Raw genomic sequence first — 144179 nt, 5'->3', positions numbered from 1 at the left:
TCCTCATGAAGTGATTGATAAAACTCCTAGACACAGGAAGACACCACAGATCCATTTCTTTGTTCAGGGTATCTGGATGGAGTGACTTGGTCTCCCTATGTAATAACTTTGTTAATATTCAGTAGTTATTGTTCAACAGCTTTCAGAACTGACAAGTAATACAAAATATTCCTAGGAGGACAATGCAGGCATGAGAGTCCATGATGTCTGTGCGTAGTCAGTCAGACAGCAATATTGTCCATGATTTGCACTCTCATGGTACCGTCCATGTGAAGCCCTTTACCAGGATTAGTTAAGCCGCTCACAGCACATCTATGAAGGCGGCAGAGCTCTCAACAGCCAGCACTGCACATTGCAGAAAAGGGAAAAGTCCTGATGCAGGGTGAAAAATTGGCCTTTTCAAGGTCAAAAGATGTTTTCATTTCAACTTAAACAGAAACAGGAATTGAGCTCATTTGCTTTCTATCTTTTTCTTTTTGTTCTTTTAACCTATGAAACCGAGGGTCCTTTCTACTCCTCCTCTCCTTTTGGCTGTACTCCAGCTCCTACACATGCAACAGGGATTGATGACAATAACATATGCTAGTATTGAAAATCTGCCCATTATTAATAAGGTGAATGACTCATTACTCTTTCAATATGATGTTAACATCAGAATAAAGCTAGCCTTTTATTGCTATGGGGTTTTTGTTTGTTTACTTCAGAGCTCTGTTGCTCCTGCCAATGGTTTAGATCTGTAAGAAAGTGAGATCATCACAAGTGGTGCTGCCACGACACCAGTTTGACCCCTGTCCATTCCAGACAGTGACAGTTTTTCCATTCTCCTGAACTGGAGCAGGATCAACCCCGTTGTAAATCACTGGAAACATCTACATACTCCTGTTGTTGTTTCACAGCATCAGATTAGGACTCCTCCATAACTGCACAATCCACTAAGGGTTCCATATACACATATGCTAGATGTAGATTTCTTTAATGTCTTTATACAAAAGATAGCAAATGCAAAGTCCATAATGCTGCCACGTAACGGTCCAGGCTGGGCACTGAGTGGCTGCAAAGCCTTCTCTTCCCCTGCTCCCCAAATCCCAGCGCTCATTAAATGCATAACTAGAGTGACTGCAAAACGAGAGTAGAGGGAAAGCAGAGATTGAGACCAAAAATTCACTGAGACGGTGACAGCAAACCACACAGCACCCAAGTATTCATCAGTAGTTGACCATGAAACAATGACATTCTATCAAATTAAAACTGGAATATTAAATTGTTGGGATCTTGTGGCTTGAAGTAGTTTCTCAAATCTGTGGTCAGGATATTTTTGTTCAAGTGACCTCTGTTTACCAAGTCCTAATGCCTACAAGTGACTTCCGTGTATGTTATGCTCTTTGACTTTAGGACTGTCCAAAACCAAAGACATGATGAAATTTGAATCATGAAATTTATTTTCACTCTGCACCAGAAAGAAGATGCAAACACATTAAGATTTTAAAAATTAAAATCCACTTAAAAAATGAGAGGCAAGAGATTCTAGATGAGTAGAGCAGGTACTTCTCTGGGACACAGGAAACCTACCCTCAAGGACACACTCAGCATTTATCTAGACAGGTCTTGTGTCTTTGCCTACCTTCCCCCAGACAAACCTGGTGAGCAAACTGAATCTTCCTCTTCTTTATGGTAAAGCTGATACCGCTTGTTATAAAGAAGCTTTGTCATTAAGTTAAATTATGAGAGGAAACTTCCCAGGCTGTATCTGAAATGAAGCAGCTGAATATCTGGCAAAACCCATACATCATAAACTGTGCCTCCAAAATTGATACTCACTTCTCCTCCTTATGCCAGAAACCTAAGAATTCCTTCCTTCTACCAAATTGCAGGAAACATCTCGTCTCATTAATGCCACTCTTTCTTAGAATCTTTTAAATATGTATTTTTCATTAAAATTCTAATTCTTGATAAACTGAAAGCAAGATCTGGTGACAAAGAGGTTATAATTAATCTAGCAAGAGCAGTCAGAGAAATCCATGTAATTGAAGGCAAATGTATGAATGAGGAGACTAATGCTACAGAACTTCCAAAGTCTTTTCTGTGGAATTAATACTACAGAGACCCATAAAAGATTAATCAAGATAAGCAATCAATAACTTCTCAAGTGCTAATAAGCACTGCCATGTTCCATGATATGTTGAGCAGTTTATCATGTTTAACCATATGAAGATTTATAGAAAATCCATTGTTAAAACCAAAGGATGAGGTAATGCACCACTTAGTAAATGAAGTGCAATTAAAATTTATGCTTGATATTACGCATTCAAAAGATCTGTAAAAATGATTTTGATTTCCTCTTTCTAAAGAAAAGAAATTAAGGTACTAGTTGCACTGTTCCGTCAGTAGTCCTGGGAGAACAGTGAAGACAGCAATGGTATTCTTCAAATTAATATCTGCTTTCAAGTGAAAGGTGATGAAATAGCCTTAAAAAATTGTTAAGCTCTCTTCTCACTTCATTTTACTCAGTGATCAAACTTTGCTTGAAAATTTTGAAAGTTAAATAGAATACCTATTAGGAACATAAAGGTCCCTGCTATCCATCAATCTGATAGATTTGCAGGTCAGATGAGCGAATGACTTAATGGCTAATTAATAGTCCATAAACTACAGGTCTTGACCTTAGGGTCACTCTGACAGAACTCCACACTACAGCATATTATTAATTAAAACCATCAAATTATGTATTTAGTAAATCAATTCTTTAACAATATTAAGATCTCAAATGTATTGACATGATTTGTTATTTATTTACATGTCATTGGGAAGCAAATATATTCTGACAACTACATCATAAGCAACCTTAGTAAACTTAACGAAGTTACAGTAACAGAATGTATACCAATACTTTTCTTTTATATGTAGCTATTGTTTGTCTGGTTTTAGTTTTATTTGGGGGAATACTTTCTAAGTGAGATCCCTCTCCAAAGCTCAGCAAAAATTTTAATTTAAAAATCTTTATGATCATAGACATTTCACACAAAAACTGCTAACTCTCAAAAGGCTTGTATTAAAAACAGTAACACTATGTACATCACTTTGCCTTTGCAATGCCCTGTACCATATATTTAAGCTTATACCTAGCTGCATACACACACACACACGCATATATATTCCAAATCATTTCTATGTTCCAGTTATGGTCATTCCTAAAGCACAGATGATTCATGTTTTTCTATGGCATGCAGATAATGATACAGGAGAGAAAATAAGGAAACTCTATGTTGTCCCAAAGAGCGTACAAAATGACAATCAAATTTCAGCAAGTAAGAATCAGATTTTCAATATACAGATGACCGTCAGCTTGTAGGACTGAGGACACTCACTTTGCTGATAGGAGCTGGACGCAGAAAAAGAGAGAGGACGAGCTTAGGTGCCTCCGTGGACACACAAAAAGACTAGCATGAGGAGGAACTGAATCCAAGGCTCTGGCAACTCGTGAGAATGCCTCACGATTAGAACTCATCCTGTTTCATAAGATAAAGTCTACAATTTCATCACTACTGCTCGCAAGGAGGAGTGTGCTCATGCCTCCAGATGCATATAGATGACCTCTGGAGGTACCTGCTACTCTCCCCTAACACAGGAAACTGAAGTTCCTAACTTCTGGTGTCCTAAATCACACCTAAATTAGATGCCTTAAATAAACAGTGTGATTTACCTCCCTCCATGGACAATAAATTATCCAGACAAATGTATCACTATAAATTAAATCATTATGATAGATACATACAATTGAGGGTGTGTAGCACCTAATTAATGAAGTGGCATATTCATCTGCAATTAGCAAATAAGCTCTCAAATCTTGGCATGGGTACCGTAAAGTGCATAAGGCATGACTGTGTAATTACAATGAAGCATGATTCTTTTTCGTGATAGTTTCTTCAGGAAGACATATTCACTCTAACCCAAATTCACAAATTGCTCTGACTCACCCAAAATAACATTTTTCAAAACAAATATACTATTTAGAAGGCAGTGGAAGGATTATTAAGGTTATATTAGAGACACAATTTGCTGGGACATCACTTTTTATTCAGTTTTTATTAGCTGGTTGTTTTTAACCAGCTTTGCTTCAGAGTGGTACAAATCATCTTGTACTATCTATAATTAAATATATAATACTCACTTCAGGAAGAAAGTGTTCCATAAACATTTACAGCTGAGGCAAGTTTGTTTGCAAAGTGGGACTATCTCCTTCCCTGGTATGAGTAGCATGAGTAAAATATTCTATAATGCAACACTCTGCCTGACACAGAAGTCCATGTTCGATAGTGATAACTTATATGTAGACCCTGACAGAGCTGACCTAGGATCTCCTAACAGTTGTGATCACACCAACTGGGGAAAAAAGAAAAAAAAAAAGAGAAAAAAAATATTTCCTGCTATATACTGTACAACTCTTCCACTGATTGTCACGGACACTGCAGTCTGCTTAAGTCAAGCATGATATTTTTTGCCATATCAACTTCTTAGCAGAACCCTCCTACCCAGCCGCCACAGTCTAAGCAAGGAACCACCTAAAGTTACAGTGCCAAAACATGGTGCCAACGTTTTCACTCTGAGCTTCAATTATTGTTTAGTTCTTTATCTGCAACTCACGTATGAGCATGGAAGCCCATGATGACACGCCACCTTGTTGAACCAAAGCAAAAATCACGCTTGAATATCACGCAATCAGCAATACTAAAAAGAAATGCAGTAACATTAATATGTCGTGCTGGGCGTACGACCTGCAGAAGAAACACTGCTTCCAGAGCAACAAGCATTACCTATGAAAAACACGTTCCTTCCTGGCATCTCTAGGGCATAGGGTTCACTCCGTTTATAGTGATCGTCTTAATGTATTATTATATTAAATGTTTCAGGCACTTTCACTTACCCTTCAGAATTAAAGATTAATCAATTCCATGATTGTGGACATCTAAACAAAATGTATTGATCCCATTCATTTTTAAAAGCAAGACACTATGTTGTATTTCAATATGTCATATTTTAAGGCTAGCTTATTGATCACATTTTGAGAACTCTTGATATTCCATTGGAATTTAAGATACAGAGGAAGTGTAAGATTTTCATTATGATGAGGTGTCCACGGAAGCCACATTCTTGTGTATTGAGAAGCTTTTGTTTGCATTGAGATCCACCCACTACTCTTATCATAAGCAGAGGCTCAACTTGAGAACAATTACCTGTTTTAGTGTTTCTGCTGATTTCCATGGGACTGCACATACATGTTGGAAGTACTCTTACATGCAAGGAACATGAATTTCACACTACACATAGTCTTATACTGCAAATATGCAGAAACCAGTTAGGTTTCTGGGAGCGCTTTTGCTAAATTCAGTTACTGACTTTAACATTTATAGCTGTTAACGTCTTCAAACCAGGACCAGCACCTTAGTTTTGCTTCTTTAGTATTCAATGTTTGTCTAGTTGGCTAAGAGAAGATAAATTTCATGGAGCACCAACAGCTTATGGAATCTAGACACTACGTTGAGGGTCTCATAACTCAGAAAAATTAAGCAAGAAGGTGCACTATTCCTCACAAATATACAATCAAATTAGGAATCTGGAGGCATTGAGCAATGACTTGATATTCATTGGTACTATTTTCAAGATTTACAGCTCCATATTACTCAGCCCTGGAATGTTTATAATGCAGCAAACAGAACTTTTAGAAAGTGACTCTCTCTACCGATATCAAACATATTTCTAAATGGTCGCAATTTCTTGGATATGTATTTCTGAACAGACAGACAGAAATTGAGCCATATAGTCCTATTGGTATCAACAGAAGTCCAAATGCTAAATAGACACACAGAGAGCATGTTGAAAACATGCCATTGATATAGTAATTTGCTAAAATGGGAATAGACTGAGTCGGAAGAAAGGAATGAATCTTTTCTGGATGCTGCTTGGAACCCACCAGCTTGGCAAGATGATCTCAAAGAAGAAGGCATATACCTTAAAACCAATCTTCTGTGCATGCATGCCATGTTCTCGCTCTTCAGCATTACCACCGAAGTGTCTTTCATAAGTAATAAATATGTTATGTAAATAAAAACACACGTAAATAAATTATAGAGCTCCAGGCAAAAAAGAGCTTATATTATAATATCATAAATTATGAAGACTGTAATTGCTACAGCCAATAACGTTTTAAAACAGAACTGTGCTGATAAATATGTACGATAAGGCTGAGTAGGGCTTACTTAGTTTCAGAGTGGAGTAAATCAGTTGATTTAAGTCAATGTGATTATAGAAGCAAGGTAATATGGTGAAGTCCTCAAAAAGTCACCAGCTTTCTCCTAATCCTTTTTTTAATGCTGAGAAAGAGCAATGTAAATGAAACCTGTGCAAGAGGCTAAAAAAATTTTTTGAGAACCAAAAAGATACTGAACACCCACACTTCTTTGAAGTACCTTTACTCTCCAGCTACTTTTAAGAAACCAATACAAATCACAGTCAGTGATTTCCTATTTATAAATACAGAGGAGAGTAGAAACTACGTACTTTATGCTATATCATTTCCTGAAATGTGGTGGTCTAGATTAAATACAAAGTCTATTTGAACATGCCTACCACCAACACACACACTTTGTAAAACAAAACAAAAATGCAGCCCTGTCTGCCTAGATATGAAGTTTCTCAAAATGCATGCTGATTCATCAAAATACAGTTGAGGCAAAATCAAATTTTTTTCCTAAAATCCTAGAGCATTGATAAAATGAGATTAGGATTCAACTTGTTTATGGTTTAATGGAAGAGGTAAATTGATTTAATCAATTTTTAAAAACGAAATTCAAAGTGCACACTGTCACCCATTTTTCTCAAGGGGCAATTTCATCTGTTCTAAAACCAGTCTTTCTGCTCCTGTACCTGTAGTGCACTAGCATACTAGCAGTTGCTTGGTGCAATAAATGTCTCTTGCAAGTCTTTAGGAAAGGCCGAACCCATTAAAAAAAAAACAGTGACATTTCTCAGTTTGCATTCTGAAGCTCTTCACTTGAATTTTTCTCAGACAACGTCCTCCAGGCTAATTACTCCCCTCAGTTTCTCAGATGACCTCCTCTGCCATACCCGAAAGGTTTATCTCTCCACTTTCTACAGATCCTGCTATACCTAAGATGTCTATATTTTTATGATATCATTAATCCTCAGGATCACTTAGTAGTACACCTCAGTAGGTAAACTCTCTTTGGTAAAGGCCATTTAACTCAAAGAGAATATGACCCAATATTAATAATATTGCATTTCTTTTCCTTATTATTTGTTTGATGACACCAGCCTTTTTATTGCTGAAGTCCCCATCATTTTCCGTTCTGGAGCTCTCCTATCCAGACCCTGAAGCTTCTCCATTTTCTACATCTCCAGCTGTGTCCTGTATTTTCATCCTCACTGCTAAGACTCAACCTAATTTCCCTTTTTCCGTAACACATTCTCACTTTCAACCCTTCAAGCTCAGTTGCATTAGAAACTCAGCTCCCTACGGCTCCTCTCTTTCAGTGTGTCTCCTCAAATCTCCCACATCCATGTTTCTTCTTCTTTCTTTCAAAGCTTTCTTTCAAAGCCACATCTCTACTTTCATCTCCTCCTACACTTCTTAGCTCTGGCAAATCCATCCTCTTCACCACCTTTCATGTATATTCCTTACTTTGTGCCACCCAATTTGTTTGGAACAAACTCAATTATTTATCAAATTCTCTCCCTCTCCTTCTTCATCTATGGAATAAAAACTTCACCATTACTAGAAATACAAGCCATTTGGCTTATCATGGATGCATAAAATCATGGGTATCTCTCGTCTTACCCATAACATGCTATGGATGCTTGGGAAAGTATCTATGGCTGATGTGGTCTTAAACAGAGTAAATCACAAAGTCCTGTTTCAAGAAATCTTGATCTCGGGAATAAAACCATATCTGAGAAATACTTAATCCTACCTCTAAGCACATGTATGAAGTCCCTCATATTCCCTGCAACATTTAAAAACAGATAACATTTAAAATTTACTTCCCTGCAACATTTAAAATCAGATACATTTAAATTTTACTTTCATATATAATCCTTTATCAGAACTGAGAATTGTAGCCACTCATATTTGTGAAAATGAAGGTCTAATTCTCCCCTGCAATTCACTCTCAGGGAACCAAAAGAATCCTTTAAGTATGCCAAACTCATTGAACACGTGATACTTGCTAGATTTCTGCAGCTTTCTGCAAGCATCATGCTATGTGGTAATACCAAGAAGTTGTCCTAAGGGTTTGACATTAGTTCAAATCTCAGAGCTTTGATTGCCATCCAGACTAAAAGCATTTTGTAAGCATGCCAAATTAATAAAAATGCCTCCTTGATAAAATTCACCTGGCCTTGTATTACCTGTCTATACCCATTTACAGCAGAAGAACAATGTAATTTCAAATTTGAGATTCCAAAGAGAGTTAAAAAGACATTTCACTCCACTTGGGAATACGTGTTTATCTCTACTACATAAAAAACATGAAATTCAGGAAAGAAACAGCTCCTCTAAGCCTGTCTATGCAGGTAATGGTTTGTTTTCTATTAAGCCTAAATGTAATCACATTGTATATCTGCAAAATAGGGGTCCAAATTGGCTTTTCCTACCGCTATGCTTTAACATTTCATATTTACTTAGCCTAAACTGAACTGTGAATTTTGCACAAAAGAACTTTTATTTATTAATTCATTTAAATCAAGAATGTGTTCTAGACGGTAAGTACTCAAATTACATTCATTGTCTCTTAAGACTTATCACAGTATTTATTATAAAAAAGGAAAAAGACTGCATATAGAAATGTAAATATATCAAAATTTAGGCCCACATTAGGGCCATCTAACTATGAAAGGAAACAAAGGAGATTGTAAGTTAAGGAATAATAGGGTAACACCAGTCAATCTAAAAATACATCTATAGAGAAAATCAGTCTAAAGGCAATGTGGTTTGTTGGTTTACTTCAAAGCGGGAAGAGGAGGGAAATGAAATAGATTTCATAGACAGAGAAAATCCCACACCATAAAGTGAGTCAAAATTAAAATGTTGGCTGAATTTAGATTTGCCATGGAAAATCTAAAATATCTTTGGTTCACAAATGCATTGAATATCTAAATCACTAATGTAGATTTGACTTAGCAGAGCCATAAACCCATAATTCTGCAATGGCCTCATCCCTGAAACACCAAAGACAGAACAAATAGAATCAACAGTAAAGCATTGCCAGAACTGAAACTAAATCAATTCCCAAAATGAAAACTCTGATATTACAGGGTACCTCACCCGTATCCCATAAACATTCTTGAACTATCATAAGTAGACATTGCCACTCCGCTCAGTCAAATGCTTTTTCCTTTTCCAGGTGTAGCTTACAACTGGGATACCGGAGATGAAGCTCCATAATTTCCCAGAAAATCTTATCTAGTATCAAGCAAGTTCCTTCTATTCAAAAAATTCCCCTATAAAATATATAGTCAAAGATAATGCTATCGACTTTGTTTGCTGGTAGTCTGGTATAAATCTTATCCCACATAATGGAGAAACAGTAGCACGCTGTCAGGACCCTGCATGCTATTGTGGAGATACAAATCTATTTCAACTTCCATCTTATCCCCAAAGCTCATTAACATATGAAATTGCAAATGCTATGTAGGTCCTTATGCATGGTGGATAATCTTCTAATAACATTATTAAGATGTTGATATTAATAATATTGGCATATGGTCAGAAACACCTGGTTGCAAAAATCACATGCTTTCCTTCTGAAGGCAAAAGATAAAAGTCTGTTTTTGAAAGGGGAGCATGACAACCTGAATGGAATGCTGATCTGCTTTCACAGAGTGCCAAATTTATCTAATATCAGCTCCAGAGTTCCACTAAATGTCATCCAGTCCCACTTCTAAGGGCACCTCTACCTCTTCTTGGAGAATTTTCTCCATTTATGTTGCAGTCAATAAAAAATAATTAATCCTATTTCCATATGCATAGCTTGTTCTAAATCTCACTAAATCAATATAACATTCAACTAATTTTATTCATTTCAGTTGGCTTTGGACTCATCCTATGTTTTATTAATTTAAGACAAACATTCTTTGGTATCAAAGATCTAAAATGGTCTTACACTGTAATGCTATTACAAAAGATGTATAATCACACCTCAGGAAGCTGACACATTTAAGTAAGGTTGGAAATGTCACTGTTTACCCCTCAGTTTAAAATGTGAGAGAACACCGGTTACTGAAGAAAGAGTTGCAGAAGGCAATGGGACAGTATAGACTCCTGATTGTGATAAAAAATGTTTGTGTTGTATAAAATTTCCTGTTGGCTGCTCCTATATTGTCCTCTACAGCACAGTTTAGCATTTGGCAGCAATAGATACGTCTTTACATAACTCACAAACTATATTTCATATAGTTTTAATGCCTTCATTTCTAATGAGTTCACAAAAACAAACCCCAAAAAACTTAAACACATATCAAAGCTAATGAGCTGATGCAAGAGCACACTATATCAGCATAACATGCTTGTATTTCACAAGAAATACAAACCAGAGATAAGCAAAGCTAAGTTTAATTTTCCTAACTTCTCCTCTATTGACTTTCAGGGCTTGATTCAGTTGCCCAGACACAAGCATCTAGTGACATTTGAGATACCATAGAGACTCTGAAGCATCCACCTGACACCCATCAGATATGACACAGGATTTGAGAGACCTACACCCTTCAGGAACGGCAGCTGAAGGCCAGCCATGGTATCCTAAGGTATCTCAAAAAGCACTAGATACCTATGGTTAGGCATCTGAATCCCACCTCTTTTTATTTTAGTAGTGTGTTTACTAGAAGAAAGCTCTTGGGACATAGTGTGGCCTGTCATAGGCTACTGCATTATACTTTTTTATAAACTGAGCATGCTCCATCATTAAGCTATTTAAATTTTTATCTCACCACAGTTTGTAATGGGAGGTGGCTCCAGAACCTTAACTGCTCTTTCTGACACTTAAAAATGTTGTTCGTATTGCCAGCCTTACTCATGGATGATTAAGCCCATTTGTTTTAATGCCAACATTATCTGCTGTCTTCAACAGCACTAGTGTTTTTCCTCCCTTCATTGGTTTACAGAGAGAAGATATATAAACTTACAGCACGGTGTTTGCTAGGCTTTAACAATGCTTTTTTGATGACATTAAAACTCTTTATCACTACTGGAAATACCATGTCTGAGACTTTGTATTTGCCTTTTCCACAGTCACTTTGGTGAATCACGGTCATCTCGTTGCTAACTATCAGACTCCAGCCTTTCTACCTCCTCTGTCATTTTGAGTGGGTGAACTTCCCAATTACCGCAAATTTGTCTTTCTGCTCAACAGATGTCGGCTCGATGTCCAAGTGGAAACCAGTGATGAGGGGCACTCCTTGGGGGTCAATACTGGGAGCAGTGCTGTTTAACACCTTTGTCGGAGACATGGACAGTGGAATTGAGTCCACCCTCAGCAAGTCTGCCCACGACACCAAGCTGTGTGGTGCCAGAGGGAAGGGATGCCATCTAGAGGGACCTTGACATTTCACTTCCTTCCCAAACTTGCTGAGGGTGCACTCAATCCCACTGTCCGTGTAACCAACAAAGATGTTAAACAGCACTGCTCCCAGTACTGACCCCTGAGGAGTGCCACTCATCACTGGTTTCCACTTGGACATCGAGGCATTGACCGCAACCCTTTGAGTGTGGCCATCTAGCCAGTTCCTTATCCACTGAGTGGTCCATCCATCAAATCCATGCCTTTCCAATTTAGAGACCAGGATGTCATGCAGGACAGTGTCAAACACTTTGCATAAGTCTAGGTAATTCACCTCTTCTAATTTCAGATGAGGCATCCAGCCCAAGCCAGGTCTCTAGACTCTATAGTAAATGGGGTAGAACAGCACCTTCACAAGAGGATGCAATTCATCCCTAAAACAGAAGGCACAAGTTGCTATCTGAAGAAGCATCCTCTTCTCTTTCACTCTGTTACTCTTAAACAAGAATTTCAGGCAGCAAGTCAGGTAAGCTGAACTCCATGCCATTTCCTACACATTACCTTTGTCCATTTCCACATTGATGTTATTGCTCTTTCCCTTTCCTCAGACAAATGCAAGTCCATTTGAATTTGCTTCCACTATGTCTCCTGACTTAGTAAATCAAATCCATTGTAAGGCACAAAAGCAAAGGCTTTCTTCAAATCCAAATAAATTATGTTCAATGTCTCAGGATTGCCTCCCAATCTGCTAGTGTATATAATGCATTTAAATGAAACGTATGCATATGAATGGTGATTGCTCCTTATTGAAACGCACATCTCTAAACACCCTGTAATCTTGTTCCTTACCAGTGTCTCCCAGAATTTATTCCAGCATAAAAGGCTTTCTTCTTCATCCTCAAACCAGTTTTAAAGCCATACAACACAAACTGTTACTCCAGCTTTTATGTTGTCATTGTATTTATTATTTATTCCCTTTGCTCACACATGCAGTTTTAAGTATTTTCCAAACATATAAGGGAAATTCTTGGGACTGGAATTTGGTCACAGATTAGGGGAACAAGCTATACGTGAAGGACAGAAAACAGTCTCCTAATATTCTTGTAAAAAATGAGCAATTATTTACAAACTTCATCTGCAGCTTATTGCTAAGAGTAGGAGGCTTTTTCTTTTTGAAATTATGTTTTTGCAGCCTGAATTCTTTTCCCATCAGGCAGTCCCCCAGAAGCATCTGATCTCCTAAATGAGCAAAGTAAATGTGTTGCCCTTTCTCTGACTATGTCTTATGTGTTCTGATTCTGTACCCACCAATTAAAACCCCAAGTGACTCAAAGAGGCATTAAATCAGGACACATTGTCTCTGCAAAATATATAAAGGCTTTCTTAGAAGATTTCGATCATACCTAGGGATATATTTTTACTGGGTCTCAACTGCTTCAAACCACAGTTCTTCCAATTTGCTTACTCACACTGTGACCAGAGTTAAATTTCACAATCCTCTCAAAATTACTTAAAAATCTAAACTTCATTTCCCAATTGACTTAGGTACTTCAGACTCAAATCACATTGAAAACCTCCAACGTGCCAAAATCCCTTTTGAAAATTGACTACTTCATAGCCCTTTCCCAAAGAAACCTACATCTATCACTGTTAAATTACAAAACTGACTTATCTATTTCCTTTCAAGTAACAAGGTGAATTTTTTTTCAGAAAACAAGAGATTTCATCACTAGAAAAAAAATCATCTTCTAGAATGATTACATTTAAAATACACTAGTTGCAGTATGATTCTTGCATGAACGGGTGATGAAAGAAATGCATTTCTTCCTGCCAAAACCAACAGCTGTATTATTAAAAATATTGTTAGGATTGTGCAAAAATCCAGTCAGATTACTATTGTGAAAAAAAATACCTCATCTGCCGCTTCTTTTTAATACAGTAGCAAATATACTGCCTGGTTTGGCTTCATGCCAAGATTAATTTTAAATTGGCCCTCATGAAATATTTATGAGGTCCAATTTAATGGGATTGCTTTCCCTGGCATTAAGCCTGTGTGGATAGCATCTTAAACACTGATGTTTTTAGCAGAACCTCAAGACACACGCACAAAAAAATCCTTGGGTATTAACAGGCTTATTAATAAATTGTTTAACACTATGACAGTGTATTTTAGAAGTATTTTGACAGGCCCTTTGTAGTGAATTTTTACCTGCTTTTCTCTAAGGCTGCACTTTGCACTCTGTCAAACAAATGCTGCTTAGCATTTAGCAAAATGGTAAATCATAATTCGTTAGAAACAAGCTGAAGTAAGTGTGAGTAAAGAGCTAATCACCCTTAGATAGGCTTCGTGAGGAACTGACAGTGCTCAGAATGCTACAGACACCACTCAGCTCCTATGTGGCTTTCTTGACTAAGACACCATTTACCTTTGGTTTCTAATTACATTTAATAGTTCAATAAAAACACTATATTGAGACACGAATACTTACAAAAAACCTCAATGGTTTGTACAAAGAAAACACCTTGAATAATTGATAAATCATTTTCTTTCCCTTTTTCAATTAAGAGCATGGACCTAATCTCTAGAGCCAATTATTTCAACTGCATTTGAACCCATTTCTAAATAGCTGCTTCACTGCTTCTCCTCCATCAATGTTCACAGTGGACCTTCAGCAACCAAAAGTCATGAGTGGAGTATAAGAGTAAAGTCAGGACAAACCACAGCCAAATTTGATCTCAGTCTGTTACTACCAGACAACACCATTGATGTGTGACCCCTGTTAAGTGTGAAAACGATATTGCAGATACCAAATGCCCCTTAACTTTCTGGATCAGCTCTGCAAGCTGCAACACGACTGCTTGAGTTCAGAACCAAGTACAGAACTGAGTACAGAACCCATCTTTCTACTACAGAAAGCTTTGGGAGGCCTGACCAAACAGAGATTTGTCTGGAGTGGAGGGCAATCGTATTCTGCACTGCCAAATAGAAAATATATTCATATGTATTTCACAGCATGATCCCTTTAGAAGGGCCACAGATAGCTCACACGACTTTGGAAAAAGCAACTGGTATGAGACAAGCAGCAAAAAGAGATTGTCCATCTGACCTGCTTGGTTCAACAAACCTTTGCAAAAAAAGGACACTTGACAGAAGGGTAGAAAGCATCAGACAAGCAGGAGTAAGTAGCATGCAATTCAAAATGAAAGCGTGGGGGGGAAAATCATGTCAAATGATGTGTTTAGATAACTGGAAGAAAACAGCAAAAAGATACACCTTTCCGTATATGTGCCATCTGATTCTAGTACAGCAAATGACAGTCACAGAGTGTGACATGACCTTGTAAAACATGCCTCAGTAGCTTTTTACTGGTGTTAGATGTATTCCCACTTAAACCCTATATCTGTATCACTGATATTGCATTCAAAGAGGCAGAAAGTTGGCTTCACCATTTTCCTTCTTACGAACCAACATGCTCAACAGTGAAAGCTCTTTAACAAAAATAAAGCCATGCTACTAAGAGTTTGGAACAAAATATAAAGAGCTAATGATCTAAATAATGAAACTACAAGAGAGCTTTAGGAAGGCAGATTGTAATTAGCCAACTGGAATTTAGCCAGGACACCACAGCTAACACCTCTGTGACCTTCAATCAACACTCCTTTAATATGCATGAAGTTGGGCTTCTTTATCATTAATAAACTGAATGAAAATCCAACTGGAGCAAATACTCCGTTGGTTGGATTTTCATCATCACAGAGCTGCTGGAATAATGAAATTCATGGGGGAAAAAGTTGTGAACACTCAGTCTTAAATGCTTAGCAGTCTGTCCCCTTCCTAATACTTCTGATGCTGACAGCTGTTGGATGCGCACAGAAAATGTTTTCACACTCATAGCTGGGATGTAAAAGCAACATGTTCACCCCAGATCTTTTCCTGCCAGAAATCAAACCACTGAAATTCTCACTGTAGTCAGTTGGATGCAAGAAGACGACACAGAATGACACCTTGAATTCACTCCCACACTCCTACGAGGCCACCTTAGTTCTTGGCATCTTTTCTGAATTGCACGCTGCACCCATCCACTTTATTAAGGCATAAAAGTGCCAGGTCAGAACAGCACAAAGCTTGCTCATTTTGTTGTTCCCACACAGATCAACACTCCCAGCATTAACGAAAAGCTAATCACAGGAAGGCCATGATTCACAGGCAGCCATTTCAAATGAAGGAATCCCACCCCACACAAAGCAGCTCTACGGAATAAAACTAGCTACCCCTCTTTAGGAGTGTTGATAGCAAGATTAATTATCCTTCTGTTGAGAGGCAGAAGCTGCCACAATGACGTGTCACCAGCACTTATGGAGCAAGGATGTATTCATCACAAGTGACAAGACTGCAGAGAAGTGAAATTCTAGTTTAATATTTGTCTGTATGCTAATGCAGTTTGAAAACAAAGTTGTCTAAAGCTGGATGAGAAGAAAAAAGAGCAGAAAGAAGAAAAGAAGAAAAATGCTTTAGCTAAAGTAAACGACAGGAAGAAGTAAAGCAATTTAATTTTTTTACTCATTTTACAGACCTTTTGAGATTTAATCTGCACAGCCATTAGGGATTTAAAGAGGACTGATGTTTAACTTGTTTGCCCATTTGACTTAAGACAAATCCATCTGACAACAACAAAGCACTTTCTTTGTCCTCGCCACCACTTAATTTAAAGGGGACATGTTTACTAACAGCTTAATCTGTTTAGTACAAATAGTGCTTTACATTCTTTAATCCTGTCAAAAAAAAAAAAAAACACCAAAACCTTCAGAAGCCATTTGGTCCCTTCCAAAGCCCGAAGATGGACTTTGGGGCAACCTGATCTCAATAAAATATCTTAGCTGTACAAACACGCTGCACCAAACAATTTACATCATCTCTATAAAAGCAAAAAAGTATGTTATTGTTAAAATGTCTGTTGAACACTATATACCCTTTTGTTACAAAAGTTGTTGATCTGCAGGAATTCTATGGCAAATGCACATATTTATTTCATATAGCTGCATGCACAAAACTTTAGTCAGCATTATTGAGGATTAACATCAAAGAGCATCATAACCACATCACATCGCAACGTCACACTATTAACTAAAGACTTTAGTCTTCTCAAGAGAGTTCAACTGTCTTTCTTCAATGCACATGTTGCGCACGGAATGCCCTTAACTGCATTTTTTTCTCATAGTATATTCTCTTCCATGACCATCAGTGTCTCTTGGTTGTTTAATGTTAATAAAGATGGAAAATGTCATATTCTGTAAAAGTGTTAACCACCTGCTGGTCAGGTTTATTCTTTTCTGATGACTGCATTTTCTCATCTCTGCTGTTGATGTTATCCACAATCTAGGAAAAGAGCAGAGTAGTGAGAATCAACAGATTCCAATAGTCTTAATGCTGGAACTGTCTGCTGTATGACCTTAAACAAGCAATTCAGTCCCAGACCAGCAGAACACGTTAGCACATGCTCAATTTTAAGTTAAAGAACAATCATTCATAATAAAGATGTGCTTTAGTCTCTCATTGCATTAGAGCCTCCCCTTTCCTCTGTATTCCAATTTCCACATCTGTAAAATGCACTACTAAGAGCTATTCCGGTGGGAAGGCATTGTAAGCACAAAGTATTATTCTTGTCGCTTGCCTTGAGGACTTTGTTCAGGTCGTGCCAAACGATCCCACAGGGCATCCAAGGTTAAATTTTGTGGTTTGCAGTTTAAAATGAGTAGTCCACAGGCTTCAGAGCCTTGCAGAGAACTGTTTGTAGACGCACCAAATGTATTACCATCAACTTTTCTTGTATTTCAAAAATTCTAGTAGCATACATCTTTCTTTCCCGTTCTTTAAATATGAAGGAGAAAACATATGCCTGCAAAATACATTCAGGGCTTAGTATTTTTAATAGAAGACACTATAAAAAATGTGTACTGTTCTACTTAATTTGTCAGGAATTAGACAGTTATTAAAACAAAGCGTTTTATCTTCAGATTCAAAAAGAAATGGAACTTAAAGATACCTCCGACAAAATACTGATAGTGAATACAGTCATGAGTAAACTCAGCAATACAAAAGCTAAGTGATTATTAGTCCCTAGTTAAACAAGAAGCTAGTGGAAGAAATGGGAACAAGCCAATACTAAGCATTTACATAGGCCTTTTCACACAAGAATTTAAAGCATTTTACAATGAAAACAACAAAAAAACCAGCAGTTGATTCCTGAAACTCAGTCTTCTGCTATACCTACTACACATCAATCTTCCCCAGAAAATGCTGGTTTTAACATTTACTTTGTTACACATATTTTCACCCCACCTCTGTACCAGGTATATTGAGTAAACTACAGTCTTATACCACCACACGTGCTTTTGAATTCAGATAAATATTTGAACTTCACTATAGAGGCTTCTACAAAACCCAATTACACCCAATCCCATAAAATCAAGCCAATCTTTGACTGTAATAATAAAAATCATGTTACAATAATGGTATTTTCAAGTTAATGCCACAATAAAAACCTGCTAAAAGGCAGTCTTTATCAGCCTAATAACTATAACGTTTTTAAAACAGACCATGGCCACAGAATAGGTTAGATTTTCAGAGGTTTAACTGAAAATTTTCCCCTTAAGAGAATATTTAAGATTTTAAGTTCTTTTGGAGAGGGGCTGCCTTTTTATTTCATATTTGTACAGCACCTGGAGGAAAGAAGACCTTACCCTACATGTCAACGTCACAGAAATAATAAATAAAACTAGGAATATTTTCATTAGTATTGTGTTAATTGATTGCTGAAAATATCTAGCTTGTCTCAGAAATCTTACAGTTTTAATCAGAGACACGATATCTTTCACAAAATAAAACCATGCTTCCCCATAGCACTTGTAAGAGCAAGACTGGGGGCCTCGCTTGACTGCATGTGTAAAAAGTGCACCCCAATTTTACAGACCTCTTTTGAAAGCCTCACTGGGCTATTTTTGAAAGCATGAAGATAGTAACTCAGAGGCTGCCTTTTCCTTCAGTTGCAAAGGTATACATGAAGGGTAATTAAATTGCAATTAACTTCTAACCACCTTGTCTCTCAACAAAGTGATTGTCTCCTGTGGGAAAGGAGAAAGTAAACGGGATTTGGAGGTGTAGTGTACTTCCCTCCCTGCTTTGCCAGAGCTGAGGAATGCCTACTCCAGCTGGAAAAATATAAACAACTCCAATGAATCACAGAAGTTTGGACATCTTGCTCAGTTACTTGATGCCAGATATCTGATAATGCAGGCACTCACTAATCCCCCACGTACCCGGCATTTTTGTAGTAAGACAGAGTACGAATAGGCAGTTCCTGAAGACAGGAACTTTAATTAGCCTTGCTTTGTAGGGATTTACAATTTTAGATAATGCAAGTGGCGGCATTTAAATTTTCTGCCTGATCTGTCTTCACTTTTTTATGTACGTAAACAATAAGAAAAGTCTTGGGTGTCCTCCTTTCTCAGAGGAAGGCCAAAAAAAAATCCTTGGAGTTAACCTCAGTGAAGGAAAATAGACATGGTGAAGTAAAGAAAAAAGTCAGGTTAAACTTCAAGAATTCTACAGTACGTAACAACCCAAAGGCATTGGAGCAACCAAGCATTTTCCAAACGTGACCTCTCCCAGTGGCCATAAAGTGCTGGACGTCACACTGAGAAATGGGACAACATTTGATAACAATAATGACCACTTCAGCTGTGCAGGCAAAAGGATACAGAGTAAACACAGGTGACAAATAACAGCTTTTTACTACAAATTTTCTAGTGCAAGAATCTTCTGTGTCTCTGCTATCACTGTAATGTCTTGCCATTACTTAAAGACAGTTGAAACTGGGCAGGCCTCTGCACTGCAGGGGATGTCACCGTAAGGAAAAACGCTTTTACAGCCAAGATGCCCCAAATCTGTGATGCATTTTGCTGTGTGCTGCTTCAGTTTCATCTGAAATGGTACACCCTCAAGATGACCAGTAAATCTGTTATGGGAATGAAAAATGCTGCTTCTCTGAAAAGACCCCCACTTCTTCAATTGTTATAGCACCTGAAAGTCTTACTGATGTATTTTTAGTTGCCTTTGGGATTTATATTCTTTCTTCATTTTACATTGAGAGCGAATACGGACATTTTATGGATCAAAGACTCTAAGTTGCCCTCTAATGTGCCACTGTCAAAAAAAAAAAAAAGATTCTCAAACTTTGTGATATGTAATAGAGAATTAGGCATCTGGTGGAATGGTATGGGTTGGAATTTCAAAGTTTCCCCTTTCAGTGTCCACCTTCTTGTGTCAAAATTCATTCATATTCAAAATACCCTCAGAAAATGTGTCTCACAAATTATTCCTATTTTTAAGAAGCTTGCCAGTGCAGTCAGAAACTAGATCAGAATCAAAAGACCACTGATGAGAATCAGGGGAAAGATTATTAATTTCTTCATACCCATTGCATCAAGAACCAGGTATCCCCTACAAGGCAAATACTGTATGTTTAATTTATAACAGCTAACCCCACACTACAACCAAGCAATGTGAGGTATATTCGAACAAAGTTTTCTCACCGAAAAACAATGGAGAGTCAACAATGCATCTCGTTATTACAGCAAATAAAACCCAAATGACTTGAGGCTTTTCCTTGTACACTTCTTTTTTGCTAAAGAAGTTGTCAGGACATAGGAGGGGTATTTGCAAGTGCAGTGAACAAAGACCGTAAAAATGGACAACAAAGATAATAAATTTTGAAGATATCATGGCTCTCAATCAGACATGCACTATGAACCGGACTGTACAACCCCAGAACAACAGCCACAAAAGGTGCTGAGGCCTTTCAGCTCCTGACAATTTTGTCTCTAAAGGAATATTTTGTTGAGGGCTTTGCCTGTAGGAGCACATTTCAGCTAATTGTATTCACTGTAACTATTTATTGAAACCAGAAGAGAACTCTATTTTCACAAGCTTATTTAAGAATATTATGCCAAGGCATCCATCCAGGATAAGGTATGGAACCCTTTCACAATTTTATAAGTAATTAAACATGACTCATGGTAGGTCTTGTTCAATTGCAGGAGAAACTGAGAAGGTATTCCAGAAAACGTAACTTACTCATATTAGTTCCTGGGTTTAATATAAAAAAGCAGAAGAGGTCCTGTAGAATCTACCTATGCAGATTTTTTTTTAATATCTCAGTATCTTTTAGTCCAGTGAGGAGCTAATCCAATTTTGATGCAACTGTGTAAACGTGGCACAGCAAAAAATTCAAATTATGATTTTGCTTGCCATTTCTACCCTCTCTACTCTATTTCACAGATCAACTTCTCCAATCAGCCTTCACCCCTCACAATGCACCAACATCGTTCAATCTTACCTCACTCTTGACAATTCATGGTTCAGGGAAGACACAGAACAATTGAAGAGTTTGTCTCTGACAAAACTGGAAGGAGGAACTGCAAAAATTACAACCATTAAAGCCTGCATAAACATCTATTTACTTTTAAAAATCACATTTTCCTATAGCAGAGGAGAGAATTTTTAATAGGTTATAATAGTGATAAAATATGAATATTTGATAAAATGCAAAAGTAAAATGTAAAGTGGTATAATACAAAAGACATTTCTTCTCAAATGTGTATAGGATATCAACTGTCAGCAGCTAACACTAGTAGGCAGCTAAACCCAACCATCTGATTAGGCTAGGTTATGTCACCCAAAGTTTAGGGTCAAATAATACTGTAAAGTATCAGAGGTGATGAAGAGATGGACACAGAATAAAAGACACAAATGGTAGGATGTCAGGTGAAAGAAATGGAAGGTGCATGAAATTATGAGACAAAGAAATCAGATGAATGCTGAAAAGAGGCGTTCAAGGCCAGGCTGGATGGGGCTCTGAGCAACCTGGTCTAGTGGGAGGTGTCCCTGCCCGTGGCAGGGGGGTTGGGACTAGATGATCTTTAAGGTCCCTTCCAACCCAAACCATTCTATGATTCTATATTAGCGATATGAAAATACACTACTGGTCCGATTCTGATTGGTATTATGGAGCCTTTATTCCTTTATGTTTGTTTAAAGTGTCTTTGAATGAAAATATTAAAAAAAAAAAAGCAGGTTCCAAGAGTTTTTAAATGAAACATACAGTGAAACCATAACCCCACTGCAGTTACTGGCATGACCTCATCTGCTTCAGTGCTGACAATTTAAAACTTGTTATTCAATAAAATTAAATTATTTAACACTAGAGCTGGTTAAATATGGGGGCAGGGAGGGAGGGGAAGTATTCATAGTCCAAAAACTATTCAAACTAACTAGGTTTCTAATCTCTTTATTCATCATTCCGGCATATTCACACAAACTCATTTTCATTTGCACGAACAGAGAATGTTTCAAAACTCATACTTGATGCGAACACCTTAGGATGTGCATCAACAGCTCTATGTAACCTATTCAGAAAGCAAAACCATTATCATGTGTACTAGGTAACCAACCCCAAAGTATATAGTGAAAAACAAAGATACAGCAGGGAAATAGCACAGAAGCAGTCATAAAATGAAATTAAATTGCCATGAATGATTTGGTGAATACTTATAAAAAAAAAAAATCACTCACAGTAATTGGAATCAATCCGCCAAATCATTTATAAAGTGAAAAAAAGATTTATTTAATTGGATAACATTATTGCTACCCATATGATCAACTTCTTGTTGGGAAGGTTTAGCTTGGGTTTTAGTGTGAGCTGCTTGAAACTGGAGAGCTTTAAAATTGCACACAGACAATTCCATTGGTTTTGTCACAGGAATAGGTGTGTTTGAAAGTTGCTTTTAAAAATTAAACCCTAGTGAAAGAATAATCATGTCACTTAATTTGAAATATTATATGCAAACAAACAAATGGTACAAAAGGAATAGAAGGCCTCCCTTCTACACTCACGTCTTGCAGTGGTAAATCTGAATACCATATGCGTAATATACAAGTCAGTAAGTACAAGTTCGCTACACTCATACGACCCTCGCCAAACCTCTCTTACAAAGGAGGGAAACGAAAAACTGTTTTCATCCCATCTTCCTCATATGAATCTCACTGTCAACTGAGTATCAACTGCTAATGAAAGGTTCCTTCAGACTACCTTGTACTTTACTCTGAATCAAAGTATCATGACTGCTTTCACCTGCTCCTGCCAGGATAATCATTTGAAAGTTGATCAAACATCTCTGAACCAGTACAAGAGCAATAACTGATGGAGACGGATGCTGTCAGCTAGGAAGACGTCTTCATGCGCTATTTGTTCAGCACTTGTCACCTTTGGATCACGGTACCTCTGTGTGCACCTTTCTTTTTTATTATGACAACACTGCAGTCCAGTAGCTTTCATTCCTGAAAGCTTGATGAAAATACGTGATGATTTTTTGAAATATGAGAAGAAGCTGCTTATCTTTGGAAAGATGTTTTCTTTGATGCTGGTGTAAAAATGCATGGAATGCATCTAAACTCAATTAAGGAATATTTGTAGTATCACTTAACCCCTTACAAATGCTTCCTGGACAATTGTAAAGAGAGCTGACATTTTCTTTGAACAGAAGAAAAAAGGAGCAGGGTGATCCATATTAAAACATACTTCTTGTGAGAATACAGCCTGGGAAATTTCTTTCCGGAAAAGAAAAGTTTTAGGGCTGCCAACAAAATATAACATTATGTAACATCATGTCATTGCTTAAGGGTTGGATATAGGATACTGTTCATGATCCAAGCCAAATCCATCTGAAGGTACTGGGCAGATTGCAAAGACATCAAAAAATATTTCTGTATTTTATTTAAGAATGTTACTACTGACAAACAGCGCTCCTTGGCTCACTTGTACTGCAGAGCATTAAAACGGGGTTTGGATGTAAAACACAGAATCCTTTTCCCACTTCCCAATGAAAACATAACGAAGCGTTTTTACACTCTTGGAGTCTTTAGAGTTGGATACTCAAGAAAATTTGCTGTGTTTTTCAGAGGTGGCTTCCAATGAATTTTGTTCATTTAAGAGTTTCATTACGGCAGATACACAGGAACATAGTAATAAAGATCTGAGAAAGAACAGACTGTTAATAAGACATACCTCTGAGATCCCCATGTCTGAAGTAATACAGATCTTGTCACTTCTAAGCTGGCCATTCCAATCTCAAGTCACAAGATGCTGCAAGGTGCTGTTACTATCTTACTATTTGAGTATTTTATGTCTCTAAAGTCATTAACAAAAACCAGCTCCTTTCCCCTCTGATTAATCACATCAGTATCTCTAGGAAATACATTGGTGGTCATACTTCAGCTTGTAATATCTCATGGTCCAAATTCTTACAGCCCAAACTCCACCTGAATCCTAACTCTTGCTGCTTGTTGCCTTTAGGCTTCCAAGGATTCTCAAGCAACGGAAAGCACCAAATGAGTGGAGATAAGGCTGTGTGAATCATGGATCTCCATGTCCAGATCCATACCGTATCTCTCCAGGGTTGCTGGTTTTAACACAGTCTTCGAGGAAGAGGGAAGGGATAGTACAGTGTAACAAATAGTGTTTGCTTCCCCTACCTGTGCCAATAGTACTCATTCAGATTCAGCTGAGACTGAACAACAGGCATCAATCTCCAGGAAAGTAATTCTCAAGGGTTCTCCAAGCACTAAACAAAAAGGTAACACAAGCTGAATTGTTTCGTTTTTTTAAACACAGCAGAACAAGGAAAAGTGAACATCAAAACACTCCATGTTTCCGAATTTCAAATATCAGCTATGTTCTTTCACTTACGTGGATGATACAAATACGACATCAACAGGCTCTTTAAAGAATGATAGTGGGTAACTACAAACAGAGAAACTGGAATATAAGAAAATTCCTTGACCGTTCTAAAAATGCTTACAAAGGAACGGTGTGTATTTATTCAGCCAGCACTAGCATAAGGTCGAAGGTGACAGATGAGGAATTAAGCAGCAACCTGATAACATCAGCATTATGAAATACTATTCACGATGACAAAGTGTCAGCTGTCCTTGACTAACATTCAAGAATGGTAATGGAATTGCTAGTGTACTGTGGACAATTTTCTCCACCACATTTTTCCACATTAGAGAAATGTGGTCAGTAATTAAATGAGTGGAGTTTATGCTGGCAAACATCTACTCAAACTTTATGTGCATTGGCACAATGTCTACACCACTGTCAATGCTACGCACAAAGCCATAAGCCACCTTCAATGAAGTTAGCTCAAATACTCATGCTGAATACCCAAGTATTTGCCGGACTTCCTGGGAGGGATTTACAACCCATACTCCCAGGACAATATTGTTAGTACTGGCCATTATCTACTTTTTGTACAAAGGGTACAAACTGTTGACCAAAGGCTATTGTATCATGAGATAAATGACTTCCTGGAATTCCTAGGATAAAGGCACTGGGAGATAATACAATACATAATGAGCTCAGGTGGCCTTTGGGCTAAGTCTAAGCTTCCATAAGCAGAGGAAACTGGAATTTCCAACACTGTTTATTGAATGGGGGTATATTTTGGTAGTTCTCAATCAGTCTGCCTTTAGCATCAAGGAAACAGCAGATTGGTGGGATTTGGAATTTTAAGTCCCAGTTCCTTAAAGGCTTTATTGCGAAATAAGGAGCAATCACAGTAGCATACATCCAGCACATATATGCAAGGAGTCCTCTTTTGCCTGGTTCCTCCTGACAGAAGCTGGCAAGGTAACTAGTGAACACACTGAACCCTATGAAGAAAAACTTTACACTTTTTTTTTTTCAATTTGTTTTTACAAATTGTTTTTACAATTTGTTTTGTTTTATTTGCAAAGGGTTTATTCATAAAGATTTATCAGAAGGTGAGCACCCACTTTTGCACTTTTCCCAATTTATGCTGTAAATGCTTTGCCCTCTTAACATCCAGGCCTTTTGATTTTGTTGTGTTATCCAAGTGACTGACTATAGACAGTGTGGATCTAATAAATGCCAATATTAAACAGATTTGGAAATATTTTGCCTGAGATTTAAGGCCTTTTGATGCCCTAATCTAAAAGTTAAACATCCCCAGCGCTGGGAAATAGCTGTTTATTGGACTGCGAGGATAGTAAAGAAAGAAGGTCCTTGTGAATGGAAAAGTGTAAGGCAAGGAAAAGTGATTAGCAGGTCACCACAAGGATCAATATGAGGACAGCTTCTGCTCACACTGAGTATAACATAAAATAAGAACACACAGCATGGTAGAAAAGCTTAGCAACAATTAAAATAAAGAAAAGCAAAGAGCAGTATTAAGTCTGTCAGTGATCTGAACAAACTAGGAAACCAGATGGGGAAATTGTTAGCATCCTTATTGCAACCTGCAGAAATGCAGGTTAAAGAGACTTTTACAACAGTAAAACTGAATAAAACAAAACATTTTCTATGCTACAGAACTTTGCAAGAAAGCTCCTCCTGATGAACAAGTACATATTTATCAGTTTATTCTCTCCTGACTGCGTATGTTTCAGTGCTCAGCAACTCTTAAAGAGAATTATAGAGGTAGTAAAAACACATACACATCCTAACACTTGCATGCAATGAAAAATCTCTGTCTTCACTTAACCTTCTCAACGGGTATAATAAAAATGGTCTACAAAATGTTCTTGGTACACAAAAGCAAATTACAAGATAACACTGCCTTCACTAGTGCAGGGACCAGTCCCTTATTTGTAAAAAATTTCATGCACCTTATCAACTAAAAATTATCACATATCTGAACATACATAGCTATAGATAACACTTCCTCTTAGAATTACTAATTTTAAAATTACTTGAGAAGCCAAGGTTTTGTTTAGAGACTTTTTTAAGAAGGCCTTTTGGCCTTGGAAACAGAAAAACATACACAATATTTGAATAATAAAATTATTTGGGATGCCTAATATGGTCATCTCTAAAGATGTAACACTAAATAAACTCTCACAGCCCACCATCGAAAGCTCCTAGCAAAGACTGTCCAAGCAACACACCTCAGACACTGACCTTCCTAACTCACTCTTATTGCAGGCAACTGTCATGAAGCCACAGGGTCCAACTGGGAAGCGAATCTTACCTACGTTCAAATGTTTATGTTAAATGAGCAGGCTGGATCACAAGCTGGAAGTTAAGCGCATGCTCAAGCATTTTTTCAGATAAGGCCCTGAGTGACAGTGCAGTCGTTACATAGGAAATGTCGGTTTTAAGCAAACTAAAGGCATGGGTCAGGCCCTAAGAAAATAAGAGCTTTAGCATAACCAAATCTGACCGCTCGCTCTTCCACGGTGGAAGTATGGATACAAACATGACTTGAATAGCTTTGTTTTCTACTCAAGCAATGACGGGCTTGGTCACTGACCGCGTTTTACTATTCCCTTCAGGATGAACAATCTAATGGGGTAAGAGATTTCCGAGGAAATCTTCTACGGTTCAATTCTTTCACTTAGACTTTTTCTGCATCTGTTTTGTTCTAGTACAGATCACCACTTAAAATCCTCTTCCAATTCGCTGAATATATGCAAATAAACAAGCCAAATCTTTTCCTCTGGCACTTGGTATAAGAAGAGTATTATATCCCTTTTCCTGAATATCTACCTAAATACAGAAATCCTTCATTTCTGTACTTAAAAGCTATGCCACAGTAATAACAGCCTTAACAATAATGTCCTTATTCCTTAGTAGCTGGAAAGGAAGACAACCTTCTAGCGACCAGTAAGCAAGAATGACATTAACTTGACCCACAAGAAAATTCTATTATTGGAAACACTGAGAATACGACAGTGAAAATGAGCAATAAGCAAAATTTCCAGTTAAATACATTTGGAAGTGAAGCACACTGATTAGCAACAGTATCAAACAAAAAAAGATGGATAGTCTTCAATTTAGAAAGCAAACAGTTTTTTATATTATTACACACATTTTTGGGAAATTCATCATCTTACACCTGTTCTAGCTGTAGCCTCAAACAATACAGAAGTCACCTTTGGGTTTCAAATGGCTATTTAAAAAAACTCAAACATAAAAAGGCTTTTGATGATGCCAGACGAAACCAAATTTGCCTGGGAGTAAAACTAACAAGGACTGGAGCAAATGAAAATATGTATTTCTAAGGGAGTTAGGAGGCACTACAAAAATAATGAACAAAACATTCTCACTGCCAGAAGATTAAGGTTTACAGTACAGAATGCACTGTCTGCAGAGGACAGTGCTCTTAAACAAGGCTGTGTCACACTTCCCATTAAAAGACCATATTTCCAGTAGTTCACAGCTTCCCCAAACTGTAAGGGTTTGGGCTGAAAGTTCTGAAAATAGCTCTGACTAAGGCCAAACTTTTTGAGAAATGCTGACCTAAAACAATTCTTCACTTTCTCAGGGATGAGAGGATGAATACATTGCTTCCCCCATTCCCTCCCACCTCCCCCTTTTTTTTTTAAATAAAAAACACCTTTTACAGCTGTTTGGTGGAGATGCTACAGCTCCCTCCATGACTCAGATCAGGATTTGGAAACATGGCATATCAGTTGCCATAGTGTCAATATTCTGTTGTTCTTGTGAAAAAATCCACGAATTCAGCCAAGCAATGAGCTTCTACAAATCTGCCCACACGGACTTGAGTGGAAATGTTGACTGTAGAGCAGATAATAAGAAGCACTGTCCACCCACTTAAACCTTTTGGGCCAGCTGAAATGTGTGTGCCACGTCCTCCCAAATTGCAGGTCCATCCCCCAGCAGAGCTTTGCAAGCCTTTCTGCCTGTGTGTAGCCACCAGGCCCACTGCCTGAAAGCAGTAAATTTTCTCCCTTCTGTGTTTTTTATTGCCTCTGTCTGTTATCCTTCCTCTCCTCGGTCATGGTTAGAAAGGAATATTGCAAATTATCACAGTGGAATGAGGAACAGGTAGAAAAGTTTGGGGATGATTGGATTACAAAGTGCACAGCAGAAGCTGTGCCACATAACAAAGAACAACAAATGGCAGCAGACTGTCCAGTGCATCTAAGGGTTATGGCCTTGCCAGTGTCTCAGGCAATCAGTATGTTTCTAAAGTGCAGCCTGACAACCTTTCCAACAATTCCGAAGTTTTATTTCCCTCCACAGGGTGACATTATAAATATTAAGGCTGGGAAAAAACAACACAAAACAAAACAACCCAACACTCTGGATTCCCTCCATAAATTTACTTCAGAACCTCGGTAGTTTTTAACTATTAGATGTTCATCCACTTGAAGCCATTTCACTCAGTGTACCAGGAGGCCAATAGTCTGGGAACCCATCACAATTACACAGGAAATGAGACTGTCATCTTTAAGATCCTCTCTCATTTACAGCAAGAGTTGAAAAACAGGCAGCGCATGAGGAAAGGAAAAATCATGGTCTTAAGGTTTAAAAATGTCATCCTCAACTACAGAAGTCTGCTCAGCTTTGACCACAGCCTATATGATGGTGAAAAGATCACCCTGAACTTTTCACTGCTGAACTCTGACTGTCTGATCCTGACTTTCTGAAACACCAGATTTTCTCAGATCACAGGATCTGATTTATGAAAGGGTTGAGAATTCAGAACTGGAGGAGGACTCAGCTACACATCTGCTTTCGCTACAAAAAGTGCAAAATATTCTGAAACGTATCAGGTTTAAGACATCTCAAACTGGATTGATAAAATTAGTGATCACTTTTACTTTGCCTTTCATGATTTTTTCTGTCACTGTGCGTTAAATAGCTAAAATACATTAAACAGTGATTAATCAAAGGATTAATAAACGACCCTCTTATGGTAGCACTATAGAAAGGTACTTGAGGAAGTTGATAATCATGCATTCAATGTTGGATGGAATGGCGTGCAGTGGCATACACTGAGCAATTCAGATAAAAAGAAACATTTCATAAAGCTCCTATTCAGTGTTGTCTATTGTATATGTTAAAGGCGCAGACAACTCATAGAAAAAAGTAGCTATACAATCATGTAATTTAATATCCCTGCCAGGATGTGGATGAACAATCGGAAAAATTACCAGAATTAAGGCTGCCTATGTATTTTCTGCTTTCTCTACACTTGACTTTACAACCTTAACACACTTGTAACAAAGCATATGATATTCTGGTTTACCAAAAACCATTTTTCCACTTTTGAGTATTTCCATGTCAGGGATTTGTAAACACCTTTTTGTCATAAAGTCTTACTAGTATTAAAAAAAAAAATCAGGAACTTTAAAAAGTCACTGAACTTTATATTCAAAAATATTAGTTCATTATACATTTCTAGTAACTTGGAATACTGAACCTGCCTTTCAAAAACACATGAAAATGCTATCATTTATCACGTCAGAGTATAAGACCATGTTCAGTGACCCATTTAGGAGGGTATGGGGGTAGAGGCCAGGAATCTGAAACTACCCACTTTAAAATGTCTCCCTTCTTTAACTTGAATCAATTAAGGAAATGGTTTGCCATTAAATTATGGCTCTCCCACACACCATTTAAATACACACTTGACTCCCATTGAAATGGTCAGTTCAACTTAAATTAGATTGAACTGTGCATAAACAAAAGGCTACCTGAGAGCACAAAACTCCCATAGCACCCTCTGCTGATAAAGAGGGAATGGGATTAACATTCATACAGAGCAATTCCACAGAACAGGCAAAGTAACAGAGAAAAGTGAAAATGGGTTTTCATTGCAGTTCAGAATTTAAGCTGCTGCTTTATAAAGGGACCCTTTCAAGACATTTACACTCAAAGGCCCAATCCTGTAGTCCTTACTCTGGCAAAATTCCAGCTGAAGTCAATGGGAATATTGCCTGTGTAAGGACTATTCAAAATTAGTCAAACTGTCTGAATATCATTCAATCAGCTCTAATCACTGCATTGAGAATAAAGGCCGTAATTTTGGCATTTTTTGTCACTTTAAATTCTTCAACAAATACTTGCATTATTCTCTGTAAATCATCTTGCCAAGCAGTATTTGTCAAATAATTGGACAATTTTTTTCCATCAACCATTGAATAAATTATGAATAACAAGCACTGATTTAACCATGTGACTCCCATCAGTCAATTCTTAAGTTTCCTATGAAGGGCTTAACTGGGGGTTTTATTGGTGGCTTAAACATTAGAGAAAATCTCATTCAACAAGAACTACTCAGCTACCTTTCCACCAGTATTGACAGTGTAAAGGCTAAACCTAAATTGTGATTTACTTTTTTAATTGTACAGACTACCATAAATGTTAGCATTTTTTTTTTTTTTGACAGAATGTCTGGTTTTCCTCATTCTTCCAAATCCAAAGTATAGTCTTTAGGAAAAAAAAATAAATATGCAAACCTCTGCTTAGGAGAGATAATATATGTAAAGAGACTTAATAACTTTTGTTAGATTAACAGATACACCTGGAATGAATATTTATTTTCTCTCAGGCACATAAGCCTCACACAGGCACAGTACCACATCATTAGCAACAGCATTTGTGTCTCCTATACAACAAATCATTTATTGGTTCTTCCACCTTTGAGATAAACTCTGATTAGAAATATCAGGGTCATTAAGGAAACGTTAAAGGGAGTAAAAACATGAAGCTTTACTATCTTTTAACTCTGTTTTAATAAGAAATTAAAATAGAAATTAAATAGACATTTAAACAGGCATTTAAAATAGAAATTTAAAAATTCTATTAAAAATTGAGAGAAAAAATAATTTAAAATTAGAAATACTAGGGCATCAGAGTGCATCAATAGCGCAGTAACCAGTCTCTAAAATATTAAGTGACTTCTGTTTTAGAAGAAACAATCCCTTAAAAAGATCTATTATTGTGCAATACAGTGCTAAGAGAAAAATCCTGGTTTTACCTGAACTTGTATAGCAGCCAGAGTTACTATGGCTAGAAACAAATCATTTTGGATACTAATGATCTCATCTGTAACTGTTCTTCAATAACACCTATCCCCCCAAAATGGCTTATACCCTTGTCAAGCTGGATACACACCCAAGGCGATAATAGCCACAAACAATGCCAAGCAAATGCATAGCCAGGGTCTATGGAAACCCTCTCCTCCTCTCTGCTCTGAGATGAGCATGTTGACTCCTCAAACGACTTTCCACTCAGGCCAAACCAAAAAAAATAATAATAAGGTGAAGAGGCAAGAGCAAATGAGATGAGCAAGAAAGACTGTAATCACAGTTTATAAAGCAATGGTGACTGGTAAAACAAACTTAAATCTTACAGGGAAAAAATGAATTATAGAAGGAATCACTACTCTATGCAGTAGCTTGCCCTACAGAAGCAATGTGGATTCCCTCTCTTTCTCCCCCGTGTGGATGTATCTATATGCACATTTTCTTGTATCTTATTAGCTCTCATTAACTTTGTGTTTCCCTCTCATTAATTCACCTTTTATTTCAGGTAGCATCAGGAAGTGCAATTAACTTCATCAAGCACGTCTTCACTACACAAATTATTTAGCTGGTAACTATGTTTATAATTAAGTGGTTTAACACCACTTCATTACATCTTTTCAGTTGCTTACAACCTTGCCAAACTTCAGTTGTTTTCCATGCCAGGTTTCTGTCTCGGGAAGAAAATTTTCTGGAAAGTTTCTGTAAAACCTTCTATGTAAGTGGAAAAACTGTTCTGTCTACATTCAAAAACTCATGCCTTTCACTGATATTGTTGGTGTGACAATTGCAGAAAAGAGACAAAATCTGGGCACGTCCTTCTATATATGCTCAAGGGCAGATTTAAAGCCTCTGTCTACTGCTAACATGTTCTATCCTCCCAGAGCTCTGAAAATAAAACCCGATCGACTATATTTTAACCCCAGCAGCTGACTGTTCTCTATCCTTGTCCTGAAATTCTACGCAGGACCTTTTCTGCAACCAGAGGATACTGGTATAAGAAGAACAAGGACTGAGATCAGAAAAGCTTATGGATTTAGTCTTACACTGCTGCCCAAGATCTGTGGATACACATCTGGGCAATACAACCCAGGCAGTTTAACAACATCACCAGGTCTGCCTCTAAGCTCAGTGTGCGCCAACCACCTACGTGATAACTCAGTTTTCCAGAAAGATTTTGCAGCTCCCACTAAGCTGTATGTTGCAGAGACTTAGCGGCAGGAGGTGAGTTCCCCACCTTAAAGCTAATTTGGGCAAGACAGCAGATGCGCAGGCACATCTTGACAGCAGTAGGGGCATTCGAGCTGCCTCCTGTGCTCTCACTGCTCCCCTTTTCGCTTTGTGATGCCTAAGCAGAGTAGTTAAAAAAACCTCCTTGATGCCAATGGAGTATAGAATAGGAACTGGGAGAAAAGGCTAGACTGGAGCAGACTGGGATAAGACGGGAGAAATATACATTCTACAGCAAAATATAGTAAGCAACTTTGCATTGTCTGTAAAAACTGATCGTAACCAACACTGAAAAAAGAATGCATCTCTAAAGACACACGTAGTATCAATTCTGGCACTTCCTAACCTTCGAAGCCTCGCTTTTGTAATTATGTTGCTCTTTTACTGTAGGTCTCTGCTATAATCACCCTGTTTTTTCATTTTGAAAAGACATTGGGGTAGATTCTCTGCTGGTGTAAATTGGCACAGTGCCACTGATTCTAGTGGAACCGTGCCAATTTTCATCAGCTGCAAATCTGGACCATTCTTATTAATTTACTTGTAAAGAAGCTCCCCACATGCCTCTAATCACTTCTATTTTCCCCCTTGACCCTTCCTGTATTTGAGGTTGGGTTTTTTATCTTAGAAATGTAGTGATAAAATGCTTTATTTTGTTTCATCACCAAATTGGGATGTTGTTAGTCACCACTTCCAGCCTCTCCTGCAAACAGAGAATTCACAACAGGGTGCAGCATAAAAATCTTCGTTCCAGTGCTGTCGCAGCCTGCTGCACCTCCAGGACCCGGCGTGCTGCGGGAAGGGAAGCGCGGAGCGCAGCCTGCCTGGCCGTTCCGGCAACGAGACCCACATTCTGCACAGCCTCAGAACAAGAGGTGGCACGTGCTCTGCCTCGATGGCAGTTTGAACACGTCCACAATGATCCTTAGACAGTCCACTGATTGGTTTATTTTTCTGATGCAATCTTTTGCTTTCTATCACCAACCTATTTTTTCCCCACATTGGCTTTATTTGCGTTGCCTTAATTATCAAGTTCTTTTTTTTATGATTAGTCGTGTTACTAGTTACTGTCTAAAACCTCATCTAGTATTTTTTGTGTAACTCAGATCTTTTTGATAGAACTACATACGTACTTGTGTTGCCAACCTTCTCCATTAAATTGTTAACCTTTAAAATATACTATAAGGCTGGAGCAGCAAGATATACTGTTGCAACAGTCACAGTTATTTCTCCTTAGTATTATCCTCCATCCAGGTTCTTTATAGGTTTTTTTATCTTTAATGATTTTATCAATTGCTTTTCCTGACACCAATGAAAGGTTCCCCATTCCAATTCCTGGAATCATTCTCAGAACCATTTCCCCAAAAACAGTTTTGTATGAAGCTGGCTACCTTCAGTTTTCCTCTATTGTATCACATTTTGCTGATTAATTACCTAAGTTTTAATAGGAATTCAGAGAGCAATTCCTTAGCTCCTTCAGATTCCTTGGATGAATGCCACATGTTCTGACTTTCACTGTCATATAATTCCATGGGTTGTTGCAAACCCTGTCTATACATCACTGCTTTTGGCAACACTTGCTGTTTGTAAATACCAGACGCTAGGGCATGTAGTTTTTTATGATCTGCTCTGCTGAAGTTCTAAGCAACCAAAATACATTGTTTCTGCATAAGCTCTTTGTCTTTTCAGTTTGTTCCCCTTGTGCCCTGGTGGCTCCTCATGCATTTCCAGCACATTGTCACTGTAATTCTAAACATTCTTCAAATTTCCTCTAACTTATTTGAGATTAATTACACTCGTATTACAGTGATGTGGCTTTGAAATAATTTTTTAAAACTTATTTAAAATACACACAGAGTCACATTCCAAGTTTTAGATGTGTTAGAAACCTTAGATTTATAAGGTGTTTAGCTTACATTGTGTTGTGTATCACATTTTGACATGACATTGGATGGTGTCACCTACCTCTACTCACATTCTCCTTAAAGTCCCATTGGAGAATAAAAGTCTTTGCTTTGTGCTCTTTATTGTCGTACTTAACCTATTCAAGGCAGTATTTAGCCCACATATTCTCTACAGTCCCAGACACTCTTCACTTTTTTGACTGGAAAAAAAAAAACTATGGAATTTATAGAACAACCTCCCACTTCCACATTCCAGTCCGTCCTTCCTACACAGTATACAGAAATGAATTATTGTAGCTCATTGATTTTTCTCATGAGCACCATATTTCACAAGCGATAAATTATATTATCTTGATGCCAGACATTAAGCTTTACCCAGAGTTTCTTTTAAGCTCCTTATATCAGTATTTACAAGTTTTATTATTTTATTGAAATGTTCCTCATTAAATATGTCTTTTCGCTTTTGCTGCAACGCAGCTGCAATTGCTTACCGTATCTCCTACTCCTGGGTATATTTTGCAAAGACGAGAGGCACATAAGAAATGGGACATTTTCGTCTGAAAATATCAAGAAGAGAAAAGCAAAATTATGGAAAAATACTCTTTCTTGTAAAGAATGTTTTTTGCTGCATACACTTTTGTTCTATCAGGAAACGTATAGTAATAAGCAAGAATAAGAAACATTTTTGCTTTGCACAAGTTGTTGATGAAACAAAGAACAGAATACCATATTGTTCAGGTATCTTAATTTTTTAAAGTCGAAAATTTTTATAATGCAAATTATTTCCACAGGGTGGAAAAAAGGAAAATATTCTAGGCTTAGGCAAATGTCTCAAGAGTGGTCTGACAAACCCAATATATTCAGATTAGCAACAAAAATTGAGGGATGACTTGATGACATTGTTAATGTATCTTTTCAAGGAGAAAATACCAGTTAATAAAGAGCTCTTCAGCCTAGCTGAGAAAGGCATAAAAAGAGCAAATGGCTCAAAGCTGATGCCAGACAAATTCAAATGAGATATAATAAAGAGTAACAGTCACGATGATTAACCACTTGAACAAACAACACCCCTCAAGTTATGAAATTTTTAGATGAAAGCTGAATGGCTTTCTGAAAGATATGTTTTAATCAAACAAATGTTTAAAGTTCTAAACTTTGCTAACTGCATAAAATTCCTTGCACAATCTTAGAAGGTCAGACTGGATGATCAAATTGCACCTCAAACCTGAAACTTTTAACATGTGGCTTTCAGAATCACACAACCATTTGAAACAACTGCTTGTTTGTTATAATTGTCTCTTTTACATCCTCTTAAAATAGTAATTTTGTGAAACAGTTTTCTAACCCCCTGTCTTGTTACACAAAAGGTGAATTTCCCTACAGACACATGAGGTAAAAAGGAGGAGAAAGTTGCATTTAAAAAAACACCCCTGTTTCAAATAGCATTTAACATAAAAAGAGAGACAGGGAGGGCAAAAGAGACACAAACACCAGTGCTGGAAGTATTAAAAGCACGCTCTGAAAACCTCTGTGATGACAGTTCGAAGAAAGCAGCTTTTATGTGCTACTGAGCCCACCTCTACAATGTCTTTTAAATGAAACTGTTTACCTAGAAAATATAAGCAAAGGCCAGAATCTGGACTAGAAGAGGCACCTTTTGATTGCAGACACTGAACTGAATCCTTAACTAATAAATTGTTCCACACCTTTGTCTGAAACAAGAAAAGCAAAGGTCTGCGTTTTCTCACAAGAATGCACAAGCCCCCTCAAAAGCAATATGGTTTTCTACATCTAAGTCTCAGTATTTGTTGACTTAAAGAGTTTGTATGAATGACAATGCACATCACTGGTTTGTTACTTCTGTCATCTGTGCTACTGAGTGTACCTTGACTCAGATCAAAGTTGAAAGCTTCTTAAAAGATACACAAACCACAATGTGACAAATAGCATGCTTTGTTTGACACAGCAAACAAGAAATTACTTTCATCAACCCAGGAAAAGAATCCTGTGTTTTCAGTGCTAATTCTGAAGACCGCAGCGATGGAACCAGAGCTTTACTTCATCCTCAAGGAATGAGGACCTCTCCAAAGACAAACAGAGAGGAAGAAACAATACCAGTGCATTAAATGCTGACAATGGTATGAATTCGAGGCTTGTACTCTATAGTACACATCTGTAGAAAATTCACCCTTTACATAATTAAACGGATTTCCCACAAAGTGGAAAATGTCTGCATTAAGCAAATATTCATCTAACTGGAAATTGCACAGGCAGCACTTCACAGATACATCCAAAACTGAAGAGTCATACATCTACAGTATTACACAACCCAGTAGCACACACAGTTAATACACAGGCATCAGAAATATTGCAAACCAGGTGTTTTGGTTTTTTTACAGTATCATTACCTAAGTAATATCCAATGCATTCTTCTAAAATATTTGAAAGTTTTTACAAATATAAAGCACTTAAAATATATAAAGCCTTACTAGTAAGTGCATTATTAGAGTAAAAAATATTTTGTTCCAGAAACGCACATACACAAATTTCCCCTTTAAATAATATTTCCTCTCAGGGTGGAAAAGCTTAATTTCTTATAAGAACAGATTTTGAATTCAACTATAAACCACTGACAGCCTTTTCACTGACTTGAAAGGGCTTTAAATGGGACCTAATAACATCTCTACTACCCTTACAAACCTAAGCTATGCAGCTTTCCTACTGTGTTGGAAGCACATGCCTGAAAGTTAGTAGAAATTGACAGAAAATGCAAAAAGTAAACAAATAACACAACAACCAAAAATACATACTATGTGTGTGTACACATACATATAAACAAATATATATTTTTAATATATATGTGAACAAGTAGTAAGTGAGGTAAAACACTTTCAAACTTCTGAGAAGAAAGAGCAGACACTGTATTTTTATAATTAAGGATGTCTGACTCAGTTCTCTTAAAAAAAACCTTTAACTGGGCAACTACAAAGCTCTGCGACATGGTGTTCCTTGCTGAGTCAAAGACATGGCTCACATGTGCAGATTTGCCAAAACCTGCCTTCCTCAGCCAGCAGAGTATTTCAAGCTGGAATTCCTCATTAACGCATTCAGACTCAGCTCTCATCATTTATGACAGCAGTGCACTTGATTCTTAGAAGAATTATTGGCTTGTACAATTTCAACAGCATAAATGTCCTTATTTCCAGTGCGAAAAAAAAAAATCTATATCTTTATGTGTGCAAAGGTCATTACCCATCCTATTCACTGTCCACACCCTGGAGCTTGTTTTGGAGACAATAACACAGCCCAACATCACTGCAGCAATACTACATAACATCCCTTCCAGGGATAAGCTTACGAAAGGTACAGCACTCACCATTCTTGCTGTTTGTGACACAGGCTTTACTCATCATGTCAATGTACATTTTTATAATGAGTTCTTTTTTTTAAAACCACCATTCAAATATTGATCAATTTGAAGTAACCTTCACAAAGGTTACTTCTACATTCCTTTCAAATATATTATATTTTTATTATAGTCTTCTAACATGGCAAAGTGTAAAAACATATTACAGACAATATCACAGTATGAAGATGCAGTTTCAGTGAAGCTCATTACTGTTGCTATATTAGAAAGTTTACTTTAAACCTTTGCTCTAGTATTGCTGTTTCTGTATCAAATCTATTCAACTCACACAATTTATCAGCTCTTCCTGAGAAGTTAGTCTCTTGGCATTGATGGCAGCAGGCCACCTGCCTCTCCTAATTAGCAATACCATGCTCCGTTGCAGCTCTACAAGAAGAAAATGGATTAGCTCTTCAGCTAGTAGCTGTTGAATCTCCATCTTACTTCTTCAAAAAGGCTTTAAAACTTTCTACACCGTATGGTACCTCAGTTGAGCGCTAGTAACCTGTGGATAAAATTCTCATTTTTCCTAGATCTTCTTAAAAAGAATTCTGTAAAACTGAACCATTCTAGACAGATCCACGATTTCAGCACTATTTAAACATACAATTAACATTTTAAAATCATACATATGGATAAAAACAGGTATCATTCATCACTTATTAGTCACCTTCAAAACAGGCAGCGTGTTCATTATGTTAATGTCCTTGGAGTGTTTAAAGCAACCTTTTGCATTTGAAGTGGAGGCCCTTGGTAAAAGGTGGCACTTAATAAGAAATGGCAATTACTGAACCATGTTACTCTCCAGAAGACTGCAGTATGAATTTTAATTTCTTCCTGACCATGTATCAGCTAAGACTAATACAGACAGTGCAGTTTAGAAGCAGTAGGCAGTACAGTAAAAGTGAAAACCAAAATAAGAGACGACACTAATCTTCTCTGAGTTTCAATTAAGGCCCAGCACCTCTGGATTAAAGGCTTATTTTAATGAAAAGCCTTAATTAAGTATACATGTGTATAGGATCACCCTAATGAGGTATGACAGAAATGAAGAGAAGGCAAACATTATTTTAAAAGAAGCTTATTAGCAACTTTAAGAAACTCAGTCAAGGATTCCTAAAAAAAAAAGTAAAAAAGAAGAAAAAAAAAAAGTAATGCAATACTGAAATATTGCTGAAAATACTGAAAATAGAAGAATGCTGATCCAAGTTCAAGCATAAAACAGTGAAACCAAAATAGGTGAGAGCTATTTTTCAGTATCTTTGTATTCAAATTGATACATAATAATGCTTTTTCTAGACATCAGTGGCTTTATTTTTGCAAATATTACAGTGTTTACACTTTCACTGAAATTTTAGACAGCAGAAAATCAAGTTTTCTACTTTATTTCCTAATTAAAATTTATTATTAAAAATCTTCAAAAGTTTATATTGTAAAATATCCCTTTATGGTATTACTGAGTCAGATTTGGTGTCAGGCTAACTTGCAAGTTCAAGAGTTTAAAAACCATTTTTTTATCTTTTTATTTTTGTCTTTAGAAACAGTCAGTGATTTAATGTCATTTTAAAGGTAGCCACTTCAGTTGCTTTTTACATCTTCCCCTACAGTACACAGAGGTATTCTCATTTGCAGATTTGACTTTAAAGTAATTACTTATAATTACAGCGAATAAGTGCATCCAGTGGCTTAATCACTCCATTTATATGCTGCTTGAAGGATTACTCTCAGTACAGCCTCACTGGTTTTGCTCAGATAATGTCAGTTTCACAAAAAAACGAATCTCTCAAGTCAGTAGCAGCTGAGAAGGACTCTGACAACTATTTAAACCCAGAAGATTAAAGAAATGGCACACCTGAACTTGAGGCAGCATCTGTGCCTGTCTTCCTCTGGGAAATAAAGGGCCACCAAGTGAGAATAACCAGGAAAATAGCCAGAGGAAGCCTACACTCCTACTAGGAGCTAAAAGTACCTTTGCACAGGTCTGGATCTGAAAGGAACACACCAATGGTTATTAAAAATAAGGGCAGTGCTTCTGGCTGAGGAAGCCATGCTCTGAAGCCTGGGAAGTCCCTGATGGAGCTGCTGCTGCTGCACACTGATCCCACTCTCACAGTCTCCCCGAGCCATCCGCTTGGTGCCATGGCCAAAGATGGGACACTAGGTGACAGGGATCTTGGGTTTGATCCATATGGACACCGCACACTGTTCTCTTTGTGTAGAAATTATTTTTTAATAATGGTGACTATAGAATTGACAAAAACACAGGTCACCCAGCAAGGCAGTGATGTAGCTTCCCTTAGAATTTAAAGCCACCAGTGCATAATTTCAAAGGGGCCACTGTGACTTTGCTAAATGGACAAGAAAATGTAAATCCCCACCCAGCCATACTTATGGAAGAGGCGCTGTCACAACTATCAAAATAATCACCTTAAAGGTGCTTTTTATGCCAGAGCCACCCGTGACTGAACTGATCCCCAGAGGATCACAGATCAACAACCAGCTGGCCCTAATGTAGCACAAATAGTGACTCAGCATTCACTCAATGTTCATCACTAACCAGGGAGGCTACTGGAGCAGATGGCCGGACTGTGCCTGCCTGCCACCACAGAATCATAGAATGGTTTGGGTTGGAAGGGACCTCAAAGATCATCTAGTTCCAACCCCCCTGCCATGGGCAGGGACACCTCCCACTAGACCAGGCTGCTCAAAGCCCCATCCAGCCTGGCCTTGAACCATCACTGGAAAGCTTTGAGAAGCTGGAGAGCTCTGCCAGAAGGCCACTGGTGAAGGAAGTCCTTCCATGTGTAATAATTACTGGGCCTCCCTCTCATCTGACCACCTGCCAGGTTAAACACAACACAGAAGTTAAAAACGCTCATTAAAAATTGAAAAACATGCAGAGTGAAAAGCAGTCTTCAAGTTACAATCCACACAGAGGGCAGAGCAGCCATTATTGTGCACTACGAACACTACCCACATTACAACGCAGACGCTGGAGCTAAAGGCGAGACCACCACACTAACCGCAGGAAGGTGGGGACAGACGGAAGCGTGCAGCTTCGCTGTTGAGAGAAAATCGGCAAGGTGATCCCTGCGAGCGGCCGCTGGGGCCGGCCCGGGAGCGGGGCCCCGGCGGCCCCTCAGGCGAGGCGAGGCGGGGCCCGAGCCGCCCTCCCTCACCGCGTCTTCCCGCTCGCCCGCCGCCGCCAGGCCGGGGAGCGGCGTTGCCTGGCAACGGGGCCCCGGCGGCGGGAGACGCGGAGGTGGGGGCCCCCGCGGCGGAAGGCCCTCGGTCCGGGCGAGGGTCGTGAGGTAAAAATGGTAAAAAAGAGCAACAAGGCCGGGGGCAGGGCGCTGGTGCGAGGCCAGGGGCAGCGGTGCGGTGAGGTGGCCCGGCTGGCAGGCAGGGCCCGAGGCGCTCTTCCTGCCCGGGGACAGCACTGTGAGGGGCTGTGGCGGTGACAGCAGTGCCACTCTGGTCACTCAGAGGTGGAAGGCGGTCAAGTGTCCTGATTGGGGAAGCGCACGGTTGGCTGTGGTAGCAGGAGGAACAACTGTGCACTGAACAGAGCAGTATGGTCATAAGCAGTGGCTCCTGTTTGCCACAGCCAGTGTTACAGGGTGTCACCTTGCCCTCTGCCAGCCTCCTCTCCCCTGCCAAGCCACAGCGCGCCACAGGTTTCCCTGCTGAGGAGTGATAAGGATGGTGAGGTTGCAGCGGAGCAGCTTCATCCCCAAATGGGTTGCTAACCTCATCCTTGCGCTCTGTATCACAGGCTTCCTTGTCTACGATAAACTTATCTGGCAGAACAGATCAATGGGGTTTATTGCAACGGCCATATTTTTTTCCTCAGTTCAGCTTGAAATTTGCGATTACCGCCATTCCATTCATTTTGAAGCTATTCTGTGTACGTTAAGGGCAGTCCACTGGGGGTGAGATGAGGCTGCCGGGCACGGTTGGTGGTTTATGGATCCAGAGTTAACTTCTGTGCCTGGAATACGTGTTAAACTGTCTCCAGTGGTAGGCCTAGGAGAAAACAAGTGAAACTGTAGGTTTCTCATCTGCTATCGGAGAGGCTGTTTCTGCTGAGAAATATTCAAGTTCTTGTACATGTCTGTTTGTAGAGCCACATGACTCTTGTAAAATCAGCTAAAGATGTTGGAGCATCTTATGGAAATGGATGGAGCATCTTTGGAAATCAATGGAGCATCATGATTTTTACAAGGTACGATTTCACATCTTTTAAAATATGGCAGAAGGGTGGGGCGAAATGGAGGAATAGATATATAAGCCCATTCCCCGCATAAAAATAATATATTCTTGTTTATATTCAGGGTTCTGGAAGGCAAGGTTAGTCTTTGGGATTGTTTTTAATTATATTGAAGTAAAAATGTGTTTGGGCATGCCAAACTTTTGTAGTCCATAATGAGTTTATTGCATATAATAATTATGGGCTTAGTAATTAAAACTTAAAAATTACTGCTATTTTATTTAATATAAATGATAAATCAAAGATTTCATTTTACTTTTTATAAGTTAAAACTAGGATGTGTCAGAAACATCAATCTTAAATTTTATATTATGGTAATTGTATGTTAGGCTTCAAGTATTGGAGATGCATGTGTATAAAAGACTTGACAAGTCAAAAACATTGGCTAAGAGCAGAATTTCTTTTAATTTAGTATAATATATATGTTTTAAAGTCATTTATAACAATAATTATTTACTTTTCTTTTTTCTTTTTAGGGCTGCTCCTCGAAACGAGAGACGATAGCAATTTCTGCAGTTGCTTTACAGGATCATATAATATGCTGTCATCAGCTCCAAGATCTTTCACTAGCAGATCCTTTTAAGTCAAGGACAAGGAATATCAAGAACATTTACAAACCTGTGAGCAAAGAAATGGTCAGAGCAGTAGTAGATACTGGACTAAGAAAAAAGAGCACTCGCCACAAAAACACAGAAGATGCAGAAACGGAGTATGTTCTTGATCCCAGTCCTCCACAGCTAACATTAGGTAAACCATTATATTCTGAATTGTAGATTTTTGTTTTTATGTAAAATAAACTAAAATGAAGAAGCTTTGTGTTCAATAAGATAATTTAATGCTAAACAGCATAAAATATTATTTTGGAATTTGTACAAATTCAGCAGTTTATGCCATCAGGTAAACACTCATTTAAACAATAGAATTGCCATCAGTGACTTGAAAGTGTCTTTTCTTATCTAAAATGTATTAAAAATATTATTCTTGTGACAACAAAGGTAAAAATTCAGAAGCTAGTGCATCTTCATGAAGAATTCTTCACGACGAGGTGGGAAGTCTTTTACACTTTTTAAATGTGTTTTTTATATTGACTGTCATAGCTTTCTTTACCGTATATTCTCAAGCAAACACCAGTGATTTAGATATTGTATTTATTTTGGGGAATGTTTTGATATTAAGATTTTTTAAGTCTATTTAAAATGGTTTGGTTTATTCCTTATTCAGTAAAGAGACATTTACTAGCACTGCGTTAAATGTATTCTTTGTTAATATATACCCACCTTTACTCAAAGTTAAAAAGGTTTGTTTTTACAATGGTCCTGAGGCTAAACCCGAGAAGAATTAACACCTGTAGTTAAATACCTTTTTCAAATTTAGAAGCAAACATGCAACAAGATAAAAGTCACAGATGTGAGGGCTTGGAATGATGCCTAGTGAGAAAACTCACTTTTAAATAGTATTATAATAATACAGTTTTACAGCAGCGACAGACAATATTGCTTAAAAAAACAAAGCCAGGGAGCATCTTATCAGACCAGGAGTCTAAATGTGCTTCCCGTCTATCGGTTTCGGTCTTGTATTTCCCTTTTCGAAATGTTTCTACAGTATTCTTGCCATGAACATCTTCTTGTCTCCATCCTTTAGTTGTCTTGATTAGGCTTTTCTTATCAACAATTTGCAGTTTTAAGCATAATAAACTTTCATCATCATTAATAATTGTTTTATTTACTCTTCTTCATACAAATGCCCTTAGGCCTCTCTGAAGATCATGTTGCCTTTGCTATAGTAACTGTCACAGTAGTCCCGGCTCTAAAGAGAACCATGTAAATCAATGAGGCTCCGTACAAGCACAGGCATCTGCCTCTTGGAATCAGCTGAAGGTTAAGAGGGTAACTTAAGATAATACACAACAAGTGAGTGTAACAAGTGATAGGACAAAGGTAGTAAGACATGGTGATTATTACTATGTTTACATGGTTATAGTTCTAAAGATAGGAGGGTTTTTTTCTCTGGTTCATTTTGAAGAGGAATTTGAAAGAAGAGAGAATAGTGGGGGGAAAAAAGAGCAGAGAGGTACTGGGGTTAGCGCAAATATAAATAATGAGTGATTATGGAAGCTGAAGGTTGTGGTGAAAAAATGCAGCCCAAGTGTGAGCATGTTCTCTGCAATTATAAGAAAGACAAAGTATTTTCTCTTTAAATCACAGCATTGACTGAAATGTCCCATATGAATGCTTGTGCAAGAGATTCGAAAGAATGTGCTGAAAGATTTTTTTAAATTGCAATTGTTTCTGGGTTTTGCTTATTAGTTTTTCACCTATAGTCTCACATTATTTTAAAATGCTTGTGTCAAGCTTTCTCTTCTTAATAAGAACTGTGGGGTTTAAAACTTACAGCTGTGAAACAAGTTTGAAAATGTAATTTAATGTAACTATTTCTCCTTGAGTTTGTGGGTAACTAAACAAAATCTCACAGGCCTCTATCATTAAATTTTTCTCAATAGAGACCTGAATACTAAAATCAAATAATAATAGTTTAGAGGTTAAGGTATGTAATTACTTCGCTACTGTTCATTTTAGGATAAATAACTCACTTGGTTGTAAATGGGTGTGTCAGTAAATGGGTTGGGCTTGTAAACAATGCATAAGGATGAAAGCTTGGATGTCTCGAGCTGTGATAAATGTAGGATTTAATTGCTTGTATTTATTCAAAGTGCTGTTTTGAGAATATCTTCATAGAGCCTTTTGCTTCAACCACGTGTCCTTGCATGTGTGTCCTGCTGCCAGTTTTCGTTCATCAACTATGTTGTACAAAATCTTTCCTTCTAAACACCTGTATAACCTGTCCCTCACAAATGTCCCATCTGGTTTATATTATTTAGAAGATAGGTTTTGCCGCCAATTTCTTCCTATTTGGCAGCTTTAATCATCCATTTGTGAAAGTTTTAAATAAGCATTTTCTTCTTACCCTGGGGGTATACAAAAGGCTTTCCACAAAGCCATCTTATTGTCTTCCTTAAAACAGTCTCTGACCACTGTGCTTGGAAGAAAATCAAGGGTAGGCATTTTTTGTTGTGATACTGCCTTTCATGCTGTGACTGGTTTGCTATCTTGTTCGCTCCCTGGGTATCGAGATTTTCTCATCATAAGGACCATCGCTTGTGTATATTGGTCTATCAGAACGGGATCTTGTTTCCTTACTCAGTCACTGATGCTTTTGGGTACTACTGTCAGATGAAACTTGATATGTGTTTTTATGGAAACTTTTGTCATGTATTTTATAATTTGAGTCGTCTTTTGTAGCAGGAACACTGTTCTGTGCAAAATATGCTCTTCAAGAGTTGAATGGTCAAGAGGGAAAGCACTCCTGGATAGGAAAACTTCCTTGTCACTCAGCTACCAATTTCAGCAATTCATGCATAAGCTTTAAGCAAAATATATGTTCTAAACTAGTTTTTAGACTCTAAAAAGTTTGCAGGATCCTTCATATTTCTCTTAAACCTCAAATTATTTTTCACCACCAGGAGCACCAGATAAAAGCATTTTACTGCACCAAAATCAATAGACAATGCTATTTTATGTTAATACAGTGTGTATTTTACATTCTGAAATTATGATGCCGTAAATACATACATACGTGCTTTGCTGCTTGACATGGAGTGGTTTGAATTCTAGCCCGTAGCCTGCAGGCAGAGCTGTGAGCTCCACACATGTGGAGGTGCCGTATTTGCATCTGGGTATGAGTTGTCCAGGAATTAAAACATCGTGCCTCTAACACAATTCATCTGTGACCACCGGTGTAATCTACAGCATTCATTGCTCCAAATTTTCTTTTGCTACATAGGTTTACATGCATTGCTTACCTTTGACTTGATACCTTTACAAGGGTAACAAAAGTAAGAAGGTGGGGTGTATGTGAACCAAACCATATGTAGAGAAAGCACTTTCCATGTTGTTCCAAAAGCATAAACTGACCCAGCTTGAAATCTCGAAGCCATCTTGTTGTTCTAAGATACGGAATCAAATTGATTTATGTTTGAAGGATGTCATGACCTCACGAGGAAGTAGGTTAGGCAGGTAGTTCAACTAAAGGGAAGTATTTCTTATAATTCCTTTAGTACATCACAAAAGCTCTTTAAGAAGATCAAAGACAGTATTGTGCAAATTTTAAATGACTAACGATATACATCTGTAGATGGATGACCTCAGGAGCGGAATTTTTGTCTCAAAAATGAACAAATCCTATCCTAGAATAATCAGATATTTGAGCAAGGGGATCACCAAAACCCCCTTCTTTCTTTGGTTTGTTAGGATTCCTTTTCTCTTCATAACTAACTAGTATAATGGGTTTGGACACACAGTCTGTCTGATGGGGGTTTTGAAAGCTTACACAGAACAAATAAGGGCTGCTTATTAATGTCCGGTTTATAAAAAGATTTTGGTCTGAATGAAAGAGTTGACCCTTTCCTTCCCATTTAGAACTAAAACTCATCTAGGTGTCATCAGCTTGCATTCCAACTATTGCATGTCCCTCCTTTCATTTTAGCAAATACCGTTGAGGCCTTGTCATGGACTCACGTTATTGGCTTATTACATATACCTTGGACATTCCTCCATTGGCTTTGGTCAGTCCATACAAGCTGCTTCCTCTGGTCTTCAAAGATGACAAAGATCCAGTCTTTGCTGTACCTATTAGCATCTTTTTTTACTACTGAGATACTGACACTGGACTTTATCTGCCATATGTGGGGACGAGGGTAAATATTGTATGTATTTTCGCTGATTCCTTTTTTGAGAAGACAGAGGTTTCACATGGACATGCAGCAAGACCATCACTGGTGTCTTGTGACCATCTCTTTGTTTCTTTATGCTTTTTATTTCTCTTGTATCTCTCACAGTCTCAATACGCTTCAGCATTTCACACCAGCAACAGTTTTTTATTATACCATTTTGTTTATTTTTATTTTTGAGAATACAAAAAAGTGATGTTGAAGAAACTTTCAGAAATTAATTCTAACGGAGATTGTGGTTGTACAAACAAAATTACGTTACTGTGTATTGTTGATTGTGTAGTTAATATTCCCCATTGTAATGGCTGTGGAAAGGTATCAAAATAAATTCAAATTACTCAGCAAATAAAAGTTTACATTTAAAAATTTCCTGTATATTCTGTATATTAAAGAGGTTCTGACAATTACTAATAGCTAACTAATAGTAAGAAGTATGTTGCCTGCCAGTGGTTTGTCTGATGATAGATTTATATGAAGTATCTGTATAAAGTATTTTTAAATAAGTGCCTCATCGATTAATTTCACATGAAGAAAATGCATTATCTACATCTGCCAATAGGTATTATTAAGTGATTTGTTGTTGTTGTTGTCTACAGCTCAGAAATTAGGCCTAGTTGAGCCTCCTTCCTTGCCACTTACTGCTGAAGAATGGGGAAGAATAAAGCAGAGATCCATACAGCATGGAGACTCCATGCAGCCTTGTGCAATATGCAGGGAAGAATTTGCGCTTCAGCCTCAGGTACACGTATAACTGTATAATTGTGGGGACTACACAATCGTATTTAAAAATTTTTTTCCAGAGTTACGGCTAGGAAGAAAGGAAAGACATTATTCTACTTTAAGACAGCATTTAGCATTTAATAGCTGGACCCAGCTATCAGTAGTGAACTCTGAAAGTATTTTGGACGTGATGTGGTAGAGAAAGGTTGGTAACGTTTGTTCACTTCTGAAGTTAAAAGCAGGTATAGGCTATTTTTTGCTTCATTTAAACTCCTGTTAGATACAATCCTAGCCTTGATTCATCAGAATGGTAAATATTCACTAATTATAAAATTTAAGATATATTTTGTTTTCTCACAAGTTTTGTTACTTTGAAGTTTAGTTCAATAGTTATTTCTGTTTGGAAAATGGAAGTAGGTGTGCTCCTAATACCAGTCAGTTGCTTCCTTAGGTTATCAGAAGAAATGCTTACATTTTACCTTGATGGCTTTATTCAATGCATGTTTGTAGCATAAGCATAAATACATCATGCTTTATTAGATTCTGTCATCTTAAAAATGTTAAGCAAAAGGGACAAGGGACTGATTGAAAAGAGGGCTGCTTCAGAGAAGTGATGATGGTAATTACAAGAATTATCCCACCTGCTTGCAAGTTTCTTTCCACATTGCATTTTATGGGTTTTTTTTCTGCCTGTTCCCTTTTTAATTTTTCTTGAAGACTTTTTACAGCCAAGTTTGTAATGTGAATTGAGGTCTTTCAATAACCTTACGTACAGGGCTTTTGCTTCCTTTTACAGCAACAGTAACTGAAGGTGTACAATTGTCCACAGACAGGTGGGATGGATCTGGCAAAAGACCATTCTGCCAATTTCTGGCTACCCTGAAAGTCTAAAGCTTGACAAGAGAGAGCAAAAGACAGCACTCATTAAGAAGGTTACTTTAGATTTGGCACAAAAAGGGAAATGCCTCTGGAATTCTTTTTGTCCTCGGTGTTTCGTTAGCTTTCCTCCCTCAAGGGAAAAAAGCCACTGTATCTGAAAGCTTTCCCTTCAGCTGGCTGCTAGCCATTAATCCTTTTGTGTTTGCCAGCTCAATAGTGCACACTACTTGTTCTGGTTTTCACTCCTTTCCCAGTTTTTCCTTCCTCTAAGAGCCAACTGCCTTTTTTGTCCAACTCTATATCTTTTGTCAGGGTGGAGATCATCAGCATTTGGTGGGAATTTAGGTCAGATAAAGGTGAAGTTTTCTTGTAGCCTGTGAACATGCTTTCTCTTTTCTTTTTTGGTTGGTTTTTTTTTTTTTTGTATGTGTGAAATGCTGCATTTGATGTATATCACTTCTTGAAATTTAACGTCTCTGTGGGGAAAAGGGACAAAAGTGAATCAGCTTTCATTTTAAGTACTTGTTTTATAATCTTTTCCTCCAGTCAATAGCAGTTGGCATTTCTCGCTTTCTGCCATTCCATGTGTTTTTAATTCAAAATTCACATTCATTTAAGATGTAATATATTAAGTAATTTCTATAGAAGACTAGTTTTATTTTCACCAGAAAAACCGCAGTAGTAACAAAAAGAAAATAATGACCTTTCAGGCAGTCAGAATTTTTCTTGTCAGCATTTTTTACTTTTCAGCTTTTAGAACGGTTTGAAGTCAGGTTGGTTTTGTTGGTTTTTCCCTTTGAAAAACAGGTGCTGCTTTCATGTTCCCATGTATTCCATAAAGTGAGTACATTTTTATATAACTATTCAAGCACGTAATACATGAGTATTTTAATTAAACTACTTAAGTGAGTAGCTTAATGAATTAAGTGTAATCATCTTGAAAAGTAATTTTGATTCCAGATTTTTATGGTAAGAAATGTAATTTAAGACTATTTTATGATGAGGCACTTTATTGCATTTTATTACCTTTATTAAAACCAAAACCGTAGTTTGTTACTGAGCTATACATTTGTATACTAAGCAGGAATAGTTTAATTCATGACATTTCATGCAACTATATGGAGATCTACAAAATTCTCTTAACACTTTACTTATAAAATGTGCATCTTTTATAGTGTTCACGGATTGATGAATAAACTGGTTTTACATTCTGTAATCTATCCTGTTTTATCTGTTCCAATGATATGAAATATATTGTAAGTGATTGCAGTTATTTTTTCAGGCATGTCTGAAAGCCTTTGAAAAATTTACAGGTAAAAAATCTTGTCCGATGTGTAGAAAGGAGCAGTATCACACCAGAGTAATACATGATGGGGCACGCTTGTTTAAAATAAAGTGTGCTACTAGGTAAGCCTTACTCCTTCTACAGGTGTTGTCACTGGACAATATTTATTTCTAAGTAATGTTCTAAATGTGGTAAAACTTTAATATAATAAGAAACTAGACAGAACGAATGCACTACAAAAGTCAATGTTTAAAAAATGCATAAAATGATTGTTTCATATAAATAGTAAAATTATATAAATTTGAGTTTCCTCTTCTTGAGCAAAATTGTGTCTTACAGAATTCAAGCTTCCTGGAGGGGATATATTGTTAGGAAATGGTATAAAAACTTGAGAAGAACAGTGCCTCCTAAAGATAGCAAGTTAAGAAAGCAATTCTTTGAGGAAAAGGTATGTTCATTTGCTTCTTTGGTCTGATTCGGCTCCCTTAAATCAAAACTCCTAAATATCAGCTCTCTACTTTTTCATTTAGTCCTTCTTATTCATTTCAAACAGGCAGCAGTGGAGGCATAGGCCAACAATAGTGGGCTTTTTGTGAGGCTCTGTATTTCCCATCTCTTTTTGATAAATCACAGTAATCTGTTTTCCTATAGAATTATACGAAGAGGGTATAGTAAGGGGAGAAACAAATAAATCCATAAACAATCATAATTTCTTTTCACTGTCATTATTCCCTCACTGGATGCTGAACTGGATAGTTCCATGCCATAACTTTGCCCTTCTCTAACTTCTGCTCAGATGCAAATCAGACTGTAGTAAATTAGGGTCCTGACCCAATACAAACGAGGCCAAATCAGGTGCAATGACCCTGCCAGCCTTTAAGCACTCAGCTGCTGCAGAGTCCCTGTGCAATCCTCAAATTCTCCTTTGCCGACTTCCAGTTTTCCCGTGGTTTAGTAACGCCTAGCCCAGCTCAGCTTTTCAGTAACAAAAACTGCTCTGACACATCCTTGGCAATTACCAAACCGTCCCTCATGGAGCGGGAGATGCCATCTCCCAGTCCAGATTACCAAACAGCCTGGTTAACAGAGATTAACGAAGCCACCCAGGGCAGCCATTTAAATGTAGCTAATGCGTGCAACTAGGAAGATACACTGACCCCAAGTTGCAAGCTAAATCACTGCTAGGTTTAAAACAATACTTAAATCAGTTGTTTGGTTTTTGTGTTTTTTTGTGTTTTTTTTTTTTTTAAATCACTGCTTTAGTTAAAACAGAAGAGTTCTTGCCAGAAAAAGGCTTGTTATTGTCTGTCATTATTTCTCATGCTTACTTGGTTGTATCCTGTTGGAGAAGAGCTTTGGAGGCAAAGACCCCCTCTTGCTGTATTATGCCTTTATGTATGATAGTAAGATCAGTACCCTAGTGGGATCTGTCAGACTGTTGCAACAAAACTGGTACCAGTGTTCTGCTTGTGTGGTAACAGTGGCAGGCGGGAGAGGGGAAACACTGTTCCCAGCCTTAACACTGAGACAGCTTTGCTGGTTGCTATGCTACCTTTGCAATCAATGCAAAGTCCTTCCCTGTAACAGAGAAAATGAATATGGAGGTAACTGAAGAAGGCTAATGTTACAGTCGAAAGTGCTCAAACACTTAAGTTTGGAAGAAGTGAATCCTTCAGTGGACTGTGACTGTCCTCGAGTAGCACGATGAGAACAGACAACAGAAACACTTAGAGTTTTCTGCATGGAAGACTGGGGAAACAGTTGGGTGCTTATTTCCCAATAAGGTTGTCGATTTTCTGTGGGCTTATAGCCATGCTTAGCTATAAACAGGGTCTCAGTAAAGGGAAGTTGAGGAAGGCCTCTAAATACACTGGAAGTTGCAGCTGAGTGTCATTTGTTAAAGTTCCTCTCACTGGACTTCAGATGGCTCCAGTACAGCAGTCTACCAAGCTACCTACAATGCTAAGTGAGCTTTTAGGGCCCTATCTTAGATACCTGTTTTACAGAGAAACAGCCTGATAGACTGCCCACACCTCATCACATGATTATAAGCCATGAGAAGGTCTTCATTTAGCATAGTTTCCATATATAGTCCACAGCATTAGGAAATCATTCTCATATGTAACGCTTCAGGATTTTGCAGGGAACAAAATGGGCTCTAATTTTTCACATTCTATTAAGAACAAATTTATAAAGTCTTCTCATATGGATCAGCCAGGTTTAAATGAATTCAGTACCAATTGTGATTAAAGGATATATACTTATTTTTCTTACCGGCTTTCAAGTGGGAATTACAGATGAGTTTTCCTGCTGTTTGCTCTTATACTTTTAAGTGTTGGTTAATGAAAACACTGAAGAAATTTTTCACAAGGAGCTATCCATTTCCAGATGCTAAAAAGCTTTTCTAAAATAAATTTTGCCTCTCAGGCTTGTGCTGTGCTTTCAAAATGTCACTCCCTACACATTAGCATAATCAAATGGCATCACAATTGGGAGGGGAAAAAAAAAAAGAAAAAGTAATTTTTAATAACCCTACCTCCACTGGAAGGATCATAAACCTTAAACATCAAGTTGCATATGCTTAAATAAATATCACAAAATAAAAAATAACATCTGAAATATTAGTATTAGGAAGGACACATATTACTTGTTTCAGGGTGCTACAGTAGCCCTTATTACACCTATCATTAAAATTTTTAATAATATAGATCAAAGGAGATAAGGCAGGTCACGGAAAGCAGAGTAGACTACTTTTTAGCACTACTATACACAGAAAGCAGAGTGTTGCTTCAGCATGTTAGGTAGTGAATTTCTTTGATCTTACCTATAAATGTCACTTCTGTATGTCATTTAATTGTGGTATAGTCTTTTATTGGTGCAATTAAATCTTTTCAAATGCATTACATTATCTCCAGCTTTGCTAAAAATCTTGCCATTGTTTGGGAAGCAAGGTAAGTCATTGTGAAATGATGTAGTTGACTTTAGTTTCTTCCTTCCGCCTCCGCGTGATTTCTCCCAAAGATTTTAATTTAAATCTCACCAAACAGTATAATGGTCCTGGAATTTGTTTAGTCCTTTGACTTCCTTTATCACATGGAGATGGTAAACATTCTGTTGCTAACTTGAAGTGGCTCCAAGCAGCAAAACCAGGATATTAAACCAGTAAAAGCTTATCAACTGATTCATTGATATGCTGTAAATTCCAGCCTTTTCATTTTACTTTTGAGGGTTGCCATAAGTCAACACATTAGTAAGCAATTTGCTGACATTGGATCACTTAAAAAGGCTTCCCTGTGGACAAAGTTCACCTTGGTGCTTTGTTTCATCATTTTATTTTATCATAGTCTTGTGCTGCTGTACAGATGAGTGATGTAGTTTTGCATACCAATAGGGAATTTCAAATAGTCAGTCTGTGCCATTCTATTCAAGTTTTAAGAACTCACAGACATAAAATGTAGAGGTTTGGTGTTTTCAGAAATAAATTCAATTAATCAGTTTCGGTTGTTCTAAGGGGAAAAAAGGTTATTCATAAAGGTTATGCATTAAAACAAAGCAGAATTTAAATTTAAATTGTAGAACGTATAACTAACGAATTATACAAAATGCTTATTTCCTTTCTGTTCACATTTATAGTTCAAACTTATTTGCCAGTTAGCAAAAATTTGGGGTTAAATTTCAGTTACACTTTTTTTTTCTTCCCAACCTTAGCCATTATTTGCTGATTGATGGATATGGGTTGGGTCAGGTCATACTGCAGAAAATACGGGAGTAGCTCAAAGCAGATAGTATCTTAGCAGCAGGGGAACTTAATAGATTCTCTTGTCAGGCAGGAGAAGAGTTTTCCTCTCTTACAGTTTCTGCTCAAGAAGGCTCGTGAGAGGACTTTTAGGATCACTTAGTGAAATGGGGAAGAGAAGCACAAGTGCAAGCTCAGGGAGGAAGCAGAGACAGGGCTTCTCCCTGCCAAGGGAGAAAGGAACAAGCAGCGCAGGCAGAGAGAGAAGGGGGGCACTGCTGGCTCAGTGCAGCCCCAGCCCCTCTCAGCCCCCTGCTTTCAGCTCCGTGGGCTGGTTAGCTTTCGCAGCAGTCACAAGGACAGGCCGAGTCCTGGAACTGGCCACATGCTGGCTGTGTTGCTCTCACATTCACAGACACTGGATAATGGCAGAGTTAAAACGTAGTTGCGTCTCCTCAAGTTTTGGGTCCCAAGAGCCTATTAGAAAGCATCGTCATGGCTGCTCTGGCTTTCTGTTACATCCCCCATTCTTACGGAAACAGTTCAGGTCTGTTTGAGTTTGATCCCAATATAAATGAAGACCGAGCATAAATCAGGACCAAAAGTTTTCTCAAATGGATCAACCTTTACTTGATGTTGAACAGAAACTGTGAATTCGATAAGGTTTAGGTGTAATCCTACCCTGTTCTTCCTGAAGTCAATTTTAAAATGAAATCACTAAGAGCAGTTAAAATTGCAATGTGGAATAGCATTTCTAGAACATTGGTAACAACAGTTCAGATAAAACTTACTTGCTTAATTAAATACATAATCACATTAAAATATTAAAGACATAACCTGATTAAAGTGTAGTGCATTAGTATTTCACGTCTCATTCAGGAAGCCCATAGTGTCATGGTTTGGGATTGTTTGGAGACCACAAAGTGTAAATATTGAAGGAGGCCTGCGGTGGGATTCTTGTTTGTCTGTTTTCTGTTTTACACATACCATTGAAGGTCAGTGTGCACCTTTGCGTGGCACAGAATCGGGTTTTCTTTCTTTTCAGTGAAGAGTCATGAGGGCAGCACAAGATTACCCATCTGCTTGTTGCTGGACATGGAATTCTCTCACAGAGTACAGAAGGGGCTGCTGCTTTTCCCAGCACGTTGTGGTTTAAATACACACGCTATACAACGGGTTTTGTGGGATTATTTTTTTCCTTTTTTTAAGTTACATTACATTGATACATCAGCATTAACTAACAAGGTAACTAAATCTGATTTGTACTGACAGATGGATACATCCTTTCAATATACTGTTGTGTTAAGGATCATTTGGAAATACATTAAGTCATAATTTGTCTCAATTAGCAGTGAATCAGACCATAAAATAAAAAGAAATACACAGGATAGAATCTAATGTCAAGAAGCAAACAGCTTGCCCTACTTGATGGTTTTCACCATTTCCCTTAACTAGACACTTCTAATGTTTCTCTCTAAAGTCTTTATTGAGAAACTTCATAGGTTCCACTGGAAGCCACTTTCATATGTGCATATTATGTGGACTTTTTTTTTTTTAAATTAACTGATGATTTTTTTCATAGTTTTAGAAAGCAACTTAGGAAATTCAAAGTTTAATGAAATCTTAGAACATTAAGTGAGCTTTTCAGATAGCGTTTGGGGGGGTTTTGGGCTCTTGATTCCTTTGGGTCTGGAAGAGTTCACTTTGAATATTCTGATATATGCTATGAGGGGTCACTTCAGCAGTTGTAAGGGAACACATCCCAGTAGAGAAAATCTACCAAAAAAAAAAAATGTTAAATGAAACAACAGGGAAGTGTTGAGGTACCATAAGGCTGTCTGACCTTGACAACAACCCTTCTGCCACCTCACCTCCCACTTCCCATCCCATCCTCCCTCTTTTCCTATCAAGTTCTCACTCCCAGGAAATGCATGGAGAGGAAGGCTCACGCTGCATGGTTGAAATGGTCCTGAAAACTGCTGAAGGCATTTACAAGCAGAGTCACAAAAGTCAAGTCTAAGACTTGTGTGGCTCCTGAAGGAACTTTCAGATATCGTGGTAGCAATGAGAGAAAGTGGCCACAGTGAGCGGGGACAGCACTCAAGGAGATGATTAAGTTCAAGAATAGCATTCACTGCTTTTAGGTATTTATTTTGCTGAGCACTGACAGGAACATCTTCAGACACAATGAACAGAATGCTTATGCCTACGTGCAATATGCAGAAACATATTTAAGTCTATGCCAAGGACAAGACCTAAGACGACGCTTCTCTCATTGCTTATCATGTCTTTAATTAACCCCACAGCGGATGCTGTGTTTTCCCATCAAGTAACCAACGCTCAGCCGAGTTCTACGCTTCAGTCTCTAACACTCTGTGCTGCACCCATACGGGTTGAGAACAGCACCTCTGTCTTGGGAAAGTTCAGTGATGAAAGTCCTGTGTTTTCTCTGAAAAATAGTGGTCCATCTGGGACCTGATGCTTTTAACTCTAAGTCAGGTCTGGACACCCGCTGAAACTGGAACAAGATTCCATAGACCATGCAACTTGTCCAGTTGCTCACCATTCATCCACACATGGACTACCTGTAAATAACTCCAAATCTAACAGCCATCGATGTTCTTTTCAGGTTCAGCAGATCAGCAATCGCCTGTTGAGTTCTTACGACATCAACCTAGATGAATTTTTTTCTGAGATAGATTCTTCTATAGCCGCAAGTCGAGATGTGTTCCAGCAGTTGGAAGGAAAACAAATATTAATAAGTGAAACTGACTGGGAGAAGATCCAGATGCAGGTTAGTTGGCACTTTTTTTTTTTTTTAAGTATTTTTGCATTTATGAGCTCTTTTATGCTCTTTGGAGGGATGGCAGTCTTTTCAGCACAATTGAGCATTTCCTGTTTTCTGACGTTTTCGTCTATCTCTTCTAAATCAAAAACATTAAAAACTTTTTACAGTTCAGGGACTTACCTCAGCAGCAGCTCTCTGCTACTCAAAGAGCCCAAAGACGCTGTAGACAAAACTGAGAATCAGAGTGTTAATTGTTTCTCAAAACACATTACAGTCATAAAATTTGAAGATGTGAATTAGCATATTGCTGCTATACTTACCTTCCATTGTTTCACTACAAGTTTGTTTGTTTTTACTCAGGCATTTCGGCAAGAGATATTTGACTGTCCAATCTGTATCATGCCACTCAGTCCTACGGTTCATCCTGCCCATCTCTCTTCTGGTAACAGCGATCAGTTTTCACGACAGGTTGTTCTGCTTTCTTGTTCACATTTGTTTCATCATCCCTGTCTTCAAGCATTTGAAGAGTTTTCCTTGGGAGAGCGACATGTTTGTCCTTTATGTCGCTCATATTATCAAAAGAAAATCCTCAAATGTTGATGCCTACAGCTCATAATGAACTACCTCCTAGATGGTAGCTGACAACACCTGTAGTTCTTCAGAGACTTTTCAAGCTGTATCTTCCAAGAATAAATGATTTTGTACGGACAATGGTACTCACCTTGTATTTAGAGAAATAAGAGTTAGAAGGGTGCTGTTGCTTCATCTTTATATTCAGTTTCATCTTTGGTTTTCCAGCATTTTTATTCTTCCTCCCTCGGTCACTCCCACCTTCCTCCATTTGCATTTCCCTTTCCCAGAGATGAGCCGCAGTTGTTCCAGGCCTTGTGCTCAATTCAGCAATACCCCACTGGTATCTCTCACGCGGTTTTTACACCCCATTTGTTGCAACACATGTTCCCCTCACAAGGACTGCCATGGCTGCAACTGGTTGTTGTAGCAAGAAACACTTTTTTTTTTTTTTTTTTTTTTCCTTCAGCCACGTTTACTAACTCGAACCCTGGCTGCTGCTTCTGCTTGAACGACTCAGACCAACTCCAGAGTGCTGTAGGTAGATAAAAGTAGCCCTCAAAGATGCAGGATTGTTTTAGAACTTCAGAGAACCATGCAACCAGTAAGTACCGGACACTTCAAGAGAAATAAAAACACAATTATGACTTTTCAGCTCTGCAGTGCTGGAACTAAATCAGGTCACCACAGATCACACATAAGAAAAGTAGGAGCACATAAAAACAGAAGTCAGAAGCTAAAGCAAAATGAAGTAGCAACGTACCAAGGTAACACGAAAATTCATTTTGCATAAAAAGGCAATATCTGATTAACTACGCAAATGATAGAGAACTTACAAATAATACGACAGGATCAAATTATGTCACACATCAAGTGAGGTGGTCACCACAGTACCGGCTGTGTGGCTTTGCAGTCTTCAGCTGAAGTGGGAAAGGCTGTACTACGGAACCATTCGAGAAAAAGTCTTTTACAGATCAGTTGCCAATCGACTCTGCTTTTAGGCAGCCAGAAGGCTGTCTGCTGGGCTCCCTCTAGGAACTTGTGGAGAACGTGTCACACTCCAAAGGGCCAGGAACTGATAAACCTGTCTTGAAACTGGGGAGGAGGGAAGAAATCCCGTGGAGCTGCAGACATTAGTTTCACTTCATTTACCAGAAAAAAAAAACCAAACCTGGTACAAACTACTTAAAAAGAACTGGTATTTGACATGGGATATGCCAAGAAGAGAATCACATCAAGCCAACTGAGTTCCAGCTCAAGCTGTAAAGCTCAAGCTGGAGGTTTCTGTGTCCAGTTCTGAGCCCTGCATTTCTAGAAACACAGGAGGGTCCCCACAGGCAGCAGAGGGTGACGCGAGGCCTGTGTGCAACAGCAGAGGGAATCGGGGGTCACTTCTAACACAGGAGCTGAAGGGAAATGTAACCTCTCAGGTGTGGGAAGAGCTGATGCAAGCAGAAAGGCTTGTCTCACTACAGACGCTTGAGAACAAAATTAAAGCTTGAAGTGTGGCAAGGGCCGCTCACATTTGACATTTAGGAAACCTCGGACAATTAAACAGTGGAACATACAGCAGGGAGCCCCGGCCAGGCTGGTTAAATACCGGGAATAACGTATCTGTGTTTGATACTCGGCAGGTCCCTTCCAGCCACATGATTCTTGAACTTCAAAAATGGCCTAAAATCTCCCGTGAAATGGAAAGTCTGAAGCTGGTTAAGTTTCAAATCGTTTAGGAATCAGAGTGGTCAGGTTTTTAATACAGAAAATTTGCCCTTCAGTCAAACTATTAAGCTATTGAAAATTAAGCTAATGAAAACATATTACATAATCCGCATAATCTTCTGTAAACCAACCCTACTCCCCTAAAGTAGAGGGTTCAAATTAATTGTGCACCCGTCTTAAACAGAGGGCTGTAACGCCTCCGAACATACAGGAGTCTCCATCACATACCACACACCACGTATTTTAAAGACCTGACCATTTGAGAATCTCAAAAGCACGTTAAACTGGGGGGAGGAAAGAAGAAGAGAGAGGAATACCACTATTCACACCAACTATTGACAGGATAATTTAGAGTACCTCAGAGATTTTTTTCTTCCATTGCTTAAAATAAAATGTAAAAAAAAAAAAGCATAACTCCACTATGAATCACACTTTAACTTTATTGAAAACACAGTAAAAAAAAAATGTTCCTACAAAACATTCTGTGTAACATTTCAAACAAACAAAAAAAACCACATTACCACTGCTTTTCACAAAAAATTCAACCTGACTAAGGCGGCAAGTGTTTTCATTGAGTTTTGTAGCACAGCAAAGTATCCACAGCTGAGAGCATTATAAAACATATTTCTGGATGACCGAAAAATAAACGGGGAAGGGTTTGGTGGGGAGAAGGTGTGTACACAGAAATAACGCTAAAAGCGTAGTTTTTCAGCTCCACGATACAGCCGTGTGAAAGAAACCCCAGGTGCTCAAGACCGTAGAGTTTACGGAGCCCTAAGCACAAACCGGACACGAGGGGACACTGATTCCAGTTAACATCCCTCAGCCTCACACGCCCTTCAGATTGTGCGTAATTTATTTATTTTTTTTTTGTGAATGGAAATCTGAACCAGTAACACTGCAGTGAAAAACCTGGAAGTCCGTGACAGAAGCTGTCTGCTGCCATTGTCACAGCGCCGGCAGCCACAACATCCACAGAAACATAGAAACCTGTGGTTTTACGGTCGCATCACCCAGGTCCACGCGAAGCTGATCCCACCCGACGAGAGGCCAGCAGCACTCTGACAACATTCTCTGTCTCCTCAGCGGGAATTTCAGCGCCAAAGCTTCATGAAGATGAGAGCAATGTGCATTTTCTGTTTAGGTAATGCAGGGTTGGGTCCCTAATCCCACAAGGAAATCCAGCCTTTTTTTTTTTTGTGTACATGTCTCATAGACTTTAAGATTTCAAATCCATGACCCAAATGTATCTTCATTTTCTATCCATTTGTTTTTAAAGCAATAGAAGTCAGGCCAAATAAGACAAATACTCTGACACCTACTTAAAAAAAAAAAAAAAAGTGGCCCAACTTGGTTTTGTTATATAAAACCCGGGAGGAGAAAGTTACTTGCTTACTTGCACTGAATTTTGTGAGTCTATTTTGGGCCAGAGTGGGAAAACAGAAGTCATGCACCAGTTAATTTTCTCCTTAAGCATTTAAACACATCCATCGTATTCACAATACAGGAACCGCCATCACCCCGCGTTTCTGAACGGTCATTTTACATGGAGAGAGAAGGTCCAGAACATGCTTATATGCATGAAGCACAGGAGGCACAGAAAACGTGTGAAGAGTCACCTTGGCACCACGCAAAGTTTGACTTTGATCAAAACGCGAGTTACGCAGCGCCGGCACACGGGAACGATGCGTCTCCGTCTCCATCTCCAGTGGAGTGAGGCAGGAAGGCTCGTCGGGAGCTGCAGCCTTTCTCTACAAATTCCAAGGAAGGTAAGTGGAGCGGTTCCAGGGAACGCCAGCAGTAACCGCCAGCTGAAACCAGCTGTACGAGCACCGCACTCTCACCGAGAGGGGGCTCGGCTCCCTCACGCCACTGAAGGTTAAAAGCACTTCTATATGCAATGACTGAACCATTCCCACCTCATGCCTAATTCAGACTTCATGAGCTCTTGGTAAGTTGTTAGAGGACCCACTCTAATGACAGGATTGTTTTAATGGTCTCTAGTGGTAAAAAACAGATCAAGTACAAACGAATTAATAAATACTAACGTTTTCTTACTGGAAGAACATTTCTAAGCAGGGACTGTTTTTGTATAGATCATGCAGGAAAAGAAATACGTCAAAATCACAGCAAGTGCCCCGATACTGCACTAGCTGGTATCTGTGGGAGCACTGAACATAGGAGGAGTGCAAAATAAAGCGCTGTTTGTGAAAGCAGCTTCATCCAGTGATGCCGACTATAAAACTTACTGTAATGGGGCGTCGAAGCAAAAGCAACGCTGAGGTTAATATACAACAAACATTTAGAAGCAGTATCGCAAAGTGCTCAGGTAGGTACAAATGAACAGGTGGATACCTGAAGTCTTTAAAAACTGGGATTCCCTCACTTCTATATTTATGTGAGGTCTTAATGCAGACACAGCTTTTAAATCCCTTGGCTTTAGATGTGTCAGGATTGTCAACATTTACAGGATATTTCTTACACTATCACTTTCCCTGTGTGGAGTCACCTTCTATAATAATCTATGAGCAAAACAATGAAAAAGTTACTTCAAAAAAATGTGGTGACACAGAACAAGCAAGCATCCTCAGGTTTTCTGCTACCAAGAGGCATCTTCACAAGTTCACAGGCGTCTGCAAATCTAAAGTCAAGGATACTGTTGCCCTGTGAAACACAAAACCAGTTTTTAGAAGAACTTACAAAGTTCTTTTCAATGCTAGTGAATTACTGGCATATTTGGAGAACATACAATTAACTTTCATATACTAACGATACACGTGTTTCTTCTCACTCTTTGAAAGAATAGTCTGAGGTGCTTCAACTGTGAATTGTTTCAAAAAAAAAAAAAAACCCTTCCCATTTAAGTTTCCTGCTGGTGTGTGTTCTTAACGCACCTACGCAGATTCTTCTTATTCTGTTATTTCACATTTTGTTTACGTCAAGAAAAGAATCTGTTCTTAACATCAACGTCACTGAGTAAGGTAGAGAACGACTTGAAAACATACAGTAAAGCAAGCCAAGATGTTAGACGTCTTCAAGAATTAAGTCCAGATTTAGGAAAAAAAGTTTCATCAGCCCCTGAATTTCATGAACCTAAGGATTTTAGATATAATTTTAGCAATATGGAATTTTAAAGATTGACTAGAAAAAGCATTGAAAACAGACTGCACAGGTGAGCTCCGTGTCATTTCCACCCCCCAGTTATCAGGCACAGTGGGGACTCTGGAAGCCACATTTAGTGTTAATTCCCCACAAGATGTGTTCTCCTTCCTACAGTTCTGACCAGTATTGTCAGGCTTTAGTTGTTAGATCAAAACTTGTAGCAGATTCTCTCTGGATGTGGACTAGATGGTCTCCAGAGGTCCCTTCCAACCGCTACCGTTCTGTGATTCTGCATGGTCTACCCAGAACCGTGCAGCGTTCTGGAGAGAGCAAGGAGCCATTCAAACACAGAAGGGCCTGCACAAACGCACCACCAGGAAATTCTGAAGGATTTCTTAGTCCCAACGAAAACAGAGCTGAAAGTGAAGAGCTACAGTTGAAGAACACGCACAGCCATCACCTGAGAACCCTGAGAGTCTGCGATCCCAGTCGGAAGTACCCCAGTTCCGCAGCTAGAACTGTGCGCGGCAGACGGACAAACCACGGGCTGATCTCCCCACGCCTTGGGCAGAAATGGAGCATCACCGCCTCCTGTGGCAGCGCCAGAGGCTGTTTGCCTGAGGTAACAGCGCTGGGCAAGGCAGAAGGTGGTGGCAGAGGTCATCACCACCTGGGTGATGGCTGTTGGCTTCCATTGCTCTCCCTGAATGGGATGAATTCAAAAGCAGCATCTTTGTAAAGTTCCAATGCTGTTAAATGCGACTGAAATAACCTGCCCCTTCACCAACAGTACGCTCAATATTCAGCTCAAGGTTTCGGCTCCTGAAATAGAGGGGCCGGGGAGGAAGGTAGCATTTGCTATATCGTCTCCAGCCAGCACTAAACCAACAACAGAAACACTAACGCTAGGGGGTCGGGGATCTTATTTCCTTAAAGGTTCACAGTTCACATCAACTCTTTTTTAAACAAAACTAAGCACATTTCTTTTTAAAGAGGTTATTAACATGGCCATAGTGTACTGTCTCTGCTTGAATGCCTTTCCCTAGATTAAAAAAAATTGCTGGTTTACATATACTCTGGTTTTAAAATAACAGGATTTAGCTGTTTTCCTGTATTTGTTATTTCAAAATGGTAGATGCTAGTCCACTAAGCACAAGGCTCAGCTCCTGCACGGACACCACCTGAGCCCATCCCGCTTCTGGAAGAGGAGGAAAAGAAAGAGAAAGAAAAATAACCCAGAACATTCTTCAAAAATTCAAGGAAACTCAGATGCATGAAGAACCAATTGCTCTTTGTTTCTACCTTATTCCTCTAATTGAGATTGTAAATTGTTTAAGAAAAGGGCCACCTCATCTTTGCTACGCAGCAGTGGGCAGATGCGAGCCCCTGAAGTGGCAGCAGCTGCTGCAGAGACGTACGGGCCAGCAGGAGAGCGCCGGCGGGACAGAGGAGGGCTGCAGCCCCCTTCGCACTGGTCACTCCTGGTGACAGGCCGGAGAAAGCGTCACCCCGCAGCACCCGCCGACGTGTCCACCCCAGGCAGCACCAGCCTCTGGAACTTCGGAAGCAGACAAGGAAAACAACTCGTCAAATCCTTTAATTTCTATGACACTAAAACAGTCGACAGGGTAAGAGGTATCGGAGGAACAGGGCCAAAGATAAACATCACATTACAGACAGTAAACAAAGCTTCCTGTGAATGCAAAACCTGTTACTTGTACAGTAACCAATACTACTATTTTTTAGCTTAAAGTGATAAGTATGTGTGCTTTACGCTTAGAAATCCCACAATATTACAGTTCTGCCACTGCATCTAATATTGTGCTACCAACACAGAATAAAGCCAAGAAACGGCTAACTTAAAACACTTAGTTTACGTCTAATTTTTGGTCTTGTGTGGTATCTAGGTGAAGATGGAAGCATTTATGTGCTTTTTGCCTCATAAGAAGTGAGGCAGATGTTAATGTTACTAAGATCAGCTGTATATACCTTGAAGGTATAGACCACCTGACTCTACATGAGTCAAAATACTAGGAATGTATCGGCAATATCCATTAATGAATTACCAGTTGCTTGTATTTAAGTGACCATATGCCTCTGTGAAAAGTATATAGTGACCTGTATCTTACACGTAGTATATTTGTAGCACTGTATTTGTAAAGAAGTTTTGCACAAGCATGTCATTTTCAAGGCCAAAGGTATATTTTAACATGGACAGTGTCACAATATGAACAGCTGATTTTGAAACAGAACAGTCCTTAATCGCACAAGGTAGTGCCGAATTCCTCATCCACCTTGGAAGCCTCACGGCATCTTAACCGTCTTCCGCGTTCCAGCGTAAACTCTTCACTAACGCAGCCTCAACCCGAACATCTGCCCGCAGCGGGACCGGGAACGGGCAAGGCTGTAACATCGGTTTGGAAAGAGAGTTGTAAAGTCCTGCCTGAAACCCGTGAGCTTGTCAGCGGGAACTGTCTCTGCTCAGTTTAAGGAACTGCCCGGCTCACTTTCAGAAGCCACATACACGTTGTAATCCCATCTTTTTCCATGTTCTTGGGTCACTGATGCCAGGACAAGCATCTCTCCAAAAGCACAAAGAGCAAGACCTATCTGTGCTGGTTCACACTCCCTGAATTCATTCCTTACATTAATTTCTTCAGTTCCGCAGAGTGTATTTAAATAATTGTCTTAAAGCCGCAATAGAAATATTTTAATACAGCTAACCAGCCTCGCACACCACAATTCCCCAGCCCCATTAAGACACTAGGACAATTGTATCACTTGCATGGACAAGTGGATACTTTTTAGGGTTTTTTTTAACTATAATTCTAATACATAAGGCTACAAGCTCTGAGAATACCTGAATGACGTCCCTAATAATAAGTCTTCCAATAGTTTAAATGTAAACACATTTTAAAACAACTTTTAATTACAGCGCTGTGTTCTTGGTTGCAGAACTTTGACTCATATAAAGATTTCTCACTAAAATGTCAGCATTAAACTCAAACAACAGAAAAGATGCTTGTAAATCTTAGTGAAATCAAGCAATTTTACTTTAAGTCTTCCAAGACTCAGTACAACACATCAATAGGCAGTTTCATAAGCCTTGAATTTATACTAATCACACACACACAAAAAGGAGGAACTCTCTAGCTTCATATTTACTACAGCAGTATTTACATTGTGCCCCAGTTCAAGTCAGAAAAGGCAGCTGCAAAAAAAAAAAAAAAAAAAAAGAAAAGGAGAAATCCTCGTGTATACGGGAGCTTGATTTTTGAAGCACTCCGGGGAGGGGGGGAGTAAATAAAATAAAAGCTCACGTTCACAGAGAGAGCAATGAGGTCTGCAGCCCAGAGCAGGCATCTCAGGAGAACAGCCAAAGAGTTTCTGACACGAGGTTTAGCTCATTTCAGAACCACGCTGGAGAGCTAACCGGTTGTCACCGCCTGCTCACGGGTAAGACCTCAAACTACAGCCAGACTCGTTGTACAGGAAGAGGAAATAAACAGGAACGTTCATCTGACTCACTACGTAACCGGCACACACTGAAGGTGTCCCCATTCCAAGCTGTTTGCAGATTACTTGTGGCAGAGCAGGACAAAAACGCAACCAGATTTTGAATACTTACTTGGGCTTTTGTTGGTGGTTGGTTTTTTCTTTACTCTAGACTGCTTAAAGGACCCCTAAGGCTGCAGTAATTCTAAGGAAAAGGACGCTACCACCCACCGATGCCATCCTGAATACAAGGCCTCCAAGCAGTTGAACTGTAACACCACAGAAATTCATACGACCGAGATTGAACACGCAAGTTTTACTTACCAAGCCACCTACCGCATCTCTATAAGCTTAGAATTTCATTTACGGTATCTACACATATAGGCCTATATACATGTTCATGTGTACATTAAAAAACAGGCTAGCGAAAGATACTGGATTACGCCACTGAACAGAAATCCTGGTAACTATAGTATAAATTCAGAGAAATAATTTACTTCAAATTAAAGAAGATTGTAAAAAAACTGCAATTGCAGCCTCCTCGGCCTGTGCTACTTGCATTGATTACAAGTACTGCTTATACACAGTAGTTCATAAAGAATTTTACAGGGGTGTACGTAGTAGGGTAAGTGACCTCCGCGGCACAATAGCTTACAGAACTGTAAGAGCTGTGACAGGGGGTCTACACAGCTTTTTACAAAGCATACTAGGCTCAGATTTAACACTGAAGTTAATCTTCATCTTGTACTTCGCTCTATTCGATAAGACACTGTCTGGCTACCAGTAAAGCAACCTGGCATGGGGAGCTAAGACCAGAACGCTGAAAACACTGGCCTCCCGCGAAAGCTTCGCGACATTAGACTACGGACAGCCTACTGCATCCAGCGCCAACGGAGCCGTGATCTCTACCGGTTACTGTCACTTTTAACACAGCCTCAGTGGAACCGGTCATCTACCGCCAAGGATACCTACTCCAGGTAGTTTACATTTCCAGTAAGGGTCATACAGGGCTTCAAGTGTATCATTTTTTTTCTTTTTTTTTTTTTTTCTTTTTTGTTTTAACCAAGTCCCAAAGTTATTCTGTGTAGCTGTGTCTGTGTCACACAGGAGGTACTGTGCATTCAAATGGTACCAGGTTTATATCTAAAGATGTGAGACTGTCAACAAAGAAAAAGGAATGCATTATTCTCCTCAGCTTCCAGTCTTCAAGGCACCTCCTGCATTAACTAACTGGGAAATAAACAAGCAGACCAAAAGTTCACTGGAAAGAGAAGAATCTGATATACCTAACTTCCTCAGAAGCACACAGCATCAAAAAATGAGACAAGGCTGGACCCAAATTATCAACAAATAAAATCAATATAAAAATGCTGATGAGATGACAGGAATGCCATGAGGTTGACGTTTTCAGCTCTGTTGATTGCAGGTGATTGTTAATCACAGTGTTTTCTGATGCCCATTTGCAGACGGCTTTGTCTCCGAGTCTCTGGGATTGTTTGACAGGTGAAGTTTATCTAATCCTGCAAAACATTAAGCAAGAAGGAAAAACTGAAACTCTCCCATGTCTCGTGCATTCAGGCGTCCAAAAGAATACATACAAACCAAGCTCTACTCTGTGATTATGGACTTCACGTTTGCCCAAGACAAGGACTGACATTCTAGCTCAGGTCAGAATGCCTTCTGGGAAACGCCCTCAGTTGTGTTTTAAGGGAGAAAAGCCCAAGACAACAGGTAGACAGGGAAGTGAGAGAAGCCTGACTGCACGGTGCTTGAATCAGACTTAGATGTTAAGAACCGAGAAAGACTTGCAATCCTTTACGCCGTCAACCTACAAAGACCAAAATAATTACCTACAACGTTTCTTTTAACTACAGCATCTTTCTGAACAGCATCCATTTCTTATCTTCAGATCACTGGTGATGAGCACATCACCTCTCTAAACCATTTATACGTCTAATAATATTTTTTAAGCCTATGTTATTACTAATTTGTGTATCTCCGTTTCCAGCCATTTGTTCTTACTGCATATGTCTCTACTGTGAATGCTTGCCCATCTTGCCCCAGGCAAGTAATTAAACTACTCTTTTTTGGGGGGAGGAGGGGAAAGATGGTAAATTTAACCATATTTTATTCACAAAAAACCCAACGTCAGTCTTTCCTTGCTTCCTACAGTCTCTCTCTGAAGTCTTCCATCAAGTCTCTAAAATTAAGGATCAAAAATGGAAAAAGCTTCTTATTCATTTAGCACAGACTATACTGAATATTTTACTGAAGCGCCGTGACGTCCCAAGTTGAATTGCTTGCACCATTGGAATTCCAAAATTGACTGCATTACTAAAAAACCAAAATCTGCTCAATATCATATTATTTGTAAGTCCCAATATGACATGAATTCTTTTGGTCACAGGCCTGCAGCAGGAATTTAGCTTCCACTAATTACCTATGATGCTCCACCAACCTCTAGTCCTCGCTATCAGAGTTTTCAGCATGGGGGAGAAACGAGCACACAAACTTTGGTTACCATTCTTTGAATTCCAGGTGACGTTTTTTAAGACACTGTTACACATAGCGTTGAAAACAAACCCGATTTGTGTCAGGAACCTGCGCTCCTCGGGATTTGTAACTCCCCGCCTGTGTCAAATGCAAACCTTTTACCAATTACTTTGCTCTTCCATTTTGATCACAATATTTACACAACAGTCACACAACATGTGATGGCAAGAGGCCACCACAAATCCCTAAAACATCCACTAGAATGATGCCATCCAGTGACTGCTACACCGGCTACATCCTACTACACCTGCATTTTGAAGTGTGTTCATCTGCTTTCAACGTGTTTTTTTATTAAACTCTATATGTTTAATACAGCCACGAATTATCAAGATAAATCTTTTAAATCCTTTGCCTTGAGACAGAAACTTTAAAGTTTTACCAGAGCTGTTGCTGTAAGCCCATGCAGACTGATGTTAATTTATTTCCGTCAGAGCTCTGCAACAGCCATTACGTTATAAGTAGTAATACTTTTACAGTCAAAACAGTTGCACACAAAAGAAAAGGATTATGCAAGTCAACTGAAAGGGATGAATCAAAGTCTTCTCATAAAATGACCTCAACTAAAAGCTGGGGATAACGTCAAATACATCACACTTGCATCATCTGTCTCAATCAATCAACAACAGAGCTTCTCTGAAAATATTTTCAGCATAAAAAAAAAAAAGGTCAAACCCAATTTACAAACCCTTGGCCCACTAATCAGTCCCCTGGTGCTTCAAAACTCAACATAAAAAACAAAAGTCACAGAATGGCTTGTTTTAATCCTACACTATCAGACAGTTTGTATTTCCCTATTTAGTAGGTCTGATTTTAACTTAATTGCCGCCAGTAGAGTTGTGTTCCAGGAAGCGCTTGGATTTTGTTTGCCAGGGTCACAACTCTGGAAAGCAGTAATCAGAGAAAACATAAGTACCTTTCAGACACCACAAGCTGAATCTGCAGTTATAAATACTGAAGTTTCCCCATTAGTTCCCTCAATTTAATCAAATACTACTCCAGGGCTCTAAATACATAGGAGCTTCATTAATTAGTAAAGATAAAATGTAGTAACAACTCAATTACTAAATATGTACTTTTTATCCTTTTAGTATCAAATATGTTTCAAGCCTTTCTTCTACAACCAAGAAACATGAGTGCACAATTTGATCAAAATTTTGATTACATCAAGTACAGGTTTTACTCAGCCAGTTACTGAGATCATGTACGTTCTGTGCAACCATTTTCTGAACATGTAGTGCTCAAAAAAACGCATCACAACAAAGCAGCTAAGACTTCTACTAACCTCTTTTAGGGAATTAATAAGTTGGTTTGAACAAAAAAGAAAAAAAGCCAACCCACACCCAAGTTGAAGTTTTATTTTGGAATAATTGCTCAGTAGCGATGGGAAAGTTTCTGTGCTCTCTAAAGGCTGAAAATTTAATTGCAGATCAAGAAGTGCATGGACGTATCATTAAGATCAACATTGTACCTTCGCTCTTGACTCTTCGAAAGAGTAACACAAAGCTATGCATTCTCACCTTAGCTTATAGAAAATTCTACCAAAGAAAAGGTTTCTGGGGGTCGTAACAGAACTTTAACATCAAGGTATCAGTGCTGGAGAAAGGAAACGTTCAAGGACCAACTCAATTTTCAGGGCAATATTACCTAATGCCTTCAGGAGCTCTTCTCGCACAGCGGAGGTGAACTTTCTGACCAGACATAACGTTGTCATGATAGCAAAGAGCAAGTTGTAAGATAATACAATATAGAAGTTTCCCAGCCAGTTAAACCTTCCGAAGTCTCCAAGAAGATCAAATCTGGTGATTCCTGTTAAAATTGCATTTAAGATTTATATCAAAAACTTGATTACATTTTTTAAGAAACAAATGTTTAATTCTATTACTTTTTACATATGGAAACAAAATTCTTTCAGACAACACACTATAAGAGACATGGCTAAACACACAAGACAATCTTCTCAAGGTCATTTTCCCCTTCATGGAGCACTATAAAACTGTAAGACACACTTATCAAAATGTTTGTTAAGTTTCCTGGTAAAATCCTTGAATAATGTGAGTGGAAGTAAATTGTCTATTCTAGATAAGAATTCTGCTTTTATAATTTCAATAAATATACCTAGGAAATAATCAGTATTAGTATGAACTGCTTGAAATATCAGTTTCTACAAAATCTTTATCTATTCCAGAAAAGGATGAAATGCACCGTGGGCTTTCTTATTAAAAAAATACAGGTAGCAAAAAGCTTTTCCACGAGAGCCAAAACATCTTAGAGTAAACACTAAGCCTTTGTAAGTGTTTCTTCAGAGCCACTGCTTTTGAAACGGAAGTTTGGGACATCTTTCCAGCTGCAGTTCTTCTCCCAGACCTACCCACCACTGGAGCCACAGAGCATTTGCGCAGAGGGGAAAGAGTTTGGCTGAAAGACAGTGCTGACAGGCTGTCTTCACAGCAGACCCCAATCCACTGACGCTTGGGCTTTGTGCTGATCAAAGGCCAGTCAATCACTACAGCTAAGGGAGAAAAAGTTTTCCAAAACGTGGAAGTGCCTACAAGCTATAGGGTCTACCCCAGAAGGCAGAAGAACCACCATGGGTTGTTCCTCTGCCAGGTCTACATCAAGGACTGCAGTGAATAAAGGGCAGAATATCAATATTAGCTGTCTAGGATTGATGAGCCATTATATTCCCCAAACCCCCACAACTTTTGGCACAGGTGATGGCACAGTGACGTGTGCTCCCACAGTGCGAAGGAAGGGAGCTCACCTCGCCCCTGAACTAACATGGCAGCAGAAATCAGAAGACAATCAGAATAACAACCCTGTCTCTGACATTCCTGGAAGTGAGTTTTCTATCACCTTATTTTAAAAACTTTTGGGGGCTTTAAGAACTGTGACTTCAACAGTGATAATAAATGAAGAGAAACAGAAGAGAACTAAGGGCCAGTTACCTTCCTTTTAATGGTAAACCTGGCACATACGAATCTCATTGTACCTTGACAGGCAAGGCTTCCAACCAGCTATCACAATGTTAAATGGTACACACTCCTCTTGTACTCTGCATCAGTCAATTCAATAAAAAAAAATAGGGAAATCAAATATAGCATCTAAGAAAAACACACCAAAATAAAGAAAGTGAAAAGGAGGAGAACTTTCAAAGGATAAAGCAAAAAAAATAAAAGATTACTGAAGCTGATCGAAATAACAAGAGAGGCAGGAGAAAAATCAAAAAAGCACAAAAGGTCTTAACACAAGAAGAGGAAACTGGCTGCCTGAATCAACCAGTAAACAGATGAAGGATAGTAACCGCGGAGTTGCGTTCACACTTGAAGGCAAACAGACAGCGTCCTTAAGAATATTTTCAAGGAAGCAGAGAGTGTTTTACTCAGACTACAGAGCTGCAAGAAAATTGAGAAAGTCAAGTTCCAATGCATAGGCTTCCAGACCTTTAAAGGAAATGAAACAAACAGCGAGAGCACCCACTACAGAGTTCTCTGGAAAAGCAAAAACACTCCTTGACACAAAGGGATTCAGAAGAATAGCGAGCGTGAGAGCAGGCATTATGAGGACAAACAAAAATAAAGCCTGACACTTCTGTTCGAGCAGGTGGGAAAAATATTGTCCTCTTCATTTTCCTCTCCATGTCCTCTCCATTCATTTTCCTCTTCCAAATAAAAAAAGAAAGTCACTGCTCATCAGAAAAAAAAAAAATCTGACAGAATATCATTTTGTAAGCTTGTGGGAGAAAAAAATTCTCAAGACTGCAATCTGAAAGACTACTCAGTAACTGAGCAGAAAGCCACATCCCTGGTGGACACACATGGATATCCAATAAGGTTGGTGACAATTTACCAAATAAAGAATTGTTCAGGTTAAAAAAAAAAACACAACTATGTTTTTTAGACTGTACATACAAGTAAGTTTAAAGTCACTATTTACTTAATTATAAAAATCAGGAGAAGAATACTAGAAATACTTTTCTATATTAGAAAATTCAGTGTTGTTTGTTGCTGTATTCCTGGCTATTCTCTGCTCCCCATTTGTTGCACAGTGGTTAGCAATATGGTGCTGGTGGGAAACTTTTTTCAAGAAGGACTGCTAAAAGGCTGAAACGTTCTGGAAAAGATCAGTTAACTTCTTTCAGTAAAATAACTTATTTTAGTAAAAACTCTCCCGGAGTTCCAAAAGAATGACAGATGATTAGAGACATCCACCACCTACATATTTAATGAGAATGCTATGAAACACACACAAAAAATTCTCGTATTTCCATTTTTAAAGCTTGAAAAGGGTCACTACATGTATTGGATAACTTCTGCTTTTTTACCTTTCCCATAATGATAAAGTCTAGTCTCTTATGAATAGTCCAGAAACTCATTTTTGGTTTTTTTTTAATAAAGTGAAAAGACTATGAATCTGCTTAACATATTTATTTCTTTTCATCTATTCAGTGCCACAGGGCGGGCGCACGTAGTGCAACACATGTCGATATTTTTGCAAAGCACCACATGACTCACTGTACTCTAATACACTCTATTAATCCTGTTTGGACAGCTGTGACTGTGCATTTGTTAGCTGTGTGTTAATTGTTCCATCTTTTTTCTTCTTTTATTTATCTCTATGGCAAACTATTCAGGAATTTCATTTGTCAGTCTTTTTTTAAGTGAGTTTTACCATTAATCTGTTTCCTATGAGACAACAATGCACCCAGCATGTATACTTACTTCCACAGAATCCGTTTATTATCAACTGTTAATCTCACAGATCATTAACAATGATTTTTTTTTTTTTTTTTTACGTGATGAATGCAGTAACTTAGTGGACACAATACTAACGTTAAAATTCTGTTCTAAAACACTAACTTTTCAACATCACATCTTGCTCTAAGTGCTAGAACTGGTTTGCTTCTTAGATCTTTATCATACTGGCTGTATTTAAAAACTGCACTAGTTAAATACTTGAATTATACTTTTGCATTTTTGTGAAGTTTTACTACAGATTTTTAAAACATAAGCTCTAGAATGTTTAAGATTCAATCCTCCAAAATGCATTAGAGGTGGTTTTTTGTTTGTTATAAAAGTGATCTAGCAAATGTAATAAAACTCATCACCTATAGATACACATGGCATGAACATGTACAGTCTAGCTTACTGGAAAATATTAACCGCTCTTGATTTGACAGAATTCTGGTTGAAAAAGAAACCAGCTACAGAACCGCTGGGTACACGTTACTGCTCTGTGGGCCTGAGCTTAAACTCCTGAACTTGTACCTAAGACTTGTACAGCCCCAGGTGAAGATTTTTGTTTTGTTCTGTTTAATGTTCCCAATGAAATCCACATTAGCTGCAAGTATTCTGCACTACTTAAACACCTTGCAATCTAACTTCAAGAACTGAAGTTGAAGATTACCTAATTAAACAAAGAGAAGATACAGAACATTTCATCTTTCCAACTGGTTAAAATAGTTGTTCGAATTCACATGCTACGGCCAGTTCTTAACAACAAGATCAAAACTTCAGTTCTACTATGCCAGATTCCAAATTTTTATATTTGGAAACCAAAGTGACAAAGAATGCAAGCAGATTATTTTAGGGAAAATGAAAGTAGCTTGGTATCATTGCTGATAAAAAAAAAGCTTTCAAAATAACGAGTCATTAACTGTTTTTAAAGAGATATTTGCACTCAACATTATTTCAAATTTTATACCTGAAATCCCCAAATGTATTTTTTCCACAAAAACTGAGCACTATAATTTCACAGTGAACACGCAACTATTTTATACTACCCTAAACAAGTGGTCTCCATACCTTTTCTTCTCACCATCTCCTGTTTTAACAAGTTTAACATCTGACCTACCTTTTTAAAAGAACATTTTCTCTAGAAAATGCTTAGCTGCTTTTTTTTAGAACGTATGTTCTGCAATTCATGTACGTAGAATGTATGTTCGACAGCTCATGTTGGTGTAGAAAAGGCGGCAACACATACATGCTCTTTCTATTGAAAGTGATGGCAAATTAAATACATACTGTAAGAGGTACAGCTACAGACTGTTTGGGTTTCGTTTGTTTTTTTCTTAAACTCAATTAAACTTCCTTTATTACAATGTTTTATACTCCCATTTCACTCACCCAGTGTCCTTGACATCACTGGCAATGCAGAGCTTAGCACCAAGATTGAGACACAGTTTCCAATGATCTGTTTGAAAATGACAAATGACATTTAAATTATAAATTTAAAATTATAAATGGGATTCCTGAAGGGGGGCGGGGGGAGAAAAACAGGGCTTCAAGATGAAAAAGAATTCCTGAAAATTACATTCTTCATCCTGAAGCTAAAGCAATTTACAATAACATAGTTAGTCCTGCTTACTTCTGTCACGCTCCTCCGTATAGTGTTACGCAAGATGATTCAAGAGGAGAGTTAAAAAAATAATCAAATATGTAATCATTTGCTTTTAATCAAAGTGTTACGTATGCTTACGTTCAAAATAATTCACAACTACGATGTTGCAAAGCGTCGACTGTTTACTTAATTCCTGCAAACTTTTTACAAAAGAACCATTCCACGGACTTCGAATAGATGACTGATGTATCAGCTTAAGCTTTGTATGTAACTGCTTGGAGGATTAGCATTATTTAAAAAATTACAACAAAGAGCTTCCTTTCAACTGAATGCCTGTTGACTACTTTAAATAGTACGAAAAAATTCACAGCTGTTAGATTTTACTCTAGTTTTTGTGAAGCCTTTATAAAGAGTAATTGAAACTTTCTCTCACAAGGGATCACTTTCTTCAGCTCTAATTCTATCAAAGTCTGAAAGAAAACACCAGAAAACTTACTGAAACAGTGAGCGCACAAATATCTACCTACTTTATTTCTACGCTATTCCCGGTGTACTGTAAACAAACAATAGAAAACATTAAGAACATTCCAACTCCCTACTATCTATCTCCTATAACCATTCTATGTGTTTATCTACTGTCTCACTTCTACAAATTTATGGTAAAAATGTTTTTATCTATTACTTAAAAAAAAAAAAAAAAAACCCAAACACACCAAACAATGAAACACGTTGAAAAAAATAATTAAATTCAACATCTGTTCCTTGGTTACTGATCACCTCCCCTTGTCAGCTGTGGGAATATTTTGCCAAACCCCTGAGCATGTTCCTCCGCGTAAGGTAACAGCGTTTGTTATTCTGAAGCCAGAGCTAAATTGTGGAAAGTCAAATTAGCCTCAGACTGCAAAATGTTGCTGAATAGACCTCCTCAGTCTTAGTTTAATTATTCAAATTTGAATTACTTCGTCTGTATTACTTCGAGCAACCAAGTTCTTCAGATTTCAAACAAGCTCCCTGAAGTACAGTTAGCACAATCAAAGTTACTCATTAGCAATACGTTTCCTTTGAAAAAAGTTCTTTCACTAGCTTTTCTATAGCCAGTTAACAAGCTCTGCTATTCCCGGCTTTTCACAAGTGAATGGATGCCATCCAAACTAAACAGAGCACATCCTTTTTCCCACTCATTCAGCATTTTGAAAATCTTCCAGTTTGTGTTTACGCAGCTTACAAACAAATACTGATCACTGCAAATGAGCCATTCAGGGCAATTACTAACTAAAGGAGTCAGTTTGTCTTGGGTGGCAAGAAAGACAGGAGGGGGCCATCACCATCACAGACTTTACCTTACCTTTGTCATAGTCGTGTCATCCTTCCTGGGAGTGAAATTTTCAAAAAAGCGAAGGCTGTAGAAGCCGACGACAGAGGATACCATAAGATAGCTGTGAGAATCAAGGAAAAAGGAACCTCCAAGGAATGCAAGTTTCACTCAAGTTCTCAGCAGTGTCCTAAAAGTCTTAAGAACCAAAGAAAAATAACAAAAACACTTCGAGTGCTTGAGAAGGACTGACCTATCTCTTTCTTCTCTCCAGGCAAGTGTCTTAGTAAATTACCAGTGTCCCAGAAAACTAGACAGAATACTTGTTAACAGACAGAGTTCTTAAAGAAAGGATACAAAATCAAAATGATTTCAAGTGCTGCTCCCACAAAACCAAAGGTGGAGAGGGAGGCATTTCCTATTCCAGGCCCCTACGAGGAAAAAAATACTTTGCATAATTTAAGAAGATACATGCAACTGTTCAGAAAGTTAGCTTCTACTAGGACCAAAAAAAAAATAAAATAACTTCTATGAGATACAGCCTTTTCTCAATTCAGTATTTAAGGAGCATTCTGATGGTCTAACCTGCGAGTCCCCCACCCCGTGCAGTTGCAGCAGCCAGCTTTCAGACCCGAGCGCAACGTATACTAAAACAGAAGGTATAAAGATTCTCATTTTATTCACACTGCATCTACCCACCATGCTGCATTTTACACATACTCCATCACTTGGGAAACTAAAATAAGAGGTCGCAAAAGAAGGCATTTCTAGTTGTTTGCAATACCACAGGCAGAGCAGCTATCATCACCAAAAACCTTTTACAGCTCGGCAAGCTCGTATATAGCTGTACGCAGGGCAAAGCACTACCAAGTTAATAAAAAAAAACCCCTCATGATTAAAGACACTACTACTCAATCTGCTGTTCTTTACTTTCTTGAAATATTTTTATCACAAAGGAGAAAAAACACTGTCATGTTTCGTAAGAGGGACACAAACAGAAGACAGGCTTTTCACATTTTTTTTTTAACATAGTTCCTTAAATTGAACATTTCTAGACCATATAAAAATAGGAGACGTGAGTAAAATGCAAACTCCAAACTACCGGTTTACTTTACTAAATCTCTGTATCTTCATAAAGATTCTGGACTAGTTTTATGGAGAACTCATTAGAACATGTCACATAATAGCTGTTTACGCACACACAAGACCACAGCCTAGAAGGGTTGAGGCTCATTAGTTTCAATGTTATCAAAGCAGAAGTTCTCACTTGCACTTTTGTAAGGGCTCCAAAACATTTCTAAAATTATAAAAATCATAAGAGAAGTTTACTTTACCCCTGATCCCTTTGGCATTGCAGTCTCATCAACCAACAGGTAAAGAATGTTGAGAGCAACTAAGAGGACTGAGATGGACTATAAAGAAGTAGAAACAGTCTTGTTATTTAAAAGTATTCCACGTTTTTAAAAGCGTATACATTTATCCTTACCAGATTTCATAACATTAAATTCTTTTAAAATGGTCAAGAAAGGAAGTTTGTTCCTTAAAGACATCACTCAAAAATTTTAAAACTATTGCCTCAAATGATCGAAGAATTCTTTGTACTTTTTGCTGGGGAAAAAGAAAAAAAAAAGGCACAAATTCTTACTGTCTCAATCAGTAGCAATATCATAACAGCTGGATAGACTAAATTCCTTTCCCAAGCAGAAGCTTTCTTCCGCCGTTCTGTTCAGGATAGAAAAAGAGAAGCTTAATACTGTAGATCACCATAGAATAAAACAAGTAAAAATCATTTAGGTATCTATAAGCTCATTATAACTATAGGTAACAAAAGGAATCTTATCTTGACCCGACACCAACCCATTCATAAAAACACCCACCCCGAAGAGCTGTACAAAGCAATGCCAAAACCAGGAAGCCTCTTAAGAGAAAGGCCAGGGAGACACACAAAAGTAGATTTTTCTTTCTTGTTTACAGGCACGTTTCACCATAACATTTTCTTTCCCTGGCATAAAACAATTTTGAAAAGTTTTAAACAAACTGAATTTAAAAATATGCTGTTTACAGGCATATTTTAGTATGACCTAAAGGGACAGAAGGGTATTTCAAATATTTAACCAGTATTTTCCTCTTGTAACATAAGGCAAGAAAGGCAAGACTAAGGCACTGGACATCACCAGTACGTCTAAAAAGAAAACCCAACCACTTTTTTTAGTCTTGGCTTTGCACATAACACACTGATAAATGAAAAATCCTGCAAGCCTTTGAATAAGTAAGGAGATTCCTGTTGAGTGGCTGCCATTGCCAAAAGCATCGCTTTTCAGTTTTAAAAGACACAAACCTCCTAAGAATTATTTTAGTGTTCTTAAACACAATTTGATTTCTATAGAAATAATTCAAAAAACAGAGAGGAAAGTAATGTCTTAGATTATCCCAAATAATCATAATCATATCAATACGAGATTGTAGGTTGTTTGGTTGGACTCGATGATCTTAAGGGTCCTTTCCAACCATGAAGATTCCGTGATTCTGTGAAAAGACTGTGCTATTGAGCTCCATGCAGGGAAGTTAAGTGTTACACTTTCTCTAAAGTTGTGTTAAAAATAAGATCTAAATCAGACTCCCTACTTAAATTTGTTTGTTAGAGGGGCGTAATGATTCCATGTGCTGTATTTGTAGAAACTATGACAATTTGAAAGGACTGCAAATGCACATGTTTCGTTAAGAACAAACCGGAATCAACTGAGTGACTGCTAAAGCTAAACACCGCATCTTAAGGTCATTTATTAAACTGCAATCCACATGAAACAGTAGAAAAAAATTTTGTTACCTAAATTCGTTTTCTTGCTTTTCACTTTTTCAAGCTCTCGTTCCAACTCTGCTGTCTGGTATTCCACCATGGAAGATACGCCTTTTAAAAGAGAAGACAGTATTTTCTTTTGGATGAGCCTAACCACAGTACTGTAAGACACACCGTGACATTTCAGATTTAGGAAGCATCACATTAACACTTGCGGCTTTAAACTGTAGGTGTTTTTCAGAGACTCTTCAACTACTTTTCAAAAAAAAAACCAGAGGCTTAGTCAAGAACCTTCTAACTGTGTCTAACCAGAGGAGTTCAACACACCAGAGGTTTCACGGTATGACCTTCTGTGATCCCTGCCTATTCTGTTGACCAGCTACTGCTGAACTGTCGCACAGGTCCAAAAACCAGTTATGGTGTGGCAGCTTGACACAGCATGGCTCAAATGCCTCATTCTTGTATGTCTCTCTGATTTGTATATCAAGATGTAAAGAATCTCTGGATGCCCTTCAAGGCCATTATTATTTATCAACTTAAAGACAAAGCAGACTTTTGCCTCCAAACCAAATAAGCCGGTGGCTGGACCTCCAGTTTCAGCTGCTGCCTCTCCCTCCCCTTCCCCAGTCCCTTTTACTCAGCAAACTCCGTTTCCATACTGCTGACTTGGCTTGTCGACATATCTTCTGCTCGACGTTATCTTTTTTCTGCTCATATCAGTTCGCCTGATTTGGTCAGTCTCTCTGTGCCGCAGAGCTCCCTCCGACAACCACAATCAGACCCTCCTCACAATCGCCCATGAGATCATATTCTTTCCTTTTCACAGCTTACAGCGCATGCATGTCTCACTGTTGTGCAACTCCTCAAACTCTCTCCTCTACACCAGCTCAAAACTGACAACCGTAATATTAATTCCTCTCTCCCTTGCTAATTTTCTTCCCAAAAGTTGCTCAGCAACTCTTCCTCCTATCCCTACATGGGCTCTAGGAAACCCAGACCTTTTCCCCCCTTCCTCCTTTTTCTCCTCAACCTTCCGTCCTCTTCCAAACACCCACCTTCTCCAGTGCAAGCACACTGGTTTCTCTTCGTGATTCCAGTTCCTCTACAAACACTGACCAATGTTCAAGCAATGACACAGCTCTGAAATGCTGACTATCTACTGATAGTCATCTAACTGATCTACTATTTCAGTTCTGATCTCATCATTTCTGCTTTAGCTTTCACTCTTTGCAATCACAAACTGGAAATATGTTTCCCGGGATAAGTTAGAAACATTCTCCACTCTCATCTTTACCCCAGTATCATCCCTTTTATTTCTGAATATAAGTTTCCAAAAATAAGTTAAGAGGGCTCATATTTTCCTGTCCATTCCAGGCCAATCTCACTCTGCAAAAACACTGTGGCAGTGACAGTTCAAGGCTTTAATAAAATAAGTCCTCTCTCTTGTCATCTTTCTTGATTTTACATTGACACCCTTCACCTGTCGGCCATTCCCTACCCTCAGCCTCACCTTTGATTGCAGAGTAACCTGTAATAGCACCACATTCCAGGCACTTTTTTTTTTTTAAACACTCTCTAATAAATTTCTGTGAGATTAGTAGTCTTGTCCAGGTTTTTATCTCATATCTTGATCATTTGCCTACAAAAACTAAACAGCACTTGGGTTGCTGGCACACTCACACTACTCTATAGTCCAGTCTCATCATTTCCTTATTTTCTGGTCTCTGCTCATCCATCCAGCAATCTCAACACAAGGACAGAAGGTAAATTTCTCATCCCATCCAGCCTGCACTTTCTCCATATTCCAGCACAGTGAATTCCTACCTGAAAACCAAGACACACAGAAGTATTTCTTGTCGTTTTTTTAAACTTTTACTCTTTTTTCTTCCGAGTATTCATACTGATTCGTTCAATGCAGTCGAATTATCAATGAGGCATCCAACTGTTTCAAGAATTAATTTTTAAGTGTTTAATTACCTGCTTCTTCCACCCACAGTTTTGCATATAACATATAACCTCTGTGCTAAGCCTAAACATTTATCTCTGATACCAGTGATATAATGTGTATGTGGTAGTATTTACAGTGGCTTCAAGTACATAAATATCTCAAATCCCAGGACTAACCAGTGGGACCTACAAATACTGTTTTGTAACAGCATTAGTTCACTTGAAGTGCCTGCAATGTAAATGTCAGTTTAATTTCTCGGTGTTTTTTAAATAAGTAAGCATAATATGGGGTTTTTTTAGAAAAAGATTTAAAAAAAAAACAACACACCAAACCCAAATCTTAACAACATAAAAATAAGCTTTTGTGCTCATGCATTCCCTCCAAAAAAAGTTTAAGACATTTGTTTTATGGAATGACTAATTAATCACGAGTTAAGAAAAAGGACAGCTAGAGAGCTTGGGGGAAAAAGTCTCAAGAACTTTAAAGGGAGCATCTGAAAAAGTAAGAAAACTCAAGTTAGCATCTGACACGTTCTTCTCCATAATTGATTTAGGGGTCTCTGAGGAAAAGCTTTATTCAAGATATATGTTGTTTCCTCCCCTCAATATAAAAATCTAGAGCTCAAAACACTGATATTCACGGGAGTCATTCCAACAAAGTCAGCATGATCACATTAGTCCCTAGGAGACACTTGAGTAGACATTCTGAATCATATTTACGTGCTGTTCTAGTTCCTCCTTAAAAATAGTAGCAAACAACAGGTTGCTATACAAAAGGATATTTTATGAGAGGGGAAGGCAAAGTTTCAGATCAGTCAAAAGAGTATTTGAAAAGGATGCAGCTAAATTCTTAAAAGCTCTATAACATTAGCTTTATTTCAAACACGCACAAAGTTCAATGTCAGCGCTGTCTAGCCAATAAATCAAATTGGTAGACAAGACTTGTTTGGACTAGCAATGAAAAGTTAGAAGGGATTCTCCACGAAAGCCACAAAGCAGCTCATTTAAGGTCAATTTAACGGTATTATTCTGTTTTTCTTCCAGCCCCGACATAAGATTTCAGTACCTCAAAGGAAATTGTAAGAGTATCTATTTGCATTCCCCCTAGGTGATTGGCAGTTCAACACCAATTAGTTCAAAATTACACTGTTACTAGCGTGCAATAAAAACAACACCTTTCATCTTTCTTACATAGGTAAGGATACCTTCAGAGCCAATAACTTTGATCAAGTAAGTATTTTTGATCCTACCCCACCCGTCTCTTTGGATTCAGGAAAACTAATAGCTGAAGGCAACTTTTTTCTTTTAATATAAAAAAGTCCCAGCTTTATTCTTCGACTGTAGGAGTGATGTGGGTACTGAAATATAATACACTGGAAACAAACATTTTCCCAAAGCCCAGTATCTCTTCAATAGATAAAAATACTAGGGTAGATAACACGATCAAACTTTCCCCTCCCTCCTCCTCCGATTTTCAGTTATGCACTGCAGACATCTGAGAAGGAAGAAAATTAGTTTCCGCAAAGAAGATAAGCAGCTTCACAGTTCGATTTATTTTCAAATATGAAGAGCTTTACAGAATACTATCAGCAGCATCACCGCCACAACGGTTACATCCATACGAATCAAGAAGGCACCAGCTCACACAGCTAAACTTTTTTTTGTTGTCTGAAAACAGAGGCTTTACCCAGTCTATCCAGTGGGAACAGCGATTCATGCTACACCCTTCCTATGTCCAGGCATTGTCTGAGGAAACATTAATTAGGGCAGGGCAAAGCAGTGCTAGGAGTGTCGTAGCAATTATTCCACCAAGAAGAAAAATCAGCACTGACAACCACCAAGTATTGCTTAAGCCTGTGCTCTGGTCCTCTTCATTTTTAATAAAAACTCAATTCTTTGGTTATACATATAAACAGAGTACATATTTCAGAAGACTTTACTGCTAAACTGTCCAGCAGGGTTACTTAAGCACATATATTTCCACTACCACAACTGTGGAAGAGTTTCAACAGCCAGGGCATGGGAAGTGTGTAGCTTAATATATCTGCTCCGATACAGCAACAAAAATACTTACACAATCTGTGGGTTAAGTCACAGATTACGGCCTCTAACATCATAGCACTACCTTTATTGATGTAATTAGCACCACACCTCCATTCGTACAAATTTTTTAAAAATGCAATAAACATGATAATCATGAGTCTTCATAGTTCTGGCAAAAACAGTATCTATTTTTCTGGCATAATCTGTATGTATTAGAAAGACTTTTGGCAGAGAAGATGAAGCTTTCCACGTTTGCCACATAAATGGGAACCATGCTTAAAATTACTTAAATAATTACTCACAAAAATCCTGCAGAGTATCTTCTAGTGCTTATAACGCATTGCCCTCCACCTACATGCTATATCCAAGTTTAGATTTCTATTTACTTTTCTGCTTAAGTCCATTAATTTTCTCTGTATACCAGATTATGGGTTTTCAAGCATTCCTTCAGATGCTGGTGTCAATACCATTCCTTCAGCACATGAAACAGAAGAATTCAGTTCCCTCTCCTGTCAAAAGACATTTAAGCCCCACATCTTTCACCTCTCAAGAGCAGGCTGGTGAGAGCTCCGGGGAACACGGGTGGGTTGCAGTTCCACTTTACCTTGAATACTAACCGATTCGCTGCAAGAGAACGCAGTCTTTTGGCTAGTGGCTGGGGGAGCCACCTGCACAGGTCCTTAATCCAGATCCAATCAGTAGATGCCTACAGACTAGGTCCACCTCACGAGTGATATTACTAAATTGCAATACAAACAACTGTTGCATAGACTTCTACGCAGAAAAACAGCAGACAATCATCAACTAAATAATCACATTCTCCACCCGAATAGCGGAAACCACTTGGCACTACTTCTAATAGATACCTGAATAACCATTGGGTCATTTTTCTGTATCGCTTTTCTTGCGCATAAGCACAATCACCATGACAACATTAAACATTCAGTAACAAATATTTTACAGTTGCTAGCTAACATCAAACACTCAGAACAATTATAATTACTCCATCCCAGCTTCAAAGACACTCACTGCATGCACCTTTTTGCATGTCTGTATGTGAATGTGTATATATACACGTGTCAGTGTAAAAACCTAAGCTTCTAAAACAGCAAAGGTGAACACTGCTTTTAAACTGAAACCCTGGATGACTTTAGCACAAAAGTCACTACTCCTCCACAGATTTTAAACACTGCAATAAAGACGACCACCATGATCTACTGTTATCAAAGGTACTTTCCCTGACCGAGGAGCCTCACGTAGACTTGAAAGAAGGAAAGGTTGAGATATACGACAGAAGACTGAAGAGTCAGAGAGAAAGGCAGGAAATTAGGAAAATTAAGGCTAAAATAAGTCATAAGACAACATAACAACGGATGTGTCATGACATGAATATCTTCGGTTTTCCAACCTGAAGGAATTGTATAAATTGTGGATGGATCGCTTACCCATGCTGTTAAAAGCAATTCAGAAGAAAATTTGTACAACATGATTTCCAGGTTTATAGAATCGATACATTTTCCGTAATTGGTGCCTGCCATGCTGCAATACTCTTTCTCTAGAAAGCCAAAGCTTCATACTGTTTTTGAAATACTTCAAAACAGAAACACCTTATCAAGAAGTGCAAAATTGTAATACTAAATACAAGACGTCTAAAACATTTGTATAGCTGTTCATTAATAGAATTATTTAAATTATTAAATTCATCAAATATCTCCTAGAATATAAAGGACTGCTCTGATGTTTAATGAGTTATTACCTAAGATTCTAAATAATAATGAACTGAAACCGAAGAAATCCTCCAAATAAAAACCAAAACTCATAGTGCAGGAAGTAGAGCCTCTTGCTCATGTAAATTCATTGTTCTCCAGGCAAGGCTAAAGTACGGTCATTTACCAATCCAAACTGTTTTGCAGTAAGGGTGGTGGGTCTGGTCAACTACTCAATTTGCTTCCTCAGTCTCAGAATATTCACATATTGGAGCTAACAAACATGTTAAAAACAAAACCAAAGCAAACCGCACACACACGAGCCAATCTTGAACAGTGAGCGACGAAATGTAAGCCTATAACGCTTGTTACGTACTAAAATGTTGAAAATTTCTATTTTGAGAGAAGAGACTACATAACAGTGAGGATCAACACTCCTGACCAGAATCACTCTACTTTAAATACTGTATTTGAAGCAGGATCAGAACAAGCGTACCATTAAGCCTCCTCTGAATTGCTTCTTCCTCTAACGTGATGATATACATCTGCTCATCTAGGTCTTCAAGGATCTGTATTTGGAAACAGAAACATGAGCTGAACTGAGTATCAGAGTCACTTGTTTTTCTGACCGAGCTAACCCAGTCAAGTTCATTTTGTTCTAGTAACCTATATCTTAAATATATAGTCCACAACTTTACAATACCGGTAACAAATAAGAACTCCACAAAAGATTATTCCATTCTGTTACAGACCTATTTCTTTACTGTAAGCAAACTTTCTGTTAAGTTTCCACTTCAGGTTAAAGCTCTTATGTTGTTTCAAACTAAAGACATTTAGGGAACAGGGGAAGGGACAGTACACCTGACCCATATTCAAATCGTATCAACCTTCACACTCAATTTGATTTAAACAAAAATAACTTCAGTTTTTGAAAAAGTATATTAAGAAGTGACTTTTCACATAAACCAATATTTCAAGCAAATATAAATTGCTATTGGAAGCTAAAACCAAATAAACGAAGTCTGCCTACCATGCTTTCAGGTGTTTTGGGTTTAAAGCTTATAGATAGTAAAAGACTACATATTTTCTTAGTATTTTCAGGATTGAACTGACTAATGAAAAGGAACGCCTAAGTGCACCCAAATTTTAGTAAATATAAACTAGGAAACATGACAGCAAAGTCACTAGAGCACTTGTATGTACTTGTACTTCACCGTTCCCTCACAGCGTTCAGCACAGGAACAGCAGAGTATCTATGGATAAGAAGTTCTTACACATGCCAACGACCTACGTTTCACCCATCCGAGCGTACCCCCAGGTACCCTTCTTGTTATCCAGCCTTAGTTAATCTTGCATCCTTTGCTCCTGAACTCAGAACAAGCCCACGCTTTTCAGGTATTTGCAAAACAGACGTAGTAGGTAACACTGGCAATAAATATTAATGTTAGTAGCAGTTATATAAACTGGAAAAATCAGAGGAGATCTATACTATTAAAAAAACCCTTTTCCTGTGGAAAAAAAAGAGACTTCTGTCCTATATCAAAACTTTTAAACAAGTACCCAAACATTGACTGTAGAAAATCTGATGAACTGAAGAGAGAATTACGTGGAAGTGTAAGCATTCTATCGGAAAGTACCCTAATGCTATCCACCTTCTAACGGATAGCACACGAGGACAGATTTGTGTAACACTTACTGTTGGCTTCACCAGTAACTGACCCATTACTGTAAACATCCGTGAAAGTCCCACTGGCGTGCATACTGCAGAGGAAGAAAGATCACGCAAACCAGTCATTTGTCAGTCAAAACCCGATTTTTATTTGGATGTTCAAATATGCTATTCCACATATAACTAAGTATGGTTTTGAAGAGAACTGCAAGACCTTCAAACTCCCATACAAACTTTCAAACACATTACTATCATATGAATTTTGAACAAGACAAGCATCTCTCCCCTCCAAGAGCATAACTGCCTTTTTTTTTTATTCAACAAGGAACACCATATAATCAGATATCTTAAACTTGCTCAAGTAATTATTTATTCAAAGCATGAGGAACCAGAGGCTATGTCTATACTAGTAAATTCAGTAGTGCCAGGATACATTCCTGGGCATTAAGACTTGATTGTCTACACCAGTAAATTGCTAGAACTACCCCTGGCATGATTTGCCCTGGGCCAGTTAGCGCTTTCCCAAACAATTCCCAGGTGCAGTTGTGGAGTTCAGGCAGTTCAGGAACCATTATCACGCGGCAATACGTGCACAGCCACCTTCTGCAAACCGCAATATCACGGGTGGAACAACACTACTTAGCCACAGCACTGGAGAACATCTCAGGTGCATTGAATCTACTAGCACGGGTCAAGAGATCATGAAGCTGCTTTGCTCTCAAAGTTATACTGCAGCTTCAGTTCATAGTAGGCTCAGCTACCAGATTTTAAGCTACTTTTCTTAGAAACAACAACTGGCCCTTTTTGATTGTAGCCTGTGATGGTTTTCAGGTATGGTGCATATATGCTTGTTGGGAGAAGGGCTCAAATCATGATAATAGAAAGTGATTAGTAAAAATCAACAGTTTAGGGAGAACAGCCTTCAAACGCCACAGCCTGTAGGAGATGGAAGGAATTTGTAACAGCATGGATGAGAACATACATTTAGTTTCCATTATAATAAAACAGTGTTGCCAAAGAAAGGAAAAGCACACAAGATTTTACAGTGAGGATTAGATTTATTTTTATTAACTAGTGTTTCCCTACAACTACTATGTATCACAGGAAAAACACAAGAGTATTCAAAAAGGCTAGCTTCAGCTACTCTTCTCTACTACAGAGGAAGCCTGCGGGAAAAGGAGAAAAGAGAAAGGAAGCGATGCTCCAAATCACCACTGCAATAAGCCTCACTCATCCGCTGCCTCCGCAACTAGGCCAGCTGAAGATCTAATGAAACCCCCCCCGCATCCACCACTTTCCCACGTGCTGGATGCTGCCCGTTCAGCTACACAGTTATAACCAGCTTGGAGGGCCTTAAATAACTTCAGTGATTTGCTTGTACAAACTACAAACAGCTTCCCAAAATTAGCATTTAATCCCAGTTATTTAATGGTGAACTGGATTACAATAGCCCCAGAGTACACTCTGTGTTTCCAGCTCCGCTGACACGAACTGCAAATCAGATGTAGGAAGTTTGTAAGCTGACATCCCCGTTAAAATGTTCAGCAACTTGTGCGAACCCCACTCTTGAACAGCCCACAGCAGACATTCAGAACCACTTGGTGCCTTTTTTTTTTTTTTTACTTCCCCCCCCCCAGCCTCCCTCCATTGCCGTGGATTTACAAACCTCCACGTACAGAGAACCTAAGGAGACTCACCGAGGTCTCTCTGAGCAGCACCTTTCATGCAGATCTGCTCAGTTTTGGTTTAATCTATCATTCCCCACCCTTTCTCCACAGTGACAGCCCTGTAAGCATTAGCTGTAAACTATAAAGCCTGAAGAACAGGTGAAAACACGATAATCTTGAAAGGGAGCTGTTCTGCCCCCCTTTCAGCAATTTTCTAGAAGTTATTTGAGGAGGGTGGGAGGTGGGGGGTGCTGAAATTGTAAGTGGGATTTGGAGCCTTCCATCATCTTTCTTATCCCCCTAAACACGGATGACTGAGCTCTGGTTAGGAGCAGTCAGTATAAGGTTGGGGTTTGGTTGGTTGGTTGGGTTTTTTTTACTGTTTTATATGCAATCTTATAACTGACCTCCAGACTGGCCAGGTACCAGTCTGGTGATTACGAAAGCTAATTGCACTGTGTTCCAACTTCTGTCTATACAGGGAGATTTTCAATTAAAGAAAGGAAGAAGGATCATTTACTCAATATAGGACAAACTAAGCGTTCCAAACTAACTTCCTCTCCACACTACTGACCTCCTGCAGACATTTCATTTCAAAATTGTGTTTTTCTTTGCAGAATGGAGTCCCTATTTTTCAAATACCTGCTTTAAAAAGTTAGAAGTTGAAATTATTTTGGGTGAGGCGTGAAGCCCATCAAAACCTAAAAATGTAAGGTAGCGTTTGTACAAACTTCAGAACTCAAACCTAATAAGTTTACATCTAAATTTAAACTTAATAATAAAAAAAATTTCACACTCTTAACTTCCACAATCTTAGTTTTCACAACAAAATCTTCCTTTGATCTTTAAAAAAAAATAATACATAAAATCATTCATCTTTTAGAATAATCAAGAAAATACTTACACAGAAGTAACAAGCATCCCATCAGTGATATACAGGAATATAAATACGGGAGGTAGAATTCCCAGAGGTCTGTAAAGAAAATATTGAGCACAGTCTTAGCTTATTACAAATAGGCTACTTATGTCACAAGTACAACTGAATTCACTTCTTTTTGTAAGCATTCAGGAATGAACAATTGTATTTTCAAGAATAAATTAAGAATTACTCAGTTAATAATCTCCTGTAGGCAACTAAATCCCCAAGTACTTTAGCTTGAAAAATATCTTCAGTTTTTATTTCCATTGCACTTAAATCACTTGGTTTTAACCTACGTCACGTCCACATGAGCATGGAACTTCTCAGCACACTAAAAACAGATTTAACAGCAAAAATGGTATTGACTAAACTAATACAGCTTCTTCACAAGCTGTGCAATACTCATGTAGCATTTTCTAGAAAGACATTTAATTGAAAACATCCATTTCCACAATTAAAATTAAACTACTGTGGTGTTTTTTTTGAATTCCATACCATACAAAGACTCCATACTGGCAGCATCATTGTCTATGAGCGCTGAAGCCACCCATACGATGCCAAGGATAAGCAGTGCAAGAAGAATAAGCATTACAAGGGTTTCCAAAATGCGTGCTCTGATGCCCTGTGGGCAGAAGAGGGGAGAGGGAGGGAAGAACACAGCCAAGAACTTAGAATCGGGTATTTTCAAACATAAGAAAAATACAAACAAATAGCAGTTCCTTCGTCCTAAATATATACTCACATTTTAACGTGTAGACAAAAGGATAACATGTAATGCACATTTAAAAGGCAGCGCATAAAAAAGGAAGTACTTATGGCTTTATAGTGCCCAGATTGCATTTTTCCCCTTAAAACCACAGAAAAATGTTTTAAATTGCATATGCCTCACAATTCTCATTAATCTCATTATTCCATAAAGTATTCTTTATACCATATGATTTTGCTTGAGCATTTTTAAAAGATGGATTACTTTTCTAATACTTTCAGCAAAGAAAGTGGATTAGCAAATTTTTATCTATGATTCCAATCAAGGGAATGGAAAGCCAATTATGGCAAACAGCCAAATGGCCCCGCAAGCATTAAACCCTGCGCAGGTACAATGCACCAATTTAGTTAAAATACATTCTTCAACGGCAATGGCTTCTTGCGCCGTTCCTCGCAGTCTTCAGAGCCCTCAAGCGTACGCTCGGCGTTACTGCCCGCCCCGACTCTGCCCACGCTCTGCTGCTGCAGCCGCCTCCAAAACCTCCCAGCTGAGCGGAACACCAACGTCTCGCTTCCAACACACACAAATCGCAGGCCTACAAGGTTATGTATCACAGCATTCGCTCGAGTCTAGAAATGTAACAACACTCTAATAGTTGAGTGTTAGATTTGCAAGTGTAAATATACCAAATAGTACACAAAGTTATATTTAGTTAATTTTTTTTATCGTTGTTTACTGTATTTTTAAGCAACAGAGTTATTCGGACACTTTCTTCAGTCATCCTTGCTATTAACGGACCATCAGATTGCTGTTCACATAACAATTTTACTTTTATTTTTCATTTGCCAGTATACATCTCCACAAACAAACTCCATCTCTTGTTCCTTACACAGATTCATCCCAATTTGTGTATATTCCAATGAAAAGTCTACTTTATAGTTAAAAGCTGAAAGCTTGTTTTACTTTATTATTTGTCTACTTTTATCACCTCTTCCCTCACTGCTTAATGCAAGAGGGTAATCTTTCCATGACATTTACCCTGAAAATTATGCCTCCCTACATAACTACTGCATCCCACCACAAATGAGGCATCCTAACCGTGAGCACTTATCTCATCTAGCACACCAGTTCCTCTCCACCATCAACCCTCTGCAGAACAGCTATGGTGGCATGAAGGAAAAACAGACAAAAAAAGCCCTTCACCAAATTCCCCGTAAGGTTTAAGTGGGCAGATCAAGTCCAACTCATAAAGGATCTCAAACACCAAAATTCAAATTAAAGGCATTATGGATAGGATATAGATTTACTCCTAAAATGTATTTTGTGTACAATAAAAGTGACTTTGATGTTGTTAAAAGTTATTAAAAAAGGTTATTTTTGTAGTTCTCAGAAACTAGCCTTCAGCCTTCCATGAGTTATTTTGAAGGTGAGCATCTAAGCCAAATATATATATTTGAAGATTAAATAGCCACATGTCTATTATTAAAGTTTTGAACTTGAGCAATAAATTACCAGGAAACAACCAGATTACGGTCTAAGTACTTAGCACTGATATAGAGCCTTCACCTTACAACAGAAGGAAGTTACAGGACTAGAAGAAAACCCAAAACATTCAAGGATGCATGCACAGAGATCTGCTTCAAGCTTTCGAAAAGCCTTGAAGGCTCCTTTCCTCTCCTAGGCAGAGGAAAACATAAAGCTGCCTTCTGGGTTTCTGAAAGCCTTAGCCACAGAAAGTGGATTCCTGACTTCCCTACTACAAGACACATGCACAAATCTCAGGCTCTCTGACTTCAGATTTCACAGCAATAGATTCTTCTGGACAAACCTGTAAAATATTTCATTTTACATGGCAACCTGAACACCAAATCCTCCTCCCTTGGATGGAGTAGCACAATTGTCAAAACAGATAAAGAAGAAATACACTGTGATGGATACAGTCAATTGTAAATAACTTTTTCACATTTACTGCAAGTAATACGAAGTCAGGTAAGACCAGGACAATACAAATAACACTCTGTCTCAAAAAGAGAGATGACCACAGCACGTGCTCGGAGGTAACCACTGCTTTTGGCCAGAAGTACCACTGGCACAAACTCTAGAAAAAGCCAGTTAGCTGCCTAACGAGCCTTCCCTGGTTTTTGGGTTCCATGCTAGTTTGAATAATCTTTGATTCTCAGAAAATTGGACCAATCTCCTGTTCTCACTAGTTACACCTGTCTCTGCACCTACGTGACACATGAGCAATGCTGCAGTCTCACATATGCATTGAAAAGCAGGACTGACATGTTAACTCCAAGGGTGGAACAATTGCTACATTCCACAGTGCACATAGACAATAGGATTCACACACTGATGATCATTTAAAAATAGTAAAATAGTAATATTTTGAAGAACTTCAATGAAGTGACTAGATAGAAACATTCTGTCATAGGCACTAATGAATACCTGGTAACAGTCCAGGATTAAGAAAAATTAAAAATTAAGATGCTTAAAGCCTATAGGTAAATACTTAATCTCAATTAGGCATCTGTAAGACTGTGCCCTATTAAAACATTAATGTTCCAGGCCCATTAGTTCGTACTTACTTACATTAGCGCACCTATTAGCTGCTACTTGTAAGGAATGAAAGGTACACAATTTCCCCCCACAGGCACACAGAAAAATTCTGGAGAATCACAGAAAAGAAGTGAGAGGTGAGCCCTAGGCACCCTTACTACTTATTTTTGCTGAAGGTAATTTTGTTTGTTTAGGTGAAAAATTTAGCACTTGAACATTATCATTAGTAACATCACTAATTTAAGAGCTGGGCAAAAATCTACACTCCTGACGTTTCATTTTATTTCAATGAAAGCAGAGCTATGCAAATAACCATTGAAATTCAACGCTGGATTTTTAATTCTTTTTTCTGAGCAAAAACTTCTTCGCTGACATTTTGGTTTTGGCTTAACATTTCTTCTTTGAGTCATTTCCCTTCTCTCCCACAGCTCCATTATATTACTCAGATTTCTTAGATGAACCAAATGTCACGGCATATCTTCATGGCACAGAAGATACTGCCACTTCTATTTCACATAATACTTGTTGCACTTTTTGAAACCATTTATTCCTCACATTTTTTTGTGTGAAAAGGAGCATTAGAGTCTGCCACCTTCAAAAACAGTGACAATCCCATCTAAAAAAATGGAGATTTCAAATCAGCTTGTAAAAGTACGTTTATTGTTCATCTTCAGTCTACACCATCGTATCTGTCTCGAGTACAGAATTAACAAATGAGTACACTATGAAAAAACATGTAGTGTAGGTATGTAGGACTACTCCAGATTAGCATTCTAAGTAAGCAAGGAAAAAAAATAGTAATACAGCACTAAACCTTAGTGTCAAAAAAGTGACTGCGATGGAATCAATTGGAAGAGTGCTTCGATTCCTCATTGTCAGTGTGCAGATGGAACCAAAGGAAACTGTTGCCACACGAATGAAGGAGGTGACCTACCCAGCAAGTTCAGCGTGTGTGCACTCACACACGTATGTACACATACAGGGGCAGGCAAGGGAAGGAGCAGGGAACAGTCACCTTTTACATCAGAGGTTTCCAGTTTGACTGTTTAATCAGGAGAAAACAGCTCCTGAGCTCCTGGGATCACTGCTTAACATTCCTACAGAAACTAAACTGATTATAAGAAAGAAGAACGGGAAAATGCTTTGTATTCTTAGTTTTCTGTATTGTATTTGAGAAGGAAAACTAAGTTGTCCAAGTCTTCACCTAGTCTTCTTTTCCTAATGGTTCTGACAGGCGGAAAACAAGGAAAGCAAGCGCTATACAACCAACCAGCTTGCATCAGGTTTTTCAGAAAGTTGTTCTAGATCTCAACTTTCAAACCCACATTTGGTAACACACGTACTACTTCATTCTTGAGGTGTCCTTCATTACGAACAGAATGAAGATACCAAAGTTAATTCACTTCGTATGAATTATTTTAATGCAATTCCACTTGCAGTTAAATCTGTTTTAAGGGAGGAGGAATTTCCTTATCTCCAAACCAAGCAGGAATCGCACAGTGAACACCAGAAGGATACCTCCAGGGTATTGACACAGTGAGGGAAAAAGACTGGTTCACATCTACCCTATGTTCTAGTATTTAAAGAAGAATTCAAACATAAGATGCAGACTGAAACAAATTATAAAATGTCTGCACAGCCTATTAAGGAGGGTATAAGGAGTACCTTGGTGGTATAAGTGGTACCTTGGCACCACTATCAATTAAAACATCAAACTCAGGTTTCAGTACAGCATTAACTACACAGCCTTAAATAACTCTCCCATGCTGTAGACTTACAAGACGAACACAACCACAGTCTTTAGAAATAATTTTAAATGTTCCCTTCCACCTCAGGCTAAATTGTGTTGTTTTAAAATATGGTGATAAGACAATTCTAAACGAGAAGAGTGAGCTCAGGCAACACACTTGCTCTCTTTTCAGTAAGGCAAGCTGGCCCCTGCAGTACTTCTGTTAGCACATTAATTTTAATGAGGTCAAATCCCTTACTTTCTCTTGGTCAGTTACTGCTGGGATACTGGTTAAGCTGAAGAGGTAACAAAAAAACAACAAACCAACAACCCACACCAAGATTTAAAAAAAAAAAAATAATTTTTACAGTGCTACAAATACCAGATATCAAAAAGAAAATCACAAACTGCACAAAATGTAATTGAGCTTGAAGCTATAAAATTAAATGGGGAATAGAAATACAAGTTAAGGTGGTTGGGTTTTCTTACTTTCACTGCTATACACTAAGAATATTGCTGTGACTTCAGCTTACATTTGTGTGCACAAGGAGAAAAGAGTGGGAAAGAAATAAGGGATGTAGGAGGACCTAGAAAAAAAAATATTGCTTTCAAAAAAAGCTTGTCTAGAATAAAACCTAGGATTCGAAAGATTATTTGCCAGTCAGGAAGATTAGAAAAATCTGAATCTGTAACCAGGACACATAGTCCTTAAAGGAAATAAACGAAGCAATGTAGACAATGCTTATTCCTTCAGACACTCCCTGAAGATCTCCAAAAACAAGCATGACATGAACACATTTTTTTATTATAGAAAAGGGGCTCAGAAAGCATTCTCACTTCTGTAGGTGCTGCTCCTGCTCCCAAGGGATATGGAGAGAAGAGGGAAGGCTATCAAACACCAAGGAGGAGAGAGAGATGAACTGGATGTGAAACAGAAAGAGCAAAAGGGAAAGGGACAGCAATAATGTGAGCTAAAAGAAAGGTAGAAGTGTTGAGAAGAACCACCTGATCTTTGGTCTTCAATTCACACATATGTTTCTCTGTAGGTCCAAATATAAGAGGAATGTTGTTCCCAGGATAGACTCAATTAGTGCCCTCCTTTGGGAAGCATGAACCGCAACATGAAGGAAGGTGGCGCGTCTCTTGCTAGACAGTGATTTTAGTTTTAGTAGCTCAATTTTAAAGGCTTTTTCCATGAAGGTATGTATCTAGACCAAAACATGAACTGTCATTGCTTCCAGCACTACAGACACGAAAAATGGTCTTTGGTAACTGCTAAGCGGGAAAACAAAAACACATCCAACAGCTTGCAGTCTCCTCAAGTGAGTTTCAGATAATCCATAAGGCAAAATGGACTTCTGAAAGTGAATTACCTGCGTGGTTCCCTATTGTCACGGAAGCGGAAGCTTGGCATCATAGAGGGCAACTTGACACATAAAACGAGTCTCATGTGGAGGATTAAAAAAATAAAATATGGTCAACAAAAACTTTTGGAAGCTAGTTATTATAATCTGATAGAAGTTACAATTAAACTGTTTATCAAGAAAATCGGGAAAAAAAGACTGGCACATTATACACTTTAACCCCCTCCTTTTTTTCTTTTTTATAAACATCAAAGTTTCACAGTTTAGGTACAACAGCTCACCTACACTTTTTACTCACATTTTCAAAATCCACCTAGTTTTTTAATGTGAGTGCTTAACCAAGTGAAATATTTTCTTAAAGAGAAGACGTTTAATACATCAACCCCAGCAGCCTGGAACTTGCCAGAAGTACAGTAATATCTGTCATCTTCCCTGTGCACTAACGAGGGGAGGGGGAAAAAAAACCCACAAAAATAAAAGATGAACAAATAGAGCATTTGAAGCTCTCTACAAGTGAAAGCTGTCCAACAAACACATTCTAAGGATCTTGAGGTTTGTACAGCCCCACCCCTACCTCAAGAAAAAAATGTTTCTTTCTTGGAACATTACCTGGTTATAGTTATTCTGATAAACAAATTATTAGTTCCTACCAGATGGACATTTTTGGAACTACATCACTAACGTACAACACACAGTATGACTTTTGTTAATTCTAGTTAATTCTACATTTTAATTTGGTTGCAAGTTGTGGAGAAAAAAAATAATCAAAAGAGTTATTATCAATGAAGTAAAAATTACAATGTTACACACAAAACCAGAGAGTTCTAACAAAGTTTCTATGGTGTTGAATATTTGAACACAGTTCTGCTTGGACATCTTGACCTCTTGCAAGGTAGGTAAACATTACTTTTTACACTATGCCCTGACCCACAGGGAAAGCCTGGGAAACATTTCTGCAATCATGGCACATTTAAAGCACACATGAAGCCCATTGTTTTCATGTGACAAAAAGGAGTCTTAGTAACCTTAAGGTTTGCTCAGCAAGAGGCTGACTGCAACAAACACGTGAGCTAACATCCAGGAAAAACAAATGGAGGCACTAAAAAACCCATGAGAATTACAGCAGGTATGAGGTTGGGGATGTTATGTATTTTATGTATTAACATCATTTACATTTTTAGCATGTGATACCCCCCCCAACCTTCTCAATTTGTGAGCATTAGTGAAGAGATCATCTTCAAGCATTCTAACCATTTCTGTGGTTAAAAACCATACTTGGAGCAATCTTTGTTCTGACCTATTCAAGGCAATGCAGAAGTATTTATTTTTTTTATGTAAAGGAGACCCATTTTCCATCAGGTAGCATGGAAACACATACTACATTTAGCACACTGATATTTAGTAAAGGAATCATTACCTTAGGAGATTACAACAAATTACCAAGTCAAAAACAGAAGCTGTACTTTTAGGAAAACTCAGTTCATTTTAAAAATGCAGAAGCCAATGACTCAGAACCCTCACAGAGCAAACTAAAAAGTTTTAATCAAGAAATAATATATTCAGGCATACGAGTCAAGCAATCAGAAAAAAAGTCTCCACGCAAGAACCAAAGACTTCAAACTGTAACCAGTGCTGACTGTGTCTTGTCCCACACCACCTCTTCCCTCACAGAATCCTTCGAGCCTATGGGGATTTTAAGATTAAAATGAACGTGAGAAAAACAAAATGAAAGTTAAAGGAACTTGAAGGAAAAAAAACATGATTAATTCTTTGGGTATTGGCTAAAGACATGTAGCAATATGCATAAGAATTATGCCTGCCAAGTTGGAAATGAAGGACCAATTTTTGACCTCAACGAGAGGTCAAAAAAAAGATGCCTTTATTTAGTAGACTGGTGAAAAGGACATCTATCCAGGATGCAGCACACCCACTGGAGTGACTCCTCTGCCAAAGAAAACTTAGGCCCCCTTCTCCAATGTCCCAGAACAGTATCCAAACCACAGTGTTACAGTGTATTTTGGGGTCCATATCCATCAAACTTTCCTATTGACATCACTGCATACAAATAACTCACTGAAATAACCTAAGAACCAAGACAGGCTCTTTGCAGACTTGCATCCTTGAGACTGAGATAAAACACATTTCTTTCTCCTTTTTTCCCTAGTATCTATTTAATTATCCAATACAAGATGGACTCCAGTGAAAACGATAATGTGAGATTCACTTTTTGCCTAGCAGTTAAGGCATTGTTTCAAATACATGGATTCAAATTGCTTAAGGAAAGAGCATACACTTCACTCTTCTACATCTAGGTATCATTCCGGCATATTTAACATAGAAATAGTGTATTAGAGAAACATTCCTTCCAAATTTCGTAACAGAAGACATACCAATTTCTTAAAACGAGGAAAAGCTAGACAGAATATCAGAGAAAATGCAAACACCTACTAGCTGCAATAAAGTAAGTACAGCCTGCAGCCGTCAGATGTATGTGACTACCCTGCTGCAGCCTGCCCTAACCTCCTTTGCAGAAAGGAACTACTGGGGAAAAAAACCCAAACAAACAAAAAAACCCAAACCACCAGGATTATGTCTAAGCTCTCATTAAAAAGGATGTATGCGGATCTATTTACAGTGTAGTAAAAGCATACAACCCAAACCTTTTTGGGGGGAAGGGAAGTAAGAAACAAAAGCACACACCAAGTAAAGTGATGACTGTCCCAATGCTACCCCTTCCCCCCCCCCAAGTTTGCTCTGTTGTTCCATTTCCTAGCCCAGCCCTCACTAATTAGCTCCTAGATGCTCCACTCCCTCCACCTACCAAGTTTCCCAGACTTTCCAAAGCCACCTGCAACAACAACATGGGAGCTGCGGGATTTCTGACACTATGAGTCTCCCTCTAATCATTTACTTTTGGATCAGAAAGAATCTTTCCTGCTAGACTGGAGCGATAGGAAGATAAATAGATATTTTCCAACTTCTTTGTAGCTTAGCAGAGGATTAAGTAATGCAAAAGTATAAAGAAAAACTTGGAATTTGCCATTGTGTTTCTAGCAGAAAGAAACCACCAAGACAGTTCCCAAAAGCAAATGACACGTAGAAATACACAGGTCACTATTAAAGTTCTAAAATAAAGATAAACCTGAAGTTTTTTTGGTGTCAATGTCTATTACTAACCATCTGCAAGGGTAAACAAGATCAGAAAGAAGGCACACATCTAGGAATTGGCCAGAGCACCAAACTGCTGGAAGCTCCTTTTAATAAGCTGGGAAATCCTTCAAAAAGCTACACCAAAAAAAAAAAATTTCAAAAATAAAAAAAATAAGATGGTCAGGGATGGGAGACAAACTCACTGGTCCTTCTTCCTCTCCTCCTTTGTAAATAAAGTTGTTGGCTGCCTTACAAATTCTTACTACTGCTGGTTATCAGTAATAATAAAAAAAAACATTGTTTTTAGAGAGGGAATCAGAAGTTGTGTTTACCTAGTAAAGCCTCATTTAATAAAAGGAAGCCAATTAGAAAATTGTTTCATACCTTTATATGATTAAGATATTTACATTAAAACTTGCCACTATCAATATGAAATTATACGGCAATTTTCATCTCTGTGAATTAAAATGACATTTCTATTAAATCTGTAAAGTCTTTTTTCATTTTTGTATGAAGTAACAAAAGTGCATAAAAAGACTTAAAATAGATACAATGTTTTTGTTTGTTCTGAAAGGTCACTTCTTGGTGTCAATGAAGACTCAAATGAGAACACAGACTAATGTGCAAATATTCCAGTATTCAAATCTTAATAAAATATTCCTCATGCACAAACCAGCCATTTTTATAAAAAAAATCACCATGCTCAAATAAAAACAGCAGCAGATTAATTTAATGTTTTTTACCATTTAATAAACGGAACGCAAATACTGAGATGGAAACGTGTTCATATTGCCTTCTTGAAGCTCTAACTCAGACATGCCCAATTCTTAGAGGCATCTGCCTTTTTCCTGTGACTAGGAGAGGGGGCTTCTGGATCCCCTCAATCACAGCCATTTCAGGGATACTGCATGTGTGAATAACCCCTTCCCAAAGGATGGCAAAATTTTCTAGTTTAAATTAAATAGTTTTATGACTTATATGATAAACTGGCAATAATAAAAAATGAAGAAATACATTTCAGGATTTTTAGATATCGTCTGCCACAAACAGAAGGGTCTATAGAGGGCATTAAGAATGCTCTATCCAAACAAAATTTGAAAACTACTCATTTCTGCCTAAAAAAAGCATCTCAGGGAAAAAAAAAAAAAGTATTTGAAAACCCAGTGCTTCAGTTTACATCAATCATAAAATGAAAAGATTCAAGCTTAGTATTGGTAACTGTACCATCTGTACGCTTTACCAGTAGTAGAAATACTTAGCATGTCTATTTTTACTCATGCAGTACTCCATAAGTTATCCTAATAACAAATAAAAACTGTAACAAAAAAAACAACCCCAAAACACACTCGATTTAATCACTAAGAGAGCAGCAGAGAAAAATATTCACGCCTTATTCCATTTGCAGGCTTTCAGCTACATGTTAAAAGTTTTTAGCAAAGAACTCTGGAAATTCCACAAAACTAAGCATGCTAAATTCAGCAAAAATGTACAAGTTCAGAACGATGTAGGAGTGGGGAAAGCACAAGAGTTCAGCAACGCACTTCGTTCCTGGCTCAGATGAGGTGGAATAACTAATGCTCCAGTGCTAGCTTCTAAAACTAATTAGTTTTACTGATGACTACCTACTCATAGTGCATGTCATCTCATCCAGTTTCTCACGGTATGCTAGAAAAGTAACGGTCAGAGAACCATATTTTGAAATAACACTACGGGTGTTTGGGATTTTATTTGCACAGTATTTTTACCCCAATATTACTAACAATCCCTGTTTCATCTTGTTACTCTACTAATTTCCATAGCTCAAATACACAGAAATGTTGCAAGAAGAGAGACCAACCTGACACATTTTGCTTTTCTATCTACATTAAAGAGTTAGTCAAAAAAGTAATTATAATCTCAAGCCCATAAACTCCTGCAGAAAGGCTGAATCACTGCTCAGCTAATGAAGTCGCAGTGAGGCAGGTAGTGCAGAAAAGCTATGCCGAATAAACTCTAGCATTAGCTTATCTCCTGTTAGCCTACGTTTTTGTAACTTACGCCGAGGCCTCTTTAAAAGAGGTACATTCTAATTTATGAAAGCAACCAACTGACATTTAACTACTTCAATGAAACGGAGCACAGATCACATCTCATCACATCTTGATCCAATGTGTGCAACAACCAACATCCACTTATTTCCCCCTCAGCTGTCCCCAGATACAGAACTGTTACATATATTCAACAAACCACAGATCTCTTTATGGTAAAATAAAAAGGACAGATAACGTCCCCAACTGACTTAAGCAAGACATCTTATAAAACCTTATAAAATGTTTTATATATCTACAAAACAAATTCACTTTAAGCCATTATTCCTCAACAGTCACAAGTTTCTCTTTCCTAGCCACCAATTCTTGGATTTCTTTTTATCTTGCTCTCAATAAAACGTGACATGGCCCAAAGAATACACACGCATTACTTACCTGTCCTGCACAGCCTTTGTTCCTAAATGTCTGAATACAGACACCAAAAAAAAAACCAGTTATGCATGCTGAAGACTAGGCTTTGTAATACAAAAACAAATACAACCAACATTCCCGACCTCTTTTTCACCTAACTGTAGTAGTTTTCAGGTTCTTACAGTCTTTACCTTAACTTTGTCTTAGAGTCATTGTGAAAGGACAGAAAACCAGACATCCCTGCAATACTTTTACAGATAAAGGTATTTTCATCTCATGCTAATCTACAGTATAGTTACATATTCCACATATTCCAATCACAGGTCCTCAAAAGCAGGCCATACACTCACATAACTCTTTTCAGACTATTTTGCTGAAATATACCTGTAAGGTAAGATTTATTTTTTTTCCCCTCTGCAGAACTGCAAATAAAGAACCTGGTAGCGTAAAGCTATAATTTTAACATGTTTTCAGAGTTTAGTGTAGACACTTGTCAATGTGACATGCTAACAAGTATGCTAAACCTTCTCATCTTCCACTTCCTGCCATTTTTTATAAATAAAGCTCTTCTCAAATTTAATATTAGATGTGTCTGTCCTCTACATTACAAGTTATAAACACACTCTACATTTACCTACGTACGAATGGTCGTACACACGGACGTCAGCGGAAGCAGGAAGCATAGGAAGAGCCAAGATGCACCATTCTTAATGAAAGATCTACCACTAAATATAGTCTTTAACTATCCACCTTACATTTTACAGATTGTTATGGATTTGTATAACTACCAGGTAAGCATGCTTTTATTTTAATAGGGAGGAGAAAAAACCCTGATCAAACCACTTGCCAAATCCAAATCCCAGAATAATCAGTATCTGCTCCTGAACAACAACAAAAAGAGTCCAATAAATTTTAAATGGTGTCATTTTAAATCACTCCAGTTTAAAGAACTGTATTTCATATTTGAACTTAAGATGTTAGCTTATGTCAAAAATACAAAACCAAACAGCTGCCTTTGATGTGACTGATTAAATAACTTTTGTCTCTGGTATTACTAATGGAATGAATAAATGGGTTGTAATACAGTGCACGATAATTCAGCTACATACTAGTAAACATTTCATGGAGATCAGAGCACTAAAGTCTCAGCTCATGTTGAATGATTTTATAGACAAATAAATATGAGCTTAAATGCCAAATAAACATACACTGTTAACTGGGTACCTTGAGACTACTTGGTGAGCCATTACACACAGTGGCCTGTGGGTATCGCAGTCAGACATACATGCAAGCATAAAACACCAACTCAAATGCTGTTTCCAAACAAGGTTCGAGTGTCTTGTACTCTCCAAATCACTTTTCCAGAAAAATCAAGACAAATTTAGAAAACTGACTGGTTTTAATTAGAGATAATCTCATATTGGAAAGGATTCCCAAAGCCACTTTCCAAGCCACAATAATTCTGTATTATAAGAACAATTGCTTTCCATGGAATACTGCTTGAGACTAGCAAAAAATTTTCTAAAAGGAAATATTTCAAAACTAACTTTGAACATACTTACTAGACTGGCTTTATCACATACCGAAAATGTATTTTACAGTGCTTTACACTTATAGTTGTACCAGAGTTCTGCTGGTATACACAGCAAAACTGGGGAGTACAGCTTTTCTAGGTGGAAAAATACAGAAATTAGAATTTCTGTACCCACCAAGGAAGGAAAAAGCAGCAGGTTTATTTTTCACTCATGCTTATTACTACGTTTAGTTACCTAGAGTTTGCAAACACAATGCACTGCAACACAACCCATTAGAAACTTAAGCCTAGTTCAGTCTTATTACACAGTAACATGACTAGGAGAAGTCATTACTATTGATAAATACAGAGTGAATCACATCAAATATTGAGGAGTCGGAAGCTGTACGCACTGCGACTGTTCAGCAAGTTAACTTAAAGCTTATCTTTACAGCAAAAAAAGCAGTTTCAAAAAAATGTTAGTAACTGTATTTTCGCAGAGCTTCAGTGTTTCATTCCCTCCCCAAATAAGTAATTTTCTTTGTGAAACACATTTGTTAAAGCCATGCTCCCATGGGAGAGAGAGGGCAAGGGAAGAAATCTGCCTTTAACAGCAGAAACCACTGTATTTCACTCTTTGAAAGGGAACCCACACACCACATTTTCCTTGCACGGGTTAAGCTGCAACTGCTAACACAGGCAGGAATTTGCAGTCCTGACAGCCAAATCTTTATACAGTAGCGAGCACCAGGCAATAAACTGTTCTGAACACTGGCCCGTCTTCACCTGCCTTAAGTGTATGAAAAAACTGGTACTTTTTAAAGTGGTGTTTTTATTAAAATAAACTCCATGAGAATTTGGGAAGAGATATCAAGGAAAGGCAAGCAGATGGAGAGACTAGCTGACACATAACAATAGCTGGTGAAATATTACTCTTATTTTCTGTAATAAACACCAAGATCAAAACATTATGCAAGTTAAATTTCCTTGAAAGGTTCCCAGCAGGAGTTTTCCTTTTTGTTTGTGCAGTACGCGATTTCCTCTCACCCACAAAAAACATACCAAGAATGTGCATGTGCCACTAACACTAAGCAGCACTTCCTTAATCACTCATTTCCAACAATTTATGGATGATCAGTGGCAAAAACGAGCAAAAATAATGAAAGCATGCAATGAAAGCTCATTGAGACAAACCGGCTTGGACTTCCTACTCATTTCTGTGTCTCTTTAAGATGGGGGTCTGATACAAATTAGCCACTGGGAAAAAAGTCATCTGGTCATAAAATACAGTACAGGGTCACTTTTATGTAAGTTTGCCAAAAGGGACATAAACCAGGACAATTTCAAACTGTGACACAGGATAGAAGTATATTAAAAAAATCTTTGTTCCTCCTCCATTGTGCTGTCATGTTGCTCAGCTTTATAGACATTCTGAGCACCAGCTCTGGCCTCTTCGCTTCCACCTGGTCTACCTAATTAATTAAGCAAGGAAGTTACCTCAAATTTTTGTACTATTTGTTTTTATTATCATGCACTTCTTTTGATGTTCCAGGAGTTAACCTCTTAATCCACAGACTCTGTGTGTTGTGTTCTTGAACATTTTGGGATGTCTGGATAATTTGGATAATTGGTCAGGATGTTGCTGTCGCTCATGTTAAACTTTATGCCATGACTTCAAGTTCAAAGATCAGTATTAAGGTAAAATACTTCATAAAGCCTTTTTAAAACTCTACACTCATGATTATGCAATACCTAGTTATTCCAGTTTCTCACGGCAGTAAATTGCACTATTTGTATTTTCTTACAAGGAAATTACTCCTAAACGTCTTTATCTTTGTCAACTTCAAACAAATACAAATTTCAGTTGAAGTTACATCAAGAGAAAGCATATTTTAAAGGTCAAAGATACAGCAATTATCTCCTCAGAAATGCCTGCCTCCACACAGCAGCACACATGCACTTTTCTGCACAGTCTGTTACCACACATGGAAACATCAGCACTGTGAACTACAGACGCTCAACTGCAAATACCACAATTTTCCTTTTTTGGAGAGAATGATAAAGAATGGGGTTAATTCTGACATTAAGAAACATGGTTGACACCTTTGTTTCATAACTGTACTACACAATTTGAGAAGGCCAGTGACAAAGAACTGGAAAAGTATCTAAACAAAAATAAAACTTCATGCATAGACTCTACACAGGAAGACAAGAAGAATACAGAAAGATATGAAAGTTTTTAATATTGATGCAGGAGATTAAAGTTACTTCAGGTATTCCAATAGCTCAGTTACTAGCACCAGTGAGGTGTAATCTACCACAATGACCTCCAACTGCTTCAACAGTCTTGAAATACTTAATTCACACATGTGCATGAAAATACATGTCTGCATAAATACACACACAGCATGTACACATATGTACACAGAGATATACATATATTATACACTTCCACTATTGTTTTTGTAATTATTTTCCTGATAACCGAAGTCTGCAACTGACATTAAATGGAAATAAACTATGGCAAGGAAGAGCACTTAAGCTCTTTAAAAGGGCATGGTCAACCCCCTTAGGCCCAAAACGTCCTTTTTGATTTAACATAGTGGTTTTAATTAAAAACGAGGCAGAGAATCAGTTTGATTTTTCAGTACAACACTGCATCCGTCCATGGTGAGTGTCTAATTTCCGTATTTCTCTCCTCTGCACAATATGCAAGTCCTTGGTTGTTTTAAACTGTTGCCCTGGGGAATCGAAGAGAGTCTATAAGAGGGGCCATGTGCCTTTTAGAAAGTATACTAGCAACCAAGAAAAGAAGCCATAGTAAATTGGAAAATGGATAATCGAATCCATTCTGATTCATGAAACTTAAACAGTTAAGGGGGCAATGCTTCCTTACAAGAACACGAAAAGCAAAGTTACACCAAGTTTGTAATAGTAACCTATGAGCTATATGGAATATCATAGCTTGCAAAAAGTTCACATTACAGTGAATACATAAAATCAACTTTTATAACACAATCTATGATAAACACTCAAACAGATGGCTAAAAACTTTGGGGGTTAGGCCTATGTATGATAATGACTAACATTACTGTCACAATATAAGATGAACAAAGAAATGTACTGAAAATTAAAAAATCCATTCAATTTCAGATATGAATCTCAATCAATCCTTTTCAGAACTTCTATTAAAATCCAACATGTAACTTTTACATGAACATCTTTGAACAGACATCTTGACTAGGCACACCTCAATCTCACGTGAACTATTTATTCATTGGAAGGAAGGTAATTCTATAACAAATTCAAGATGACCTGCATAAAAGCTTCCACTGGAACAGTCTATTTATCCAAATTTTGAGCTGAGCTGGGTATCTAGAATCAACTGCTTTCCCTACTCCTTGCATCCAAATCACAACTGAAAGATTACATATCCTGTGCCAAACCTCCTTATTGAATGTCTTCACATTTACAGTAGATCACTCCTGTCTTAAATGCTGCAAGTTTTGCCAAACGTATGAAATGTTATTTTAAATTGAGATCACTAAAATCTGATTTTGTCAGTTAACAGTAATAGCTTTTGAATGACTTCTTATCTCTCTGGCCCATTAGTCTGATGTGATGAATGACAAAACAGGACAATTTAAAAAAAACCAAAACTCACACAAGTGCAACCAAACCAAAATAATTTGTTAAGAGTACCAGAATTCTACAAAGTAACCATGGTCTCAAAATCTTCTCTGAAAAGAGATAAACAGTGTGCCAAAATCTAAGGAAAGCAAAAGAGATAGTAAGTATCCTTCACAGATTCTAGAACTGAAAAGCTTACACGTAATCCTGCGTTCAATTAACCATAAATCTTCCCAGACTCCAATCACCCTATTACATGATGTAACTCTTTAAAATATATATATTACTTATTACAAGTAAAATCATTTATGTGCATCAGAGTTTGGACAGAACACTTGATTTTAACTATCAACTTAGTCCGGAAGTGACATGTGCCACTTACTTTGTAAGAAAAGTAACTAAAGATATGGTACGTTTGTATAAAAATGAACTACAATTCCTACATCTTCACCAATAGTTTTAGGGCTCACTCAAAACAATTCAGTATATGTCTGCATCCATTTTGGATACTTTTAAACAGAGCAGCCAGGTAGAAAAGACACCAGGCAAAGGCCTTGAGTACCTGTAGTAGGAATCACATTTGGCTTCTGGGCTGTACCAAAAACATCCAGGAGAAGTCAAAGTAACAAAACATCCTAAAATTGGGTGTTTCCCCCCAACACAATAGGTGGGTTTTAATACTAAAATCTGATTTCACCTACTCCCATGAAGAAGCAAAACTACTCTAAAGCACCAACAATTGCCTTCTTCCTGACACCTGCAGATAGATGCATCTCATCTGGAGTTACAAGTGCTTCCAAGTCGAAACATGCAACAGTGATTCAATTTATCCTCAGTGGGATTTACTGATAGCCAGTATCATAAGTTTAAAGTTTTATGCAAAGTGCAAGTTTAACACAGCTAGAATACACAATGCATCTGTTGGAGCCAACAGAAATCTACAAGTCAAGAGGACACACCAGCAGTACCGTACATGGTACACTAATGCAGAGAATCCTTGGTCTTGGTTGGACTGCAGGATACACAAACCCACAAAAATCAGTAACATTTCTGTTTTAGAAAAAAACATATACCTTAGCTGCAGCTAGACACTTACGAGTCAAAAGGCCTCCAGCTGAAAACTGGAAGGACAAAATGAGATGCTAAGAATTTTCTTAGCCCTATAGATACCCAAAGTGAAGGAAGACGAAGAGAGGAGAGTGTTTTCCAGCCAAGTTGCATAGGCACAGTTACACATAGTAGTCCACCACCAAGCTCCTTTGAAGCTGAACTCATTAGCTTAGTCATTCAAACTGGTAATTGAAGTTAACTTGGATACATCCACAGTTCGGTCAATACCAAGGAACACAGCAGTAGCATCAAGGAGCTCAGAACAGACTACACCAAACAAGTATTTACACAACATCTTGGTTGGGTCCTGCAGGGTCCTTTTGACACAGCTATATTGCTCAGTCCGCGTAATCCCCTGGTAGCTTCAGCTACAGCATAAAGTCTCTGCTTCGTCACATTATTCTCTCCAAATTAAAGTTTTCTTCAGGCTGTACTTTCTAAGGTTTTGGGGTTTTTTTGCTACCCTATGTTTTCTCTCTTAGAGAGAAGCCCTGAAATCCCAAACTGAATGCAGTACCTCAGTTGATTTTATCCCAACTCCACCAAGAACAAAAACTGCAACTTCCTCTCCTCCATGCCAATTCCTGTCAATGCAATCAGGAATGATATTTTCCTTCCCACCACAATCATCCCCTCGTTGATTTACGGTATGTGCAATCCACCAACGACTTAGTCTTTTGCATCCATCTTTAATGCATTTCGTTTTCCTGATTTCAGACCACTTTTCAAGATCCTTTGCTTTCCAATAACTGTCATCCAAAGGGCACAGAATTCCCTCAAGTGTGGTATCATTAAAAACAAAAGTGTAATCATTTGAATTATAAAGATTAATGAAAACGTGCTACAATTGGTCCCCAGACAGTCGTTCCAGCTTAATTTGATATTTATGATTTGAAACTCATTTTGCTGTGCATCCCATTATAGTAATTTTTCATTATATTTCTTTAGTTCACATATTAATGTAATTATCATCTCATTGTTCAGAAATTGCTTTGCCAAATTCCATACTTCTCTGAAATACTCAGCCCTCAACTTGAATATATTCAATCAAGTTGAGTAATTTTAGTTATCCTCTACCCATTTAAGAGAGTTTTCTTTAACATATTACTATTAATACTGACCACACTTGAACCTTTTTTGGGATGTTTATAATCTTTCAAACTCACAAGTCAAGTGTGTTTTCTCTAGGTCATCTGTTATTTACTCACCTTTCCCATTAGTACAAAGCCTGTACTTCTTTCTCTTATTATTTTATTTCTAGTGCATTTATAGAACCTTCTCTCCTTTTAGCATCCCAACAGAATCATTTTCCAAAACATAAAGTCTTGATTAAAACATTTCATTATTAAAAAAAAAAGACAGACATGAGTTCAGTCATTTTCTTGATCTCAGTTACATGGCTTTTCAAGGACTTTTTTTCTTCCCCTCAAGCTTACTCACAGCCACATGCTGTATAGTCGCTTTACCTGCTTGTGCAAGAGCACACGCGTATATACACATTCACATAAGCACACACATCCCAGCACCAAACCCTCCCAAATTTGTAGTTTCAGTTTCATCAGAAAAGAGGGCTGAAAATGGAATATATACTGTCATTACTCTGTATTTAACAGTATTTTCCTACCTTTTTTAAGCCAGCAAACCCTTCCGATTCCAGGAAGAAAAAGGCAAAGGGCATCAACACAAACAAACATAAGTTTGAAAAAAGAGAAGCAAGATTCCATAAACCTGCAACAAAGAAGAACAAGTTTACATTATAAGTTTCCCAGCTTTAAAAGTTAAAGATATTACATCTTCCTCCCTTACATATAACAATGTAGTATACATACAAGTGCTAATAGAAGCCAGGCTTTTATGGATACATAGTTATTTACAGGTCATTGCTGAAAAATACCTATTTCCCTGCCTAGTGATCTTCAAGCAAAAATTGGATACCATCTTAAATAGCAGCAAAAGTCTGAAATCTTGGGAGACAGACTGCAAACTCAGATGGACTACTTCCACAATACCCTACTGAAGGCTCGTTAGATAACCATTTTAAAAGTTTCCAGGACAAAATGCATTTTACTACTATTGGCAAACCTCACAAAATTTGGTTCTGTGTACTCACTTTCTCCCATATTTTTTCCTCAAAAGAAACTTTGGCAAATCATGGATTTTAACATGAGCGATACACAAATGCCATTATCACCTCCAAATCAGAAGAAGGTACCACAGTAACAGCAACAGCAGCCTTCCACAATGAGGCGATTGGCTCGGTGGGCAAGAGAAGAGCAGTGGATGTTGTTTATCTCAACTTTAGTAAGGCTTTCAACATCATCTCCTGTAAATCTCCTCATTGTCTAATTAACGAAGTATGGGCTAGGGAAGTAGACTCTGAGGTAGACAGAAAATCGGCTGAGCATCTGGGCTCAGAGGGTTGTGACCAGCAGTACAAAGTCAGGCTGGAAGCCAGTCACCCACTGGTATAACCCAGGGCATTGATACTGGTTTAACATTTCATTAACGACCTGGATGATGGGAGAGAGCACATCTTCAGCAAGTTTGCTGAAAATACAAGATGGGGAGGAACGGTGGCCTGGCACTCAGATAAACCTCAGACAGGCTGGACAAATGGTCAGAGAGCACACTGGGGACCAATTGTCCCAAAAGCAACTCTGTAGAAAAGGCCTTAGAGGTTCTGACAGACACCAAGTTGAACATGAGCCAGCAACATGCCATTGCAGCAAAGGTGTCCAACAGCATCCTGGGCTGCATTAGAAGTGTTGCCAGCAGGTCGTGGGAGGTGGTCCTTGCTCTCTGCTCAGCGCTGGTGGCACACATCTGGAGCACTGCATCCAGTTGTGGGCTCCTCTGTACAAGACAGACGTGGCCACACTGGAGTGAGTCCAGCAAAGGACCACAAAGATGATTAACAGATTGGAGACCTGTCATACAAGGAGAGGCTATGAAAGCCAGAATTGTTTAGCCTTGAGAAGAGAGGACTTGGGGAGATCTTATCAATGTATCATAAATATCTGATCTGGGAGAGGGAAAGGAAAATAGAATCGGACTCTTCACGGTGCTATCCAGTGAACGGAGAAGAGGCAATGACCATGAATTGAAAAACCAGAAAATCTACTGAAACATAAGAGGTAACAAAAATAAACCCCAAACTTTTTCAATCGTGAGCATAATCAAACACTGCAGGTTGCCCATAGAGGTTTGTAATCTCTATCCTTCAACAGATTCAAAACCCAAATAGGCACTGCCTTCAGCAGTCTTCTCTAATGGACCCTGCTTTGAGCAAGGGGGTCAGACCAGACGATTTCCAGAGGTCCCTTCCAACCTCAACCATCCCGTGATCTAGGTGAAAAATCAACAACTGACTAAAACTAGGACATCTGTAAGACACATGTGACATCTGCAGGAAGGGAAAAGGTTTAGAAAACAACCTGAAGTGATAACTGATCATGTGATATCCATTAGGGGTATCTGCTCCATTAAGATTTTCTAAGCTGAACACTTTCTGAACAGCATTTCTGGTGCCTCAACATGAGCTCATCGTCATCCTATCAAAAGTTATGCAGGATGCAGTGTTTCTTCTTTATAAAAGCAGAAGCTTATCTGCAATTTAGTATCTAACAGGTTTAACTAGTGTCACGTGTTCTGCATCCTAAAAACACAGCTTTTATTTTGTAGTTGAGAAAAACAGGCTTAGTCCCCCCACCTTCCCCAAAACACACACATTTTCACAATTCTGCAGGACTATATTACATCACTGAAATCCAAAAAAGAACACCCCCCACGATAAGAAAATCTGAACTAACAGCTTTGTTTATTATTTTTTTATTCTCATGTACAGGCTTGTTCATTTTCTTTGAAATTGCCCATTTTAGAAAGAATAGAGAATGAAAGATACATTTACTGCATGTCTGGGGAATTCATTATTGAGAGATATTCCTGTATTTAGTTGCAAATATAAAATAGTTAGCAGTTATCTTCACCTACACCCCCCTTAAAAAAAAAAAAGTGCTTTCATCATATATACTTCCTTTCTCCCTAAATGAAATTATTTAAATTTCAAGGAAAAATAAAAACGAGGGGGGAGGCGGGGGGCCAAGAAATGTACTTTTTCAGCAATTGACAGCACCAGGACACCAGGAACCAAACTTAGCCAAATAAGCAACAGAAAACAAAATAAGAAAACTACAAGAGATGCGTGAAATATAATACTCAATTGCTAAAGAAAACAGACTGCCTAAAGGTGGTTAAACTCCAGTTAACAAAGAGGGGGATTTTTCCTTTTGGATTTGCTTAGCCAGGAAGCTCCTGTTACCATTCAAGAAACATTCACACATAGCAACATCAGCAAGAATCTCATTAAGGGCCCTTACCAGGGATACATTAACTCAAGCACTCTGCCTATTTTCTTTTTTGTCTGTTTTTTTTTCTCCAGAAAATTAAGATGCCAGTGTTAGTAGAAACGCTATTAGATGGGGTGAGGGTTTTTATTTCAGCCGTTTTCTCTAACTGAAGACAGATAATGCATTGAGTTACCTAATGCAAAACTGAATAGCTGGTTGTCCTAATTTCAGCAGTCCTATTACATGTCTACAACGTAAAACAGTGCTTTGGAGCTACAGAGTATATACAGAACATTTTAAGGGAGGAAAGAGTGGTACACATCCAGGATGATTTTTAAAAAGTGAAAATCCAGAAATTGAACACGAGCAGCTGATAGGAACCAGAATACTAAACTACAGAGCTACAGCATGCATGTAAAGTTATGAGAGGCAAGGACAGTGCTGTACTGCTGCTGACACACGTACACACTTTCCTCAACGGAAGGAACATACAGGGCCCTCTTCTGCCCCTACAGTATTTCTTATCCTAACTTGATAGTTCAGAAATCAAATTAAAATAGACCCAGAAAAATAACTATTTCCTACTACACTGACTGCATCATAAAATTGCATGGGGAGAGACTTGCAGATATCAACATAATATAGAATAATAATATAGAAGCTTTAAGGAGCATATAGGAATTTTTTTTTTTTGTGCTCTTTAGAGACCTCAGAATATCCCCCATAAAGTAAGTTAATAAAACACAAAAATTAAAAATATCTCAGACTTTGGCAAACAGATTATACCCTCACAGCAATTTTTCATCTTATTCATGGCTGTTTCATTACGTTTTACCCCCACCTGGTGGTTGCGCCCAACAACAGCAAAAGTGAACACAGAGCTGTCAGAAGTATTGCTGGCCTTAGTTCAACACGCATTAGGTCAGAATGTTTATACTGGAGCCAGGCATGGGCTTTCTGCCTGGTTCCATAAGTTAGAGGCATATATTTTCTATTTTTCTATGTGCCACAACTAATGCAACAGTCTACAGCATAAAAACCCTTAATGCTACATTCAAGTACCTCAGACTATATCTGTAATTGATAAATCTAGCAAAACCAAAGCGTTTTTTAAAAGCAATACAAATTTTCCCACTTGATAACATTCGCAAAGCGGTAAGCAAACCGTACGTGAAGGCTACGCTAGACGGAGTACTATGGAGATATGAACATTCTCTGAATTTGAGTGCTTCTGACAGCACTATCAGTTCTCCAAACTTGCACAGGCATTTCATAACTAACTTCAAAAAGGTATTGCCACTACCTGGAATAGGTTTTTACAAAGCAATGCGATGCTATCGTGCAAACCTAGTGAACACCACAAGAGGGAGCCCTTCCCCAAGGTAATGCTCAGAAATAACAGTACACCCATTTTTGTCAAGTTGCAGTAAGAGAAGCCTATGGTCAGATCCAAACAAATCTACTGATGTTTCTGAAGTCTTCACATCAACTGTGGTAAATCTTGGTTTAGTTCAGTCACATCTAACCCTAGCGTAAGCTTTGCAATACACAGTCAAACTTGGAAACACCAAGATGCTGAATTTACTTCCTTGCTAGCCGTTACTATTGGACTTATGAAATATAAATTATACCATGCATATATAAAGTAGTACTTTCAAGAGATTATCACATTAAAATCAAAAGATGGTCACTGGAAAATTCAAAGATGTTCCTATGTGACAGCTACTTTTTCCAGCAGATTTCTAACTAACCCATTTTCTCTCAAGTACTGTAGCAACTCCGTCAGTGAAAATTTCTGAATTGGTTATTATATAATTTTCACTCTGGAATATTTTATTGTAGCTTTTCTAAAGTCAGTTCAGACATAGAAGAAATTATTTTCCATTAAGTATTTTTTTTCCATGTCTGGGAGTAAAGAATATAAATATGTCTGAGCAGCTAAATCTGTGTGAAAAAATGAGAATTAGCCAGGATTTTTTCTTCCAACTAGGAGACACACAAAATTAGCAATCCCCCCCATGATGTGTGACAAAACAGATCATAGAACAACTCAACTAGAAAGAACCTCTGAAGTCATGTAGTCTGATCTGTTGCTTAAAACAGCTCAGGTGCAGGTACAATCAGGTTGCTCGGGGCTTTACCCAGCTGAGTTTTGGAAAACTTCTAAGGATTTAGATCTCCCAGTCTCTCTGGACAACCTTTTCCAGTGTTCAACCATCTCCACTGTGAAGAACTGTTGCTTTATGTCCTGCAAACATTGCTTCTTGCCCCACACTGCATGCTCCAGGGGAGAAACTGGCTCTAGACAAACCCCTCATCACTTGCAAACCCAGCTGTGCCCCGGCTTTCCTAATTTCACACCATTTATTAACAAAGGTGATATTTCTATACCCCTCGCGGGCAGTTCATACCTACTTCTACCTTCTGTACACTTTCTTTTTGGTTTTGAGCTCAGGAGTTCCCCATTAAGCCAAGCTGGCCTCCTATTACACCTGCTCATTTTCTTGCACACCAAAGTGCACATTATGGTACTTGAAGGTTATCCTTGAAAGTAAGCATCTCGCCTGGCTTCCTTTGCCTTCAGGGCACTCTTCAGTAAGGTCTCACATACACATCTCCTAAAGAGGACAAAGTCTACTCTCTCAAAATCTAATGTCTTTATTCTACTATTTTCCGTCCTCGCTTTTCTCAGGTCTTAAACTCACCAGAGCTAGGGTCACCATTGACCACCGTACCTACAGTCAGCTCCTTATTCATTGGTTTAAAAAAAAAAATAAAAAATTCTTTTACTGTCCAGATAACACAAAAAATACTCAACTAGTTTCAGAAAGATGACAGACAATATGCTTTATTTCCTGTCTTCACTTATCCACATTTAATTTATTGTAAACAACTTTAATCTCAAAAAAAACTAAACAAAAAACAAACCACCCACAAAACAAAAAACCCACCCTTGCACATTAGGGACCTGGAAATTCATGAATTTGCTATCTGTATTATCAGACATTTAGCAGAAAGCATACATTTTACAGAGGAAAATCCTTCAAAGCCTAATTACTATCTCTTCACAAGAACAGAAAAAGGACACCACAGTTAACTTGCAAATTATTTGTTCCAAATTAAGTAAATTGTTTTAGATAGTGAAGGTACTATCTCCTCTCTTCAGTCAAATCTATTAAAGAATGTCCTGTTTCCACCAGTTATTTCCCCTAGATACGTGGAAGTGTCCAAATTATTTTCAAATATTAGTATCCGTTACGCATGTCATAGCCATAAGCACGTTAACCAATATTGGAAAGCATGCAAAACTCACTCTGCCAGATGCCAAGGCACCTTGTACAAGTAATATTTTTTCTTGCATCGCGCTTTCCTTGAAATAGCTTATTTTTATTGTGTCTCTTTACTATACCAAATACACTTACATTCTGTAATTTCCTTTGTTTAAAAATAAATCTCTAACAGCTGAAGGTAACTGTATCTAATCCCAACTGCTCATAGCTAGCAAGTTTCTTAAAACAGTTTTCTTATTTTGAGAATAAATTTATATGTATCATCATAAAGACAGAGGCTTATGAATCTTGCATGAACACACAAGGAAGAAGTTTGACAGCGTGTTTTCAAGTTAGCTTCTAGTAGCTCTTATTCTACATTAATATTCAAAGCAGTGAATTTGGTTTAATTCCATCAAGTCAGCATAATTCTTAAAAAAACCAAACAAACAACAGAACAGTTAAGACAGACTTTTGCAATATATCACACAGCAGCACAACTAACCAGCCAATAACATATTAACAATTCAATTAGATTCTTAAATGAAAATGGAGTTATTAGTTTGAAAATAAGAACATATCTGTGCACGTATAATGAAGACATCCATTTTAATTACATTATGCTGAGTACTAACCATGAATTAGTGAGCCATTTAACCACTGAATATAGTAGTTTTGTGGAAAAGAAAGCAGGATCTCATTGCTGATTATTGAGAAAGGTAGAAGCAGGACTGCACCAGCTGAAACTGCTAGAGTGAAGGTGCTCAAGAACAGCCTGAAATTTAAAGAAATGTACCACTGTTACCACCAACATGCTCTGAACAGGGGAAAAAGAAAAGTAGTTAGCCTACCTATTAATCAGCATCTGAAGGCAACACATCCTTATATTGTAAAAGGGCAGGAGAAACTGTAACTTTCACAAGGCAAATTTCAAATACCAGGTAGTTTACAGAATCCAGTAAAAATAATTAGCTTTTACCAACTACCACAATTATTCTCTTGGGACTTGCATGTATTCAATTCCAATGACATACACAGGTTAAATTATTGGAGTTCATGGACTATCTTTTCATAAGCCTCCTATTTTAGTTTTCATTTTCCACAGAAATACTCATAACAAAAAAAATCCATTTTTATATTCTTACTACAATTTTTAATAGCAGAGCAGCTTGTTAATATCTAAAAACTGAGTACAATTATCCATAAACAAATATTTTAACACCAAACTGAAAAAAATTGCTTTTATTTCAAAGTAGTTATTAGGGTATCATCTTTTAGCTTGGTGTTTTCTGATAGCTGTAAAGTCAATACCGAGAAACTGTCAGAATTATTTAAAATATTTAAGCTTATTCTTTTCAGATCCCAAATACAATATACCAAATGCCATCTTGTGGCATTAAAAAAGCACTGTGTTCTTCAAAAAAACATTTGTTCTTCAAACAAAAACATTCCTACAGAACTAATCCAATGCTAGAATAAAATCAGAAGTAATTCTCAAAAACATTGCATGACAAAAAAAGATAAGCTTAAATAGATCATCCCTACAACAGGAATGTCAGTAAGTCGCTTACAGAGATCTTCTTTTCCTTAGCAGTCTACAAATCCATTTTTCATTCTCACAATACTTACCGTACAGAAGAAAGTCTGGTTGACTAGTTTAATTTAAAAATATTATTATGTTTTTATTGGTGGTTGGTGAGGTATTTTTTTCCTTTTATTTAAGGACGTTTGAGTATTCTAAGCCAGAATTGTGAAACCTAACAAACTACAGCCTTTCAAGGTCCTACAGCAGTTTGGTTTTCTTTTCTCCCCCCACCAGCCTCTAAACTCCTGACGATTATGCTATGCAAAGAAATATCAATCTGCATATGTTTGACAGTTACTGCTTTTTGGAAAGTAACATGCACACTTAAGAAATAAGAAAGCTTAGGCTGAAAGAGCAAGCAGCATTTTGTATTTATAACAACACTTAACAAAAGGCTATTAGTCCGATGGAAGTGCTAATCTTGTCTTACACTCTTTTCGCATGAAGAACACAGTATTTACAATTGATATTTGTTGTATTTTAAAGCTAACCTAGAAAATAGATGGAGGGGGGATAACAGTTAACAACACAAATTTTATTCTTTGAATATTGAAAAATTCAGAACCAGGCTAAGACCACAGCTGCTATGAAAATCATTCAATCTAGAAAAGCCTTCACTGTAGTCTTAAAAGCACAGGAGAGGTGCTTCTCTACCGGAGAGGGAAGAGCTTCATAACATTTAAAAGTACATAATTTTTCTCTAGATCTGAAGTAGACCTTGTGGCAAGTAAGTATTCCAAATTCATAAAAAGTCTTGGTGTCAGACAATACTGGGAGAAGCGCGCCTAAGATTTACATCATCTTTGTACATCTTTCAAGCCTGCCACAAATGCACGACTAAAAGTGAACAGCTTGCAATGTACTCGGCACTTTCCCAGGGTACAAGACAAATCAATAAAATATTCAATGAGCTCTCCTTCCAAGAGGATGACAGTACCACCACGGGAGAACTAAGAACATTGTAATAAGCAAGTAGCAAGTGCACATAGTTTAGCAAACCACTGAGAGGGCAGCAACAGCTCACAGATGTTCTGTAAATCTTGAGACACATTTAAACAGGAGAGATTAATATCTAGCTTTACAAAGGAACAGGAAGAGGACAGAGATGCTGGCAGACCAGCAGGTCTGGCAAGTGCTTGTCTTCCATTTGTTATTCTTTTTTTAAGCTTTAAGATGATCAAATACAGTTGTCTACTTCAGGGTGAGCTAACTTTCTTTCCAGGATCCATTGCCACCCTTCACAGAGCTTCCATCAACTGCAGTGGGAACCTAAACGCCTACCTCCCCGATAAACACCTATATTTTAGAGACCTAAATTTAGCTGCAGGTCTTGCACTGAACTCCACCTCTTGCACCAGGTCCTCATGCAATATTCTGGCCAACTTCATGCCTACCAGGAAAACCACAGGTGAAAAAGAGCCCTGGACCAAACTGCCTTGCTTCTTGTCATGCCTTCCATAATACAAGGTGCCACTTGATCAAATCTTTTTCCTCTGACCTCTAGCAATCTATTTACTGTCACATTTAAAGTGGACTGTTATTTATTTGGAAGCATATGGCAATATATTCAGGAAAAAGCATTCTGCAAAGAGCTATACATACGATATTCTATTAACGATGGCATCTTCATCCTCTTGCTCATCTGAAAATTAAATTACAGCAGGTTATATTCAACACTTAGTCATCTTTCCTCAGGCTAAAACATATATACATAGGAATGATTTTAATTTACAATTAAAATTTAGAATTACTAAAACAATTTATTAGCACCTGTATTTTAAAAACATTCCTACCAAAAGTGAATATTTTTTTTTCTTTTTTTTTTTGCCTGACTTTAATTATGAAGTTACTTCCCTTTATTTAAATATCCAGATCAAAACTTCTTGGAAACATCTTCCAGGGGGCCCTATGTCAAACAAGCTTTCAGACTACTACTACCATGGCTGCTGCAAGGAACTTTCTCTTTGGGCATCTCTGAAACCACGGAGGGCAACAAGCCCATATTAACTACTGCTATAAATCATAGAATCATAGAATTGTTGAGGTTGGAAGGGACCTTTAAGATCATCGAGTCCAACCTTTAGCCTACCCTGACAAGAGCCACTTCTAAACCATGTCCCTAAGTGCCCCATCTACCCTTTTTTTAAACACCTCCAGGGATGGTGAATCCACCACCTCCCTGGGCAGCCTATTCCAATGTTTAATAACCCTTTCAGTGAAAAAATGTTTCCTAATATCTAATCTAAACCTCCCCTGATGTAACTTGAACCCGTTTCCCCTCGTCCTATCACTTGTCACCAGGGAGAAGAGGTCAGCCCCCATCTCTCTACAACCTCCTTTCAGGTAGTTGTAGAGGGGGATAAGGTCTCCCCTCAGCCTCCTCTTCTCCAAGCTAAACAACCCCAGCTCCCTCAGTCGTTCTTCATAAGGTTTGTCCTCCAGACCCCTCACCAGCTTTGTAGCCCTTCTCTGGACACGCTCCAACACCTCAATGTCCCTCTTGTAGCGAGGGGCCCAAAACTGAACGCAGTACTCGAGGTGGGGCCTCACCAGTGCCGAGTACAGGGGGATGATCACTTCCCTAGTCCGGCTCACCACACTATTCCTGATACAGGCCAGGATGCTGTTGGCCTTCTTGGCCACCTGGGCACACTGCTGGCTCATATTCAGCCGGCTGTCAACCAACACCCCCAGGTCCTTTTCTGTCAAGCTGCTTTCGAGCCACTCTGCCCCAATTCTGTAGCGCTGCATGGGGTTGTTGTGACCCAAGTGCAGGAGCCGGCATTTGGCCTTGTTGAACCTCATACCATTGGTCTCAGCCCATCGATCCAGCCTGTCCAGATCCCTCTGCAGAGCCAACCTACCCTCAAGCAGATCAACACGCCTGCCCAGTTTAGTGTCATCTGCGAACTTACTGAGGGTGCATTCAATCCCTTCATCCAGATCATTGATAAAGATATTAAAGAGAACTGGCCCCAGCACCGAGCCCTGGGGGACACCACTTCTGTGAAAGTAGATTGGGTTATTGTTTCTGGGTTTTTTTGATGGGAATCTCATGGTGTTTTGAGAGACTAAGTCAAGGTCCCTTATGAATCATTCTGGCTAAAAAGTTTATTGTAGAAACAGCAAACAATTTGTCCTGAAAGAATTCCAGACATATTAACTCCTCAAACATGTCTCATCAGGAAGATCCTAGAGCAGGCTACAAAGTTTGCCTCACTAAATGCTCACAGAGCTTTCATGAAGTCAGGACAGCTGCAGAGCAGTTCTTCTCACTAGCTGATGAGATCAGCTGCCAAAAACATAATAAAAGTCTCTTTACATCCAGTACTGTTTGCCAAACCATTTCCCCCTTCCCTGTTCTTCCCTGTCTCCAAATGGTAACAGCTTTGTAGTATCCAAAATACGTATCAGTATTCATCTTACTTGTTTAACTATTTCCTATGTTTAAAGGGGTGCACTTTTTTTTTAAACATATTAAATTTCCTGAAGAGTTTACTTTCCTAAACATGAATCCATCTATGAAAGCAGCTCTATCATAACACAGGCCACTACAGTTCAATAAACAGTTTCCATTCAAGTTCAAAGTGCCAAGATCATCATGCATAAGAATGCTTCTCCAGCATGACCAACTGAGTATTACTAAGCACCAAGGTCCCAGATAGGCTGTCAAGAGTCAAAGATTCTGCCATTTTATACAGATTTTTATGCTATTTGTCTTTAGAAGAAAGTGACAGGGATTCCTATAGACTAGTTTCAGAAAGATGATGTTTCTAAAGGAAAAAAATACAGAATTATCTCAAGGAATAAGACTTCAGTGGTGAAGTCATAAGGAAGAGGCTAAGAACACTGAAATAACTATACCTGAGTAAAGCAGGATTTTTTTAAGAAATCCGCTACTTCCCTTCTGGGTTACTGGAAACCTTTTCACTTTACCAGCTAAAGCTCTGAACTTGGTTTTGATGCTAGAACACAGCCTGAAGATACTTACTCTGGAAACAAACTGACATAAAAGGAAAACAACAAGATCTAAAGGCAAGTGAGGCAGAAGCATCTACTTGCAATTCTCCCCTTTCTTCCCTCTCAAAACAGATAAAATTTAGGCTGCCACAGAGCCACAACAGAAGACCTGACTGTGGCCATCCAGACCACCTCCATAACAGCCACCCAGTCTCTCTCAATCACAGAGTTCCAGCTACAGCACTCACTGATCCTTTTCCAAGATGCTCCAGTGCTCTCCCTCGCTTGGTCAGTGATATTAGAAGGCACCCTGAAGGGTCTGAGAAGTGCCAGATGGGCACAAGGGAAGTGATGGAAACTCATGGCTTGGGGACAAAGGGAGCAGAAGAAGGGCAAGACGGCAGCATACACAATCAGATCGGCCCAGGCTGCCATAGACCAGCAGCCTGAGAAACACAGTTGGTCAGATATCTAGTCCTTCCGCTTTCCTTGTGGAGGCAGAAAGGAAAAAAAAAAAATCACCTATTCACTTGAAAAACAAAATTATTTTTGAATATGTTTAAAAAAAGTCTATGCTTACCTGCTTTCCTTTTGTATCTTGTGATTATGAAGTAGGAAACTATGTAGAGAACAGCAAATAGGAGAAAACAGATCTGGAAAAAATAAATTGCATTTATTATGCTGTGAAGAAATGTCTGGATTATAATAAAATAAACAGAAAATCCAGTATCGACAATTTAAAACTGAATTCAGATAAACAAAACTCCATGTAAGTGTCAACAGTTATGTTTCACATCTTATTAATAGAAAGTCAAACCAATAAGAACAGTTTAGAGTAACAGGTATTAGATCAATTATATGGCCAGCAAGTTTTACTCTAAAATTAAGAAATTTTAAGAATTATTTACAGTGCAATTTTTTGTTTGGGGGAGGGAGGGGCAGGGTTGCCTGGGTTGTTTTTTGAAGTTTGAATGCACTTGAGTTGTAAAAGTTACCACACTTTGTATCCCCTTCACTCGTAACCTAAGGGTAATCGTATTTTATACAATGGGCTCTTGAAGATCTATTTTGGAGTACACTAGCAACATACGTGTAAGGAAAGCAGTTATGCTTACTGTTTCCATCATGTCTGGAATCAAACAAATTCCAGGAGACAATACGCACAAGAGGGACTCATCTGCCTACAGTGGATGTCCAAGCATGAACTAGTCAAACACGTTTCCTTTACACTCGGAGGCCAAGGGCACAGTTTCCCTCCTCATAAGGCAGGTAGCTTATTTAGGTCAGATGCACCTTGAGCCCAGCGTGACTTGCATCAAGTTGTTTCTAAAATTTGGCACTAGAACTTCAATACAATAAGGTAAGACAACCAAAGCACCTACAAATATGTTGGCAATCTTGAAGGAAAAGAATCAAACAGCAAGACAGTTTTAACCCTCCAAGCCTTTGTGGGAAACAAAAAGAAAAAACAAAACATTTGCCTCTGAATGAGGCATAAGTGGCTCAACGCTGCTTCCTTAATCTTGTTTGTTAATACCTATTAAAAACATGAGTCAGTCAGAAATGAACAAGAACGAAGTATGCCATCCCGTGACGCCGCGGCTCTTTGCCTTCACTAGTACCCGAGCAGTCACAGTGAACAGTGCTATTAACAGCAGCATACTCTGCTTTCTGGTAGCCAGCGGGAACTGGATTACCTGCACCCCACAGGCTGAGAAGGTACCTGAGCTAGCCCAAACTGTTAAGACTCTCTTGCTTGTGCACAACACCAGTAGCCACCTCGTAAGTCTTAACACACAGCAGTTCGCCAACTGAATGAGGCAAAACTGTTGTAGCAGTTTTCACTATTAAAGTCAGTTTGCCCTATTATCTGTACAGGGTTTTTGCTTCTGTGTTCTTGCTAAATGTTGTGTGCTTTTGCTAAATGTGTTCTATTTCAATCCAAGCTTCAGTCTCCTTTATGATCTGGAATTGCAAAACTACTTCACTGGGCAATAGCTGAAGTATTTATTTAATCAATCATTTAAAGATTTGTTGCTTTTAAGAACTCAGTGTCTTAAAAAAAAAAAGTCAGGAGCAAAAAAGCTACCCTAAGTGAAAGTAAAAAGTGAAAGCGAAGGTAGTGATGATAGCCCTTAAAAATTTACATCTAAATAACCATATTACATACAAATCAGCAGAATTAGAAGGTGAACAAATGTATCAATCAGGAAAGACAGACTTTAAGAAATACTAATAAAAATAAACTGGGAGAGTTATTTCTCTCTCTGTAGTCAGACATTTTAGATAAAAAAAACAAAGCATAGCCAAGCATCTGAGCTTGGTATTTGGGTGCCTGCAACTGCCCTACAGATGTCCCCCAGAAGTATTATGGTGCCACAGGTCTGAAAGTGGCTGCTGAGCTCATTCTCTGCGCAGGCAACACACACTGGCGATATCTGAAATATAGATGCTGAAAAGTAGATTGCATAACTAGATCTCTGAACTCAAATATTTAATCTGAATAGAGTTCACCACTCCAACTTTCCAGAGGACACTTCAAAGAGGAAAGGGTCTTGATAAAGAATTTAATTCTTCAAATAACTAATTCTATTAATAAAGAATTTTATTACGATTCAATAAAAAAATATGCTGGTGTATTTTTGAATCAGGAACAAAGGAACCTGAGAATAGCCTCGGGTTTTCAGAGTACTCTGACACAGCTTGTCCTGTCAGTATCGGAAAACGCAATGCCAGAGCTGAAAGAGTCCTTCTCTAAGTTTCCAGTTCCTCTGAAAACTAGACCAAGGCTACAGACAGAGACATCTAATTTTAGGCATCCACTTTTGAAAATTAGGTATCACGTATACAGGGTCAGTAAAATTCTTTAAAAATCTGTCAGACCCAAATAACACTGCCCCTGTGTAAAATAAAGACGTGTTTAAATAAAATTAAACCAAAAATGAGTTTAAGACAAGAATAAAAATTACCACAATCTTGTTTGCATCTTCGAATAAAATAGATGACCTTTATTCTATCTGTGATAGCAAGGTTACAATGAAAATGTGGGTCTCTACTTATAAGGTACCACTGAGATAACTGAGGTATTTTGAGGGCAGATGAAAGCTGTCCAGTAACACGAACTGTCAAATGTTTTATTTCTAGTTTTAGACGACAGTTACTTTGCAACTCAGCAATAAGGTGTAACTATATATCTTGGTGTAATTATCCCTCTACTTCTGTCCGAACCAAGAACAGTTTTGTAAATACACTAAAGTTGTTTATTATTGAAAATTCACATAATTTTAAAGTGATCAGCAAGAAAAGAAGTAAATTCTAATCAGTGAAAGCTTTAGGAGCTTAACAAAAGAGAATCCGTAAATTAGAAGTCCTTCATACTGACCAAAACAAGTCAATAAGCAAACTCAGACACATTGATTCAGTCTCAATTACTACTTAGTGAAACCTGTGATCCTGAAGTGTTTTAACCATGTGTTCTGAACAGCTTTCTGAAGGGAGTAGCAAAAGCCAGTATCCTAACTATTTTTAGAGTGGAACTCAGTTAAGCTGGGGAAAAGGAATGTGTTGTCCATGACAGCTAAAGAATAGATTCCACTGTCCTGTCACACTGCAACCCTGGATTCTTATTCCTCATGCTGCTCTTTGTTTCAGGATCTTTTGTACTGCAAAAAAAAAAAAAAATACAGCTCTTGTTTCTACTTGTTCTAGCTTCAGTTCACGTTTCTCAGTTAAGAATGACTGGACTTGTACGCAGTACTCCAGGTAAGATCTTGTGGCCACATATAACAACACTAAGCCTTCCTTTCTGTCCTGAAAATACTTCAGCATATTTACTTAAGAATCATGCTAGGAACTTTGCATTATCCTCCCATCACTGAATCCATTCATGCTGTCCTCCCCGATTGCTTCCAGCAGAGCAGCTCTCAAGTTACAGCAGAAACCCATTTTTAGGGTTCAAGTTCATCAACACATCTTTTTTTCTTTTAAAAACCACACCTTAATTTCATACTATATCTGTTATTTGGGGGTAATCAAGTCCTTTCTGCACCATGTTCCAACCCTCCTTTGTACTGACTACACCTCCTAGAGAGCTGGTTTTGTGCTAACAACAGAATGCTTTACTTCATTTTCATCTAAGGTGAGCAAGATTGCTCTTAAGACTGATACCTAAGGAAACTGTATAGTATCTTTTTTCCCCAAATACAACACTATTGTCACGTACACTACAGCCAGTTTCTTATTCACTTTACAGCTCTTCTACTACGGCGCAGTGACTTGAGTTTAAGAAATACCTTTCAATGCATTTCCTGGATACAGCCCTTGGCACATGCAAAAGAAACTATCTATAGTCATGTGTCTTCAGAAAATACAGTTCTTAACAACTCCTAATTTGACTTTCTTAAAAACCTTAGAAGAGGGCAAATTCACATATACGTACATTCATAGTACCCTAAATTATCTGCCAAATTTAATTTCTAATCACTTTTTAAAAGGCATAGGTAGTCATACTGAAATAGGGCACTAATCAAAAGAGATCAACATACACAAAGCTACATTGATATCTTCAGTGAAAGAGAAGACTACGTTCATTAAATTCAATCTTTTCTTCAGGAAACTATTATGCAACAGTATTGGAGCCAATATTGGAATACATTGTTGAAGCCATGTTTTCAATCAAAAAGCAGTGGTTTATGCCATCCCCCATCTCTACAGTAAGAGCTGACAAAAAGCTATGGATGATGCAAATGCAGGAAATGTAGGACATGCTATATTCCTCATAACGCCATGTCCTCTGCAAGGGGCTTTTCACTGGAGCTCAAATGAAGCTCTTCCAGGTTTGACTTGAGGAGACAGTGAAGACACCATGCAGAGAATGTACACAACTACAATGATTAAGGATTTCTGACATTCCCAATAGTGTCAACTTAAAAACAAAAAAAAAAAAAACCCCACAAAACCCAACCAAACAAATAGTAACTTCTAATCTTGAAATTTATTTCCTTAAATTCATTCCAACTTTACAGAGGGGCAAAGCAGTTGTGGATCTGTTGTCACAGTTAGACTGCTCCTGGGAAGCTACGGTACATTGCCACATTATAGGGGAAATACACTCAATCCCCATTTGACCAGCTGCATCAAAATATAAAGGAAATTAAAAGGAGTTTGAGGATTTTATATGGCTATAGCGAAACAGTCAAGCAAAGCAATTCTTTATTATTAATGTCTTTTTTGTGTTCCCCACACCACTCAGTAACTGAAAGCAAAATGCATAGATTCTATGCTACATCTAGGGGCTCCCTTTTAACAGGTGGCACATTAAGAAGTCTTCAAACCTCGAGCATATAGTTCACTTACATTTCTTTTCATGGACTAATTACAACCTCTGGTAGGACATGCAAAAGAAACCTGTCTTCCCCTGGAGTTGCTAATCTTCATTTGGAAAAGGAAGTGCTTTATGATTCTGCTTAGATTACGCACTAGACGTGCCAAGAGAGGCTACTTCTGGAGATGCACTGCACTACATTCCTAGGTATCTTGTATCCAGCTCTTCCATAAAGTCATACTTTTGGATCTGTCATCCAAAGTCATCCAAGTATGATCCAAGTCATACTTTTGGATCTGTACCAGACAGCTCTCAGCTCCTGTCAGAACAGAGCTAGAGATAAACCACCATGCATTTCAGTTCATAACTATGTGCATCTAAGGGGCTGGCACTGAAGAGTCTAGCATTAAAAACATGCGATAAAGGTCTGAAGTAAGTCACATTCCATTTTACTTATCCTACTGATGGTTTCTAAAGATCAGCTGACATTAATTTGTCTGTGTGGATGATCTTTAACACTTTAGCACTGAAATTCATGCCTCGGATTGGTAAAACATCTCTTGTAAGTGCTAGGGCTACACTTTCATGTAAGAAGGAATATGCTCAAAATGCACAAGGTATTTTTTTTTCCCCTGATGCACAGGATACGACCATTCTTCACAACTGTAATTCATGTGCGTGCATTGAAAGCTGCATTTTTGTGTACAGAAAGATCAACATCTTCTACTTATATAGCGTGATATTCTTCCCAACTGCTGTGCAGGACATATAGCTGTAGTTTATACTAGGAAGAAAGCATACAGCTGCGTGGACCAGTAATTGTTCAATACCTGTAAATCGGTGTGGCAGCAAGCACTCCCAAGAGCAACTTGGGCTATGTTACCAGAAGCACATAATCATGGGAAGTAATTATCTCTCTCCAGTCAGCATTCATCAGGTCACATGTAGTTGCTGCGCCCAATTTTGACGCTTCAATATAGGAAAGACATTGGTAATTGCAGCAAGGAGGATCACCAAGATGGTCGGGAGGCTGGAACACTTGCTTGGTGCAGACAGGCTGAAGGACCTCAGCCTGTTCAGCCTGAGGACAACAAGGTTTCAAAAGAACCTGATAGCAGCTTGCCAGTACCTATGAGGAGGAGGTCATTAAGAAGGCAGAGCAGGGCTCTTGACTGTGGTGCATGTTGGGAGGATGAGACTGGAGGTAAGGAGAAATCCACTCCATGAGGAGGGCCAGGCAGTGGAACCAGTTGCCCAGCAAGGCTGTACAATCTCCATCCCTGGAGGTTTTCAAGCCCCAAGTAATCTAGTCTGATCTCATATATGACACTGCTCTGAGCAGGAGGCTGGGGTCCAGTCAGCCTTCTTTTCTACAATCCTGAATAAAGTAGCACCATTAGAAATTTTGTCACCTCATAATTCGTACCATACTCCAGGTTATTTATGAGTGTGTTTGAGAGTATTATGGATGTGTTTAAAAGTAAACACAGTCCCCTGTAGGACTACATCAGGGATGTCCTCCCACTATGAAAAAGCTGGACGTCTTACAGAACGACACCTCCTAGCAGTAAGGAACCACCACAGAACTCCTTTGCAGAAAGAAGTCACAGACCTTATGTCGTGGTTTGGGACGAATTGGCCAATTACGAGACAACAGATGCTCTCCCCCCACCTCTCCCTCCAAGGAGAGAAGGAGGAGAGATAAAGAGATTTACAAGTTTAGAAGAAACCAAACTACTTTAATGAAATATTAATAATAAAATAAAAAGGAAATAATGAAATAAATACAATATATACAAAACCATATCAAGCTCCCAGGGTGACATCACTGGCAGGCACTGGGGAAGTCCCAGACTGGACTCAGCGATGGATGGGAACTGGATTCCAGAGCTGGAGTCAGGAACACACAGATCAGGATCAAAGGCAGGCAGACAGACAGGGTCCTCCTCAGACATCAGCCATTGAAGAAAGAGGCTGACCCTTTGATCCCTCAGCTTTTATACTGAGCATGGGGCAGATGGGATGGAATACCCTGTTGGTCAGTTCTGGGTCACCTGTCCTGTCCACTCTTCCCTGCACGTGCAACCCCTCTACGGTTTTCCGGTTCCAACCTTCCAATGGGGCAAATAATGAAATCAGCTGACCTTGGTTGTTATAGCAATAAGTATAAGCAAGAGCCTCTCTGTGTACCACTCCTTGGCATAATCAGGTCTTAGCACTCTGAGAACAAAGTGTTTTCTGCAGAATATGCTGATAGTTTCAGGGAGTTAGAAGAAGCTTAGCTAAGAGGTAAAATTACTGTACAGAAAGTTGGTTCTGTTCTACCTCAAACCAGGACACCTTAGTAACGTTCTGTGATATAACACACTTCAAAGTATGAAACACAGGTTCAACAGTTCCACTTGAAAAGCATCAAAGCAGACAAGCGATCATTTCCTCCCACTTGCTTGCATACTAGCATTTAGAACAGGGAGAGTAAATCTGGAGAAGCAAAACAGACAAGAAATGAATCGTGTTTCACTATACTAGGTAGGAATCAAAAGATCAAGAAGCTCCAAAAAACTACAGAATAAGGGAAGGAAGGAAATAACTTTAAAATAAAGTAGCGGCTGTGTCAGTATTAAAACAAAAATGTTACTGGTGTTATATCCACCAGCATTTCTATGCAAAGAGTATGCAAGAAAAAAAAACCAAAATGACATAACGAAGAATATCCCCACTTCTTGCTGTTTACTTTACAGAATGTGTCCTTTTCCCTTACATAGAAAAAACAGCACAGAGAGAAGAGAAGGTAGAGGTCACTCTGGGTAACATCACCCTGTAGAATATGTCTAAGAACATGTTTAAGAGCTGCAAACGGAACTATCAGTGTTTTGCTTGACTGTGATTACTACCTACAGAAAAGTAATAGTGTTGCACTTCTGGATTTTGATTTCTACAACAGAAAACAAGTAAATATGACATTGTACACCCATCTCTTACCGCTCTCATGCTGCTGAAGTATTTTAAATGTGCATTAAAATGCCACATGGCAACTAAAAAGCTTCCTCCTACTGTCCCACTTGGCAACGACTTTTGTTTACTTGTGAAAAGGATGTCAGGAATAAACAGCAAGAAAATACAGGTGGAGACAAGCAGTTCTGCTTCGTCTATTTCTAACAACTCCACTATCCCATTGACATCTAAAAAGCAAACAAGGTATTCCACCTAGTTTAGATGTGTTAACAGTAAGCTACCCATAATAAACTATGCATACTGAAGAAAACAAAAATTTTTAGCTATGCTCTCAGTTTGACCTTGGCATTCATAATATCATCTGCTTTGGACATCTCATTTTTCTCAAAATGAGATATTAACTATTTATTCTTAAAAACTGCACTGTATGCTTAAATTAAGTTCACTATAATCTAGTCAGCCTTATACACTTAGCATGACATGCTAAATGCAAGCTTATGAGAAAATGTCAAATACGTCTTATGACTACAGATTAATTTTACTCATTAACACAACCCTCCACACCTATGATTTCCCCCGCATGTATGGTCTCCTCTCAGGACTCCTCCCTGACTTAAGACAAGAGGTGTGCAAGAGGTTGACCCACTTTTTTAGTTGGTTCCTAAGTCACAAAGAAATCGTAAGTGGTTCAAAGGCTGGGTGCCCAGACTTGTTCATCTAGGAAAAAATTCCATGACCTAACAGAAAGTACAAAACATCCAAGAACACATCCCATGTGCTAGAAACAACGCTCAGCTGAAGATTAAAATAAAAACAGCCTCTCTAGCCCTTCAGAAGGTAACTTCCATATGTCACTCGCTTAAAACTACCTGCATGTTAACTACACCAGGAGCAAAGCCCCACTTCAAAGTAATGAAGGAATTCAAATCAATATACGAGTGTTAGCTTTTACTTCCCCTTTTATATACTTAATGGGAATGTATTTATGATGCTGGGTAAAGGGGAAAAAATACCTTATGACACCTCCACGACCCTTAGTAATAGGCCCAAGATACCTTTGTTCAGGGTAATGTATTCTATACCCAGTAATACACTCAAAAACCCCTCAAAAAATGACTGCGAGTCATTTTTCCTTTGACCTGTATGGGCTACAGCAATGCCATTAAAATCTGATTCAGGAATATTTGTCAGCATTAGTGCAAGATTTAAAAACACCCTCTAGAATGAACACCAATAGCAGCAGCCTCGATCACCCTAACATTCTGCCACTGACTGAAGGTATTACTCAACATTTTACAGCCATGGTATAATAATCGGTTATGTTAAAACTTCACAGAGTCATTCCATTAAAAATTCTTTTCTAAAACAAAAATATAACCTCAAAAGTCTCATTAATACAAACTCGGTAAACAATTTATTTGTGTTAAGACAGTTTCTTTGGCTAATATTAATTTCCAGGGCAAGATACATAACTATCTTAGAAAACAGAGCTAATGAATTTTCTCCTTTTAACTCATGAAAATCCTTTTCCTTGTCTTCTCAACACATACATACTGTAGAATTTTTAAGTAGCTTATCTTCCTTTTCACCCCCATTCCCAAAACTCAAACATATTTAAACTGCAATACTTCTATGTTTTCATAATTTTCACCAATTATACAGACTCTCTACTGGATGTGAGTTATCACAGTTTTAAACTCAGCAAATATTTTAGACCTGTTGTTATTGTCAAACTCAACACAAACTCATCAGCATCAATTCTTTCCATCAGCTAGACGTGTTAAAAATAGAAAGCACAGTTAGGTAATGGAAAAAATGGGAGACTCAAGGCATAAACAAGCACTTTATATCAACACTGAAACTGTGAAGCACCACGTTTTGATGACAATTTTGGAGCCTAACACTGGAAACCACACCACTGTAAGCCAAGAAGTTAAAGGCAGGGCAGTAGGGGGTGGAAGTCACACATATACTCTGCTTCTGCCCTCTGTATATTAAACTCCGCCATACAGACTTCAACGCCATTTATACACATACTACTTGCTGTGGAGACCACACATGATATGGAAATAGAGAAACCGAAACAAAGTTCAGTAAAATAATATTTTCCAGTTAATCAAAATTTTCAAAGCCAAATTATTAACAACACGATCAAATATTAAAACAGTAAAAAGCACTGGGCTTTTTCTTGGAACCATGTTGACGGTTGTTAGAAACAACTTTTAATATATTCAGGTAATCGAGAAACTAGAAACCTCTGTGTGGGAAGCAGCTCAGCAACACTACAATACATATTCAACACCAAGCTGATAAAACGTCAACATGAGTTTTGTCACCATCTTCGTGAGAGTAAATTGGGCCCCAAAAAGTAACAGATCAAAGCTGCTGAAAGTATGAAGCAGTTTCACTTGTCACGTGAATTACTAATAAGTGGGTTACAACAGTAACTTATTCCAGGTCATCTCTACCTAGCTGTATGCTTACATTTTAGAGTGATGCAACAACCAACACCATTAATTATTATACGCATAAAAACATAAACTACAATCATGACTTTCAAAGTCTCTCCTGTTCCTGTGTTATAAATGATGTAAATTCTTGCACATTAACGTCACCAAGAAGTCAGTGTCCCCAGTGATTTGACAGCACATGTTTACAGGAAAATTTCAGTGGTTCTCAAGGTAAGGATGAGGGCACAGAGAGCAGAGAATATTGCAGAAGTTGAGACTTTCTCAGCAAGAGTCATCACTGCCCTCCTAAATGAGGATTAATACCAAATTAAATAGGGAAGGGTGAAAGACAGGAAAGGAGAAAGCACTGCAATTAAAAAAAATAATTTACATAATCTTCAAATAAAAGCAGTAAGCTTATATAGAATGAAGTGTTTTCTTTAGATAGCCTTCCTTAACCCAAATTTCCATCTGTGTCACCAGAACTGAACTCTCGCCTTCTTACCAGAACTTCACCAGCAACATGCTTCAGATTCTCTTTCCGCTCTGACATTACTACCATGTCCACTGCTGCTCTGCTCTCCGCTTCACCCACCCCTCAACCATCCTCCACATCTCTGAAAACACTTCTTTCCAGAAGGTTTTCTGCTTATAAAGTCAATCACACTCAGCATTCCTACATCACAGCAAAGATAGAGATGTTCATTAAAACCCTACGATCTCCCAGTTACATCCTGCCATCTTATCCAGTCCCTCTACTACATAGCCAGCTACCCAAACAAAATCCAAGATTTTGGATTGTGCTGTCTGTGGTCTTGTAATCAATAGCTGGTTTTGTTTGCTGTCAGTTATTTCACTTTTCATTAGATTTTTCTCAAATCTAATTTACACCTTAATCTAAATTTTCTTAAAACAGACATCTGTATCTTCCATGAAGTGTGCTGCCCTTTTAGTCAACTGCTACCACAAAGAAACATTCAAGTATTCAAAAGGAATTATCTTGAACTGTAACTAATAGCAGCTTTTTACACTTCAGCCTTTCATGTTTATTTTATGTAAATGGAAAAAGTGGAACTCGCCAAAAGTTGTTCCTGTTTTGGGATAAGCATATCTCTATCCACTTGTCTATGCCAAGTATTTGGAGATGCCGATTGATTCCAGATGGATCCACCAATGCTGATCCTTAGGACCAGCAGCCAGAAGATGACTCACCAGTTCTTAAAGTTCAGTACAGCACCCATGTTTACAAGTAAAGGTATATTTTTAAGAGGACAGAATGATGCCAACATTTTATATATGTAATTATGATAAATGCCCCCCAGTCTTTCAGCCTTACATCTCATGCCACTACCACAAACACTCCTTTATTCAGTTATAGTTCTTTTCCAAAAAAAATTTTTTTTAAAAAGAAGCAATACTGAGAAACCTAGGTGAAGTTATTTTTGAGATACAAGAACCCATGTAAGATATAAATTATTCCTCAACTTTCAGTGTATGGATACAAAAATTGAAAGGCATCAATTTTCTTGAAGATAAATTTGCATAAACATTCAAAACAAAAACACTTCATAGAATGCTTTGAGTTGGATGGGACCTTAAAGATCATCTAGCTACAACCCCCCTGCCATGGGCAGGGACACCTCCCACTAGACCAGGTTACAGTATTTGTAATAAGTTTGTCCTTAAAAATCACCCATGCTTCTAATTAGCATTTTCTTCCTGGCGCACTATCAGAATATCATCACTTCTGGCATAAAAAAGGGTCTGTGAGGATTACATACTTTGCCTGGGGAATAAATTTAAGCAAGCAGAACTGGTCAGGAACAGGAGCACACTACCAACAGGAGCCCAGTGCTCAAATCACCTTTCTCATTTTACAGACACATAGGGGACAAACGCCAGCAGTATCCACACTGCACTAGTTCATACAGAAGAATCTTGAACACCTCTCTACCCCAAAAACAGGACAAGAGGACAAAAGGCACAAAAAGAAATCAGAGAAGAAAACAAAGTCAGTGGTATTAGTGTGAAGTTGCAAACAAAAATCAAAGACATGACGCAGTTGCAACTACCTAAAAAGGCCTTTCTAAACTGCTGAAAAGTATTTTTAGATTCAGATTTACACACACACTAAATAACCATTGTATCACCTGTAACAAAAAAAAAACCCTTACTATTTAAAAGTGGTACGATTTAAAAAAAAAAAAAAAGCCTTCTCGTAGAGGAAATTGCATTAGAAAGTAGAGAAACTAGGCTTCTCCAAATATCTAGCATCTGAAGCTTCCACCCCTGAAAACATTCAGTCCTTCAAATTGAAGCATCTGACATTAATCATAAAACTATATATTACACCAGTTTCAACATCTGCCTGGACTTGTATGAAGCAATTAGAGTTATAATAGCAATTTTTTTTTATTTGAACTTATTCTACCAGGACTGATTTTTTTCATAACGTATTTAATATAATAAAGTCATTTCCAAACACGCTATGTTTGTTCTTAAGCTTTCTAACTAATAATTCCATGGTCATCAAATTGTTTTCTTCCACAGTTTTCCCCACATTACAAATGCAAGCACAGTGTATTTATTTTGCCAAGGAAACCTCATAACCAAGTGTATGTGTATATTTTCACAAATACAAAATCCCACATCATGTAAATGGAAAAATAACAACAAAAAGTAGAAATGAATTTTAAAAATACAAACTAATATTGCAGAATAGAAGACTCAAACTAGAAAAAAAAAAAAGAGTGTAAGAATATTCTAAAAAGTAAACCCAGGGAACACAAAGAGACTGAACCACTGCACTTACATAATTTGTGTTTGAAATAAACAGTTCACACTAATACTAGCTGAAACCAGAACACTTTATAATTATGTTGTATAAACAGACATAACAACAGGACACAAGAGAAAAGCAGTCCCCTAAAAGCTTAAGTATCTTCCATGGATGTGCAAGATCTCAGCAAACTATAAATGAACCTAAAGGATCAAGAAAGGCAACTAATTAACGGTACAAAAATAACAGATAGTATCAGACCAGCACAGAACATTGTCTGGCCTTTACAACTCCTTCATATGGATGCTGCTCAAGTACAGAACACAGACACTTCTACATATTGTAACCAACTAAAGCTGCTTTTCAGAAAGATGCCCTTTTTAGTTAGAACTGAGTATGACTCTGGCTTTACTGAAGTCAAGGCACTCACTGACTTAGAGCAAACTCATGGCTGTGCCATGACTCTTAAACCGAGTCATCAGTTCTCAGTCTCCATGTTTACCTTACCGAATCTGAATTTTAAAGTTCATACAAGCCTGAAAGAGACCGGGTGTTTTCAATAACTGATCCAAACAACAGATCCTCAACACAGCAGATTCACATTTGAAAAGCCACGCCGAAACTAGGGGCTTAACCTAGTTAACAGGGGAGTTAACCTCCTATTAATAAAAGATCATCCTCGTGAAGCAACAAAACACAAGACAGATTATTTTCTTGCAAACTGGCACCCTTTTGAAAAAAAAAATAAAAACAGGTACCATACAGACACTCCAAATGAGGTCAAGAGTGAACGGGCCTGAGTTAAATTAAGCATTAAATCAGAGACAGTCACCTCAAAAGCAGATGAAGGATTTATTTAAAAAAAAAAAAAAAATAATCTTCCACCCTTGCTCAATCAGTAAACATGTGTCGGAAACATTTGTCTTTTCAATGTGGAATTAGCAGAAGTTGGCACCTACAGAAAGAACAGGCACCACCCACAAAAGAATAACAAGCCTTGGATTTTTGTTATGGAACACAACTTTATGGAAAACTTTGTAGCTTGCCAGCTACAACGAGAGACTAGATGAAACAGAAGTCAAGCATTACACTGAAGTTAAGCTTAGTGTGCCCTTAGGACTCCATCAGAAAGCACAACGTAGAAATTCTATATCTATTCAAATAACATGAAGAAAATTTGTAAAAGAAAAGTGAAAAGGGTTTTCTTTTCAACTACATCAACTTATTTTGATTTCTGTTCTCTCATGAATATACCATTTTAGCTTCCAGTAAAGACTGGGCCACACAACTAGGTCTCCAAAGACAATACTATCAAATTCCATAAACTTTACTTACTTCTTACAGGCATATTAGTGGAGTTTGGCTGCGTAATATTACATAACAAACATCAAATCCTCCTATTAACTTCTCCCCTGCCCCCAGCTCACCTGCAGCTGGAATGAAAGTCTTGTGCACGTGTCAGAACGTGGAATATGTTCCCTCCTCCAGCTGAAGGACTGGTGATTATACCCACTACCCACACAACAACTGTTTATTTGCATATTTTAAGAAATTATAGTCACCATGTAACTTCATGACCAGCAAGGCCAGGAATGTTTAGCATAATGCTACATGTAAACAACATACTCTGTGTACTTTGTTATGCTTAAACTAACCACAAGTGTAATCACACTTGCAATATGCTTTTGCAGCAATGCGAGAGCCACAAGAAGGTTGCATACTCTCAGCTGTGGATGGCAGCAGCTTATGCACTCTTAAAACCCTCCGGTCTTCCAACATAAATTAAAGACAACATCACAACTGTACCAATGCATGATTTAAAAGGCAAAATTGTTATTATTATTTTTATTCCCACTGATTAAACATTAACACAGATACCTTGTCATTAATATTAAAGATCAAAGTACGGTTTCAAGAGCAAGAATATTCTGCCTCCCCTGTCCAAACAAAGCAACATTGCACCTCTAAAATTTGAGTTGTTGACGTCTTACATGATTTCTTACGTGACTACACCAACAGGAAGAGTTACCAGTTACTCTAGATGGGCTGAAGAAGCTTAACAGAAGCAGCTGCAGTATAGATGAGCTAGTTCTTTAACAATTCAACAGACCTTCACTATTCGTAACAGTATCTGGAGAGGCTGCACAGAGACATTCCTACAGACTCAAAATGTGTGCATCCTGCTAGTTACAAAAGCACAATATGTAGCATACGATGTATCAAAACAAGACCCTGGTGGACCTAAATAGATCATTAGCGCACAAAGAAATACAAATGAGAAAACAGACACTGAGGAAGAGACAGATGCTAGCATCCAGAAGAGATGCACAATTTGTGTATACACTTGTGTTTTCGTAGCACAAAGGAGATAATGCTTAAAGACTTCTTTACGAAAAAGTATATTCCTTTTTATGCCCCTCCACTGGTCTTGGCTCTCATGACATAAGCTACACCAACTCACAGAAAAGAGAAGGTCCAGAAAAGTCTCCTAAACTGACAATTCTCTTCATACAGACTTGTTTTGCACTCTTCAGAAAAAAAACATCCCAGAAATCTAATACTTTACCAGATGAAAGAAGGTGTTAACATATGGATTTGTAAAATACAGAAAAGCAACTAACACAACGGATCCAAGCAAGTCTCTTTTATCAAATAACCTAGCCATAGACCTACATAAATCAGTTAACAGTGGTATTTGTCTCCCAATACAGCTGAAAAATAATTGAAGCTAAATTATGAAATCATATTTTAATTCAATAAATCTATTCTCTCTTAAACAGCAGTAACTGCAACGAGAATGCAACTACCCAGCTGAGTTAGGATAGCACGTGCACAGAAGACAACACTGCACGTCTCCTACATGCAACACATATTTCCTTCCTTGAACTGAGGCAGAAGAGAGATACGCCCCATCAAAACACCTCTTTCAGCTTTCAATAGTCCCGAAAACGCTTATGAGGCAGTCGGAGAGGAAACCACAACAGCGCTCTCCATCTGCACGCAAGGCGCAGTGTTGCACTTGACTACAGAAGGCTGAGGGAGATGGGACAGCACGGGCACTGCTTATCTGCTCTACGTCGCTCGGCTTGGAGAGCGCGGGGCACGCAGCAGCACTGGGAACGACACCAAGGGTTAGGGAAAACACGAAGGTTACACGCATCCGCTGCAAAGAGCACAGGAAAAGGCAGGAGGATGTTCGTGTCACAAGCGATAACACGAAACCCCACGCGCACCGTGCAGTAACACGGCTGCACTCGAAGGCTGAGGGGCTGAACACATAACACAGGGCACAGGAGCAGGGTCAGGAGCACACCGTGTCCTGCACACATGCACAGCCTTTCCCCTTTCCGTTGAAGTCACAGGCAGAGGAAAACCCACGCCGGCTGAGAGCGGGGGTCCTCACAGCCCGCCCTCGCCCCCAGCCCGGAGGGGGAGATGCTCGCACCGCGGAGTCCACACGGGACAGCCCACCCGAGCCAATCTGGACACGGGAGCCGGGGCAAGGGGAAAAGCAGGGAAAGAGGGAAAGAGCGGGACAACCCCACGGCTGCCCAACCAGGGGGGGGAGGGAGGGGGGAGGGGGGGAGGAGGGCAGACCAAGGCGGGGGTCCGGAGGCAGCGCGGCCGCCGGGGCACGGCAGTGACAGGTCAGGGAGGCATGGGGGAGGGCAGGGCGGTGCGGGGGCGGCGTCACCTACCGTGTACTCCCGCACTTGGCTGTGGAAGTTCTGCTCGCGGATCGTCACCTCGTCTGCTTCCATCCTTCATAGTCCCGCGGCCCCCGCGCGCAATGGCGGCCGCCGCCGCCGCGCCTGCTCCTGCCCCCCCGGCGGCAGGCGGGCCACCATGGCCAGCGGCAGCGCCGGCTGCTCCCCCGGGCCCAGCGGCGGCTGCGGGGCCCCGGCGGCGGCGCTGGCGGCTGCGTCCGCCGCTCTGTCACTGACCGGCGGGTGCGGAGCGGCAAGAGGAGGAGGAAGAGGTGGAGGAAGGGCGGGCAGTGCCGCCTCAACCCCTCCTGCTGCGTCACCACGCAGCGTCCCCGCGCACACCGCGGCCCCGCCCCAACCGCCCGGGGGGGAGGCGGGGCTAGCGGGCGGGAGGCGTGGCCAACCCTCCCCGAGGCGGGGGCGGGGGAAGGGGCGGGGCTTGTCTTTGAGCGAAGGGAGCGCGAACCAATGCCCGGGGGCGTGGCTGAAGGAAGGCGGGAGTTCGGCTGAAGGGGGCGTGGCCGAGGCGGGGGCGGGACAGGCCGGGGCTGCCCTGGTCGGGCTGAACGCCCGCGGATGCACCAGGGTTTGGAAGATTGTACTTAAAAGTGAAGTTAAAACTCGTGTTGCGCTTGTCTGGAGCAGCTTTGTGTTGGTGTTGTGCTGCAGTGCAAAGGCCCGGTCTCCCAGCTGCTCCCCAATCCCTCCACACACACACGCATTTGTCTTTGTTTCCAAGTTTGCAAGTAGATCAACTGCCTAAATATACACAAAAAACCTAGTAATCTAGGACACACTATAAATTATAGATGGTGATTTAGCAAATCAAACACTCGTTTCTATCCAAATACATAATGTAATTCCAAGGGAGTATCAAAAATAAGGATCATCACTTTCTGCCTGTTTACACGGATTGATATATTATACATGACGTCCACGCCAACCATAATTCAATTATATTCGCTTCCCAGCCTCTGGCCCATTTTCTTGATTAAACGCAGATGGTGAAGTACTTACTGAATTCTAGGGTTAGAAAAGTAATCTTTGACTGCCTAACGTACTTCTTGCAGTTCTGAATGGATGCAGAACTTCCTTCAGCTTCAGCACGGCCACGGTTTCACCCTCGTTCTTCTGATACTCTGGAAGAACAGATGAGGTATTTGCAGGCAGAATCACGCCATGGGGGCACGAGGTCAGAGATATCCCCACTCTCTCTCCTTCTGAAGCCCCCTGCTTGAGGAGGGAGACTTTCTAGGCATTCACTAGGCTGTAGGAACAGGAGAGGACCACTAGAAGCAGACCTGGAGGAGCAGGGGGCAGAAAGATTATTCTCAGGAAAAGCTGTCCTACTTGACAGCTACTCCCCAAGCAGCACTAGATTGTATCTGATGGACAATATTATTACTCAGCTGGGTTTTTTTCTTCAGCTATTCCCACTTTTCTTCAATCACCATTTCTTCTTGCGATGCTAAAAGCGGTGAAAGCATCTGTAGCTGCCAAGAGGAACTTCACATGAGACTTTGGCTTGTAAGAGTGGCTACGGCTGTTATTCTCTCCAGACTTAGTCCAGAGGGAACAGTGTAACTGAAGCCAAGGTTTATAGGTAGAAGTAATATCTTCTATTATAATAACAAATACAACTGGAAAAAGCAGACAGCTGTTTGGTATGCAAGAACCTGTCCCCAGAGCAATCAAATTCTCTTAGAGTCGCCTATAGAAATTATGTCTCAAAGAGAAACCCTCTTTTCTTACAAAGCATCATGCTTAACGCTTATACAGAACAGACAGATTCCCACTTTTCATCATCCTATATAAAGACCTACGCAATAAATTGCAATGGTGTTAGAAGCAGGGCATGAGGAACAAAAACTGTTGGAGCCAGAACAAACCAGAGCTAAGAACAGGGGAGACAAGAAGGTCCAGTCAAAGGGAAAAAATGGGAACAATCAGAGATTAGGCCAGCAATCAGTATGTTAAAATACACATACTAGCACCACGACAAACGAGGAGCGTTGCTGGAGTTCAGGCCACAGGCAAGCAGCAAGTTGACCCAGGCAACAAGGATGACCCACAAGAAGCAGATGGAAGAGTGAGGCAGTTTGGGGAAGAAGAGACAGCAAAAGCCGTAGTTAGGAGTCAAGAGAAGGAACACAGCTTAGGCCACGGCAAGCCATAGGCTCTCGGGGAATCTCTGCCAGTAAATACCAACGTCTGCTGCCAGTTGTTTGGAATCTGGGCCAGAGCTGAGATTTAGTTCCTGAGCTACCTGGGGAATCTAGCAGCTTGTTGAATCTGAAACGAAGTTTACTTCATTAAGGAGGTCTGAGCATTGCATCTAGGCATCAAGGATTTAATATATTTCTAACTTTATGTGAAGACATAGTAAACACTGCTCTGGAATAGAAGGTTGTAAGGAAAATGAGCTGTACTTTTGTAGCTCTTATAGAAACAAAATTAAGTTTAAAGCTTAGCAGAATTGAACCTTCACCTTCTACTTGGGCTGTATGTTTTCTTTTTAATATATTTGAAATATATGTATAAAATGTATATAATATAAATATATATATAAATATATTAATATATTTGAAATATACCCAAGGAGGAGATATAAATATGTCTCATACTATGGACTGGCAAGTTCTTTCTTCCATTTCTAGCAGATGAATCATCAGAAACATGATACACATTCATACTTGCTAAGAAGACAGGAGAGAAAAAAAAAACAAAACAAAAAAAACCCAAAAAAAACCCCCTAGCTTCGATCCTTTCTTGGACAGATGTTATTGCTCAGTTCCAAGGTGTCTACATCACGAAGGAAGGACATGGTAGCCACCACTGCAAAATCTATTTATATTGAAGGAAGTGCAGTCTAGAGTAGGCAGCTGTTGCAAACTGACGAGAAGGCTGACTGATGAACCCGTTGATTTTTTTGATGGGAGTACAAAAGTAGTATTTTGAAGCATACCAAAAGAAAAACCTCGAAAATTAAGCCTGAGGTACCTTGCACCAGAAGGCGGTTAAAAGCCTTTATGTTGTTCCTCCATACTTCAGCCATAACAAAGGGCTGGAGGGACTATCCTCAGCAATTCTTAGGACTTCCTCGGTAATTCTTAGGACATCCTCGGTAACTCTAAGGAGCTTGGTCTAGGTTTAATCTAGACATGACTTAGGTGCAAATAAAACATTTTCTCAAGTTGCTAATGTACAGATATACAAACACAAAGGCAGTAATGAAAAACAGACTTCTATTAAACTTACATATAGTGATGCCTAACCCCTCAGCATAGAAGTTGAGCAAAGTTAATAGATTTTGCTCAGTTTATTCTTTTTCAGACTAGTTTTAAATGAACAGTTTTTCAGCTTTTGGGTAAACCAGTAAGTGCCTGGTATCCTGAATCCCCAAGGAGGGTTTTATGCACACTGGATTATCTCTGAGATTCTCCAGAAAAATGTGGGGATATTCACGCTAATAAAATTAGTTGAATTGGCTAGAATTGAAGTTGCTAAAGTTGGAACTGTTTCACTGGGAAGGTTCCCACAGAATTTGTCAATGGATTTTAGATCACCGTCTTTGACTGTAAATGTGAAATTGGCACCATGCCTTTAAATCTCAATTTATCTAGCAGCATTTGAACAGGTGATGCCTTCTTTTCCAGTCATTATTCAGCCAAATGCAGCTTGGACTACACAGAAAATAGGAAGTTATTCTCCCAGTTAACATGACTACTTATATGATTACATGCAAGATATCACTAAGAATTGGCCAGATTGATGCCTGAAGCACAATTTAGTATGTTGTTGAGAGTGACCATCGATTTTAAAGAGAACTTAGGGTACACAGATGCCACAGATGATACCCAGCACTTTACATACACAGAAGCCAATTACAAAGACAAAAAGAAAGACTGAAAAGTTAAAATAACTTGATCACGGTATAAAAGAAATGTTATGCTATCATAATTACATACATAATGGGTGATCATTTCAATGTCTTGTATTGGGTAAGATAAAGCATAGCAAGAATTGCATTAGAATTTGAGAAAGTCAGAACCATCAGACTTGGATCTGGATTCAACTTGAAATATTGCTGACTGGCACTTCAATTCTATTCATACTTTCTTTATATTTGTTTGCTTTTTTAAAATAAAAAAGCATGATTTTTTTTGTTCCAAATATTTCCAGCCTGTATCTTCATTGTGTCAACCCAGTAACACTAACTCCCCAGCTAAATGCTATATTACGGCATAATACTTATATATTTTTGAAACAGTCAAGGGAAAGAAAATTAAATTAAAAATGCAAATTTTGACACCAAAAACATGATCTAAACTAGTTCAGTATAGACTCACATAGGTATGTGCTGGATATGGTGTATCTATTCATCAATATATTGATGTGTGATGAATCTATACCCAAAAAAAACAGAAGGAAAAAAATGATTCATCGAAGTAATACAGTTTTGAACAAGCTTTTGAAATGAGCATTTGCGTAAAACATCTCCACTACTTTTAACTTAGAGCTTTGTCCATTTATAAAAAGTTTAGGAGATTGCTTTCAATAACCAAGGAACTGGATTCAGTGATGAATAAAACTCCTTCTGGTCCTTACCTTTGCTTCACTGATAGAAGCCCAGAGTCAGACCGCTGCAGAGTTTGTAGTCAGAAGCATAAACGCTGCAGGAGCTCGGCGTTGTTACATAAAGGAAGCATAAATCATGTCATGAAGTTAGAACAGTTTGAGTTCCATATCTAGGCAGCATGAAGTGACCGAAAACTCATTTTGCTTCCTTGCACTTTTACTGTGTCTTTCATGTCCCACTGTGAGGATTCAAAACACTGCTCAAAGGAAAAAAAAAAAAAAACAAAAAAAAAAACCAAACAAAAAACCAACCCACCACATTGCAGCTTAAACTCAGTTAGGAATGAGATAAAAGAAAATATTCAATGACATGTGACTGCAAATAAAACTCAAAGTTCACCTGCTATACAGATATGAACAAGGCCGGGGACGTCTGCTCCATGCTGTCTATCCATGGCTGATTTGGCTGATTCGGCTGATTCTTCAAGTAGGTATTTATTGGTAGAACTCCTAAACTCCTGCCAGGGTCAATATTATTACAGAGTTGAAGAATCAAAACCAAACCAAATCAAACAAACAAACAAACAAAAAAACCACCACAAAACCCTGCAACAAAAAAAAGCCTTACTTTTACCGTGTCTGTTTTGAGCCCAGAAATTAGTGTTTGATTCAATCAGCCTCTGAAAGGTGTTCAGCTAGAGTGGATGGATCAAAACACTGAAAACTCATTACTCTTCTTTATGGTGTGTTTAATATTTAATTACCATCTGTATTAAAAATCATGCCTTATTTCTGATTTGAATTTTACTGCCTTCAGCTTCTAACTATGGTTCTTGTTCTGTCCTTCCCAGCTACAACTAAAAACTTTAATACTTGATATTTCCTGATAATCACAATTCACCTCAAAATCTCCTTTTCAGGCAGTTAAAAAGATTTACTCTAAGTAAATCTACTCTTTGAAGATTTTTCTTAACCATGAACCTATTTTTTTTTCTTCCCTGAATTCTCTTCAAACTTTTAACATATCTGTTAAAACACAAGCAAAAGAACTGAAAACAGTATTCTAGGCTTGATTTTATCAATTCTATGAACAGATGTAAAACACCTCCTTATTTTATGCTATTACAGACCTTTTTAGTCATTATAGAGGAAAACACCACGCAGCTTCAGAGGTGAAAAAACATGATTACTTCCCAGAAGCAAACGGGATGTGCAATCGAAGAAACTTGTGTCTACTCCTGTCTTCCTGCTATCAGAGGTCTGGCTGTAGGTAAAAGGCTTCCTCATGGTGGACCCAAAGTAAGATTAACGGCTCTTTATCTTTGTTTTGGGTTGTCATGTCCACTTACTTGTTTATATACAGTAAAGCCAGTTTTAGGGGCGTTGTAATCCAAATGCTATAGCAATCATTTCCTTCAGGTAGAAAATAGTGGCTACCTCTGAACTTTGCTCATACCCACCAGCAGCCATGCATAATTTTTATTCTGAATCATTATTCTACAGACATAGCCCTGGTTCTGTAGACAGGACCTTGACTCCTTGTTCCTGGTGCATCCATGGACATTCATGGAACTGAAGCCTCTTTTGTTTTCTGCTTCCCAAATATTTCAGATTGCTCTGTATGATTAGTTTATCTTTGTAATTTACCACTCTGTTACTTCCAGTATTTGCTAACTTTTTTGTGTCATCTGCCAGTAGTATTAGCAGTGATTTGTCGACCAGAATAAATACATCCTTTTAAAAAAAACAAATCATTGCATCCCATTTTTTTTTTATCCAAAACCATTTTCCTTATAATTTTTCTTGTCTTTGAGGACTTCCTGACATACTAAGTACATATAATACATATTTTGCTGGTATCAAGTGTTATGTTTGCCCATATGGAATACGAGCTCGCCAATATCATGGGTGGGTTCCATGGCAACCTCATAATGGAATCCAAAAGAGTTATTTGAGAGTCAAGCCAGTATTTTTTGTGTTAGCAAATAATCATTAGAAGCTTTAATGTTGTTTTGCCACTGGTTGAATAATAGCAGCAGCATAAGTCTCTGAAACCAGTGTCACACATAATTTTTCTGTTCTTACAGAACAGGTGCTTTCTTCACTGTTGTGCTTTCTCTTCAATCTATGTTTAGTTCCCATTCTTTAAGCGCTTACATAGTTCCATTTAAATTGACTCCAGCCTCTGCTCCACCTCGGTTTGTTGCATATGTAGCACTATAGCATTACATCTACACAACATGCTGCACAGGCTATAGGGTCTCACCCATCAGTACGCCTGTGCTTTCTCTGCGAGTTTTGCTGATTGTTTACCTTTCATTGTTTCTCTGTCCTTTTTGAATATTCTTCTTTGATTTGTGGGCCATTCGATATCTTTCATTAGACATCTTAGTCTGCCAATTTACTATTGATTCTAAAACATGTGACCATACGTTAGCTGTATTATAAATGATGAAAATGCAAATATTCACACGTACTATCGGTTCCTGACTACTTAACATGGCTGCACTCATTGTCCTTTAAAAAAAAATAATGAAATCATTAATCTGCTGGACCATCTGTGCTCATTCTAAACTACCCTCAAGTTATTTTTTGTTAGTTACATATTTTTGAGAAATGAAATTTCACAATTTTTGGAGAAAATGCATTGCACTGACAAATCTTTAAACAATAAAAACCATTGGTATTAGTTAAATCATTTTATTTTTCTCAC

At 38.5% G+C, this 144179-nt stretch overlaps 2 protein-coding genes across 11 annotated transcripts; one reads left to right on the top strand and one right to left on the bottom strand.

Moving 5' to 3' along the window:
• Positions 1-42217: 42217 nt before the first annotated feature.
• RNF32 (ring finger protein 32) lies at positions 42218-57080 on the top strand. Its single transcript, XM_054192089.1, has 8 exons — positions 42218-42241; positions 42763-43033; positions 47669-47811; positions 49479-49511; positions 49954-50078; positions 50296-50404; positions 56322-56486; positions 56841-57080. The coding sequence occupies exons 1-8, from the start codon at positions 42218-42220 to the stop codon at positions 57078-57080; spliced, it is 1110 nt and encodes a 369-aa protein (XP_054048064.1).
• A 6971-nt stretch (positions 57081-64051) lies between these two features.
• On the bottom strand, positions 64052-137240 carry LMBR1 (limb development membrane protein 1). 10 transcript variants are annotated; one of them, XM_054189567.1, is made up of 18 exons: positions 136880-137238; positions 120255-120327; positions 117317-117356; positions 114765-114904; positions 108139-108242; positions 89438-89650; positions 88811-88937; positions 88301-88369; positions 85757-85821; positions 84557-84629; positions 78395-78475; positions 77213-77289; positions 76902-76979; positions 75925-75998; positions 75601-75691; positions 74042-74108; positions 69564-69725; positions 64052-66886 (listed from the first exon to the last, which is right to left on the bottom strand). In XM_054189567.1, exons 1-18 carry the CDS (start codon positions 136940-136942, stop codon positions 66804-66806), a joined length of 1680 nt encoding a protein of 559 aa, XP_054045542.1. In that variant the 5' UTR covers positions 136943-137238; the 3' UTR covers positions 64052-66803. The 10 variants fall into 10 exon arrangements, with proteins under 10 accessions (XP_054045542.1, XP_054045547.1, XP_054045544.1 ...); XM_054189572.1 differs by lacking the exon at positions 89438-89650 and adding an exon at positions 100286-100315 and having other exon boundaries at positions 136880-137237; XM_054189569.1 differs by lacking the exon at positions 76902-76979 and having other exon boundaries at positions 136880-137239.
• Between the last annotated feature and the right edge of the window lie 6939 nt (positions 137241-144179).

This window comes from Rissa tridactyla, chromosome 2 (assembly GCF_028500815.1).
Source record: "Rissa tridactyla isolate bRisTri1 chromosome 2, bRisTri1.patW.cur.20221130, whole genome shotgun sequence".
NCBI lineage: Eukaryota > Metazoa > Chordata > Aves > Charadriiformes > Laridae > Rissa > Rissa tridactyla.
Note: the sequence above shows the minus strand (reverse complement) of the source record. Positions and strands in the feature narration are given on the sequence as shown.

What these genes read in the sequence shown, in the direction of transcription:
- RNF32 (XM_054192089.1), top strand. Translation starts at nt 42,218, where the DNA reads ATGGAGCATCATGATTTTTACAAG. An exon ending in AAAATAAAGTGTGCTACTAG is followed by an intron (nt 50,079 to 50,295) that starts GTAAGCCTTACT and finishes TGTGTCTTACAG; the next exon opens with AATTCAAGCTTCCTGGAGGG. An exon ending in AGCAATTCTTTGAGGAAAAG is followed by an intron (nt 50,405 to 56,321) that starts GTATGTTCATTT and finishes TGTTCTTTTCAG; the next exon opens with GTTCAGCAGATCAGCAATCG.
- LMBR1 (XM_054189567.1), bottom strand. Translation starts at nt 136,942, where the DNA reads ATGGAAGCAGACGAGGTGACGATCCGCGAGCAGAACTTCCACAGCCAA. An exon ending in GCCAAGTGCGGGAGTACACG is followed by an intron (nt 120,328 to 136,879) that starts GTAGGTGACGCC and finishes TATTTTTTCCAG; the next exon opens with ATCTGTTTTCTCCTATTTGC. An exon ending in AGTGATGTCAAGGACACTGG is followed by an intron (nt 69,726 to 74,041) that starts GTGAGTGAAATG and finishes CAATTTTAACAG; the next exon opens with GAATCACCAGATTTGATCTT.